The following is a 102,934-nucleotide window of genomic DNA, read 5'->3' on the forward strand; positions in this document are numbered from 1 at the left end:
ATTTCCTTATGCTGTAAAGTGGCCTGAAGAATGTCGCGACACTCTGCAAGAATTTCATTTTAAATGGCTTTCAGTATTATATTGGTAAAAAGTTTGAAGAGCCTTATATCAGCAGGAAATAATTAAACTCATTCCGAGTACTTCAACTAGACGTAGTTAAGATTAAGAACGAATAATAAACGTCTGAAGTCAAATTAATGGGTTGAACAAATATAACTCCACTCCGCTCTAATTGTGTTGACTTGCACCGGGACAGGGACACATCCGCCCTTGTAGCCGTCGTCGTCTTTACTGTTTCGCCCGAACATCCGTATAATCAAACGTGAATCTCTCTACCGGTGGATTCTTTCTACTGCTCCTTATCTTACGACTGTCTTGTGCGCACATTGTCATGGCGCGTAGAATAACTATAATTACTTTCCATTTTCACTACCATTTCGTTGCAGTTGTTTTAGTGTTTCCGTGTCGGGTTTGTTGGTATTAAAACAGGAGAGAGAGAGGGAGAGAGAGAGAGAGAGAGAGAGAGAGAAAGTGCGGAAATAAATCGACAGCTTTCTAGAACCGCTTTACTCCTGCTTGTCTACTTCCTTAGGGTTAGCCCTAGAGTTAGGGGGAACACTAACCCCGAACAGTTCTGCTGCAAGTTCCGAGTCCTTTGCCCGCTGCAGCCATCGTTCCGGTGACAGTTGAATATTTCTTTAATGGACTTCAAAGTCCTGCTTCCTGCCCTTTCACCTTTCGTCTCGCACCCGCCGGTTGTAAGACGAATTAATTGCATTGTCGTCTGAATGCAAATGAGGTTGATCTAAGTTGTTCCCTACCGTCCGGGTGCGGGTGTCCTTTGTTGCCGAGACTTTAAGCAGGAAATAACAAACCGCTCCCGTTGCGTTATTTTAATGGAGGAGAAATTTGTACCACCTTGCCGCATAGAAGGCACTTCCAAAACCGACGCCCGATGTTCGAGTAAGTTGATAAACGCACCAGCGTCAAAACTCTCTGGCACTGGTCTGGTGTTGGTCTGTTTCGAGTGAACGTCGCCGTCGTCGACAAATGGGGTAGTGAGCAGGATGGGAACCACTTTCCCGCACTCGATGATGCCTTTTTTGGCGCTGCCGATAAGAAAGTGTTTAAGAAAGTTTAAAATTTAATTAGCATACATGTGCTCTATCTTGCCGCGAGTGGGCTGCTGGGAAATGCTGGCAGCATATCGACGGCAGTGTGGGAAATGAGCCGCTTAAAATAAAAATTATCACGACCTTTACCTCGGCGGAAGCGCGTTGCGGGTCGCTACGGTAGTGCCAGCGCTCCCGCCCCCGGGGGCGTCGTATGTCACTTTCTGCTGGCCGAAGACGAACACGAATTATAGGCGCAGACCGGTAACGAAGAGTTATGGTACAACTGTTTTGGATTAGGAAGCATCTAAGCTGGTGTCAGAGTGCGTGAGATTGTTTTTTTTTGTCTTCTTAAGCAATATCGTTGGCACATGTGTAAAATAGCGTGAGAATATTGGTGCGAATTTAACGTTTATGTTTTGGAAAAATAACCCGCAAAATTGATGGTTTTTTAAATAAATTGTGAAACACCAAAGCTCATGGTATATACATTCTACATAAGCTTGATAACTATAGGGTGATCAACTTAATAAATTTTATAATAAATATATACCAATTAGGCGCTATGGAATAGGATGAATTAAAACACATTCAAAACATTTTTTTTAAACCTGTTTTTAGCAATGACACATCTTGTACTATATTCTTAATGAGCTATTAGAATAGCCTATTATATTCTTAATGAGCTTAATGAGACTGGCTATAGTGATGCCGTCCATCCTAAAAGATAATCCATTCCTATCCTCCAAGTAGAAATTACAGGATCTGACCGTCGTCTGCCAATCGATTATCCTGGCCATCAATGCTATCACATCATCTCAGTTTGGGCCTTCCACGCTTTCTCTGGGCGGCCTAAAAGAACTGTACGGGCTACGACGTCCGGTGTCATTTTCATGACGTGACCAGCCTACCGGAGCCTGGTGATTCTAATTTGCTGCACGATGGTGAGATTATCGTACAGCTCGTAGAGCTCGTCATTAAAGTGGCTCCTCCATTGTCCTTCCTCTCGGATTTGACTAAGTATAGTAAAGATAATTTAAATTATTTTGACCATCCGCACAAACTCACCTCTTTCACTGTTCGCTCGTCATTTTGCATGTTTCTGCCGGTGTTTCTTGCTGCGGCGTAGGACGAAACGATGAATTATGGTGATGATTCTTATCCGACCAGCGAAATGAGGGCGATGCGCGAGCAAAACACAATCCCCCCCCACCCCAAACGAAGCGCCAAGGAAGTCAACTCAAGTCCTTTGAATAATCCGGTTCTAATATAGGTCCGGAACATGGTGCGGGCATACCGTTTGGACTGGTGAAAATAAAACTGCGTATAAACAACCGGCAGCACAACAGCGGAAGTACGGTTGGAAGATGAAAACAGAAGCACTCACACACACACGCACACAAAGACTCTCCTTGGTAAGAAGACATGGAAAAGGAGCAATACTCGAATGATTTTGTTTACCATCGCGTGAATGTACTCCTTTCCCGCTGGCAGGTTTCGCTCGGTGCGAGAAGGCTGCCCGGGCTGCCACGTGCCCAGCGGGTAAAGATGGTCGTCATCACCTACAAACAAAGACGCGCTCGGTTACATTTTCTGGGTGGTACCTTATGCGTTTCAGCCATACCATACGCAGTTCGACGCGAAAAGGCTGCCGGGCCTGGCAGTCAAATGAGTTATGATGGGCGATTGGGGTGAGCGAGACCCTCCACTGCTGATTGCGCACATATATCCGCATTTGATCTTTGTTACCAGCCGATTCAGACTGTTGTTTGGTGGTGTTTGGTGTCCTTCTCACCCCCAGGGTCGGAGGTTGAGGACAGGGTGGTAGGCACGCGGGCGAACCATTGAATAGAGTCTAATTATGCGGGTAGGCTATTTACGACGTTCGGGATTCTTTCATTCTGCGTCGCACGCCGAACTGACCGTTCGGACTGTTGCGAGCGCTGTAATTGAGCGGCTTGTTGGCACCGCACCACAACAATTGGTCTATGGGAAAGCAGGATGTGTCGGCTTCGTGGAGGGATTGCTCGTATCACCATTTACCCCATTCAAAAACGCTCGGGCTCTCGGGGAATGATTTGGGCAGATAAAATCAGCTCCGGATCCGACCCGCGGAACATCGAGACAGCTGGCCCGATAAGGCCGACCAAGCGTTCTAGCGTGAGGTGACGAAGAAGCGCATCTCTTAGTGCGCTCACTGTTGTCGTTAATTTAGTCCACACACACACACACACGATGGCATCAATTGAGAGGGAAGTAACCACTTGACACGCTGCCGGGCGAACAGCAAGTCCCGTGATTGGGACGGGCTGTCCGGAGACCGCTTCCTTCAGAGCGTGCTCAATCGCACGCACCGAAACCCGGGCCGAGATCTCGCGATGAGCGCGCAACTCAGCTCAAAACAGATGCTACACCGGCGACACGTTGGCAGTGCCCCAGGAGGAATCTGTTTTGGGAACTGTTTGATCTGGCAGATGGCCGCAACGGGAAGGGAAGTTGGCAGGGAAGCATTCAGAGAGGTCTTAGATTTAAATGGAGAAGCAACTCGGTGCGGTTCGTATGTAAAACTGAGAACCCCTGGCACTTGATGGCTATCTGGCATGGAACAATTTCCTTTTTCAAATTAATCCAAATAGACTTTGTTGCGCGTACTTGGAGCTACTTCTCGGAACAGTGGTTCCCAACTGAAGAAAGTGGTTCTGGGGAGTTGGCGATAAAAAACTTGCGTCAGGGAAGAAACCTTGTGAATGGATTTCGAGAATTTCGTAGAGCGCTTAAGATACACTCCTCCATCTAGCTTGTCGAGGTTGTTTTAATACTGACTCAACTCACTAAAATATACATTACGGTTGTAAACAATCCGCTTCACTTGTGACGCTCTAAGCGTAACAATCAATAGAACAATCCATCAATCTATAAAGAAATACATTTGCGGTCCTTCCTTCCTGCCACGACGACGATGGCTTTTATTCACTCGAGGTCCGCCTTTTTCCCTAGAATTTTCTATTCATCAATCTCCTCTGCTTCGCGCGTTCGATCCATCCATTCATCGCTAAAGCCACAAAAATCCTACCCATTTTCGCACGGTCACCGTCGGTCGGTCGGTCGATCGGGGTGGGTGGGAACACTTTTTATCCTTGATTTTTGCTGTTGCTGCACGCGGAAACGGCCACAAAATTTCATCTCAGCCGCTGATTATTTCCCGTTTGATAGCGTCGTTAGGCTGGAGGCTTCGCGGCCTTCAATAAACGGTGGCCTTCAGCACATTTTGACCAATGACTGATCATTAAATTCACACCCCCCCCCCCTCCCCACTGCACCCTCGCTGATTGGCAGCTATTGAAAATGTCTCATCAGCCCATTCCCCATTGATGATGCTGGAGCATTGGTGGAACATTGCTGTGTGCTATAAATTTGCACATAAACCTTGAACTTTGGCAAGTGTTTTTCTCGCACTCGGCTCTATCCCGGCATCGTGTTTTATGGTGACATGGTTAAAATTTTCATACCAAACCGCCCCGTTTTTTGGGGTGGGCTGGTTGATTTAGCGTAAGTCAGGAAATTGAAGCGAAATAAGACCGGGGCCACTTTTTGGCCGTCTTTCCGAAATGGGGACGGCTGACTGTTTTGGATTTTCGTTCGTTCGCTTTTCGGCCCCGATGTTGCCACCACCTAAGGAGTGCAAAATTAAATCATCCATGCTAATCAGTCAATCGTAAATGAATTGAAAGAGGCTTAGTAGTAATCCTAGGTAAAACAGATTTTGTGATTGCTACTGTTGCTCCGAAGATTGAATCGATCTTTGTTGTACATTAGTAATCTTGAGGAATTTTAAGAATTGATTTTAATTTTAAGAATAAGGATTAAATACTATAAATTTTAAATAAAAAAATATAGCTACTCTTATTAAGATATGTACACTCAATTAATTTTATTCATGAGCTTTCCACCAATAAGCCAGTTTCACCCGATAGACTAGAATAAACTGAACAAATATGTTTCCCGTTGCGAATTGTATTTCAAATATTTGTTCTATCTGGACTCCAACCGGACGATGCACCAATGCGCCAACATACAAAATGAAGTCGCAGTTCATCGTTGGTCCATCGTTGCCGCTGCAGTAGCAGAATTTCCCTCATCACTGGCGGCGCATTAGTGCTTACTTATGGGTGCATAATTAAGCGTAAACGATCCAATTCTATGGCCGGCACGGCTGTCAACGATAACGTTGATAAGCGCCCACACAGACCGACGGATACATGTCCTGTTCAGCCCAACCACGCAGTACTTCGCTTAGCTCCATTTCCCCGATTCTCATCTTAAACAATCAGTTCCTTTCAGAAAATGCACACACACACACACACCATCACACGTACGCTCCAGTGAAGAAGTGAAGAAATTGCATCAAAAAGTCAATGAATCGTACGATGGCGATGTCGAGCTACGACCCGGCTCGCCTTACCGTTCCGAGCGATTAAAACATGGCGCTTGTTGCATCTTCCGTCCGGTTTGCTGGATGTTGGCTGCTGGGTTGGTAATTATGTGCCTCAGTTGCATCTTTGCCCGGCGTGCAGCTCATGATAGAGCATGGATACGTGGCCCTGCACCACTGCTACCAGTTAATTCCGTACAACTTAATCAACACGGCCCGGGTTGTATGGAATGTGCATGGTGGTTGGGAATATAATATGTAAAAGTAAAAGTTCTTTAAGAAAGTTTTAATTTATTTTAAAACACACAAACGGACAATTTTTACAATCAAATTAAATAAAATAGTGGTCAAGCTTACAATATATTTAACAATATTTTTATTATTTTATTTATAATACTTTTAACTAAATGTTAGAAACTTTTTTAATAAAAAAAATCTCAAGAATGTGTTGTAACTTGTTTAGCTAATTTCAACAACAACACCGATCTGGCAACACTGCACTCGCTCAAAACGCTCGCTCACTTAACTCACAATCGTTCGGGGCACTCACGCGCTCGCTCGCTTCCACCGGATGAGTACAGCATCCGCGCACAAACGATGGGTGCAGATAATTCAAAACGATTGACTTTTATGGTTGAATTTTTCTTTTTTTGAAAAGCATGCACCAACCCCATTCGCCTCCTGGTGTGTGTGTGTGTGTGTGTGTTTGTCTGTGTGTGTTTTTTTGTTTGTATCCCTCTTCTGTATTTTGCCATGCCTGAACCCGTGCGAGATTTAGCTTACTGCTTGCCGTGCGCGCGATAAGGTTGCCCGCCTATGGAACGCGAAAAGAACAGACAAACACACAAAAAATGCAAATTGAATGCTGCCGTGAAACAACGCAGCCCGGTGCAGGGAATCGGTCCACGAGAGGTCCACGCGATCCATCCAGCGCAAGAAGAAAACCCCCTTGTTCCTGTCGGCCGAGAATGCGGTGGAATGGGAAGGGCTTGAAAAATTATCAAATTACATGCATCTTTGCACCGCGTACTCACCTTTCGGGCTGGCTGGTGATCGAACGATCGAGTAGCGAAGGTATGAAAGACACACCGTGGAGAATCGCAACGGATCCCGGCTGCACCGTGATCCTGGCCCGATATCGATGCAGGAAAATCGGTGAGTGTGTGGAAATTAAAATATAACTTTTTTTTTTGCTGCTCGTCGCACCGAACCGGTACGGGATTTGGCCTAGGGGCGATGTGGTAGCAGCAGTGTGATGATGCTAAAACGATTGGAGAAACAAATAAAGGAGAAATAGGTGGGAAGCAAGCGGCACTGTTAAGGGAATGGAAGCACTGTTTGGTGCGATGGAACACCGTCGTCGTTGATTGCTTTCCGTCTTCCTCGACGGCAAGGACACGGCGGCGATCATGCGACTCCCGATGGAGTATCAATTAAGATGATGTTTTGGGGGTTCGTTGGTAGAGGAGCGATCGTGAAATGATCACCGAATGGCATGAATTAGATTGACGTTGATGATTCCTTTTTTTGAACAAAAAGATTTTTTTACGCTCTGATTTGCAGACAAAATATTTGAAAGTTCGAATATGGTTGATTGCCCGAAACGTGCTTACATATCATGCCATTTTTTATTCAACAAATACAGTATTATATTATACAATCTGTTCCCATTGCAACGAATCCGGTTGAAACAAAGCAAATTGATGATTTGCTTTCATAAGCATAAATCATGGCCATGGCCACGGCTATAGTTCGGCAACGAAAGCGACGAGTCACAGCGTAACAAATCCAACCGAACCATGTGAGAACCATTTTCCCGATCTGGGTCGAAACGCTGGGTGGCTCGCTACACCCAAAACCGCGAGCAGCTCACGAGACCAACGACGAGGCACTCACTTGTTCGTGCCGGTGCTGAGTGCTCCCTTTTTCAGCTTGCCAGCTGGATTCGTACGTAAAATTCCCGTCCATGCACAAGTTTCATTCAAAACTTCGACCGAGAAGGGTGCGTCGTGTGCGTGCGTCTTTCCGTTCCGTTCTGTTCCGGGCGCCTTTATCGTAGTGAATTCGCGCCACAACCAGGGAAAACATTGTCGCGTTCGAAACGTGCGTGTGCGTGTGAATTGTGTGCTGACCGCGAATGGTGCCGATCGCTTCCTTTTGATATCGTGGATCGCTTATCGAGTGTGATTCCTACCGTGCGTAGTGCTGCCAACCAAGTGCTCCGGCGTGAATAATTGTTAACCACCAAATCAACAACCATTACACGGTGCGCCAGGCCGGCAGCTGAGCCGAGCCCCAAATGAAGGCCCGATAATGGAAATGGGTCTGCGTGTTGCCGGTGATCTAGTGGTGCGTACCGTGTCGCGCGTTCCGGCCGTGCTCTCAGCTTTTCCGGCGGCTTACCTTTTCCCCGGCGTTTAGTGTGCCTGTGTGTGTGTGTGTGCGGGTGTTTGTGTGTGGCCTGATGCAAGATGGCAACAATCGCAGCAAACGCATCGAAGCGCAATCCGGTCGGTCCGGAACCGGCGGGTGAAGTGGCGGGTGGGATGGAACCGATGGTGGTAGGAGAGGTTGGGGTGGGTGGGCGGCCGGCAGTGATGCCGGCAGAAGCAAACGCCAAAAAGTGCAATGCCAAAGTGAGCGGTGCGTTGGGCCGAAGGAAAGGGAGTGGCAGTGGGCTGGAGGTCGGCCGCAGTGCCAAACCGTCCGGATCGGAATCCCACGCGCCCTCGGCCCACTCGCTGATCAACTACCTGTTCTATCTCATGTGCATCACGGCGCTCGGAGCTACCGTGTACTCCAATCTGCGCCAAACATACGTAGAGGATAAATTAAGTAGTCTAGTTAGTATCGAAGACCGGCTCAGCCTGCTCGAGGCACAGGTGAGCGATGTATATAGGAGGATCACGCTGCGCAAGATGGATGCGGCCGTTGCGACCGGTATCGTCGAGCAGGCCGAGGAAGAAAGTATGTCCGACGTGGTGCGGAAGATTTCACATCAGATCGCCGAACTGCCGCGAATGCGACGTGACCTGTCGGCGCTGAAGGTGTCGCGCAAGGATCGGCAAGCCGCCGTTCAGCAGACCGGCACCGAGTGCTTGTGTCCTGCAGGTAGGTTCCTTGGGCTCCCATTTCGCTAAGCTTCAAGAACGGAGGGCAGATTCTGCAATCAATCGCGGTTGGTGTAAATATTTAACCAGGAGACTGAACAAACAATTCAATCCGGACTGGACTTTACTCTTCCGTGCCAGCTGCCTGCTAATCTCTTTGAGCCACACGACACGATAAGGATAAAATGAATCAACTACCAAATTAGATTCATTCCGAGAAATTAAGTGTCCCCGGGCCGGGACGGTACGAAATGTGTTCCGTGTTCGACGTTCTTCGCTCGGAACAAAAGGATTGCGTCCATCGGAAGCAGTCGCCAGCAAATGAAACCAATTGCCGGACACAAATCCACGACGTGCCGCTCCGGTAGCAGTGGCCCGGTCGATTGTTTTCCGACTTTTGCTACGGAAGGGTTCGGGAAAATCTAGAACAAGTTCTAAGCCACTTGCCTTGTGTCTCTCTTTATCAAATGAATCGCTATCGAAGGATGGACGGAAGGATTCCGGGTGTGTTATCCTGATTCTTGGCTTGTGCAAACTGATTTCTATCTTCTGCTAACTGGTTCAAGAAGCACCGGACATACTCTCGCCCCCGGGAATAAGCGAGACAATTCCAAACAAAAGACACTATGTCCGGTGCACCGCAAGGCGTGTATCGGTTGTTTATTGTGTCCTTGTTCGGAGATGTTGTGGTAGCGACACGTACAACAAGACCCCGGATGGACGAGGAACAGTATCGGGGACTATTAGAATTAATCACACTTATTAGCGCACCATCGAAGGAAGGCAGAAAGCGACCGAAGACTGACCAATCGAACTGAAACCAAACCGATTATCGTGTGTGAAGTGCTGTGTGTGTGTGGGGAGCAGACTGGAAACAAGTGTCCATTTTCCGATCGGACACAACTGTCATCGACAGCTGCCGTCCGTATCCTCCGGAATCGGTGGAAGTGGTATTGATGGTGGAAAATTGATTTTTCCTCAAACAAAGAACCATCCTTCTCGGCTACCACCGTTTTCAGAAGCAGGTTTTATCTACTTTTGTTTCCTTCTCTCGTCGCTGTTCGATGGTCCACGTCCAGGTCCAGGTCTCAGGCCGGTCCAGGCTGCCAATCTCAAAAGGAACATGCTTACAATCGAGTGTTACAATTCTAATAAATCAAATTATCCGGAAACGATCGGAATGTCGGGGTTGTGAAGAACACAACACAAAAGGGCGACACATTCGTTCCCCGTTCCCCTTTCCCGGAGGCTGCCAGACAAATAAACACACATTGTCACCCACACACGCTCACAACAACACATAAATTTCTTCCCCCGGGGTGTTTCGGGTGTCAGGATATCCGGCGTGGGTACAGGATGCACGGAACTTGCTCCATGGAAACGGACCAGAAATCAGAAGCCAGTCAGTGCTGGCAGTGTTGCTTTTGTAGTGCCGGACATCCGAAGACATTTTGTGCCGTTTCTGGACACGGCCGGGGCAGAAAAATTGGTGCAAAATAAGCACTCAATCTTCTAATCCAATAAAACCGAACCGACAGACCGGGCACGATTGGGTCGCTGTTACGTCGGGGCGTTCGGAGTTTCGGAGGACAAAACCTGGCCAGTAGCTTACCAGAAGGTGCCTCTTCCTTCCTTCTCGGGATGGCTGTGCGTTGTCAAACATTAGAGGTCATAAGACGTGAATCCAGGTGGTGCACAGAGGCACAGAAGGCGAACGGAAAACATTAACAGCTGGCACGAAGCGAAGTGAAAGGCCAAGAATGGGATGAATTGGCACCGGAAGTTGTAATGAACGTTTAAACGATTGGCAATTTTGTGCCACGGCTGCCACGAAGAAGAAAGCCGTTCGGAAGATAGCTCCGAACCGGAGCGTCGAAATTATTGGTTCGATTCGTCGTCGTGAGACAAGTGGTTTTCCTGTGCGATTGATTGATCAGTTTGGAGTTGGGTCGGGAACCGGTTTTTGGAGCGGGCTGAAAATTTAAATCGCTCAATCGTTTGTCTGGAAATTGGTTTGCAGAAGGGGAAAACACAAGGACTGTGTTATTTGTAGGATTATTCATGGGATTCTTATCATAGCCATTTACTGCTAACTTTTTTTCTACTTCCACAATATAGAGGATTATACTTCCATCTCTTTTCTCCATCTCGCTATGCCTAATGTCGGACACGTGGCATGGAAACGATTTACCTGGCTGCTGGATAAAAATAAGTTTAGTCTGAAATTATTAGATTGGCACGTCTCATCGATATCGTTACACGAAATAGTAGAAGCAATTTATCGATTATTTATAAATATGTTGCAATATCTTTTCTAGCGATTCCCTTCCTGATAGGAGTTTTCTGGTGTTGGTTTGAGCCCCAAAATTCACGCTGGACATCGCAAGCTATTGAAGAACTGTCATAGATTGGCCGATCAGTAGCTGAATTATTAAATGTAGTCTACATAAACATAAATACGAATCATTTTTTACGCTGTCAACATATCTCAAACAATCTAAATTAAAAGCTTGCTCCCCTCGAGGCTACTCGCAAAGATTAGATCACCAATATTTTGACATCGACAACTTTATCGATTCATTCCGTTTGCAATGGAAAAGGGGAAAAAAAAGAACGCAGCCTCGGAACGGTGGTCCCGCAGCGGGCTGAGATGCCAGTGCGTGTTCTGGGCGGATCCAGATAAATCACAAGCAATTAATCAACGATAGCCGGGTGCGAGTGCGCGCGCCCGGTTGTCTGAACGCCACAGCGAACTTTATCTAAGCATCGTGCATCACGTGCCGGACGACTCGTGCGAGCCCTTTTGCGAGACGAGATGCGTGTTTTGCCGCTTAGATTTCTGCACTGAAGGACCAGATAATTTCCCCGTTTCGGCTGCTGTGCGTCCTAGGTGTTCGGTGGTGGTACGAGCAACGGTGGTCGTTCGCCACCATCGAACCCGGAAAGTCCTGGTGCACCTGAAGCGCGGTTGGGTCCCCTTTGGGGAATAGCGAATAGGTGTTGGTGATTGAGTTTGTTTTACTTTTTCCATGTGTGTGTGTGTCTGCTCGCTCCTGTATTACTTACCACTCGTAATTCATCTCAGGAATCCTTTCCGGACGAAGTTCGGCCATTTTTTTCTTCTTCGGGGCGCTACACCGAACAGTGCACGTAACGCTTTTTTGTTCTTCTGCACTCCGCAATGGCGCACACCTGATTGTTAACTTTTACGGGGTCTTTTTTTTCGTCGGCCATTTTCATCGACACTGTCGGGCTTGCTGGAAACGGTACGGAATGGATGAACCGCAACACGCCACCAGCTACTCCACGACGACGACGACGACGACAAACTTCCGATCGAACCACGCGGTCCATGTTTTGTGTGGCCGGGCATGTACCGTTTCCGCTTTTCGAAACCCATGGCTTGTGGCACAAAGTCTTTTTTTTTTTTTTTTTGGGTGAGTTTACCGTTTACGACACCGAACGACGCGTTAGCCCACGGGGAATCGACCCAGAGGGACCCCATGAATCGACAAACTGGTTACCGAAAATGATTGGAAGTATTCGAACGGTTTTTTTTTTGGGGAGGACCAGGGACGCCATCGTGTCCAGACGGCCGGAGAAACCCCGAAAAAAAGGAAACTAGCCATAAAAAGGATCTAAACGAATAGCTGACCTGTAGATCGGTTATGGTGGTGACAAAAACCAGAACCGGCGTCCCAGGTACAACTCAGTACCCTTGAAGATACGCCGAGCGATAAGGGCAAGATAGACCCGGCAAAAAATAAAATAAATAGGAGATGAAAGTTCACAAATTGTATACTGGAGGGGTTGGCAACATCGCTAAGGGTGGCCGTAGTTAAATTGCTGTCCCTTAGATTTGCTTATCTGCCCGAGGTTACCGGGCTGTTATGATTGCACTCCGACCAGCAAAAACCATCAACAAATAGCCAATCATATCAGTGGCACCAGTTAATTATTATTATCGTTTTAATTATTGCCAGCTGTGAGCATGGATGGTTGGGAAGCATTTACTTCGTTCGGTAACTTCCTGTTACGTGTTACTCATCAATTGGAACAAAATTAAATAGAGATTAAATAATGCTAATTAATAAACCTCCGAAAAAGGAAGTTTACATCACCACTCTAGCATATCCAGTCAGTATGTTGAAGTAATGACTTGTCATTCACGTGGTCCTCCATGTGAGTACTTTTCCCCATATTAAAGCCACTCAATCCGCTGGCAGTAACTTTGTCGCTAAAACCACATTTAATATGAGTTACGTACCCTATCGGACCGCGAATAAATTCTTTCACCTTAAAATGCTCACTCAACAGCAGCCAGTAGCAGTACATTTGCAGTACAAATCGCCATATACTATATGCGCGCGCGTACACGACCCTCATCGTACGGTGTGTGTGCTAAAGGTACAGCACCGGTCCGGAAGCCGGCGCGAATGTATGGCAAATGATCCATGGGGTTGGTGCCCATCTGGATGTTTGTTTTTCTGTGTGCACTCTCGGGTTTTTTTTGCCTCGCATTTCGACCGGATTTGCTGCTTTACATGCGGGGGCCGCTGGGTTTTGCGCTGGAGATGTTTTCCGAGAATTCGGCGAAAGCGAATTTGCCGTTTGTTTTTATTAGCTTCTATTTTAGTATCCGTAACCGGGGACCGTCGAAGCCGCAGCTAAGCCAAAGTGAACAATTCAATTTGCGTACCGACCCCCGCAGGGTGTGTGTGAGTGTGACTGCGCTCTGCGTGGTGCGGTCCGGCTGCCCAAAAGCCCCGGTACCAAATCTCAATGATGTAAACGATCTCCGGCCGGCCGAGGCCGTACCGTTGCCAAAATGCAAATCGGCAATGGCAGTTGATGTAGGGAGTATATTAAGCGGCCAGTTAGAAAGAGACGCACACTTTATGAACGACTGTCAAACGGCTGAGTTGGCGTGGGGGACATGTGGAAGGATATCCTGTGGCCGGTATAATTGAACCTCGGAACCTGGTGAACTAGGACTCACCAAGTACAAAGAAAAAGGATTTTGAAGTAGAGTTGAATGCTAGAACTCTTTTTTCTCCGAGTGTCCTCCGCAGATCAGCTCATCTATCTTGGTTTGGGAAAAGTTTGAAGCAAACAAAAACAGAAGAATGGCTCCCCTAAGGCTCTTTCGCGAGGATTGAGTGGAAAACCTCGGCAAAGCAGAAACCATGACAAGCTACAGCCCAGCGGGTGTACATGGTTCGGGTGGGTAAAAAACAAAAGCCCACCCAACCAGTGTCATCGCGACCGATCAAAAACTCGACGACTCGCTTCTTCGAATAGGGGGGGGGGAAAGAAAAATCACGATTACTTCTTCAGGTCTTCGCGATGGTTAGGAAAACTCCCCAAGAGCCAGTTCGTGGTGCATTGAACCGGGAGATTTTTTTCTCTTTTTCTTATTGCAGCAGCAGCAGGACATCGGCGAATGGAGCTAAGGATCCTTATTCATTGCATTGAGCATTGGGATGCTGCTTTCGGTGTTTGACACCACTTGAATTTAGTGTCTGTTCGTTCTCTTCCCAAGGCAGGCCATGACAATTTCGATGTTCCAAATGTCAAAAGCACTTCCACACGGTAGCGGTACACTTGTAACGGGCGTGCTTTTTTTCCAAGTCACAAATCAAGTACCAAAAAAAAAAAAAACGGAAAAACGAAGGAAACGATTAAAGGATTTATTTTGAAAACATAAACCACGGTTGTCTGCTTCGGCTGATCCTTCTCGATTGGCCGTTAACAAAATTGCTCCCCTGATCCATTTCATCTGGTTTCCCGTTCCGTCTGTGCGCCTACATATTCAACGAGATGAATCCCGCTATGTATGTGTGCTCCGCTGGTGCTGGGAGGTGGCGTGCTGCACCGGCTCGATCCGGGAGAATAATTTATGACGGTTTAATGAGTGTCATAACGTATTTTATCGCCTCGAAGTGTATTTCTCGATGCACGATGAAGCTATTTATATAGGCGGTGGCTTGCGAGCGCGTTGCACAGGAGTGACAACTACATCTTCCCTGTCACAAGAACACCCTGCCCAGCCGAGAGCGGCAGCTCGGCACCACACACCCAAACTGGAAGTTGCAGTCGCATGTGTTATTAGCCGTAATTAAACGTTTATTTTATTTTCGTGCACTGCCATCGAGACTTGGCGGCTGTTTGCGTGTGATTGCGAGGACTCCTGCGAGACAGGCTCTCGATGGAGTTACGCTTTCGGTCGTGCATGACGCGCAAAACAGAAATCCTGCTGATTACTGCACAAAACTCCCGAGGTCCCGAGTCAGCAAATGTGGCTTAAATGGGTACGGCCATTTTGTGTGCCTCGGTGTGACTGTTGGTATCGCTTTGCGTTGGTTCCTTACGTTTTTTCCATCGGGTTTTGGGCCCATTTCGGGCCAAGCGACAACTCGCCCGTCTTCCGACTGGAACCAGTTTTAACTTCCATACGGCTGGCTACGAAACCCGGTAAGACAGGGTAATCAAGCAAGGGGTAACGGGCGGGAAAGCCATGGAGAGGTAAGGGAAAATTGCTTCCCGTGTGTGTACTCGGTGTCAAAACAAATCTGAGTGTCGGTGCGAAGAATTAAGAAATCACACATCAGCCCGTCATCGTGCGTCGCTGAGGAAGGAACGCTATGAGTTTGGGATGAGCTCTCCACGTTCTGGAGGCCACAGAGGGCGGTGAGGTACCCGACAGCGGGCGGTGTTGATGAAGGTGATGATGATGATGATGATGTTGTTGTGCTCCGGTTGTGCTGACGAAGGAAGAACTTGATGGAAGTCCGCACACGTCCGCATCGTACGCGTTAATGTAATCGCCGTCGGAAAGTGTTGTTTTGACGTGAGGTGGATTTGACCCTCAGATTGGATTCGGCACAGTCGTCGTCCTTTCGCTTTGTGTGCTCGCATCTCTGCGTGTGTGTATATGATCGCGCGCGATCCATTTCTCCCCGTAAGCTACCATGAAACGTCAAGCTCCGTACGGATTTCGGTACGATGACAGCACCATTTTCACCCACGTTCGACTATCGTCCTCCCGGGCCAGGTGTAGAATGTTTCTTTCGTGACAAATTCTGTACAGGGCAGCGGCAAAAGCAGTAGCAATGAAATTGGCACATTTTGTGCCTAAATCCTAGACGTTATTGCTAGGAAGTTACTTTAAGAGTATTCGCGTTACCGGATAAACAGTGAGCGCAGGTATTACGAGGGATGACATCAGTGAATCCGTTTGACATGCATTTGGGTGTCTTGCAGGTTGGACTGGATGACTACTTAGTTGCTTTGAATGGTAATGTGAGCATTAAATTTAAAATACAGTAATTTTATGCGTTCGTGAGACATTGGAAATGACATACAGTGATCCAGGCTTAAAATATACTGCTAGCGTCTCATCAGGCCATGTATAGAATGCAATGCTTATGAATGATTTCCTATTTGCGAATAAACAACTCCAACTCTCATGAAGCAGTGATCCTCGCCAACCCTCAGTTATAATGCAAGATGTAAGCTGCCAGGAATCGATGCTTTAAATATCTCCCGAAGGAACTATCTAGAGGATTACTACCATTTAATCTCAGTTATACGAGTGAAGGGGTCTTCAGAAGAGGACACGCTTAATAATTATTTTGATAGAGTATAATCCCTCATTTAGTCGAGATTTACTTATCTCTTAGGCCTCAAGAACTACAATAGAAGATGTTGTCTATATTTAAATCTAAAATCTGTTACTGCTGAAAAACAACTAACTGGGTTTGGCCAACGCACAACTGATGTCTATCTTCAGTACGATTAAGTAAACGCTCTGCAACACCACAGATGAAACGGTTCCAAAAATAAATAATCCCTAAAATAGGAACTGATATCTTTCCTATCTTTCGAGCCGGAGTATATCCCTTTATTATTTTTTGTTGTTTCCAAACGAAACGGCTAGCAACGACGGCACAATTCTCACCCGGGCTCAGTGACTCAAATTGTGAAACCGTAAAGCGTTATCAATTTCTCGCTCATCATTTATCATCACTCCAAACATACGTCTATAACCTACCAAAGGTTGTTGTGCTGCCCCATCGTCTTGGGTTATCTTGTCCGCTTACTCTATGGCTTAAGTTCAGCTAGAGAAAAAAAACGCTCCTTACGATAAGAAAACCGAGAGAGAGAGAGACAGCAAATGGACCTTTAACCCAGCCCAGCGTCCTTTCGGATGGCGGCAAAACGTGGGCCGAAGTTTCCACTTGGTGGTAAGATAAACAGCTCCTTGGCACAGCAAAGGATGTGGTGGAGATAACATTTTTTCCCGCCGCGCTCGAGGTAAAGCACACTCGATTCGTTTGACCAACCGTCATTTTGAACCCGACTTGATGTGGGTGTGCTACACACTATTTACTTGCGGTGGCCGTGTGTCGCAGCGATTTGATCGGATGATGGTTTTCCGAACAAAGAAAAAAAAAAGAATCGGCGAAGGCTTTCCCCGGCAAAGGGGCAACCCGCAAAGTGGCAACCGTACCGAAATGTCACGGCTGAGGGCTACTTGTCCGAGGGATAAAATAAACATTGCCTTCGTGTGGCTGCACCTACAGCCAAAACGGCACGAACCGAACGGCTTTTGAATGTTTCTTCGTCCGGTGCGAAAAGAAATGAAAGCTGTGCTGCATCAGATGCCACCGAAAAACGCTCTCAAATATGACAGACTTCATTTTCATCGGATTCTGAGTGGTTTACAGAATGGGCAACCGGGTGGTTGGAAGGCGGCACAGTACGATGGAAGTAATATGTTTATTCAGTTACGGCTTGGCTTCGCTCTTTTCTCTTGCTTGTGGCTTTTTTTTGGAAACGATGTCATGTGACAGAAACCGAAAAGAAGGGGTGTTGTTCGTAACACAAAGCGACCTCCGCCCACCCTTGAAATGTCACAAAGGTTGTGTGGTGTCGTTCACCAAGGGTCTTCCGAATGCTCCGAGCGCCCGGTGTCTTGTGAGCCGCCCGTGTGTGTGTGACTTCTTCGGATGCTGCTGCTGCCCAAAACCAGCACACCAGTCCGGTGAGCTGGAGCTCGGGCAAGGTTTCATAGTTGAGAAGAAGGAACTCCGGAGTCACGCAAACTCGTACACACTCCTGGAAGCGGCACGTTTATTTGACATAAATTTATCTATAAACATGAGGAATGTAAATAGGTGGGCAACGGGCTTTTTCAGCCCAGGGAGTCCAAGTGCAACCAGAAGGCAGGTGAAGTTGGGCTATGCTACTGAGCATAACAAAAGTACCACCTCAGGGCGACCGATACTCCAACGGGGCCTGTACACTTACTCATTTCTCCGAGTGAATTCTCGCCACTGCCTTTTGGCGTTGCGATCACCTTTTTCTTCTTCGCCGTTTTGGTTGCCTCTCGATGGTCTAAGCGCTTCCTGTGTGGTCTCGAAGGTCTCGAATGCAATGGCCGGGTGCAAGTGCATGTGCACGCGTACCCATATCATAGATCGTAAGCCACTTGTGCCAGCGTTCGTTCGTTCGCCTTTTTCGCTACGCTTTGAAAAACTCCGTAACGGCACATTAGGAAAAGTCATAGAACAAAGGCATAAGCCAGCGCCAGCGAGTTCATATTCTTCTGCCACATTACTGGCAATTTGTTACGGATCCGTGCGTGCCCCTCCCCCCCCCCCTCCCTCCGTTCGTGGTGGTGGAACAAACAGGATGCCTGTTGGCAAAATCGAGGCAACGAGGCAACACTGAGTTCGACGAGTGGGTCGACCTGGCTTCGACTGACTCCCGCACACCCACAGTTCGGGTGGTTTGAGAAACACCGGGGAAAAATTTAATAAATGGAGCATCTGCACCGAAACCGACAGGTTTGGGCCCCGAAGGATAGTACGGGCGTGCACATCGATCGCGTGGCTCACATCCCGCTACGGCGCAAACGAAGTGGGCGAAGTGAGCGTGCAGAGTGGGCAAGATAGAAGGACGGAAGAAGAAAGGATGAATACAAATGATTGTACTTTGTACCTCATGGACCCATGTGTGGGAGAGGATCAGGGGTTTTCTTGTTGTTCGTTGGGGTTTTTTGTATACTTTACTGTAGCTACAGTGAGTGCAATTGCTTTAAGGGGATTTACTACTTGCTCCAGTAGCGATTCTTCCATTTGTTAATTCCAATGTAAGTCGGGGTGGTCTGATTGGCGAAGCGATAGCGTCTTCGATCGAACTTCACACGATAGGACCGGGGATCAAATCCCATCCAGAATGTCACCCCGTATGCAGGACTGACTATCGTAAGACTGAGCTAATGTTAAAACCAAATCACAGAAGGTCAGATATGGCGGGTGGGACAATTTAAATTTATAGTAGATTATACTCGAGAAGTGTGAGATTATTTTGCTCCTAGAATTCAGCAAGATGAGAGAAGGTTGGTTAAATGGAGCCCTGATTTAAAACTACTTTAATAAGCATCTGTTTTTCGCTGAAACTTACTGGGCAACATTTATCAGCTCTTCAAATTTATGTTTTATTTTAAAAATGAAACAGGTCTTTTATTCAGCATTGAAAAAGGCTCCAAAAAACTAATCGGAGAAGGTCACAACACCTCAGTAAAAAAATAATAAATAATTGCGCCTAAAGTAATTTCGCTCACTGTAGCTACTACTTCGTGCCCATCCTTGCTGCTGCCTACGAGCAACATTCATGGGACACGTGCACGTAAGCAAAGCAACCATGCTGCTTTTGACGGATGAAAGTTATGTTTCGATTAAACAGATATTTCCATCAAATTGCACGCTGTTGCTGATCGCTGTTTATGGCATTACCTTGGTCAAGTTAGGTGGCTATGCAGGGTCCTGAGGAATGAGGCTGGCAAATTTGTTTTGGCTATCAGGCAGGAAGCTCAGCTAATTTTATGTTTCGCCTGAAGCAATTCCAAATCGAAAAAAGAAAACCATTTTATTACCATTTGTGCGACGATGGATATCTGGACTCGTATTATCCCATCCAACGGATCCCTATGTGTCCCTCGAGTGTCATAAAATTTTGTTTCGCTGCTCGCAAATTAAACACACCGGAGAAGTAATTTTCTCCATTCGCAGTGAAAGACGATGCTGCCGGGCCACGTGCAGCTGGTGTAGCCAGTGTATTTTCTTCTGGAAAGTCGGTAGCTAATCGGCCATTTCGAGCCATTCGAGGGCCATTTATTGGGCCCCTTCGCTTACGTTTGCTCGCTCGACGGTGTGTCTAATTGGTGCGCAATGTTTGATGTTTTCGTTTGGGCAACCAAATGCAATACGGGCTGGTTGTTCGAAAGCACAATCCCAGCAATTCTTCTCCGGCTAATGCTGTGCCGAGATGGAACGATATCATCTTATCATCTCATCTCCCTCCCTTCATTCGAAAGCATCTCCGAAAAACGACCGAAATGAAGTGGAATTCAAATGCAAAGCCCCATTCTCCCGGTCCTGCTACTGTCCCACCCGAAATTGGTGCCGGCTCGACATTGTTGCTCTCGGTGCGCCCTTCGTCACGATAATGGAATTTCAATTTCCTAGCAAAATGAGCACCACCGCCAGCAGAAGTAGGAATGTCCGTTGGCGTCCGTTTGATCCTATGGCAACCTGTTTTCATTTATTGATATAACAGAAAAAGAAACTGCTCCGTGCTGGTAGTTTATCCGGTGCAGCCAATCTAACCACGGTCACGGTGGAGGGGGAAGCGCACCGAGGTAGGTCATTGATGGAATTTTCTTCTCGATGAACACACCCGAGAAAGCTGTCCTTCTCGCAATAATAATGGAGCGAGAAACAAAAAAAAAGCTTAAAAGCTGTCGAAGCGTGCTACTCTAAAAGATCTCTGCCCGAACTAGTGGAACAAAGGAACAGAGCCTGTCGAGATGTTTTATCTTGTCTAGGCGGCTAGAAAGTGAGCCGGGGCGACTCTTCCATTGCGCTGCGCTCCTTTTACAAGCAGCAGCTCTGACTAGCTTATCTATCATAATCCGAACCCATTCCCGGGCACTTTGCCGAAGCTCAGGCGCCCTCAGACATTCAGCCAGCTGTAGATTATTTTCTCATTTGCATTAATTTCTTCAATATGCGCACCGAGCGATCGAAGGCTCCAGGCTGAGCAGGGATTCTGGGTGAACGAGGGAGCAAAACCCGGCCAAACAAACCATCATTTGCAGAGCAACCGATTGACATTCTAAGCCGCTTTCGGAGAGCTGCTCACTGCATTAGTGCTTTTTGGACGTTCGATATGGAAATGAAAACGGTTCACCGCTCGCGCGAGTCGTCAGCATTCAGAGTGTCGAGCTGTGTGTGCTCAGAAGAAAGCAGGCAGCTTTTTGCAACGCCTTCATCCTCGGTGCTCCTTCATCTGAGCACTTGAGCGCTTTGCGGTAAAGTTTCCAAACTCCAGGTCAGCATCCACTTTCAATCGTGGCATTCGACAAGTGACGAGAGGACGAGCACCGAAACGTGAGGGAAACTAGCGATCTTAAGCGAAACATTGGCTTTTGCGGGTTTGTTTTTCCATCCCCAGCACGCGCGATGACGATTCTTCGCAAAGTGTCATCTTGGTAACAGCTGTCGGGGTTTGGCGATGCCCAGGCTGGAGCGTACAAAGCCACGCAAAGAATGTCCTTTGAACGCGCCTGTGCTTCAGAGGTTTCGGATTGGCAGAAGACTGTTGCAAATGTCAAGTGGCGACGAAAGGCGATAAGAAAGAAAAAAAACCGGCGGGTCAAACGGGATGGTCAGTGTGCGGTAACAACAAACGAGGCAATATTTTTGCTTGCCACCGTCCGAGGTCGGGTGTGCTAAATCTTTGTTCGAGACTTTGTCGTTGCGGAGCAAAAGATAGGAAAAAGTTTGACAAACTCCTCCGGGAGTTTCGAGGACGAGTAGAAATGGCTGGGAGGACGCGAAGACAAAGTTTGCTTTTCTGGCCAGTTGTTGCAGTTGGCCCAAGCTGTGCCAGGGGTGCCCGCCTGGGCGACTCGTTTGAAGTTATTGCATCTGGTGCGCTGACATCAAATGGATGCCCCAGGCAGGGACAAACAGTCGATGACCGTGTCGTTTGGAAAGTTTGTACTGAAATGGCTCATACTACACGATGCATTCACGGTAGCCCACCGATAGCCGTGTCACTAATTGAGCAATTCATAACGCACCCGATTCGCTCCCCACAAAACAGAGCCTTCCGAATCCTCTAATGAGGGTGTTAAACTTCCGCCCAAAACATCCTTCTTTTTGGGGCGAGAGTTCCTCCTCTTCCCCCATTGTGCAATGATAGACACGGAAGCCTAACCAACCGTAGCTTGTCAAAAGGTGGTCGGCATCACTGCGGGACTGATATTCGGAAACCGTTGCGATCGATGGGAGCTCTCAAAACTTTTTCCTCCCTTTCCCACCAGATGTATCTTTCGAAGGAGATAAAAAGAAAAAGTTCCTACCATACACTCGGGAAACTCGGCTAGCATCTTCCTATTTGCATGACCTTCGTGTAGGTGGCGTAACGGGAGCGATCGAGAAAGGAACAAAAAAGACGAGCAGGGAAGACTTTAAAAGAAATTAATGAACCACCAACCGGGTTTGCCAATCGGGTCGAAGGACAACCGTCGTGCAAAACGTCATCGGGGGTTCGGGTTCGGGTAAACTGTTCGTTAGAAAAATAATCAACTGAAAAGCGGGGAAGCAATCGAGAGGAACGGTTTCACTGAGGAGGCCCACGCAAATAACAGAGCGATACACCCAGAATGACGTAACACGAACACGGTCCTAGCCGCTAGCCTCCCGAAACCGCGTACCACATGAGGGAGAGTTAGTTTTTGTGTGTGATGATACATACACTGGGTCTAGGTGCTGTAGAGCCATGAGATGTTACTGCATGTATGATCAATTTATTTCAAAAAAAGTCAATGATTGATACTAGCCTATTAAAAGCCTATAAATTATGCAACGAACGTGAATTATAAAAATAACGTAGGTGACTATGGCGCCGGTCTTCACACGGCAGAACCGGGGTTCAAATCAACCGTCACCCCGTAGTAAGGACTGACTATCAAACTGTGTGTTTTCATCAAATCTAGTAGGCCAGAAATGGCAGGCATGATCTATGGAGTCGTTAGATCAAGACGAGAGGGAAGGAGAGCAATAATATAATAAAGGACCACAGGAAAACATTATCATACTCCTTATTTCCAACTTTTATAATTCAATATCTAAAAAAAATAGAGTGACGTACTATCGATAAAGGACTCAATTTATGTGGGTTCTAGGTGCAAGAAAGCTTGGTATATTCAATGATGTATTCGTTTTACCAACATCTAAAACTATCGGCACTGAGGTGTTCCCGATAGGCAAGATCACTTTGAAAGTGTTGATTACGCTCACGATTTTGATTTTAATATAATCCATTTAAAACCAATGTGCTTTCAAATAGTCTTCTCTTTCTTCTTACTAGTCCTTGTTCTTCTTCTTCCTTCCAAATTCGAATTCAAAAGGATCTGCTATACCGCTTGTGGCCTCCTGTATCTAATTTGCAGGCAGCTGATTTACACGTTGGTAGTCCAAATAGTCGGTCCAGACGGGATTTGATACTAGTCCTGTCTTTTCAGAGGAAAAGGAAAAAAGCGTAGAAGAAAAAGAAATAAAAGAACTAAATTGAACTGACATGAAGATCATTTTTAGCACTAACAAGATAAGGGAAACAGTTTAATCCTCCTCATTGTCTCACCACTTGAGTGGCTCTATACCAATTGGATTCAGTGTTAGGCGCAAATATGGACGTTCTTGAAAAACACACTCAAACACACACAGCCCGTAACAGCCGTAACAAACGCAGTGCCACATCACAGGAAGCGGTTGTGTTTTCTTTATTTTCTCCAACGAACCGTAAAGCGGTGGGGTCGACTCGTTCACCCTACCAGCCAGCCACCAAAAACCTGCCTGCGAGTGTTCAAATGATGGCCAAATCCTTCACCACGGTTCTCCCCGGATGGTACAATTACATGACCCTAAGCGCAAAATGAAATGCACGTCCCCCTTCGGTGCGACAGGCTGCAATCGGTTGCATCGGTCGGATTGGGTAGAATTCGTTGATTGTGCCTCAATTATACGTTGATTATTCGGAGTTTTTCACCGCGCCCTTGTCCCTTGCGTGGCCCCACGGGTGGGATGCGAAAAACAGGTTCGCAACAAGGACAAGGTATGGCCAGCCTTGTTCTATGTGTGTGTGTGTGTCTGAGTGGTAGAACGCAAGGAAGAGGTGCTTGATGGTGCTGATTGCTTGATAAACGAAGGTTTTTATGTAGGCAGCCAACTCGCTACATGGACGCTTCTAAGCGTTACAGGACTTTTCCGAGTGTGTGTGTGCGGTGATGGGGCTAATAATACATTTTCGTACAACCCTTTTTTATGCACAACTTCCCATTCACCGTTTGCAATGTTTTTTTCCCCGTGTTGGCTCAGGAAGAGTGGCTCCGTTTTGGAGTGGGTATAAATAGCATTATATTTTGATGTGTTTATGAACCGAAAGGTGCAATGGAAATAATGCATTGGACGCATTATTTATGTGCTGTAAACAATTGTTGGTGGCTAAGCTATTCGCACACACATACACTTGCGAGGAAGAGGATAAATTTATTTATTGAACGAGGCGATAGTTTTCCACCTGAACAGCAGTTGGAATATTTGTTAAAAGTCTATTGAAATTTACTGAAACCATGTTTGATAATTCTTAATGAAAGTTAAGGAAAATTGTATATTTTTATTTATGAATAATTTTCCACGTCCATCTGCAAATTTTTCTAAGCCTCTACCAAAAGCGGCTTCTTTGAGCTGGTCGGAAAAATCAGCTCTTCTGATTATTCTTCATACACACTTACTCACACACAGACAAACCACCCGTTCCCATGCACAATCCATCACGGAGCATATTAAACATCGGACCGACATTTCAATTTTCCGTCCGGGGTGTTCTATTTTCGAAATCAGCATCACATTTGTCTTTCGCCGTTTCCATCAGTTTCCTTTCCCCATGTCCTTCCTCCTGCTTTGCCTCGCCGGTCATTGAGTCTTGATGTTTGGCCTGGACCTTGAGCGAGGTTGGCCGGTGGGATGGATGTGTTTGTTTTTCCCGCTTGGAACCGATTTTCGAACGAAGCGTCTTTGTAACAGCACGAATGGAATGGATATCTTTTCGTGGCGCAAAAGCAAAAAAATACCCATCGATCCGATCCGATCGATCGATCACTCAAATTGTTGCCGTTGGTTCCGATTTCCATCCGGCGAGCACGGCGAGAAAATTGCTTTCTAATGAGGTTGGCATGGAAATTGTTGTCGTGCTGCACATGACGTTGTTAATTGTATTAAGCTGCCCATTTAAGCTGTGGAAGATAAACGTGACACCGAGTCAGACCGGTTGCCGTGTGTCTGTCTGCTCGCAAGGACTCTGCAGTGCAGTGTCATTTTCAAGCACTGGGATTATGTATAGAAGACGTGTGGTGTGTGTGTGTGTGTGTGTGTGTGTGTATGAAGCAACATGTTGCATGTGGAAATCATAGCAAATAGCAAATGGCGAGTATGGCCGAGAAAGCAAAAACCCGGATCGAAAAATGGAAACTCTGCTCATCTCGTGTGACGTAGACGAGGAAAAAAAATGCAACCTCCTAAACCAACACGGAATGTGACAGACACCAGAGGAAAAACCCATCGCTTCTACGAGCAGCGGGCAAAATTGAATTTTGTGAAAATCAATGTCCGCCTGGCCAGACAGTTTTTGGGCAGCGTTCGTATCCGGTTAGGCATTGTCCGCCCACGGAAAATTTTCCACCATCACCGACGCTGGCCAGTCGCCATATTTCAGTCGATATACGTTCAAGCAAACGAACGTCATCATCGTCGCGATAGTCTACACGATCGTTGGTGTCGTAGAAAGTGTGCGTATCATCTTTAAGCAACGCACAACCAAATGGATGTGTTCCAACCTGACAGCGGCTGTGTGCGTTTCCAAAGTCTCGGGTCTCGATTCGAGCAAAAACACGCATTAGGGGTTTGGTTTTCAATTTCACTCCAGCTAACCGCTTTACGCCTCCGCCCGGCTGGAGGTTAATGTGACAGGCAATACGGGAGAGCCAAATTTCACATCACATTAGCAGAAAGGATGCGCTGGTTAAAGGCGAATCTCGCTTCGCTCTAACACTCCTCACGCCACTCAGCTTCAATTTTTGGGGGAACGAACGAACTGGCGACTAATAATTGTATTCGATACCGATAATTATGATTGCGGCTAGCAAGGACCACAGCCGGCCTAGACGTCCGTGCGTCGTAACGGTGGCAAAAACCCGGCAAGCAGGATCGGTTTGCGTCGGTAGCTTTTTGTGAAATGAGATACTAATTGAATGTAAATTTAATAATCCCAGCTGGATACTGTCATTAGGAGCATGTGTCCTATTTGAGGCTGATGACTTAAGTTAGAAGAGTTGGTATGTAAAGCCGTGAGCTGTCAAACGTTTAAGCATTGTATTTTTTGCTGTTGCTTCAAGTATAAGTCAACATTATTATATGTATTCTTTGGTCCATAAGATCGGGGCCATAAAGGCGTCGCACGGCAGGACCGGGGTTCAAACTCCATTCCGACAACCTCCATGTACGCAGAACTGGCTACCTTGTTAAGAGTAAAGTAAGGCTAGAGTCACTGATGAGTCGTATATGACTAGCAATGCAAACTTTGTATGGGATTTTAAGGATGAAGTTGGATGACTCAGACGACTGAGCAGGAATTCCAGCCTGAGACAAGGATACCAGACACGACTAGTTAAGGTCTATCCAAGTCTCGCGTGTCCGGCTGGACACAGCCGGACCACATCTTATTCGGAAAGACTTTCCTCAGGCTGGATCAACCAACCAGCAACGGATAAAATCAAGCCTAGGAGTTTAGCGATCAGGTCTAGAAGAATTCCATTATGAGATTGAAAGATCACTTAGAAAATTAGAATCCAGGAGATTATCAGGATATCGTTTAATTTTAGTTGGAAATAGGTCGGATGACCCTATCCGTCAAACCCAATACAAAGTCTGTTCGACTAGTCGTATGCGTCTGAGCATTGACTTTAGCTTCAGTAAAGGATGCCAGATGTGGCGCTAATCAAGGCACTAGGAGAAGCCTTTTGTCATCGATCCATGAGCGGCTGCAGTTCTTCACACGGCAGGACCATATCTCATCCGGAAAGACTCTCCCTAGAGAGGACCAACTATCCAGCTACGGATAAAATCGAGTCGAGGAGGCCAGCTCGAGAAGAACAAGATATTGCACCATTTTGTGCTACAAGTCCTGGAGTACAATATCCAAACATCGTTTAGAGTATTAATCCATTTTCGATTCCGAGACCTAGTTTGTACTGTATAGAACTCCAAACTAGTCGAATTGTAGCCTACAAACGTCCAAACGTTCCCAAAAATAAACTCACTTAAATCAACATAGCTCACAAAGCTATCAACTCCATATTTAATTTGCTGCCAGCACCAATTACCCGCAAAATATGCAAGCAAAAAAAACACCTTAATGAAGTTACCAGTAATAATCAGCATACTTATTGTGAAAAATGTGACACAGATCGATCTGCACAAACTCGCACAGGCCACACCATTCGTTCAAATATTCCCGACCCCAAACCACCGGAGTGCCGGAAGTGAGATGCCTGGCGTCAGATGCCCTTCATTAAATGCAGTGTGAAATTCGATTTCCCACTTTTGCGCCACTTTTCCAGCGTTTGCCCAAAAACTTTGCCCCCCCAAAACACAACACACCGGAGGTGGCATTTCGGATGCGGTACGTAGCGATGGATTGTGACAGAAAGCGGGCACCGGACTCGCTTCCCGGGCCCGAGCGGGAATTACAAACATTTATGATAATAATGCATTCCTAATGGAATGGTAATGATGAAATATCTATGCACATAATCAGATCACTGGTTGGGTCGGGGAGCGTGTGTTCGTGCGATATGAGTGACAGTTCGATGGCAGTGAACCGAGTCGGAGGAGGGTGAACACGGCAAGCTAACCGGAGACAAATGTGGGTTTGATGGTAATGGTAAACTTTATCGGAATCTAGGCGGTTGCCACCTAACAAGCGGATCGCGTACTTGCGTACAATAAGTCTTGTTCGATACGGTCCTGCGCTTATCTCCCGCCGGTGCTCACATGGCATTAGCTTCGGTCGCTGGGGTGAATTGTTTGACGCGAGATTGTGGTCTGACGCGAACGGAAAGGACGTTGATGGTCCTTTGGTTGCTCGTTCCGGCGTGGTTATAAATATCCTGCGTCCTGCAATTTATTACACTCATTTCGCACCGCTCGAGCATTCTAGGGGCTGCTGAAGCACATACGTAGTACATAGATGCAGCGCTGGTGCTGTGTGTGTGGTTCTGTGGGGCGCGACACAAGAACCACAGGGCGACCCAGCAAGCGCATCATGCAAGGGAGTGGTCGAGAGCGTAATAAAACCACAGAATAAGTGCACACAGGGAGGGTGGTCGTCCTCCAACGCTGTCCACACTTAGGATATGTTTTACCCGGGAAAACCCGCACCAGCGCATGAAGTCAATCCTCTCGCTCTCTGCCGGACGACAGGGATGATGGTGATAATTTTCTGGTTTTTTGAATTTTGATTGAGATTGTCGTGACGGCTTTGGTCCATCGGTCATCGGGCGGGAGGACTATGGAAAAACGACGGAATGGTTGGCGGAAACCATTCAGTGTCGAAAGCAGTGTCCCTACTCCATCGCTTGAAGCACTTGAATGCAATCGAATTTCGATGAAAATGCAAATACATGCACTCCATCACGGAGGACCACTTCCTGGTAGAGGGACCTTCGGGGATTCCGTAGAAGGTTCATCCGAACGAGATGGCGGAAACCGCTCCCGGGGGGGAACCGGGTACGAAGAATCGAGTCCGAAATGCCTGGAAGGATATTCGAACGACCGTACTGCTGCAAATGGCAGGTTTGACTATCAAAAGGTGTTTTTTTGTTCTTCTTCATCTTCCGACCCGAGCCCGTCAGATTACTCAACCACTCTGTCATGCTTTTCCCGATGCTGCGGACAGTTGAGTGGATCAGTTGAGTTGCTCTCTAAGTCGTCTAATGCTACCCGTTTCCCTTGCTCATTCACGCTCGGGCTGACGTGCCACACACACAAAAAAGGGTTCTACAAACTGCCCTGACGTGTGCACCCGGGGTTTCACGTCCTTTTGGGCGTGATTCAATTTCCGGACGAAAGATTTTCGGTCCATTCTTGCGCTGGCCAGGCAAGATCGATCTCTGGTACGCCACTGCTATGGACGGCCATGGTTTACCGGAAGGTGCGCTGGGACTGGTGCTCCGGTTTGCTGACGACGCCCCGATGTCACACCGAATGCAAGGTGACAAATGAGTTTTGTCGATTTTCTACAAATTAATAAATAAATCTTTCCATTTCGCCGGGCGTTCTCGGGGTGGCACGATTCGTGCGGCTCTGCACATGTAGCTACTGTCACTCGGGTTTTAGCTCAGGTTTTTCTTTTTTTGCCCATTTCCATCGCGGGCCGTAAACTTTGTGTCCACGAGCGCACATTTATCATCGTCCTCGTCTCGCGGGTGTCGTAGTTTTATGGTCGCGAACGTGACACGTTCGGTGGGGACACACCGTGGAAGAAAGATTTCACACATTCACCGCGAACACCAACCAGCCGCGAGTTGGTGGGCGAAGAATTTTCCCGGGAAACCATATTTCCCACCCTTAATGGAATGGGTTGAGCGTTTCTTCGGTGAGATGCTTTACGAGGGCTGAAATGGGAGCAGCCCCAACTTCTTTTTCTTAATTTGTTTAGTTTTAGTGATTTATTGAATGTAACTCGCGTTACGAATCTCGTGTGTTGGAGAAAGAATGTTCGGAAGAATTTATTTAATTATTTAAAGAACTTTATACCACAATATAAGGGTGGACCGTGGTTGTTTTTTTGTTATTGCTTGATACTTTATTGCTAAGCTGATCGTAAACAACGCGCTGTATTAAAAGCGGTCGTAAATTGTGTGGCCAATGTGGGAAAAGTGGTGCCGAGTGTCATGTGTAATAAATATATAGTGAGAATGTTCTAAAGCAAAAAACAAACGGAACGTTTTACCTTGGCTAGTGGCAATTGAATGTGAAATGTTCGATCTCATTAGTTAAACGTTCGTGCAGAATGGATTGTGCAAAACCTTGAAAGCGAACGATCCGCTCGGACCAAACATGCTAAGGCTTTGACACTTGTAATTTATGTTTGCCGAGCAGGAGATGCTGGCTGCGCTGTCACGCACCTTCCATTCTATGCCAGCAGGCAATGTAGAAGAAAAGCTAAGAAAATTTAAATTTTTAATTAAAACATCTGGTCCGGATGTTGGGGGGGCGCGCGCGCGCATTGCATTAGTGTGGATGGTGCGCTTTAACATCAACACCGATGTAAAGGACTGGTCGATTGTTGTAATGGTTCCGATTCAATGGTAAGGTTGAGCGTTTTTTTTTTTAGTTATTCAAATTAGCACCCTTTTACTCTTCTGTACGGTTTCACCATTCTGGAAGAGTGTTTAGTGATGGGCACCGACGGGTTGTCTCCGGATCAGGCCGGTTTGATTCCGGTTCCGACTCCGAATAAATGAAATCGTCGGTTCCATGCGGAACCGTCTGGAACCATCGGAACCGTTACAGTTGTTAACCCCTAGAACTTTAAAAATCGTTGGACAATTTAACAAAAGTGAGCTCATACTCCCTAATACGATTGCGATTACGTTTCTACGATTCCTGACGGTTCAGCCGTCCGAATCCGATGGTTTCGGACGGTTCCGACGATTCCGAACGGTTATGATGGTTCCGTAAAGTTCTAACAATTTCGAACAGTTCCGATGGTTCCGGAAGGATTCAGAAGGTTCCAACGATTTTGGACGGTTCCGATGGTTCCAATAGCTCTGGAAAGTTCCAGAAAGTTTCCAACAATTCAGAATGGTTCCAACAGTTCCAGAAAGTTGCAAGGATTCCGGACGGTGCCGATGGTTCCAGAAGGTTCCAACGATTCCGTATGGTTCCAACGGTTCCGGAAGGTTCTAACGATTCCGGACGGTTCCGAAGGTTTCGGACGGTTCCGGAAGGTTCGAACGGACCTGGGCGATTTTGACGGTTTCGAACGACTCTAATGGTTCAGGATGGCTCCGATGGTTCCGGACGGTTCATCTGCCTACCTTTTCGAACTGGTTCCAGTTGGTTTTTTTTAATCGTCCAGAACCAGTTCCCTCTTCTTTGCCAATTATGCCCATCCCTAAAGGCGCCGTGTTACTGGATGCTGGTATCTTAACAAATCGGAACTGTTGATGTTTGGCATTTGGTACAAAACGCAACATTGTGCACACCTTACAGTGCGCTCTGTGGTAAGCGCATATTATTACATTCACTCGAATCTTTATGCACTTTCCCGGTGAACAACTCGACATAGTTGCACCATTCGTTCTTTACTTTATGCAAATAGTTTATTTTTCCCGTTCGTTCCGGTGTTCGGTTCGGGGTTGTGCTCTAGTATGCAAAACAAGGGGATATCTACAGAACGCTTGGAAAGATGTCATCAAGACTGCATCGGTGCGTTTGGCTCAAAAATTTACCTTCCACATCGGGGTGTCGTACGGGTGTGCATGAGGTGAAGAGAAGTAAAAACCCCCGATGCAGGATAGCAGAAGAAATTGAATAAATAATTTTCTCGTTAAGGTACATGCGCGAACTTCCCTCTTCCCTTTTGTACAGAGCGTGTGTGTAATGAAAAGTCACTTGCATTATAAAGAAGAGCTCCAACTTCGCTTCTCGTCACCACCACCACGATGAAGGAAAATTGGCAATAAAATTGTTCCCTTTTTCGAGGGCGCAATAGCAAATGCTACAACCGGCACCTCTAACTTGGAGACGAATTTTATCGCAATGCGTGCGGAGCGACCGTTTAAAAACAAAAATTGCATTTCTTATGCTAAGCCAACAGCACAAAGACCATCCCCTTCTCGGGAGGTGGTTGGTTGGTCGTTGCTTTAAATGGGAACTCATTAGAATTCATGCAGCAGTGAGTTGTGATTTTTTTTTCGGGCCCCCGGGGTTGAATCTCACTTCGTTTAATGTTTCGGTTTGTTCAATGGAGCGATGAAACCATTTCATGGAATTGTTTTTATAGTGTTGCTTTCCATTATGAGAGTTTGTATGAGAGAGAGAGACAAAGAGCAAGCGACAGTGTATGACATTTTATTAACCTTAATAAAACATTGCAATAATACTTTCTGTCTGAGGGTTGATTTCAGTCCGGGTGAGTTTAGTAAAGCGATTGTCTAGCCGCAATATTGTGGTTTTGGTGTACTTATGTTCCTTTGGGGGATCTTTTTTGTTGTGTTGATAGAGTCTTCCGTTGGACCAAAGACAAAGACGTTACTTGATGTTGAAGTGTATTTCTACTATTTTTATTTAAATTTATCCTCCATGTTTTTCACGTTTTTCAGATGACCCTTTATTTTAAATTTTAGGGATTTTTTTTTCGATCATAATTGACTGCTATCCTTAACTTCAAAATAACCCAAGCTGAATGGTCAGTCTTGCGTGCTGGGAAACAATTTTATTTTATTTTATTTTGATCTACCTTTATGATACAACGACTAGATCGATTTAAAGAAATTTTCGGGTCAGTCATATTAAAAGTGTTGTATTGAAATATTTATTTTACAAAAAAAATTAATGATCTTTCTGTTTCCGAACAGAAGAGCCGTTCATGTGAAACACATGTCCTCCTTCATAACTCCATACGGAAAACATCTTCCGGTTGATGTTTCCCATTATTCATTTCTTTCAACAAACGCGAAACATGCGTTTTGGACAAATTGGTCTACTCAACGCACGCACAAACACACACGCTCCGTTGGGGGAAGGTTAAATTAGTTCTTCACATGAAACAATCCACAAACAACGCACCGGAACATTTTCCCTAAACTCACTCCAAGCGCTCAACCACAGTCGTCATCATCTTTCGCCATACAACCATCGAGAGGGCGAAACACAAAACTCCAAAAAACCATTCCGTGCTGGATACTTTTGATGCGCTGTACAACTTCCAACGGATCACCACACATTAGCGTGGCCTGGGCCAATAATCACATAAATATTTGGAAGATTGCGAGTTGCTTGCGGTTGCTTGTAAAGGTCTCCCGCTGAAGGATTCAACCGCTGCACGAAACGTTCTCGCCGATGCTGCGCCCGTATCGCCCTTAAAGCAAACATCCGTCAAGGCAAGTTATGGAAAAGCTGCTGGAGCAAATCAAAATTATTTTAGCCCAAAACAGGCAAGGAATCAAAACCCTTTAACGCGGTTTCGAGACCTCCCACGACCTTACGAGGGTCGCGACTCGGGGCCGTTCCAGCCAGTGTGTTAAAACATCGATCGGGTGCAATAAATACTACACAACCAACCCCCTTGGGACCTGCTTTTTTCTCACCCTTTCCGGGCTCATTAAAACTCCACGGGTGGTTCGGTTCAGTGTTTGTATTCTTGCGGAGGTCCATTTCTGCATCTCCATTCGACACGCACGTCTTGATTGATTTCATCGCATTTTGTGGGTTAGAACAAATGGGAAAGGATGAGACTCCGCCCGATTCCCGGAAGGAATCCTCCGGAATAGCGCGTGGATTCGTCTCGAATTGCAATTGATGACATCAATTAATGAGCTCGCGCTGTGAAGATCTCTTTGGCACCCTCATGTCTACTGCCACCCGCCATTGTCAAATGTCAAATGTGTTCACTTTCGGTATCGAATGTCTCAGGCCTTTTTGTGCACTTTTCTGCCTCGTTCGCCCCGAATCACTGCAGCCGATGCACAGCTGTGAGTGTGTGTGTGTGTGTGTGGTCGGTCCAGCATCCCAGCTGGAAGCGAGCGTTAAATATTCATGGCCCGATGGGCAGAATGCCACAGCAAAATCGCAACCCTCCCGGTGAAGAGCCTCGTGGTCGCATAAATAAATGCGCGTGTGAATGCCAACCCGTCCGGGGCATAAATCTCACACACAGCCAGACCAGGAAGCGTGTGTGGCATGAGGGCTAAAATTTGTTTATTATTAAATCCATGCACAGCTGGTCTTCGGTTCCGCGCACACGGAACCACAGTTCGCGCCACCAGAGCAAACGGGAAAAAACATCCAGCTCCGTCGCGTCGGTGAGCGCGTATTGGCATTCTATCAACTCGGTAGGAAAGTTAATCCTTCCACAAGGTTCCGGGCGCTCCAGGCAACCTCACAGTGCATCCTTTGGGTTTTGAGAGCGTGAATCCATATGGAACACTTCATCCATGGTGCCACATGTGCTCGGCTTTTAATATTTCATCGCACAACTACGCGCGCGAAACGCCCATTACACAACGATGCTCGATGATGGCATCTTCGCGCGCAAGACATTGCCATGTGTCGCTGGGGATACGAGTTTTAGGGTGTAGTGATTATAGAATAATTTTAATTCCTTTACCCGTTAATGAGCGCAAGCTCTCGTGCGCCACTGTTGCGCATGGTTTGCGAATTTTCCGGCTGCATAAGCACACGGGCGTATAATTGTGCAGCAGGGAGCAGGATGCCTTGGGCCGAGTTCTTGAAGTTCAGCGGACTCGCTCACCCAACCCTTTTCCAAACACTTTAACGAGCGAACCAGTTGCACTCTGACCATGATCAAGGCCCGCAACAGCCATTCCCGGGTGTGTTTCTGTGTGATTGAGCAATAAAAGTTACGCCGACACACCTCCGAAAAGGAAGCTACAGCGTTGCAGCAGGGCTGTGGTTCATCGGCTTTCCGGGGTGAAGCTTTTGTCTCGCGAGTCCTGCCGCACACCACAGCCAGCCACAATATTTGTGTAAAACTTTACACATCCCCACTGGCAGAGCTGGCGAACTGCAGTACGGTCGTGGTGACTTTCGATTCGGAACAGAAAACCGCATCCGGCCCAGGATAGTGGTGGCAATAGTGGTGGGCTAGGAGGGTCCATGATATCCTTGACGGGAGATCGTCCCGTACGAAGTTCCGTGCAGTCGCAAAAAGCGGCATCTCGTGCAACGGTTGAACAGTTGGCATTTCGCTGTGGTTTCACTCTGCGTTCCGGAACATTGCAGACCGAGCATGGGGACAAGTAGCTGCAACTCTTACACACACACGCTTAGCCGATCCTGTTGAACCTTTCGAAGCTGCAGGATTAAAGTCTGGCTGGCGGGTATCCGTCGATGAGGTTTCAAGATTGATGTTCGACGCCCGTCATCTCTCCTCCCAGTCGCTCGCCTTACTGTAGGAAAGTGTTCGACCGATATTTAAACACGCAGCGGACAACATCAAAGCGAACAACGACGATGCGAAACGATTGAGCACACGCAAACGTGGAAGATGGTCCAGACCTCGGCTGGGCCGCGATATGCTGTTCGCCAATGTTCGTACATGTTTATTTACAACTCAACTCAGGCCTGGAATCGCACGGTCGGTCTCGGTCTTTCTTGCCTTGTCCCGGACACCCTTGTGAGATCAGCTGTGCACGTTGCTGGAAACGGTTGAGGTAAAAGGTGTACGGCCGCGCTTCCTGGATGATCGGTTAGTGTTTGCATTTACGGTACCGGTCACTGTCACTGTCAAATGAGGAACATTCGCCAGCAACCATCTTTGCAGCTACAGCTGGATGGAATTGACTATGTGTATTGGTATGGGAATGGTAAAATAACGTTTTACTATTGTTTTATTTATCATTACACTGAAGTTGTGATTTTTTTTAGTTATTCAAAATAAATGGTCTCGTCGTATTGCTAGTTGCACATCTTAATGTGTAAATTATTCTTTACACAATTAACACTCACAATATTCATTACTATTATTTGACTTAATATTATGACACTTATTACCAAGACATATTTAATCTTCCCTGACTTCTATTGGCACTTTGACACTGTCCAATGGCGATTTCTAACCTAGTCGTTTATGGCTTCCTTGACTTAGCTTCTTCCCAGTTCGATAGCCAATCCTGCGTTCGAGGGCCAAGATATTACCGACACGCCGTGAGACACACTTAACATCACTTCGCTGCCGTTGAAATGAATAGTATTTGCAAGATTTACAGTGACATTTAGTACGTCAGAAAGCGTAAATAAAGGTTCCGGTAGATTAATCCTTTTGATTTATGATTAGAAAACGAACCTTGAGGTGGACGACTCATTCAGGCAGATAAATAATGCAAAGAACGCAGGAGAAAGAGCTATTTTGACCTTTTAGCTAATAATATTATCAATCACTTTTTTTTTTCAAGAACGGCTTGGCAGTATTGCTATATTATTGATTACTATCATGAAGAGAAGAAAACAAGAAGAAAATGCAGCAGCAAAATGTATATCTGCACATCAAAATCTTGGTTGGATCACCCTGATGTATATTTCATGATGTGTTCTATGGTCTCTTCGTTCCCGTTTTACTATTATGAAGTGCTTTTCTTATATTTCAGAGAAGGTATGAAAAAATAAATAAAAACCCCGATATTACCTCAATGTAGTCCTAGTAAAACCTCTCTTCTTCGAATCAGGCATAAAATTCTCAAACCCGTCTGCACGGGTTTTCAATACATCCGATATGCCTATCCAGGAAACTGGTCGCGTTAAAATGCTTTATTTGCTTCACCTTGAAATTGATCTTCTGTCAGGCCGGTAAGAGGTACCAGTTTTTTTTTGTCGTGCCACGCATGAAGCTCGAGTTTGAAGATTGCATAGCTGCAAGATCATGTTAATGGGGGCCAACACTCACACACACACACACGCATCTGGTGCTCCATTTTAGTGCCAGCAATTTATCAATAATTCTGCAAAGTAAAGAACGGCAATAAAACTCCAACCAGATCCCAGGCCAGTGCAGCACAGCTAATCCACCGAACGGACATCATCTAGGCATTGCCCGTTAATGGAATGTCTGCTGCCACGGTTCGAGCCGAGATGCATCGCTATCCCGGAGAGATGCATCTGGTCGCATCGCTGGATATATGCTGATTGAAACCAGCACCGGAGTCGCTTCGTCCGGGGATCGTCCGGGGACAGCTGCTGATATCGTTTGCCAGATTGCTTGGCACGATGAAGCATTCGAAAAACAAACACCAACACCACCACCAGAGGCGCTCACCTTTTTTTCCCCGCCGGCCGAAGTGGGATGAATGGGATGGGATGGAGATCGGCACAGCAACAAGACGCCCATAAATAATAAAACAGCGAAAATCGTATGCAAGCAAGCGGCGGAAAGTGATCTGCGCGTCTAGCTAAAAATATCTGCAACCGGCGCGAAGGATCCCGGCACTTCCAGCACGGGGAAAGAGACACTGAGCCCTTAGGGAAGAGCTAGCTCATTTTTCGCTTCCAGTTCCACACACGCTGCTATATGTTAAACGATATGAAAGGAGAATAACGCTAGCAAGGAAGGGAGTAAAAAAAGTAACAGACACTAATAAAAATAGCACTCAGCCGGGGGAGAAAATGGTTTTCGGTATGGTTTATGGTTATTGGGAATGCCCTTTGATACCATCCGGTTTGCCACGATTGAGACACTTTACGGACGGTAGGACAGATCCACCCCGTACCCCGAATCGCATCTGCCTCGTAAATAACGCTGTTATTCTTAATTCATATTTCCACTCGCACAGCCCCGTGTCGGCGTATCATCGGGTCGCTTTCTTCAGGATTGTTATCTACTCCAGGACCGTGGTTCGGCAATGGTTCGGGAGTTTTTATTGAGCTCCATTGTATTTTTTTTGTTGCCCCGAACCGGTTAAAAAATGTGAAGAATGTGTTTTCGGAGGGAGAAAAGAAGTGTCATTCGAATTTGAATATGAAACAGATGCAGCATCAACACGCTCGTTCGCCCCTTTTGACACCGAAACCGAACCGTGGCAGGGATCTGTGAGGTGCCCGTGCAACCTTGATGGCAATTTTTCGGAGTAGATTTATCTCGCGTCAAACGAGCCTTCCACTGCGGTCAATGTGGTTTGTGGTGGATTCGTTTACAGGGTTGCATGGGCACCGCTCGACAAAGTATCGGATTTCAGTCCCGTCAACCGAGCTCAGCCAGGCTCAGAATCATGGAGAATGTCTTCATCCGCCGGAGACTTCTAGATCGCAGCGGGCCAGATAATCGTTTTTCGAAAGCGAGAGGTAATGCAACTCGGTAACAGAAACAAGATGAGGCTAGGATCAGATCACCATATCCATGGCACTGGGAGTACACATGGCAGAGTATAGACAAAACCTCATCAGAACTTGAGGGCGAGACCCATCTCTCCGAGACCCTTCTCCAGCTAAGCAATTGTGTGTCAGTGTGTGTATACATATTACATTTCATTGATCGTTCCGTCACACTCGCGTTACGAAACAGCGTGACACACTTATTACGTATGGCACTGGCATACTGGCTAACTTTTCCCACAACTGGCACTGAGCACCTCATAAAAGCCGATCGAGCGACATTAGCGGCACAGGAGGGCGAACCGAAAGTTTCCGCTTTTGGTTTCTGAAAACTAATTTCCACTTACAAACACAACCACGGAGGATAGTTAAAAAAGTTTTTACACAGTTCTTTCACGTACAACCGATCGCGCGAGAGCCGCCCTTACTGAACTATATACTGTCCCTTATCAGTGTGAGTGGGTCGAAATGCTGGTTCATTTGTTTGACGTCCGGATGGGCAGGTGCAGCTGGTGGTGGAACTTTAGACCAGCTGGCATACCACCCCAACTCCTCAACTCCAAAGGGGTGGGGGGCGATGGGTCAGGGAAAAGTTTAATGACTCATGTGCTTGAAACATAAATTATGCCGCCGTATTACTCTGCAAGGAAGCACGAAACGGAAGTTGAGCGGAGAGTGCGAGTGGCACGTAGTAGGATTCGTCACACTTATTACCAATTCATGACGTGTAAGAACGGTTGATAAGGTGCCGCACCTTTCGGTGGGAGAAAATCGGAAAATTTTCGCTGCAGTCGCAGCGCTTTCAAAGCGACCCGACACGGAATAGGCTTACGTTCCCCGTACACGTGTGATACGACTTCGGTTAGGTGAAAAATAGTACCCCGAAAGATGTTCGAAGCGGCGAACTGCGGAATGGAGTGATTTCAGCGCCTATTTAACACATTTTTCGTGAAGGAAGCGAAATCCACCCTAGGAAGTCTATTCCCCAGAAACGGCACGAGAAATGGCAGAAAAGAATTATTAGTCTAATACTCCAAAACGCTTGGTACGTGAAGCGAATGGGGAATGTGCCAGCTCGCCTGGAAGACAGCTTCCCTCACAAAACAGTGCCGCATTCTTTGCCGGCGCGTTAATGTATCGGGCGAACCAACAACACCGACCGACCGGCACCATCTCGACCCTAGGGCGAATTCAATAACGATTAATCTGTGTGATTCCATCAGAGGACAAGCGTGTTACTTTTTGTCACCTTCTCTCGGGCGGGCGGTTCGCCTTTTTTTGGGGGAAACCTTGATGATGGTTTTGCCCAAGGCCGGCCCAGCTTGACACGACAACACTCGTTGACAACTACTCGCCGGAACGTGACAATATTTCGGAATTTATTATTTCCTTCCCCTGTGTGGTGTTGACGACACTGCCACACTAAGACACGAACCTTCTCCCCAATCAGTGTCATTCAAGTTGCACGCTGCTCCCTCAATATCCTTTTTCTCGACACGTAGCAAAATAACTTCCCCCGTCCCGGTGGGAATTCCAGCGAAAGAAGAAACGCAGCACGAGGGCGAGCGATGATCAGGACAGGAAGTCAACATCGAACTGGAATGGTTCCGATAATAAAATCAAACTGTATTGGAAAAGCATTCCCTGGTAGTTGCTGGGTGGAAAAGCAACCCCTGACTTGGTTGGCGAATTGTACCAAGTTTCGTTCGAAGGGCCACTGTCGGCCAGGCTGCCTACTTGCCTGCGAGTGGAATAATTCAAGTGGTTCGTCCGTAGCCGAAGACAAACACCATCGCCACCGTCAGAAGTTTGGTTCAATTTTGTGGTTGGAAAGAGATTTATGTGTTTTTTGGCCTCCCCGATCCCGATCCTTTCCTTCTGATCCCGCTTTTCCTTCTCCCAAGTGAAAGTTGCTAGTGAACTCGGGAACGTTTTTCACTTCCAGCCGATTGTTTCCACCCAAAATCCCGCTGGAGCATCCGACACCGTTACCGGCGGAGTTCGGCCGTGCGGTCTGTAATCCGTTGGTAGTGTGGTGCCCAGAAACGAATCTCGTTTGAGCGAAAAAGTTTTACCATCCCGACTGCGCAAAACGACTGAATTAACCAATTCAGATCAACGGATTTCACTTGTTTGTTTGCTCCTTTTTTTTCGCTTTCCGCGCTTTTGTGTGAACGACCACCGATCCCTTGGGATGGATGGAAATGGAAAGGGCGGTTGGTACCATTTCTTTCGCTCTCTTGTTGTACTGCGTACAGTGGGACAATGTTGGTTGTACGTAAGGACAAAATTGATGGAAGGTGTTAAGAGCGCAGGAAAAGGATATCAGTAGGCTTTGCTCAGGGGTGAATGAATTAGTTGTACTTCGAGGGTTATGTGTAACCAGAGCTCTATGAAGCTCTGTCCTCACAAAGAAGCTCTTCGCCCTCACGAGGTTGCTCTTCGTACTCTTCGAGCTCTTCGCTCTCACGTGATATCTCGTCTTTTGACCTCAAGAGGTAGCTCTTCGTACTATTCGATCACTTCGCCCTCATTATTTTATTAATGCTCTGTCATTTTCATTATTCTAGCACTTTATCCTTATGAGTTAGCTCTGTTAGATCCTTACCCTCACGAGGTAGCGCTTGGACCTCATGAGAAACCTCTCTTCGCACTCTTCACAGTCTTCGAGCTCTTCGCCCTCATGAAGTAGCTCTTTGCATTCTTGAAGCTCTTTGCCCTCACTGAGCAAGGAGCTACCGGGGGCCTCACCTCTCGTTAGTTATTCCTTTCTTAATAACAATAATATAACACGTTAGTTATTCCTTTCTTCTTTTAAAAGAGTTACTTGACACAATGAATAATGAAATTTTTTTGTGGACTTAAATGGTCTATGAAGGGATAAATTGATATGCTCCTCAGAATCTTCTCGTAGCTTGAAGGTTGAGCCTGTTAACTGTTAACTAATAACTTTTTATACTTTGATTCTGTCATTAAAGCCACCAAATTCTAGAACAATAAAATCCATTTAATCCTGCTCAAATTATGGTGACACGTCCTCGTGATTACGATTAATCTTCAGAGATTATAGTAAGGGATTATCTCATTCCTTCAATCTTTTTAGATTTGATTTCCCAAATACAACAAATTTATCTGTCTATCAAGAAGTTCATATATGTATCCTCAGTTTATATTCTTTCGTTACTTTGCTGTTTCGAATAAGACGCTCACTAATTTTGACCGTCCCCGGCTCAGTCCACTATCTCAGTGTGCCCATTTTGACTAATGCCCCGTGGGGCACGTCAGGAGCAGGAAGCGAAAGAAAACTTTCAAGAACGGCCAGAGAGTAACAAACAATATTTCGCTGATGAGGATAAAGCGGTTAAATTAGTTCGCTCGTTCTTCGTGCTGTTTCGTGCTGTTTTTGCTGCGCTGTTGTGTAAAGGGCGCTCGCGGTTCAACCCCAGTATGGAGTACTGCTCCGTTCGCATAAGGTTGCGGTTTTGCCTGCACGGTAGAGATTTCCACGACGGCCCGGTGTTCGGTCGGTCGTAACGATGCTCGATCTACCCGGACCCAAACGGAGCGACACGCGAATATACGTAGAATGTGTTGTAAATCTAATTGTCCTGATAATCGTTAATTGATCCCGGGAGAGATTACGCAGCAGCCCGGGCAGCATTATACGTTTGTCTTTTGCGTGTTCGGTTTCTTTGGAGCAGTGAAAGGGAGCGTTGGGTCAAAAGCGACACAAGACTCGCAAGACAACGCAGACCATGGTGATGGGGCATACCATAGCAGTCGTCTGTGGTGTTTATTAATACCGTGCGTGCAGAAGCGTCCCGTGCAAAGGGATGGTCCCGTTGAGGTCGGTATTTGCCGGGAGCATCACTGACACTGCCGGTATATCTTAACGGTCACAGTGCCGGAGCCGGTGACGACAACGATTACAGCGGCGACAACAACACGCGGTTCGGTCGCGACAAACAGTCGCCCATGCAGCACCAGCTCTCTGCGGTCGATACTGTCACACGGACTACGCCGAAATGCTGAATGAAGAAATATTTTATTACTTAGCAGATAATTACAAACATGCTTCGGATTCCATAATGCCAAAGGGCTAACGGGTTACTTCGGTCGCCGAAAAGCGGTACTCGCAACCGGAGCTAGAGAATATGGACGGTCTGCGGCATTCCTTGGTGCCCTTGGTGTTTGAGCACCAGTTTTAGTGAGAAAACTTTCACACTTTCCACCGAGTTCGGAGTTGGTTGGTGCGGTTTTAGCGTATATGACTTGTGGGTTCGACAAAAGGCACAGAACAGTTTATTTTTATCAAAACATTTTAACAGTTGTTGTTGCGATTCTGGCAGTAAAACGCGATTTTATCGCGGTTTCGCGTGGCGCTAAACGTAGCCGAACTTTTTCGGATTTGGGGCAGTCTTGTCTTTTATGGCACATTTTAGGCGAGATTGCGGTTGATGGCGAAATTGCGTTCCACCGTCCCGACACACCGCCCCCAGGACTGCCTCGTGGCTACCATCTAATCATATACAAGTGAGCACCGAAGATAAATATAAACCCATTATCGAGGTGCTTCCGAGGGTAGATTTATGAGCTTTAAATGGGAGACACTTTGGACACACGCGAACCCACCAGCACGAGAGCATATTAACATTTCTCCTTCACCGAAAACAATACAGCCCGACATCATTAGTCCTTGAGTTATCTTAACTGTTCCTTGAGAGCGGGGGTGGGGGGGGGGGGAAATTTCATCCACCCATTACAACGACTCTCAATACAGCAGCCACAACTATTGTCCTTTCGCCTGCCTGCCCGGAAGGACCTTTTTGAATGATGATCTTAGCGACACGAGTGTGTCTCATTTTCCACTCATTTTCTCGCTAACGATGTCACTCCTCCCAGCGTCCTGGTGAGTCGAAAAGAAAATACGACAGGCCCTAACCTCTCCAGCCCTGCGCGGCAGCGCCCACTCGACGACTGCTCAGCCCCGCGGGAGTGTCTGCCGGAGTGCTTCAGTTTTTATGGAGCTGGCTAGCTCGCTGTTTATTTGCAGCCCCTGTAGCTGAAGCCATCCGCCCATCCGCCTGACTGATGGGTTGGGTCGTAAAACGCCAGCGGAGAACGCTCATTAGAAATTATAACAGAATTCCTTTCTGCAGAATGAAGTGAGCTGTCACGGGATCGGTGGTGTGGTGAGGACCTGACGGTTGACTTCAAGTGTCAATTGCACACACCCCACAAGCACCGAAACGATGTCGTACCGGAGCTGCGATACGCTTTAGATGGTGAAGCAAGGGAAATTTGTTGAAGATATACCAGCCATCCCATACAGAAGGGAAGGAAGTCTGCTCATTATTATTATTATTATTGCGGGCACAATATTTATGAGCCGTACGGATTCGAACCGGCCTACAGTGCGCTTTTGTTCCCGTTGTTCTATTATTCGCTTCCGATTGATCAAATCGCAAACGATCAATGAGCCAGATTAGAGAATCTGCAATGGAGAGCAGGAAGCGCGTAGGCTTTACGGGGTAGAGAAGAACACAGCACATCGGAGCTGTCGTTGGTTGACTGCGTGGCCACACTGCCATTCATTGCCGTTGGTTGGCTGCGTACACCCTAAGCTCGGCCTGTCTTAAGCAAGCCAATCGAGCGTGTAAAAAGCGGGGCACCAATTTCTGTCTTCAAATCTCCTCGATCCTTCTGCTGCCTATATTGGTGATGTGTGTAGGCAAGCAAAGCCACAAAAAAATGCGATCACTTCGCCGAACCGTTCCGACCCGGGATATATCTTTCGACATCTGCATAATCTCAATCAAATAAATCTACATTTCGACTGTCGTCTGGCAATGTGCGGACGGGTAGCATGTTTTTCCCCTTGGCTTCATTCCCCTTACCCGACTGCGGGTGAGATTTTTTGCGCCTCATTTCCACAGCACCAGAACATCGAAGCAGCGTGCTGGAAACGGAATCCGATGTGGAATGATTTACTTAATACACTTCCATCCCGACCGAGTGTGGAGCCTCACTAGGTGGTATATACTCGATGGTGGTGGTAGGTTGGTTGTTGCTGCTAGCTAGGCATTGTTGAGCGACCGAGGTGTGCGCCCGTGAAGGTCGCATTTAACCTCTAACTTTCCTGCCACCGGGACGGAACAAAGTCAGCCAACCCAGCAGGAGGTTTGCGCCCAAAGCGAACGAAATCAAACCCTCTGGCCGGGAAGCCTTGTTGCTGGAGCTGTGTGTAAGAAGCAGGTTGATTGAATCTTGAACATTCTTTTGCACTGCATGGCGAAATGTAGGCCAATCCTACGTGGAGATTGCTATTTTTATGGCTTTTTTGTGTGAGGTACGGTTTAAAGAACATCTAGATGAGGCGCACCGTGGAAGAAGAACAAAAAAAGGTTCCAGTTACATCCTTCCGGTTATCACGGAAGGAATGTTGAAGCGTAATATGATTGCCTTTTTATTTAAATTATGATCATAAGGAAGGCTAGAGAAGGATTCTGAAGACTCAGGACGCCTAAAGTAAGGAAATAATACAGAACGTTAAATGTATTTGCATGCATCTGGTCGATATTACAGCCAGTCAGTAGGCACATAATAACCTCCCACCGCGTTACATCTTTTAAAAATGTGTGTTTGATTTATGCTCAGCAAACATTACGAAGCCCTGATGCTTCGCCGCGCGTTTACTTAGGACGAAGACTTACCGAGAACCCCGGCGAAACTTTACGCTCAGTGTGCCTTTTATTTTTAAGCTCTTAAAAGCTCACTCTGGTTCAATCTGGTTGGTGGGCAAACGAAAAGACATTTGTTGCGTGGGCCGTATCACATCGCTCACGGTCTTGAAGATCCCTTACGCCTCTGTTTATGAACGATTCACCAAAACCGTTGCTGCTCGTTGGAAAGTTCCACCCCATTCATTCACCTGGCTATGAACTTTGGGTTGTTTTTTGTTCCTCTTGCTTGTCTCGCATTCAGCTTGAAACAAACAAACACAACGACATTAAGAGCTAAAGTCTGCAATATTGCTTTCGTAGCGGTTGTCCAGACGGCATAGACTTTGGGGGAGGGTGAAAATAGGCCAACCCGAAAGCAGCAGATTGATGTGAGGCGATTTTTCATCATTTCCATTTGCGACCAAATCGGAATAGAAGCCTTTTTAGACCATCCCATGGATTCATAGGTTTGGGTTTGCCGGAATCGGAAGGCAATTTCCGTGCAATGGGCGTTAGGTTCGAGATCTTTTGTCGCCGAGATCGATTGGAATCTTTACGATTTTGTCCACGGGTGAAAAAAAAACCTGAAATGGTAAGGTTTGTGGGGTTTTGTTGTTTATTCTTCTCTTCATTTTCCACGGGCCCTTAGCTCTCGGTGCAGTTTTTGTGAGGATGGAGATCTAATTTTAAGGTACGAAGCTTCTGCTTTATTGCTGTCGCCCACCGTCCACACAGTAACACCATGTACAGTGTATACAGTGAGGGAAAACAGAATAAGACCACCTTCTGTTTTTTTAAATCGTAAAATTGAGGTTATGATGCCAATTTTCAACGAATAGCCTTTTTTGTGCTTTAAAATATAATTTAAAATATAGAGATAAATGAGAGAAAATCAAGAGAAAAAAGCGACGATCGACAGAGAAATGCGAGATAAGCAAGATAGAAATGAAAGAGGATCGAGAGAGGCATAGGGGCGAAATTAGAGAGAATCGCAAGTCAATCGAGAGAAAAACATAAAAATAATAGAAAAAGAATCGAGAGGGGAATGAAAGAGAATAGAAAGAAAATTGAGGGAGAATCGAGAGAAAACCGACACAGAATCGACAGAAAATAAAAATGTAAACGAGAGAGAATCGAGAGAAAACCGATCAATAATCGAGAGAGAAATTAGAGAGATTCGAGAGAGAAATGAGATAGAATCGGGAGATAAATAAGAAAAGATCGAGTGAAAAAACACAGAGAACTGAAAGAATCGATAATCGAGAAAGAAATAAGAGAGAATCGTAAAAAAATCGTGAGAGAAATGAGAGTCAATCATCAACTTACTTTGTATGACCGATTCAAATCGCTTTGCTATGCAATTTTGAGATTCAGGATGCCAATTTGACGGTCTTGGCCCGACCGTGGTCTCAATCTATCGCTCATCACTGTACAGGCGACAACATTCATCGTCCACCACCGTGTTGGAGATGCAGGTGCCCTTGCTGGAACGTGGTGGGTTATTGGACGCAGCCCAGGCGATGATACTTTATTGGCCGAATTTTTATCGACAGCTTTTTTCTTCTACTTGCCACCCGATTCTCCAGCCTTACAATAATTTATTGCCGTACGAAAAGGCCAGCCAACGGAAGGAGCTGTTTTCGGGAACTTCAACACGCACACCGACAAAAAAAAGCCCCCGAACCGAACACGATATAAAATTCTCAGCAAGGGATCACAGATGCGACCGGTGGAATGCCACGCCATTGTGTCGGTGAAATAATGATGTTACGCAAAATGTGTTTTTCCCTCTTCTGCTGCTCGGCGCATTCCACGCATTTTCCGCGTGTGCGCCCGCACCCGATCCACCGTAACAGTAAATGATGTTTCGCTTTGGCCGATTTTGGGCCAATTGCTAGAATTATTACAAAATTATTTATGAGCCTAATGGAAAGGGAGCAATGATGGTGAAGGAAGGCGGAAAAGCGAAAAAAGGTACTTCTTAAGCTACGGAAAATGTGTAGCTTCAACGGGACCTGGCTCTGGAGTTGCGAAAGGGCGCGAGCCGAAATGGGGTCTTTCTACAATTTCTGCAATTCAAAGTGACTGTTAGTTGATTTTTTAACGATCTGTTAAAATGGTGCCTTTTTTGTGGAAGGGCACGAACTTCCATTTGGCGAAGGATTGCAGATGGAATAAACAAGCCATTTTCGAATTATTGGAAATTTATCCTTCCAGATAGCCTTTTTGGTGGGAAAAATATGTTTACAACCCCTTGAAGTGTGTATTCAAACTGATTACTGAACTCTACCACCGCTTGAAATACCACGAAATCGACGTCGATTTTCGCCACACAGACCCTCGGAGCGCATTCTGTCTTGGACGGCTCACGCACAAACCCTCCGGGAGTGTCATCATGCTCACGCTTGCAGGGCTCGCTTAGCCGTAATTTATCCGTCCCCTGCAGTTTGACATCTTCAACCATCAGCATCCTCGGTCCAGCCGAATTTCGATGCGGGCAGATGAAAAATGCTTATCGCCAAAACTGTTCCACTAATGGTGCACAATCAACAAATTCGGTCACCATCTGTGGGCAGAAAGTTTGGTCGAGCGGGTGCGTCCTCCAGGCGCGTCTCCAGGTGTACGTGAACGTGCGCGAAAGGTGTTTGGAAGGAAAAAGTTTTTTCTCTCTTCACATTTTCCCGCCATCACCAGGAGCAGCTTTTGCCCTGCGAAACCGCACTCTGCTCACGTCGAAACAAAATTGTACGGGGCAAAACTTTGCTATGCCGCCCCAGCCGCCAGCTTGCAACGAAGCGGCATTATTTGTGTCCCGGTCGGCATTTTCCACCAACTTCACCAACCACTGCTGAAGTGCGGACAAAATCGAAGAAAAAAACCCCCCGAGAAGAGAGTCAAAGTTTTTGCACGGTTGCACAAACAAAAACAAGCGAATTTGCCTGCAACAACAGTGGGGACCCCCTTGTTGCAGACGACGACGCGATATGAACCACACAGAACAGTGCAAAGGCAATCGTCTGTTTTCGCGATACAAACGGACAAGATGGTAAATAAGTGCCCGGGACGCACAAGCTAGAAGGCCTGAAGGAATGGCGGGTATCTAGGCTATAGTGGCTATCAACAGTTGTAACACTCCATCAACGTTAAGACTTGACGGTTAAAAAAAGGCATCATTTGGTACAGAGACCGAGGCCTCTTCCGCGTCGAATCAAACGCTGTTCCGCTGTTCCTCATTGGGAATTAAACTTCCGCTAACGCACTCTTATAAACTCAACTCCTATTTGAAGCACCCCGAACGCATAACATCCTAAAAAGCAGTGACAGATAGAGGGTCAGGATGGGCGAGAGCGAGATAATAAGGCCTGCCCGTGCCTGCAGGACTTTTGCGGGCTCAACACTGTTGTTTCGGAAACGTCTCCAGTGATTTAACGAAATTAAATTAAAATCTTCTTCCGTCCTCACGGCCCTCACGGGTTGGAGATGTAAAGTTTTGCCGCCTTTAATAAGGCACTTCCCTTTTATCCTTTTCGCACTACGCACAGGCACACGGTCAGGCACACACCCGCTGGCAACGATGATGTTGATGGTAATTTAATCAAATTAAGGCACTTTTCCCGTCGACATGCTCTCGTCTTGCATACGGCTGCCAACACGCGCAACCAGCTCTGGAGGAACTTTCGGAAGCGATTCGGGTCGGCCACTTCCGCGTGCCAAGCTCGAGTTCGAGTGCTCCGTCAACTTATCGCAGAATTTGACCCCATTTGAAGCTCATTTAGATGAAACAATGAGAAGAAGAAAAAAAAAGGGCCCACAAAGCTCACTCATATTATTATCTGCCCTTCTCGTTTCAGGACCACCCGGACCACCTGGGCCACCCGGCAAAAGAGGGAAGCGTGGCAAGAAGGGAGATCCCGGCGATCCCGGTGTGGAGGTAGGTGTACGCTCACTGCAACCGGCGGTAGCATATGGTTTATCCTGGCTCGATCCTCACTAAAAACCTCACAGCTCGCTCTGAATCTCCTCAGACCGTAGTTCGGCATTCGTCAAGATCAAAAAACCACTTTTCACAGCTCCACGCAGTCCGCGCTCCCGGATTCGGAACGGTGGGCGTGAAGAATGCAGGATTGACGGATGTGGATGATCACACGGGACAGGAAATTTCTTCCACCCTCCTTCACACCCACAAACACGAAGGGCGAAGAACAATTTGTCTTTTGTGGTGCAGCTAAAACAGCAGCAGCAGCAGAGACGGTCCTGGTGGCCTTATCTTGACGCTGCGGGTGCGCATGTGAACTGGCCCGAAGTAATTAATTATCGTAAATTACACGGTCGTTTGTTATTTTAACCCCTGGACATTTTCCATTCAAACGAAAAAAAACTCCCCGTGGGCCATGGAGATTAGAGTGACCACGCGCGTTGCTGTAAGGTTTGGGGAAGTAAAGCCAATAAAAAATATCTCGCCATCGTTTCCTGCTGAGATGAGATCAGTCAAAGATACGGATATGGAGTCGTCGCAACAGTGCGTGCGATAATTTACTGTGGAGCGCGTTCGGCGATTTTATTGTCGGGGCTCCAATTTTGATTCCGGATATTGCTTGGAATTTGGAGGATATTGGTGGCATGTAGTACTTCTTGAAGCAAGATGCAGTTAATTTATTTTCTTCTTCAATAATACTATTCTGGTTGCCTCGCCTGATATCTGGACACCTGGTCTGGTTGATAACTTCTTCAACATTATCGACCCTAATACGGTTTATGATCGTAAATCCTGAAACTTTTACATTATTTTTTACTGTAATCCAACCAGTTCTCGCTTTGCCTTCCTCTTCAAAATGCAAAAGAAGCTGTTAAGCAAAGTTTAACGATTTTCAAACCAACGCGTCTGAGTTTGATTAAACATCGCCAGCATCTTGGTGCTCTGACACGGACTGTTTACTGAAACTATTCGCACCTTCCAGCGGTATGCATGAGTGTGCGGTTTTCATCTCCTGCCACTTGTAAAACCCATCAATTACATCCTGCAGCTAACCCACCCCCCACCAAACCGACAGTCTATCTTATCGTCAGTAATGGCTGGCCTGGAGATGGAAAAGTTTCGCAAATAGCTTCAACCTTTCAACCATCGGGGTGTGTGTGTGTGTGACTGGTTGCACATTTCCAGTGCAATGGTATTTATGCAAACTTGCATCCGTGTAGTGTGTTTTCTTGCTCCGAACATCCAAAAGTGGGGGGGGAGGCGATGAGCGAATATTACAATCAAAAAGCTGAACCACCCCAAAGGATAGCTTCCACCTGTCGTCTACGAAGAAGCCACGGGGAGCGCTCCCGAAAACCAAACAAAACTTTTGTAATTCTATCATCTGTTAAACAAGTTGCAAACTTTTCTGCACTCCTGTACATACCAGGATGACACCGCACGCCGATGGTCCGTTACTGTCTGGGCAAAACTTTCGTTGCTCGGGCCGGAGTCCTCGGGTAAGAGATGGCTCAGAATCAGCTACCACCGTCAGTGCACCGTGCTTAAGATGAAGCTCGGGCGGGACCGGGATGCTACGGGAGTGCTTTTATTATGCACTCTCTGGAAAAACTCATCAAATCTCCAGTTCCACTGTCTTTCGGCGTTGTTCGGGTGGCACAAAAGTGTTGCCGATGCTCGCACAAGTAATATGCAACGGTTGAATGTTTTTGAAAGCTATTCCACTCCGAGCTCAGTTGGGTCGTTGAGTAGCGTCTTTCACCACCTCGGAGCACACTGGCTGGCTTCTCTATCTCCAACGGCACTACACCACAAATCCATTGGCCATCGATGGAATGGTTCTCCGGGCCGTTGTTCGAGAGCTGCCGTATGACCAAGACAGTTCAACTCGTTGCAACGAGGTTATGGCCGGGCAGCATCTTTTTCTGCTGAGCGTAGCGCAAACCGCAACGGAGACACGAAGTGTCGAAGGATGGAACATCCGGAAGCGGATGTTGAAACTTTTATTAGCCAGCTCCACCGTAACCCGATCCCCAGGGTTTGACCGTGGCGAGGCAATTCGGTCGCCCCTTTTCTCCGCAAGGCTCGTACGGGGAGCGAGAAACATCATGAAGGAACACTATTTACTGGCAGCCAGTGAACCATGCATCAGTAAGCCGAATGAATCTGGACATGCCAAGCGTTGCTGACGCTGAGCCAGCACGATTATCCCGGTAGTGTGCCGGAGTGTGCATGAATCATAAAGCTAAATGATTGCATTTCGGGGGTGGATTCTTTTCTGCCATGAGGTTTTTTTTATTTTGGGCCGAAAGGTGTCGGTGGATTAGGGATTGAATTGCACGGCTCTGGCTCGAAGCATGTAGCAGCAGCAACAGCAGCAGCATGCAACAGCCTGCCGGGCAATAATCCTGAGCTCAGCTTGTTTGAATTGCAGCCGTAGAACGGAAAGGACACACAGACCGTACTTGGATGAGGCTCGAGCTAAAGATACAATTTGTATTACCAAGCGATTTGCATTGTGGAGCTGATAACGTGAAAGGATTGGGCTATTCTGCAGTATGATAGATGCGTTTTCTCATTTGGTCGGGTGAAGCACAGGGACTAGGCTTACTAGGCCGGTGTCCACATTCACGCCTATCAGTTAGGCAATGACCACAGCGCATGGATAAGCAAATGTGATGTATTTCTAATACACTCAAGATAGGTATGATGCCCATTAAACCGATCCTAACCATTAAACGTTTGGGTGGTTCGATGGCCGAGGCGAAAGCGGCGCTAGTCCTCATATGGCATGACCTCGGATCAAATCTCTCCCAGGTCTGCCTGTTCAGCTAAGGGTAAAATCAAGTCACAGGAAGCCAGAAATTAAAAGCCCGACACCTCTCAAGGTTGTAGTGTCAAGGAAGAAGAACCATTCAGCACTGTATCGGAAGATAAAATATCTCTACTCGAATTACCTGAAGTTTTGAGGACTTTCATTCGGTCAACTCTTGGAATTTGAAACATAAAAACAAAAACAAACCCATGTTTCGATATCGGCCATTAATAAGCAAATAAAAACACATTTAAATCAGAAACTTTCACGTCCCAAAACCCCCAAAAACCCGATCCGGTTCGTTTATTGCTCCAACTCTGCTCAATCCTGGAGCTAGTAAAGCTGCCCGATTATTTATTGTTTTATGGGCCAATTATTTCACCTTCGCGGCCAGACGGACGTCGCCATGCATTGATTGATTGTCCAGTTTTGTATCACATCGGCTAGTGTCGGACCAGTAACGCGTTGCAAATGGCGGCCACATGGGGTGTCCTTTTAGACGCATGGTTTTTGTGTGTGTGTGTTTTATCGCACAATAATACAACACTGCAACACTTTAATGCCGTATGTTAAACAAGCAAATTAATCAATTCCTCTCTCTCTCTCTCTCTCTCTCTCTCTCTCTCTCGCTCTTTCATTCGCAGGGACCGACCGGTCCACCCGGTAAAAATGGACTCCCGGTAAGTGTGCGTGTGTGCTTATGTGTGTCGATGTGCAAAAGCATCGGGAAAAAGGAAAATGCAGGCAAATTAATTCGCCTCCCCGTATCATAATTGCTTGGCGACGACGACGAAAGCACTGCACCTCAATATTATGATTTATCTCTTTATATACACTCCTTCCGCACAATAGCGCGCTTAATGCTTTAACGATGCCAGCAGGTGGAATGCAGTGGAAAGAAAAATCGTTTCAGTTGCATTTTTGTTTTCCATTTAGTCACCCACTATCATACGCCCACATATCCTTGTCATTCTTGGTATTGAAGTAACATGCACGCAAAACAAATTATAAACAACTTCATTTTGATTCATGTTTGCCACTCTATATTTTTCCATATTGCACGCCATTTTGCCATCGCCATATTGGTCAACCTATTGCATGTCACAACGCGTGCTGATGCATCCCCGCCATCTGCACTGCAGGGACCCCGTGGAGGGAAAGGCGACCGAGGACTAATGGTAAGAAAGATTTGTTCATGAATTTTATCAGACAGTTCCGGAAATCAAGTAATTTAAATTCTATCAAACCGCTATCCACACACGTTTTCATTCACCATTCAGCACCCAAACCCATCTCGTGTAATTTTGGCCGCAATACATCTACTCGTGTGTTTGGTTAATGTTGATTTTCAAAATACAAAAAGCAAACCCCCCAAAATTGCCTCCACAAATTGACACGTGCGGATCCATCGTTACCTCGCTCGCGGTCCAGGGAATGCCCTAATTTCACTCCCCAGCGCTAGAGTTCCGCGTTCCCACGACGTGATGTTTACCTTGGGCGAGTTTCACGGGGACCCAAAAACCCTCGAATGGTTTATTTATTGTTATGGTGAATGATTTCAAAACAATCACTCCAACCCGATCGCACTCGATCGATCTCGACCGTTCGATCAACGGCACGCACGTTGGCGGTCCGCCGGTGAGCGTCCTCACCAAAGGAATTCGTTCGGAGTTTGTTTGAAAATGCGAATGTTTAAAACAACAAAACTCAGTGTGAGCGCGATTACGGAACCGGAGAGCAGTTTTGTGATACGGAGAACGGGGGGGAAGGTGTTTTCCCGAAGCCGGCAGTGCATCGATCGCATCTTCAGCGACGCATAAGTAAACAAGGAATAATTGTTATGGCCCGCACAAACGCGACCCTCGGGAAGATATGTATGAGCCGACGGTAGTTTTCGAGAGCAATTTATTACAATATCGGTCCAATCGCCTGGCGGCCGCGTACGGAAGCTCCCAAGTTGCAGACGTGGTGGTGTTTGTGGTCAAGATTACGAAACCCAATGTCTCGTCGGGGGAAAGTTACAACCACTGCAATCGTAAATTACTTCCCACCGTCGATGGGAATTGGCCCCCAAAAAGCATCCCTTAAATGCATACAACGTGGCTCTCGCTCTTGGTGGACTCGGGTGGACTCAGCGTTCGAATTATGCTGGAGTGTGAGAAAAACGTCAAACATACTCGCAGGATGTTGCCAATAAGCTTCCTTTGCGCTTAAAGTGCATGCGAGCACACGGGCCAACGGTGTCCTTACGGGACAAAGCCATCCCAATCAATCGCTCACCACGAAGTCAATCGAATCGGGCAATCAGTCTCAATTTCAATCACCCACACGCTAACTCGGTGTAGGGGACGCATACACCCACAGTTCCTGACACGGGACGGTTCTAGCTGCCAGTGCGGAAGGCATCAGTAGTGTGAAAAGCCACAGCTGGAGTCCCTAGGTGCCCCTGGGGTGGCTACACTATCCGGCGCAAAACAGTGACATACCGTCGATGCACTGCACCGAAGGTTCAGCACTGCGATCCTGACGGATGGTCAGTTGCATGACGGGTTGATGCATGTTGATGTTGCTCCTGCTTTTTTTCTCCTAACGTGTCAGCGACGCCAGCCGGACCCCAGTAATTGAATCCGAGCGTTCGAGCGAGATTTATTTCGGCCGTTTCGTGTAGGCTTCAAAGACGATGGCTCTGCGTACGCCCGGGTGGGACACAGCTGGAGCAAGTTTGATGCAAATTTCCGGTCTTACCTCATCCCAAAAAGGCTAGTTTCACCCTAGTATATGGTCATTTTATGGCCACTGGCTATTAGTGCGTAGTTTCGGGTTTCTTGGAACCCCGCGTCAAGTCGATCGATTTGTTCGAGGGGCCCGAAATTGGTTGAAATATTGGAGCGGAAATGGTTTCCGCATCCGTTACACTATATGCTGTGCGTTATATGTCGGTGACGCCAGCGTGGTCATCGATAATGGTAATTAAAAGCGGACTTAGGCTTGTGAGATTCTGGAGGACCCGATGGTATGTTTGGTTGCGGTGCTAGTAGCTAACACAAGAAGGGATCGGAATCAAATCCGTGTTCCGGACCGATGTTTTCCGAGACCGACTTCTGGACGAACCCTGCGTGAGTCTTCTCTTGCTGTTATCATGGATGAGACTCTTGTCTCTTGATGAGGATTCCTACAATGTCTCATCTCCGGAGCTACTCAACTTTAAACAAGTCAGGGAACGATCGAGTGTTGCTGCTGATGATATGGGGGAAGATTATTTCGTCCAACAGGTATTGTTTTATCCAATATTATGCCAAAAATAAATCCTTGACGATACATTTTAAACGGTCCACAAAATATTTGTTTTCCAATGTTGCAGTTCACTGCACCAAACACTAAAGCACGCCTTGGTTGGTTGGTAAGCCAACGGTTTTTTGCTACCAGTTCTGCAGATTTTCTCACCCTTTAACCGTTTATTACCAACCACCAGAACACGGTAGACCCTTTTTTGCCAACGGTATGAATACTAATTCTCTGCGCCAGTTTTACCCCGACCAATGTTTATCCCTTTTCGGATTGGGGATGAAACAGAAGCTGCATAAAAAAGTATCTGTCTCCCATTTTTTGTTTCGCGCACCTAGCAAGGGCTGAACGCAAGCAGAGACATGAACCTAATAACGCTAAGTGAGGACAGGCTGGACAATTTCCGCGCTCATCGTTCCGCGTGTTTGGCATTATTTCATTGTGTGTGACAGCGACCCAAGTTCCAGCCGCGGATAAGCATGAAATATGCTTTATTATTTTCATATTTCGTCGAAGAATTATCGCACCCACGGTTTAGCTATGCATACCTCGAAACCAGCTTCCAGTAAGCTTTAAATGATTCCGGGTAATGGGGGAAAATCAATTGCATCCCCGGCCCGTGTAATGCATTCCGCGAATGAATCACGCTCTACCGGCGCACATTGTTCATTCGCTTTTGTGCGCTCCAAAAATAATCTAACATCCAGACACCGGGCATGCTCTAGTCTTTTCGCCGTCTCCCCTATCGTCTCCCAAGTTTTTTTGCTGCCCGACAAAACGACACGACACTTGCTGGCTGTCAGGGCGCGTCCGGGCAATGGCACGGAGCATGTTGAAAATTCTGATTTAATTTCTTTCTACCCTGCCAGTCGCGCCCGAGCGCAGTCTACGAGTCCAACGACATTGTTCACCGTACGCCGTTTGATCGGTATCAGCTTAATAGATTTTTCTCCACTCTCTCTCTCGAGTGGTTCGATTCCTGCATCTTCGGCGAAACGTGCGTGGTGTGCTAGGAATATTCACGCGATGTTGAAGTCGAGAATAGGATTCGGTGTGTAGTCAGCACCAGCCCAGTAATAGGAACAAGCTGCCCGTTAAGTTACGGCACCCACGAAGAAGAAAAGTGATGTCCTTTTACAAAACGTGTGTGTGTGTGTGGGTTTTTTTCGGGCTCTTGCCGTCTACTGTCTACGTGTCGTGCGTGAATGTGCCGGTTGCACCTCGGGGGTGCATCGCTGCCAAGAATACTAATGATCTGCCGGCCCATTTTCGTGGTGCGCTTCTGGCAGTCGGTGCCGATTTGTTTACGTTTTCCGTCCCCCGTTCGTTTGCACAGCTGAACCTGCTGCAGCCAGTGCCAGACTGATGTGCGAGTGAAAGTGTATTCCAAACAAAGCGCAGCTCTATAAATTAACTGAACCTCGGCCGGTGTTAATCTGTTCGGCAAATCTTGACTCAGCGACGACCCGGGAAGGTGTCCCGGCAATGGTACGAAATGGTTTGTCACCCTGGCTTACGATGGGATTACGGTGGTGACAGCCGATTCTCGGATAGAGGGACAGGCAGGGCCGATGATTAATCTGAGGAGCGTTTCGGAATAGACTTGTGTCGCTTCCAATTTTCACTCTCCATCCCTGGCAGGGGAAAGACGAATTTTCCAGCCTTTCTTCGCGGTGGCAGTATTGGTATTGGTGTTTGTTGTGGCCACCGCATTGTTGATATAAATTTCGTGGCCACGTTCGGGAGGGCTCGTTCGCTAACCGTGTGCCTAAATTATTGCCTACAATACGATCCGCTGACAGGCGCTGACAATGGTGGTATGTTAATTCCTTTCTTTTCCCTCCACTTAGCGCAAGTGAGAGAATGGTGGTGGAAAAATCATTCTCCCCTTTGCAGAGACCCGAAACAAAAAAGGTAATCGGTTTTTCGTTCAACCTCCAGCCCTGCAAACCACACCAGAGGTGGTGGTGATAGATGATGATCCTACTCCGACAGCGGCTTAGTGGCGTTCAGGCGTAAGTTTTCTTCTTTGCCGTCGGATAATTTATCATCACAGTCGAATCTCGCTGCCAAAAGGGCAATGGTGAGTGGAAAGGAGTATGATCAGCATCCACCACGCCACCAGAATGGCTGGCAAAGTGTGACTTTCTGTGGTCCAAAGTGTGGTCCAGACAGAATGGGCATACAGATAACACCACCGAGACCGAGGCAAGACATTCCGAGTGATAAGAATGCATTCGTCGCATTAAGGACCAAATAGACTGCGAAGGAAGGGAACAACAATCACACGAATAGACCAAAGTGAGGCTTAGCGAGGAAGGCGAAGAAAAATAGTTTCCGCTTAATCTCTAACAGCCAATTATGCAGTAGAAAGGCGTTGCGAAAATGCAATCGAATCGAGGTAGTCGACTAGGGCTGCGTGTGTGTTTGTGGTAATGTAGGTGTCTATGTTTTTGGGAGGGAGAGAAAAAAGTTTTTCCTTCAAACGCTTTCCCTTCCGACAGAACGAGGGAAACTCCGGTTTGTCGGAAGTAAAGCGAATGGTTTTCCGGTGGACTTTTCCGACTTTTCTGTTGTACTCTTCTTTCGTTGCATCAGTCCGCAAGTCATGTATAGTTGATCAGCTTTGGAATTTATTAGAAGCGACTAGAGGACGGAGTAAGCTGCAGTTGCGGTTTTGCGGGTGTTTTACTTCCTATGCACGGTGGGACTGAACAGAACATGCAATGGGACATTTTATTTTTAGTAAGAGTGTAGGAAAAAGCATCAGAAAGGCACATGAGCATATTTTTATTTGAAGTACAAAATCTTAAGAATGCTAAGCTTAAATAATTCTTCAATTTTAGCAAATAAAATGAGCTAAATCTACCCTCTCCAACAAATTGGTTTACCATCGATCCTTGTTACTCACTTTTGCTCCAAGAACACTTAGCATTTTCTCCGAACTGTCCGCTCCAAGCCCCAGCGTGCTACGTGAGCATGCGTCCCAAGCAATTGCATTCCTAGCGTATCGTCACACACTTACTTTTGCGTACGATTTTCAACGAGGCACTTTTCCCGGTCGCTGCATCGTTTGTTCTCCATTATCCAAAGTTTGCCACCTACCCGGGGTTAGCTTGGACGCCACATACGACTGCAAGCGATAAAAGATATCCACCCCGAAGCCAGGGTTCGCTCTGTTCTGCCATGTTGTACAACACATGATATCCTGCTGCATATGAAGAATTCAAGCGAAGCGCTGGGTGCAGCTGTCCGGGCGAGGAAGAAAATTTGTTCTACGAATGCATCGCTGTATCCTCTTCCGCAACTCCGAACAGGACTCCGCGCCACACACGTACAGAGAAAGTTGAAACAGAAATTATTAATACACGACACCGGCAGCCTGTGTTCCGGGCAGACAAATCGGTCCTTGCAAGGGTTCGCGCGGCCCTTGGAGGAAAAGGGGAACCTGAGGTGAGCAAGGAGGAAACAAGAAACATACATCAACTAAGCAAACGTTAGCACTTGCAGGAAATGTTTGCTCGGGAAAATAGAACTCAAAACTCACCACCTCACCACCCCCCTCCTCTCGTTGCATATTTGCTCTTCGTCCATTTCACTCAAACCTTCGCCTCGTTCGTGTAATTATGGCGATCGTTGGAATGGCCGGAACCGACGGGGTCGGTGGTTGGAAAACTTTTCAACATAAAATAATAGTTTTTATTCGTCACACCCGTATCCCCAGGGCATCCATTTTGTCCATTTGTCCTTATGGTCGCTCTTTGTTTTAATCAAATTACAGCGCACAGCTAAACATTCGTGCTAGGTACAATTGTAGCAGGCATGCGTTAAAATGGGAAAAGCGTTACTTCTCTAACATCAACAGCTGGAAACTGAAACTTTTAGTTATGGGCATGATCACAAACGACGGTTTGCTGTTTTGATGTGGAGCGTGCACGTGCTTTATTCCACGTATTAGGTGCGCAGGTAGACACGTGTCGGAATGCCGGGGAATTCATGAGTAAAACGACGAATTGGAAAGACTTCTTGTAAGGAACAACAATTTGCTAACAGTATGCTATTATTAGTCTTCTAAATCCACTCCGAAGTTTGGAGAGCCATTGAAAATAGCTAGAAACGAGTCTTACTTGGGAAGCATCCGAGAGCCGTAGTAACCGGAGCGAGTGGTCGATATCTCAAACTTATGTGAACAACATCAAACAGTCAGCAAGTTGCTCAAAAAGTTTCATGTACGAAGTTGTATCGTAGAATTCTAATGACTCAAGGACAGTAGGTAATGTTCTATATTTACTGTTTTTTTTTACGCTTAAGAATGGAATGTCTTCTAAGCTCAACAGTTGCATAAAAAATGAAACCTCGCCCCCAACGGAAATGAAAAATGGGATGTCTTTGACGCATTTAGCAGAATTTTCAGTTTTTTGACATTGCTCCTTATATTAGATACAATGAAGTAGCCGGCCTCGGTCTCTAAAGTATCCGTAGACGGTGACGATCTCGGGGTGTTACGATAGTTCTGCTGCCTCGATACGATCATAGCTGCTGATAGTAACGTAAGCAGCGAATGCCTACTATGAGCTCCACAAACTCCTATGATCCAGAAGACGCCAACAACCCACGAAATATAACATATATCGTCTTCTACGGACACGAGCCCTGGACTACGTTGGCAAAGGACACCAATGCACTGACCATTTTTGATCAGCGAACCCAAAGGACAATAAGAACCATAAGCGGTGTGTGCGAGCTGAGCACGTGATGTGGATGCTAGACTTATGCCTCATGAAAAAGGTGCTGGTCGGCGATCCCTCCAGCACAAGGCGTAGAGGAGCACAAGGAGTTTGATAGCTGGATCAAGTGAAGCTGAATCTTTTGAAGAGCGGATAAAGCTGTTGTTGGAGGAAAGCCCTAGACCGAGTTTCTTGAGAACTTACTGGCGACCTGGAGATGTCTTTGAGACGTGCTCTATCCACAGCATCAATTTATCACAAATTTGGAACAATTTCCAAAACTAGGAACGATTAATTACCAGAGAGATGAAAGAAAGTCGTAGGAACTTTCTATCAGATCGTAAAATCTGCTCAATATACGAGTATTGTTCTACTGAAAAACTCTGATATTCTCTATAAGTCAAAGGAAGTCTAATTGCAAAGCTGAATACCGTAAAAATGGGATTACATACAGCCGTCACAAATAATCATGCTTCAGTTAAGCCCGTCTGTAGATATGATTAAAATATTCTCTTCCCACTTCTCCAGTTCACACAAAGCAACACCTTCTATCGCACGCTAAATGTTACCTTATTTGCTCTTAATCGTGCACAAACTCATGTGGGACCCAATTAAGAGTTCTGTTATGACGAGCGTACCGGTGCGTCACGGTAGCATCCCTTTTGTGTGCCACTGATCCTAATAAGCTCTGTGCTCTCCGTCCGTCAGTGTTTGCCCTGAAAAGCCTTTTCCTAGCTTGCTGAAGTGCGGAGCACACTGTAGTGAATGGATCCTCTTTTTTTTTTAGTGTTTTTGCCGGTTCTCTGCCTAGTGGCTCTGTTCCGGCCGTATTGTGTACCGGGGCGTGCCAGGATGATGCAAAAGGACGTGAATGGATCAAGTCACTCCATATACGCTCACTTAAAAGCCGACATCCTTCATGTGGCGTGTGGTATTATTTCTTGCGCGACGTACCACTTGACCTGCACGTGGCCAAGCTTAGTGGGAGGGATAAGGGGAGACGTTAGGGCAACACTCCGTATCCTGGGCCGGAAAAAGCTCCTTCGGCGATTGCCCCCCGTCGGTAAATAGGCTGGCTCGTAAGCATGAAAAGTCAGATTGCATAAATGCGGCCCATCTTCAAACGTCCATTAGTCCGTGAGCGAATGTATGTGAGCATGTGGGAGCTTCGTTTGCTCTCACTTTCCGGCATTGCATTGCGGCTCAAGCATCCTCGACACTTGGTGTCGGAAACTTTCTTTCTAAAGTACACTCACTCAACCCACGAACCGTCAAGCCGGGCACGACCAACGGTAAGGATCACTCCTGACAGCTTCCCACAGTCTTTCCGGCCCAGTAACGCTGAGCACCAGGCTGAGCGGTAACGAAATCGGGCGCGACTGCTTCACAAACAGCTTCGCCAGGTCACACGATCCGGTACGTGTAGCCGTAACGTGTCGCGATGCGGAAGATGCGATGCCGAAGGCGCCATCATGCTGTAATCCTTCAAAAAATGTTTCCATCCTTAAGGGAAGCCACTCTTCGGCCGGGCCATTGTAGTCGCCAAATGCATTCCCATGTCACAAGTGCTGCTTCCGACGTTGTACTTAATTGCTGATAAATTATTCTCGCCCCCCAGACTTGCACACGGAGCCATGTTCGGGGCGCCCGGATTTGTCGCCTGACGGCTGAACACGCTAGCAGCAAATTCGGTTAGGTTAGGCGAACGTATGCAACAATTTAATTTCAACAACGAAAACAAGTACTGGATCGTATGTAGACACCTTCCCCCCGAAGGGATATTTGTGCCTGTGTGCTGTCTGTAGCATTTACATGCATTTATCCCGTGATCCTTGCCCTGGCTCTTCCACAGTCTGGCTCGTCCACCTCATACAACAAGCATGCTGCCCCGAGACACGAGACCTTTCGCCCGGAAAGGAATGTACTTTTTGCACACAAAGTACACACTCTGCGTCCACAAACCATGTCCCCGGAGGGTTTTTGCTGCAGCGTGGCTAGAACCGAAACGTACATAAAACGAACAACCCTAGACAAGACCAACCCAACCGCAGTTAAGAAATGGACGAATGTCCCGAAAAAAAAGTCCCTCAGCGTACATCCCCTAATAAACAGCAGCGAACGGAATGGAATAGCTAAATGTGCGAAATATGTAGAAACCGTTTGTCTGCATTAAGTGCAAAATTCCAGCACCCCGGATCTCCTATGACTTCTAGCATCCGGCAGCGCTCGGCAGAGAAAGATGGTCGCCCGCCCGTGTCCGGTTCACCTTGGGCGTGGAGTTTTAATTTTCCAACACCCAACCAAACGCCTCAGGAATGTACAGGATGCATGGTGCAAACAGTGTCTCATGATAAACCGCCCAGCGGAAACTGCGGAATGTCCGTGGCCGGGCGGACATAAAATTGTGGATTAACAGAGCCCGGTGCACACGGTGTTGTGTGTCTGTCTGTCTGTGATGGTGATGACGCCTCGGAGGATAAACTATGAATAAACATCCAGCGAAAGAAACGGCAAACGACACAAGCCAAAACAAACAAAAAACATCCCTCAAACATAACGCCCAGCATAAAGGAACAGGAATTAGCAGAACCTGGGGGGGGGGGGGTGGGGGGTCCGGCGAAACGAGTCGGATAAGCTGCTGGCTGAGGTTTGGGGCTTCGCCGAACACTCACCTTTGGAACTGGGGAGCTAAATTTATGTTTTCCCGGAACAACGAAAAACATAATGCTGTGGATGGCCCTTTTTTGCTGCTGCTGCGACCTCCTGGAAGGTATCCGCTCCGTATGTCCCCGGGAAAAAAGGACCAAGGCAGCCTCGGGAAACTCATGAAGAAGTATATCATTTCATAACTACCCAGCTGGTGTAAAACTATGCACCCGGGGGTTGCACAGTGTTGAGATGCCGTCCGTACTTCTTGTGGTACTGGCCAAATATTGCCAACTCTATAGCTGGCCACGTTTGGCTAAGACCGTCCTGGAGAATATCCTGGTGCACCATTTCGTAAGGTCAAATGCATGTGAACTCGACTTTCCATGCAGCGGTTTTCTATGGGGAGAGAGTGGGACAGCAATTTTGGCTCGGAAAACAAACACTTCTCGAAGCTGGGAGGAGCATGCATGAAAACTGTACGCGATAGTTTTTGGAGAACCTTCAGCCTGGAACGGTGTGCAGGTATGGCTGGTCTTGCTATTTAAAGCCAAAAAAGCACGATGAAGCTAAGCCGAAAAACGGTCCGTTCGTCTAGTGGCAGTGGCCACTTATGGGGGGCGTTCCTGAATGAATACCTGTCGGAGCCAAGACGACCTGACCCTCGAACGGTGCTGGTAGTCGAGTGGAGCGCTATCAAAGGGAAAACTTTTCAATAAGCTATTAACTGGCAAGATACTTTGACGTCCCACTTTTTCTACCTCAATAGATGATTATCAGCATTGGAAGGAATGAAGGGCAGGTAGCCAGGGCAGCAGCAGCGTTATCAATAGCTACTATGCCCTGATGAAAGCTGAGATTCTGAAGAATTTGTGGCCGTTTACCCTCTAGTTGTGTGATAGGAAGCCAACGAAAATCTCGCCTTTCAGAATCTCATCGTCGGAAATGGCAGCGATTTTCACCCCCGCGAAAATAAGCTTCTATCAATTTTTAATCCTTCCTGGGCGATTGTTTTGCTGGTTAAGGATGAACGACCATGCAGATTTCATTTTACTGATAATACAGAGTATAGAGCGTGGATAAATATAGAGGTTTTTATGTACAAAATAGTCAACAAAATTTTAAGAATTAGCATAAGAAGAACATTTTAAGAATTTTAAGGTTTACTTGCTTACCAATTTATCAAGTATTCCTTGATATCGCTCACAGTTAAGCGCCGTCGTCTACCAATCCATTATTCCAACCGTTCAGGTGGACTCTTCTACACCAACACTCCATCTCAATTTCTTATATCTCGTCTCCTCTATCCGCGAGGACGGCTTAAAAGACTTTACGTGTGAGTCGTCCGGTTTCACTCACATGACATGACTAGCCCACCGAAGCCTGGCATGTCTAATTTGCTGCACGATGGTGACATCACTGTAAAGTTCGTAAAGCTCGTCGTAGTAGCGGCTCCTCGAAAAATACTTACCAACATCTTACACTCTCACACGGCTAAGAGGGTTTCCTCCGTTTTGGACAGATTCCATGGCTCAGAACTAAAACGTTCTACGAACTAGAAACGTTCTATACAGTTCCAGCTTCGTCCGTCAAGGTATTTTGAGTGGAAATGTTTCATCAGGCCATAGAAGGACCTCTTAGCAGCCAACATCCTTGCACGTAACTCAACATACATGTAGTTGTCGGTGCTGACCTTTGACCCCAGATAGGTAAAGCTTTAGTCAACTTCAAAAGTGAGATCATCTATCTGTACATCACCCCTGCGTAAATCAGTATCGCCTGGTGAGAAAGAATCATCAGTAGCAAGGCCACTGGTGCTGTCTGGTGGCGATGGTAAGCTTCTGCTACATAATCCCATATCCCTGTCGAGGGCCTTGGCCGTAGCAAAAGGCCCGAAGAGTTGTTCATCGACATTCATCTGGTACTACTGTCATTTGCGGCTTCAAAATCAGTAAAGAGATGGCAGGGTAGATTTTAGGGTTCAAAAAGACTGATAAACCATTTTAGAAGAACTTTCTTCAACTAACAAAAAATAAGGATTCTTATCCAAAGACTTCGATTAAGAATTTACTTTGGAAATTAGTTCACAATCATATTGCATCAATCCGTCGCTCGCTCCCGATTTGATGTGAGGTCGTATTTTGCCGTGTTAGTTATTCGACCGTATTGCCTAATCTTGCCCTAATCTGTGGCACAACAGTCACAAGACCTACTCTTCAGCTATTCAAATCACAAAACAACCAACCTTTATGTACGACAGGCCAAAGAAGACAAACAAAGACACTAGACCAGAAAGCCGATGGAGAATTTGTCAAAACATTTGCTCGTGGTGGAATAAGGTTGCTACTTCAATCAAGAACGGTACGGCAACTAACATCCTTTCATTGTTTGAAATTGGAAAGTTCAAATCGAAACTCACCATCACCATCTTCGTGAGCTCACATCAAACACGCCCAGGTGGAACGAGTAGAAACAAATTGAATTAAATTAATATAAATTAGATGGAGATATTTGAATAACATTTATCTACACTCATTGCACGGGACAAGAAAAAGAAAAACTCCACCCCCTTTCCCGATGTAACTTTCGTACCCTGGCACAACCCACCGTCGGCACCGGTGAGATGATCATTGATGGCGGTAACTTTACCGATAAACTTTACCCGAATCAACAGAGCACCGGCAGCAGCGCAGAGATCCGGTACAGAGGCGGTATGCCGTTCGGTTAAATTAAACTCCATCGAACTAAAGTTATTGGGTTGTGGAAATTCGTCCGCCCCCACATCAACAATTCCCAACCGCACCGGATGCTTTTTGGAGCATCACGCCACTGCTACACAGATATCTATTGCTTCTGTCAACATGCCACCGAATGCCACCGATGGATAGAGGACTTGGCTTTAAAGCATCCGCTCGGTAGCTCGCATCGGGCAACTTTGTGCCTTGCTTTTTCCTTTCACTGGCGCCCGAAGCGTTCCTGCACGAAACCTGCTCCTGCTACGAATAAACATGGCTCCCTTGTACATTTCTACACATGTTAATTCATTTACCGAACCCCGGGGGCTGGGGCAAAGGTAAATAAGGTTCCTTTCGACATACTTTTCAAAACCCCTCAGCCTAACGCGGGATGGAAGACTGCTTCCGCCAATTCTAGCACAAAACCACAACCAATTCCCTTTTTTGTCCGCAGAGAGCTCGGTACCTCAGCTCAATCAAGCCAAACCCGAGGGGCCATAGAGCTCCGGGAGGCGATGATGGTTTGACTGTTGTTTGCTCTGGCATCAAGCCCACGACGGAAACACCGAGTGAGCACCATAATAAAACGATACGCATTCGCTTCCGACGGTGGTCGGTGTGTACTTGCTGAAATTTGACTGATCTATTTACTTTGGCTTGTTTCTGATCGGCCCTCGTTACAAAGCGCCATCAACGTGCAACGCTCAGTACATTATAGTTCGATTTTAGGATACAGTTTGGAAGGTCGTGAGAAGCTCCAGCGAGCAGTTATCGTAAAATAGTCCAACGGATCAACATTATCAAAAGAAAGCGAATGGTTTCACATAAAATTTGATGACCAGAGTGTGTGCGTGTATTTCTGTTTTAGCAACTCATAAATAAAGCGCTCCACGCTGTGTGTTAGACACCATCTAGAGGCCATTATCGTAACCTTCACGAACCGGCGAACAGGTGCCATAAACACACACACACACGCGCGCACCCTCCAGCATCGATAAGCTGCTCGTCCTATCAAGGGCGGTGAAAACGACACGAAATTTCCATTTTATGATCATCATTATAATAATTCTACGCTCAAAAGCTGTTCACGTACACCTCAGCTCCGGACCTCGTGTTCCAGCGCGATTTGAAGTCAAACTAGGAATAGATGAAACGTCAATTTGCACCTCATGATGGGCGGACGTGTACGATTTCGATACGAACTCGTCCGATGCACAGACCATCGGTTTGGAGAGTTTTGTAATCAACTACCAACCAACTAGCCTGTCAGTTTGTTGTGCATAGTAATCTCTCGTTTCCAACATCGTCCAACATAACTCTATTATAGGAAGCCTTCCTCTGATACGATCTCTCGTCCTGGGTGACTCCGGACCACCACTCCTTAACGGAAGTCACAATTAAACGAGCGAGTACCGAGCAAAAGAGTTTAAATATACTTTCTCCCCAGTAAAATCCAGCTCGTTCGCTAAACGATTCTGGTCAGATTGTCCCCCTGCTCTATCTATATATTCTGGTCTTGCAATACAACAACCGCACCAAACCGCAAACCCCATCGAATGCAGCTATCGTCATGCATGATCTCATTTCGTTATTTATTACTTGGAAGTTTATCTTTTCTACGATAAGACATTCAACCTACCGCCACCTGGAAAGTGGGGGAAGATTCCTTAACGGGAAGATGACTCCATCGGCTAATCGAATTGTTCTCCTGCTCTTTCCACAACTCTCCTTTCCATCGCTGTGGCTGCTCACCTTTGACAACAACAACTCTGTCCGGATGCGACACTGCACACACATGGCGAAACTACCCTTGCGCTTCAACAGGGTCCGATAGGATTAGACGGTCCGAAAGGCGAACCGGTAAGTATCTCGTGTGTTTGTCGAGAAACCCTCTAGAAAACATGGTACACGTTGCTCCACAGCAGACCACAAACTCATTTGTTTGCATTTCGTTATTTTTCCGCTCAATTTATGCCTCGTCTAATCTTGCTGGGGCTAGCCCGGGCTACTACACCGGCTCTGTGGAGCGACGTGGCACCAACTACACACACGGTCTTTTGAAAGCCCCGTGACAACAAACACACACACACACACACACACACACACAGGAACAGGACGATTCAATTAAAATGTTGGTTTTTCTTCCCTTTTTTTCTCTCTCCTCTACCCAAGGGTCGACCGGGAGACAAGGGCTCGAAAGGTGAAGTTGGCGCACCCCCGATAGACGTGTTCCAGACGGTGAAGGTAATTTATCTAAGCACCAATTGCTCATTCCAACCATTTTGGGATGCTGGTTTGGTGTTTTTTTTTCTCCAGGCCTATGCCCTGTTTCGTTTTTTCTGGTTCCCTCGTGTTCCATTCGACCATTCTACCCCTGTCCAGCAATGGTTGATCTTCGAGAGACATTCTACGGCACGTGAAGGAGGAAGTCACAGCGAAGCATCCATCACTCGAGATGTTACTGATAATAATTTGATTTAAATTTTTACCCTATCGTCCCGTCATCGTTCCCTCGTCGGTCCACCGGTTAAGGGTTGGCGTACAGCGCAGTTAGAGGCCCCGGGGCACTTGGTATGCATGAATCGCCAATAGCATAACGCAACCCGCAAATGAAACGTAACGAACGTCCGGAACACTCTCTGGAAAATGGTTGCCTCCGGTGATCGGACAGTGTGGCACGGACCGAATGCAGTTCCTATTCAAGCATCCTTCAAGCAGGGCGCATTTGACAAATCGCCCGTTTTGATTGCTCGTTCCCTGGAGGCATTTGTCGTGGTCAACACTGTACCGGTCGCCTTACAGCGGAGTGGATTAAGCCGTCCGAACACACACACACTCACCGAAGCAACGCACATAGGCAGTTGGGGTTAATTTGAGAAATGTCTCTTGCACCATTCATGCAACCCAATGTGACCTGTCTTTGCGATGCAATCTGTGGGGTTATGTCTTTGCAGCTGGGCATGCATTTCAAGGCAGTACGGCACGATCCGATGACTTATAATAACCGAGCGATAATAGTCTCCGGCAAACAACCGATGGCATGCACTTGGGTCACCCTCAGACCCTCAGCGTTCGGAATTTCTGTTGGAATCTGGAGGAGGGTGGTGAAGCCGTGATTTGATACACACCTCCACGCTGGATGGGGGAACCGATACAATAGACAAGCGATTTGGTTCATGGTTGCATGCACAGGCCCTATCGGTCGGAACAAGCAGATACGCAGATGACGATGTAATTATGATTAATTAATTAGCCAATTCCCGGCCAATTCTCGAGGCTCTTCACTTCGATACCTTACTTCAAAGCATTTCAGGCATGGTTTTGGAAACTTTGTACAATGCTTCGTGCTAGCACGGCCAGCTTGGCACCACCCGATTGAAGCACACCCACCAATCAATTTTTTTTTTTTGCTGGTGGGAAACGACTTACGAGGGGGCTGGCTAATCGATCGCTTGGATATCTTTTCTCTATTGGTTCGTTTGCTACGGTTAGAGGGGCTTTTACACGACAGCAGCTTTTGTTAGGAGTAATGTGTCTTTCAAAGTATATATTTACAAATCTTCAATCAACTTTCTAATTCTTGATCTATAATAGTTCTAACGCAATCAGTTGATAACTACTTATAGAATCTGTCGATACGGATAACTATTGTTTGCATTCCTTACGATGTTTTCTTCTTGTTCTTTGGCACTAAAATCTCTAATGGTTTCGGTTTGTCGTTTCTGGTTTTCTGTGACTTGATCTGTTAGTCCTATTTACAGAAAGGCAGGTCTGAATGGGATTTGATCCACGGTCCTGCCATGTGAAGACCGGGGCCTCCGGATCGCCCCTAAAAATTTTGATTTAATTTTAATAACTATGTGAACTCGATACATATCAGAATTCTTGAGGAATTCAGGTATCAAAATTGACTCCTATGAGCCTTTATAAGCAAAGAGTAAAGAACTCTTGGGAAATAAGTCGAGCTGTAGTTGCTGTCGTACAAAAGCGCCCTATCCGCCTCTTCACCGTAGCCGTGTAAACCACAACGAACGATCAAATTTAAAGATAAACTTTTGAAGCCTGTGTCCTGTGTTTCCAAGCACCAACTCCAGTAGAAAACTGGCTACGAACAAACATTGGATCCACTTACACAAAATGGACCAGGGCGTCTCACCGCCATGATGTTGATGTTGTTGCGCGAATCAATGTCATCTTAAGTGGAAAACCGTGCCGCTGTGTGTATATATATAATCCATCCCGCGCCACCATTGTGGGACGCGCCTGCACGACCAAACTCGACCAAATCGGTTCGTGAAACACTGAATCAATTTATTAATTAAGTCCTAGGCGAATGTACACTTTGCACGCAACGAGTAAACTACATTAAGCAGACATCGGAATACCCGGGTCGGTTGGCTGAAAATATCTTCGAGCGCTAAAAGTTTTCCACTCGGCGCTGAGCCACCACGGAAAAATGTAATTTAATTTTTCACCATCTCCACAACACCCACCATCGCTGCCCGTCTAATGCTGATGAAAAGTCTTGTCCACCAGGCAAAAGTCCCGCAACTCGGGTGAATCTTTTCGAGCAAAATCGGCTCACACTCACGCCCTGCCAAGCGCGCCCGAGTGGGTCAAATAAATTGACCAGAGGTTACAAATCGGACCTGAGCGGTAAAGTCAATGGTCGGTAAATGGTCCGAAAAGGAACAAATTAAATTTCATATCGTCCGGCAACATTTGCTCCGAATGTTCACTCGTCTGCGTGTCGTAGGTTCATGGTCCATGGTCTCTGTTTCACTCTCATGCACCAGCCGGCACCGATTAGTGTGATAACAAGTGGACGGATGTGTCCTCATGTGTCCCATCGTACATTGCGTACCTTTCGTTCGCTCTCTCGCGCGCGCGCGCGACTCTTGCCATCCCGAACATTGTCTGTCCCCGAGAAAGAATGACCGCGGACATCAATCCACCGGGCAGGCTAACCAGACAGGGTGGCTTTTAGAGGGTGGCAATCGGCAGTGTATGAGTGTAGTCATTTATGTAAAATTAAATTGAAAATTGTTTCCTTCCTTCCTACGGCCCACCGACCTCGGGACTTGGGGATTGTCCGGTGCGACCCACGATGTCGCACGATTGTTTCCCACGGCGACGCAGCTCACCAACACTGGGGCCCTCGGTCTCAACAATCCTGTTTTACATGCTCTGCTTCGTATTTGTACATCTTCCGCCGGTATTAATCTGGCCACCATAGTCTCTCGCCGTCTCTGTCTCGCTGGTTGATAATGGAACTTGTTTTTCTTTCAATTCCCCGTAAATCCGCCACCTTCCGCGGAACACCCATAACCTGAATCTAACGTCTTCCACCACCCTCTTCACGCCTAACAATCGACGCATCGCGGACCCGGGACCCACGTACTAATGCTGTAACGGTTGCGAAAATGTGCTAATCCACCATCATCACATCGCCTGGACGCGGATGCCGCCACACGCACGCCGGGACTCCTCCCGTGCAGGGATTAAAGCGATCCGTAACGACACTGCGCGGTGGCTCGTTAGGCTACGCGGAAATCGTAGCCGTGAAGGTATATTGCTTTGGCTTTGTTTAGCGTGTGTTGTTGCTTTCTTCCTGTTGCCGTGTTGGGTAGATGATAGTTGTGCCGCGTAGTTACCGTTGTGCTTCACCTGTTTCCACAGTGCTCAGGCACTAGCTGGACCACCGCTAGCACCGCTTATCTGTAGTTTAGCTGTTGTGTTTGGGTTTGGTTCTAGTAGTAGTTTTTATTTGCATGCCTACACGTGTTCGTTTGAATGTCCGCACAACCTATCCACCCTGTTTTTTTTTTAGATGCCAATATCCGATACGGGAGCTGGTCGCCCGACCGGGTGATGGTCGATCGGGTTCGAAAGCGGATTAGCATGAGTGTAGCCGACCATTGGCCAACCATCAAAAATATAGGCACCGGGGTGAACGGTAGAATAGATGCGAATTTTGAATTCACGCTACCCGAGCATCCCGCTAGCGAGCGGAAGCCTCTGCCTCTGGAACTTAGTTAGTGCTGGTAGTGGTAGCTTTAACGACTTCGCTTCTTCCGATGTGGCTTTTCTGTCCACCAGGTTCTGCTTCGCCACCGCGTGTGAGTTCCTGTTTTCCGTGTCGTGGTTTGAACTTTTCTAACAGCAAAAAGCCAGCAGCCAGCCCAACAACCACTCTATCTAGTCGTTATCTTTCCTGGAGCATGCTTTCATCTGGGATGTTGGACGGCCGTTTGCTATTATTAAAAACTCTCTGTCCATGTTTTGCGCGCGATTGGCCGGAGGAAGTGGAAGCTTAACGGCAGCTTTACCCACACCTACATCCGGACGGGAAGAAAAAAAAAAACTTACCCAGCAAGAGCCAGTACAAACAAAGTCAACAATGTTTCAACATGCTGTGAGCGTTGCACAGTGTTTGCGGGATCAAACGCTGCGTAGCTTTTTAGGGAAGCTCCAGCTGGGCTTCGGTGTGCTTGGCAAAAGATAAAAGGATTTATAAGTTTATTTCTGCGCTCTATCTAAGTTTAATTTTCTTCGTCAAAAATTATTTCTCTCCAAACATCCAACTTTCGCCTCGCTGTAAGTAAGACCGGCTCCTGGTCGATGCATGCCTTGCCTAACCTTCGCTCGAGCCCACTGTGCCTCGTACCTTACCGTCTGTAAAACCACACCACATTAAAGAGTACATAAAGTGCGGATTTAATATTAAGCAGGTTCGTGGTGCCGGACCATCTCCCGGGCATCATCTTCAACTTAGCGCTCGTTAAACAGCGAGCTACCGTATCGCCGGACGCCATAACTTCCACTCAAGGTGTATGCACCAGGATTTTTTTCCTCCTTACGATACTAGCCCACGTAAGAAGCAGGCTATTTGCAGAAAACGCCCCATTTGGGAGTGCTGGCTGGCCACGGTGAATCGATAAATTTTGAACCAACAACAAAACAGCGGCTCTACTTGTCTACTCGAAAACTGTCGCACAACAACACACGTGAAGTAGTGGCCTCTTCCCTTCAAGCCGAACAGGCTAATGTCGGTACGAGTTCACATGCTTTCGAGCATCGATAAACCAACCCAGAGCGTTGACCGAAGGCAGGAGACTAAGAAAACACACGCTACATCCTCACATTTTCCCCCACCAATTGCCACATCACATTGTCCACCAGGTCCACCGAGTTTGCCGAGTGTCGCAGGGCACAGCGAGTCCTGTCCTGACTCGCCACTAGGAGCTGTTGTTTTATTGTATGTTTTTAATTAAAAGCAATATTTTATTAAGTTTTTCTTTGGCCACTACTCGAACCCTCCTCCTCCACCACAGGACCGTCCTCCTGTCCTGTTGCGTTATGTTCTGGGCATTTATTGGAACCGATCCGTAGAGTCATGTCCTTCCATCTGGTTTCGTTTTGTGTTCTGCACACCGGTCACATTCCATCACTAAGTCTTTCTATGTATGTGTGTGTGTGGAAAACTGTTTTTCTCGTGAAGATCGGGACATTTTCTTCTTTTCCCTCCCTCTCTCTCTCTCTCTCTCTCTCTCTCTCTCTCTCTCTCTCTCTCTGTTTCTCCTATTGCCTTCACAAAAATGTTAAGTTTGTCTTTTGGGGTAATATTGTTTACTTGTCCCTTTTTGTGTACTACTGAGTGAAAGCGTAGACCCAAAGCTCCTGCACTACTTCCACCTCCAATGTTGGTGTTTTGGACGGACGGATGGTGAGGGAAAAACTTTTTTGCCCACCCCTCCCCAATTTCACCACACCGTTAGCATTATTTGACAATATTGAATTTGACATTCGTAACACGGGTCGGAGCGAATGTAATTTGTGCTGGGGCACAGCTGCAAAATTAGTTGACATCTATTGGTCTTCATTGGCTACACGTGGTACACGTGGTTACTGACAATGTCCAGCGAAAGAAACAAACGAGGGTTTACGGTTCCGAAGCGCAGATATTTATCGTCCACTTTTCGATCATTCGTTCCCGGTTCTTTTTTTCTCTCTGATTTATTTGCATATTTTTCTACGATCCCACTTCACCCTGCACCCGCACATATATGCACCTACACACCCTTTGTTGCCTTCCCCCGTTCCTGATTTCCTGATATCAAGGATCTGCAAGCGGCCGGCCATAATGTGTCCGCAGCAAACATCATCCAGCTGAAGGTAAGTGCCGGAACTCGGTTCGGTTTGGTGGCTGATTTGCTAGAGCTGTGTGCTTCATCTGGGTGGTCCATTCCTTGCAACAAGCTTCTCTGCGACTGGCATCTTCTATCATCGAAGCGTGAACAAAAATGGTTGATACCTATGAGGAAGGCAATGAGAAAAGAAGAGCTCATAATTCATTGTATTGGTACTCCAAAACTGCATCCCACAGATCGACAGCAAGATTTCCATTCGTTCATCTCCAAAATTGTCGCTTCTTCTGCCGGTTCCATCCGCCCAGCAAACACTTTGAACCTCATTCCCTTTTTCAATTTCATTTCACTCCGTAGCCATTGAGGTCGGTAGATTGGGGGCTGGTTATTTATCTTTTCAATTTCATAAATTATCTTTCTCGAGATGTAACATTGGTACGCTGCATCATCCCTGCATGTTCTAGCCACTCTTACAAACGACATTCATTTTTCATCTGTCCGCTCGTTTGTTCCAACTGGCGGTCACGTGTAATGGATACATCGGGTGGGGCATGGTGAGGTGTCAGACATGTGTGAGTAGTAAGCTTAACCAAAAGCATCGTGTCATACACCACCACAAGCTGTCCGGCTTTCTAATCCTTCGAGTTGGTGCTGCTGCTGCGTCCGTCCGTACGTACAGGTGTCGGGAGCCACCTAGCTCGCGTCACCTTTATTTATCCTTCCGCCCAGCAGTTGTCCTGTCAGCAGTTTCGTTGCATCTATGCTCCACGGTTCTTCAACATATAATAAAAACCCTTTGCCCTCTCTCTCACACACACACACACGTTACTCGTGCATGCTGCATGTGTTGCTTGGTAGTTCCACTAGAACCGCGTCTTACATAGTAGTGTAGCGTTTGTTCTTGCATGCTCAAGTGGGCACGCCGGCTGAGTTGGTACTCGAGGCTCTCACGTCCTTCGAGGCGAACGGTGCCCCAATCTCGGCGACATCCGAGATGAATGGTTCGGTCGGGTTTAGATGGATGGTTTGCATCACTTTCCACGCGATGAATGATAAGGGAGCCGGAATGTGTCACGCCAGCAGGCCGCACCCGCGCCTTGTGTAACAACGAGATGTATTTTGTGAACAGGCAACAGCAACAAAACCCACCATCACGGCGATGGGCTACCGGGCTAAAAGGTAACGTTACCCAAGTGCGACAGACACGAAAAAGCACAAAAAAAACCTCCGAAGGGAACAGTCAAGAAAATGGGTTGTAGTACACGTGCCCGCAACCACGTCAAGTGGACAAATGACAGGTGATGCTCTTCTCAGAAGGGTAAGCCCACCGCCACTTCTGTCCGGTTGTGTCTGCGTTGACATTTTGTCATCCCTCGAACAAATTGTACCTTCGCGTCCGCGGCTACCCACGGCAAACTCGTGTGATGAAATGATGATGCCTCCAAACCAACCCCCAGGGACCAACCGTCGAGAGGATGTGTTTGTGGTCGTCCGTGAGAGTCGTACTCGTACGCCCCGAGAGCCGGTCAAGTGGGCTTATGAGCTCGAGTGCCAACACGTTGCTGCCGTGCTGCTGCTGCCAACCGACTTGCAACGCTACGTTCGCTAATTTGATTCTGTGATTCTTTTCCAGGGTGAACCGGGAGAGCCTGGACCACCGGGACCTCCGGGGCCGCCCGGCGCAACCGGTGCCATCGGGCTGGACGGACGTCAAGGGCCGCCCGGTGATCCGGGACTGAAGGGAGATCCGGGTCCGCCGGGCGAGAAGGGCCCGGTCGGCAATCCGGGAACGCCTGGTCTGCCGGGCGCAAAGGTATGGGCAGTTAGTCGTAGGTTGAGAGTTTACTGAGCAGGCGTCTCATCGATATCTTCCTAATTAGGGCGATCGGGGCGATAAGGGTGATCGAGGCCTAACGACACACTTCAAGGGTGATCAGTTCCCTGCCGGCATTATCGAAGGTCCGCCGGGACCTCCAGGACCTCCTGGTAAGTTATCTGAGTTCTTGTTCTTCTTTTGTAGCTTCTCGAGAGATCCTGGAAGGCCATTACTGGCTTTCCGTACATTGAATTTTCCAGTAGCTAGAGAGTTAGTTCTTCACTTGATTCTAATCAAAAGCTTACTTTTTCATCACCAGGTCCACCCGGCGATAAGGGTGATCCGGGACCGGAAGGACCTCCAGGACCACAGGGCGAGAAGGGACCGCGCGGCAAACGAGGCAAACGAGTAAGTAACGATTTCTAGCAGCGTTTTAATATCTCTTCGTACAAACAAGATTTCTTTGACGATTGACCGACTGACTGAACTGAAAGCACCTACTGAATTTCTGTACATAGAACTCAATCTGACGCTTGAAAATGTCACCTGTTGTTTGTCGCCTGAAAAGCTTCTTTAACCTTCTAACGTAGAACTTTGCCTGTGTACGTTGCTTGGTACTAACATTTACATTGATTGATAGCCCTTTATATTTACCTCTTTATTTTGCTTGTTATGCATGCTTTGTATGGCCTCAATATTCCCACTATTCACACTGCTTCGAATTTGATGATTTTGATAGCTGAAAAATGGAAAAACCCCGTTCCATTTAGCCACTGCAGAAAAGCTATCACACGAAACGCATCATACCGTAGGTAAGCTGGCCCCAAACCCCAAACGGGCCAATGTGTACGCCAAATCTCTCCAAATCACACATAAAACAAGATGAAAGAGATAAATTTCATCAGCAAAAGGTTGGTTGGTTTGCCCACCAAAATTTGAACGCCAAATAAAAAAACAACCACAAATTGTATCCAGCATGGAGATATCGCTTTCGCTTCCAGCACGAACCGGCCGCGGATTCTCGTATGCGGAATGAACGATTTTTGGCGGTGCATGCTCTAGCATAAAAGCTTGTTGCAAAATAATAAAAATCACAAACACAGAAACAAAAAAGCGTAAACTCTGCAGCGAAATAATCACGGTTCCGGGGATTGTTCTCGGGGACAGAACAAACATGCCAGTGGGGCGGTCACACACACACACTCGGCCCCGGAGGTTGGAACGGCGATTTCACACGAGATTGTTGTGCCCGGTTGTGCGGACCGCTCCCGGGCCTAGCCGCTGACAAATATTGCCCTGTCCGGTGGTGGTCGGGCCGGGCAATAAAAATTGTATTTAATTTAATTGGATTCCTTCCGCCATCGGCCGACGGACAGAAATGGTTTCCAGGTAGCGGGAGAGGGGGAGGGGGGGCCTTTTTGTTGGCATGTTTGTAGATCGCTTTTTTCCTTCCAGGCGGGGGGGCTACATGAGTGTTTTTTGGAGCGGACAGAGAAATACATATATCTTTGATTTTATTTTTCAACACACGCACACAACTTTTGATATCGTGTTTTTCTCGCCTCTTTTGGGGGGATTTGAGTGACAACATCGTGTCCATGCCATTGTCGTAAAGCATTAGAATTTATCAGCAGCCATCTAGCGGCTGACATTCGACACCCTGCGTTAGATCAATGCATATCATCGTCTCATCGTCTTCGTGTGCCATCCACTAATAATGAGCTTCCACAAATCACGTATCATGCTCGTTGGTTCCTCTCCATCCCTTCACGATCGAGCTGTCCGTGTGTGTCCATGTGTTTGTTTCCTTTCACTAGGTGAATTAGAATCTCGTCCCATCAATCCAAATCGAACGATTTTTCCCCCTGATGGACCCAACATCAAAGGACCTTTCAATCATCACCAGCAAGCGACATGTCCGTGTCCCCGCTGGGGCACCCAGCTTCTTGCTCCAGACGCAACCATAAATTACATCGGACAGCACGATACATCATTAATGCATAACCAACGCACACACGCAGCATGCACACCATGGATGAAACGATACAGTAATCTGCGCCACCGTTAAACCCGGCCCGGGTTTCCAGCTTCCAACGATAGGCTGGGCTCGTTGCTTTTCGGAACGTACGATGTCTTCCACACATCATCATCTGGTTTGTTTGGCCGGTGGATTGTTAAACCTACGATGTACGGCTTCGACAGCATCCAAACAACAGCTCACCGTTTCGATGGTAAACTCCACGAATCAGTGATTTACTCGTGTTGTGGCACAACCACCGACAAGAGAGTGCATGCTTTTCAAAGCAGAAAATGCACTCCGGGTTTCCATTGCACAGCATAATTTGGACGGGGTAAAATATACAACAAAAATAAACAGAGTTACGGATCGCTGGGCGCATTCAAACTTGCTCGAATGCTATATCCAGAGAATATCCTACAGAAACATTAGAGAACTTTCCCAAGCCATCTTACGGGATTTCTTTGCATTTAAATTCGCTATTTTATCAGTACCTACAGTGCCATGACGTATCTGTAGTTCTCTGAGACTAATTGAAACAGGTTTTCCGATGGAACTTTCCCCAAAAAATTCTCCTGGACTCTGTTGAGGTCAGTCGGAAGTCTCTCAGAATTGTCAGCTCACCGTCAATGCGCTCTCTCAGAAATAAGACAGCTAGTTTTGGACAACATTGTCTACCATTTCCAGCATCCGGCGCGCGAAAGCCTTAAGCCTTGGATAAACCTATTGTTAAATGAAAAATTTACTAGACAACAAGGTATTCCTTTCCTCGTACATTTTTGCTTCATTCCAATGGTACAGAGAAATTTGTTGGGGGGCTTCGATCTTTCTCCAAAAGTCCAGAGATTACGTTGTAATACTAAGAGCATTTTGAACTGGATTTCAGGAAATGCCTGACTATTCCCAACATCTTTGCTCCTCAGGAAGAATTCACAGTGCGAAAAAATCTGCAATTACAGTTTCTCTCCTATACGTGGCAGCATTAAGTCTTCTTCTTCTTCTTCTTCCTTGACACTACAAGCGCGAGAGGTCTCGGCCTGCCATTTCTGGCTTTCTGTGACTTCATTTTACCCGTAGCAAGTCCTGTGTACGGGGAGGCGGTCAGGATGGGATTTGAACCACGACCCTGCCGTGTGAACACCGGCGTCGCTGTTGTCTCTATCATCCGGCCGTCCCCATAATAAACTTTCAATATTCAAAGCAAATCAGTGTTATGTAGATGATAATCAATCATTAAAAATTGGTTTAGACAAAGTTGTTAATTAAAAAATATTAAATATTGAACAATGCTGTCATCAATCACAATGCTATATATATTTAATATTCTAGTATGACTGACCATTGCTTAACAACCCTTACCTTTACATTACTTTATCAAAAACCAACCAAAATGTGCCTTCCCATTTCAAACAACTCATTTTTATGTGTTCGGCTGAGACAATTCGACCATCAATCCCAGCTGCCATACAATGGTGTAACAATGATCAAATTTCAGTGTAAAATATTAAAATATAAATCTATTTCCATTCCAACTGTTCCTTCACTCCCGCATACCTACTCGTTACCCTAATACGAAGACAGGGCTCTCTCAGCCAGATGACCCGTAATAGGTACACCACCGAGCTTGACCGCGCGGTCTTTTGCCAATTCCGATCGGGAAACAAAAGCCATTAAATTCGCTCGCGACACCACGCGTTCCGCTGGCCAGTGTTGCCGGAAATTGGAATGTGAAACGAAATTCCTAAACGAGACCCGAATGCCAACCCAACACAATTCTAGCCCGCTGCAAGTGGAAAAGTTTCAGGTTGCGTTCCTGCAACAAATTTTGCGCTCGCGTCCTTCCCGTGGCACGGTTCACTTGCTTTTTGGCGCGCTCGCACACACCAAACAACGCAACACCGTACCGTATTAAAGTTTTTACTCACAATTGCCCCCCGGACCGGGCGTTCGTACTTTATCCCCGTACGTAACGAGACCGGGTTTTTTTCGGGCGGGGAAAATTAGTTGCAACATAAACATCGTGAGGTGGTTTACAGTGCGCGTCACTCGCCAGTCAGCCGTTTAATCCAACCGGTTGGAGTAAAAAGCACACTTCAACCACAATGCAACAATGCATCTGATGAAGCGCAAAGTGCTTCGTGTGCCAGCAGGACGGAGCGCAATTATGCTGCACGCAGGATTTGCCATTCCAATGAGCATCAGAATAGGTTTCGGTTGGGTGAGTTTATGATAGGTTGTATGCGTTGCAGGTTAATTAAAAAATCCACAATCGAGGTTTTTCGAGTTAAGTACAGCACATCTAAAATGAACCTATGGTACGGTCTATTATTTAGTCCATTTTTATGTGATAATTATTTCAAAACATCACAACAATCAAGTGTATCCCGATCGAGATTCATGATACTCTGAATCAGAATCAGAATCCATCCGTACTCTGATATTTTTGTGCTCATCCCGTAATTTTTTGACATCATTCCAGATATTTTGGTTTTGGTCCCGAGATTCTTTGAAGCATTTCCATAACCTTTTGTTCTAAACCCGAGATTTTTTAAAGACTCGCTGTACCCTGTCCCCTGTATAAAGGACTAACTTTCAATATGGTCGTCCATAATTCATTCGTCCATAATTCGTCCGTAATTCAAGTCAAAAGAATCCAATACAGATAGGCCAAGCTCTCTTGAAGCTGTAGATCCATATTGATTCAATAAATGGAATTGTTTTCCGTGTTTGGTTTTAAGCACTTGCATTGGGCCTTTCTCCTTGATGAAGACGATCTATCGTTTTCCAATTAAAATCAATGACACTGTATTGACAGGTTTTATCCTATCGCGTCCAAAAAACATTGGGACAAGAACAAAAATACCTGACAACGTCTTGAAAAACTCTGTCAAGCTTGAACAAAACCAGCTGATCACAAAGTTTCAGGGCGAGAACAAAACTATCTAGCAATGCGTAAAACTTCGCCGAGAAACCCTGTATCATATTACATCGACGATTTAAATCGAACTGAATGGAACTACTCGCTTCCCGAACAATTGCAAATGGAATCTATTGAACTACATACGCCCGATTATGGTTATTTATTGAATTGTAGTTATTGGTTTGCTTAACATAATTAATTTTGCGGACACAATTCACATTACAGACCACGCGTTGCGATGCATAGATGCCTTGTCTGCGTTTATATTTTTTTGTAGCGTCCTCATCCTCATCACCGTGTACTCATGTTGTGATGTCCCTTTTTTTCGGGACCGCGCGTGTGTGTGTGTGTGTGTGTGATGTTTCGTACCATGGTATTGGATTTAATGATATGATGCCATTATTTCGCTGTGGATTTAATAAAATGGCCCTTTGTACGCATTGTAATGGGCCAGCAGCAGGGAAACCACACCGATGAATGTCACCGTAGATAACGATGTACACCTAGCCTGAGTGAAAGTATAACAACAACAAGAAACAGGGCACCAACACACGCAGACACCAATACCCCAACTGTGGGAACAAATCCGCAAAACCACTAACGATTGGTAACCGCACCGGCCATAGCCACCTAGTGACAGGCTCACTTTTCGACGCATTCCGCTTCCGGTTGCCGCTTTCGGCTCGGCTCGGCACATTTATCTCACACACCAACGATCGCCCATTCATGGGTTGGGATGTGGCTTGTTGCTGGATCACCTCCTTCTCCGGACACCGACACCGGATGGCAGAAGGATTTATGTTATCAATAGTGTTTTACCAATTTTCGCTGCGGTTCTTCGATCCGAGCTAAGTGAATGTGAGTTTGCTCAAACACTGGCATAAATTACCGGCACAATATGGTGCTGGTGCATTGTGGAATGGTGCACACACAGGCCTGGATCATGGGGACCGGTCAACAGCACACACACACACACACGCACAAAGGTTTTCCAATCGAAAACTTTTACGCTACCGGTCATTTCGTTCGCGAGCGCGTCCGCCATCGATAAATTTTCCTGTGGCGATGATTTATTCAATTTTTCCACACTCAACCCGGCGGTAAGGACATTTTGTGTAAATCCTGGGCCCACCAAGTACGATGCGTGCCGACCGTTTACCGATTTGCGTCCTGGTAGTGGTGGTTGATCGTTCGATGCAGCAAAAAGGAGGTAAAGAAAACAAAACGCCATTGACGACGCATCCTCACCAAAGCTGGATGCCGGGGGTTGGAAGTGTTGAGAGTGGATTTGTACCCGGTTGGTGTGGCCAATACGGTTGAAAACGATGGTTTAATTTAACGTTCTCACCCAAAACCCCTTGCAACACTGAAAACGGCGCTCATTAGGCGTAAAATCACGTAATTTGTGAAGTTGTCGCCGGTTACGACCGTTGGATCGATCGGGAAATTCGTTGAAAATCGGCATCGCTTGATCGAAACATTCGGGACCGCTCTCAGCGATTGAAATTGTGCATACACAGAAATTGTACGCCATTTGTTCGGCGCTTTCGATCGAATCGGTCAATCATAATTAAAAGGCTGCGAGCTGAAATCGAAACCATGCGGCTCCCCATCCATCCGGCAGCCCCTTCGAAGGTGCGTCCAACGTGTGCTCACATTTCCATCCAATTTACATAAGAGCGATTCCGTGTCCAACGTGCTGTTATCACTCGTTATTCATTGGCATTTTGTTTCCCGTCACGTCGCTATTTTCCCCAGCTAGTGTTGTGGTGGGTGGAAGTGCAAAATTATTGTAAAATTTCACTTTAATTAAACCTTACTATTATTGTTACGGAAATGGGAAGATTTTTTTGTTTGCTTCGTTCTCCCGCACAAATATTGACTCTTTTTCGAGCACCAATCGGTGCCAACATAAAATACAACCGATAAATGGCAAACGGGTGATTGCCAAACGGGAAGGGTGCGTGCATTAAACTGATTGGCACAGTTTTTTATTCGACTTGGTCTTAATAAGCGCTTACGCATTTACACGCTCGCCAACTTACTGATCGATAGAATCGTTTTATTGCATTCTTCGCTTCCTTGAATGTATTTTTGGGCACTGAGGGGGGTTTTTCGTGGGTTTTAACTCCTATTTTAGAGCACAGAGCACATCCACGGTAGCACCACGTAGTAGTTGTTGTCCTAATCCTCAAGCTTCACTAGTACGCAACACCGGCGCTTAAACGCACCTGTTCTAACCCACCCCGAGAATCGCACCCAGCCAGCAACACCCGATCGCACAGAACAAAACAAAAAAAAAGAACCACACCGGGAGCGTGTCTCGAAACTCCGATCGCCGTACGGAATGGTAGCAGGTAAGTGTAGCGCCGTCAAAAGAACATGATTTCTCCCTCAACACACTCACGGCACTACAAGGCACCACGCGACACGACGACGACGACGACGACGACTGTTGGAGATAAATGTTGATGGTAGCAATTTCAGCGTCAGCCCCCAAACAAGAACAAACAGCGCTTGGGTGCACCGGACCGGGGTGAAATGTCTTCGTAGAACGTTCAATCCGGCTGCAGCGAGCAAAAGACATGGTTCGATTAACGGTTTGACAGGGACGTCCGCAGACGACATGACGCGGGACCTCGACACGCAGAGCAGAGCAATCATTCCATGGCAGCTTATACGCTTGCGGATACATACAATTTTGTCCGCACCATGTCAGCGCCATTCGCTGTTGTCGCGCATGTTGTTGGGAAGTTATTTTCGCCCCGAATCCGCAATCCGCGTTCGGGCGCGTGTTCAGTTTGTCAGTCGTGGTCCGATTTTGGGAACAGAGTCGGTCTCGATGTTGCGTAGAATGTGGGGATTAATCTCCGGAAACTACCCATTGTTGCGTTGTCTTCTCTTCACTTTGAGTATTAATTTTTTTGGTCAAGGTTTGAGATAATTCCGAGTTGCAGAAGAGTTTGGTCAGACTCCCAAAATGTTTACTTAAAACATGCAGATTCCAAAATAAAATGCTCCTCCCATTAGCGCGACAACGACTCAGTAGCAAATGTACCAGAGACGCTCTTAAAACCTTCCCCGGGACGATGACGCACTCCATTCCGTTGCCTCGTAAAAACACAACTGTAGATTAAAACACGCGTATAAATCCTTTCGCACACGCATCCTTTCCTGCGCCTTCCGTTTTCCAACCAACTCCCCTGATTCGCGGACAAGCGATTAAATTAATCTTTCACTTCCTTCCCCGCTTTATTTATGGTTATTAGTGTTTACCTTAATGCGTAGTACTAAAAGCCTTTTAGTAGAGTGGTGCCATCTGATGTGGTTACGGGTAGGATCTCGTCCCGCCTGTCACGTTGTTTTGCTGTTTTGCGTGTAACTGTTGCGTGTATTGTAGTTGATTCGTGTATGTAGTTTTTCTTGCGAATGTGGTGACAGGTCGCGTAGGTTGCCATTTTCGCTTTTGGTGTGGTTATGGTTTTAAATGTTTTTTACCCCATCCCCCTAGCTGCGTTGGCAACGATACGACGCCAACGGTAGTAGTAGCGTTTAGCTTTAACGATTCATAATGAGCCATCTCCCACTCGGTAACGGTGCGACGGGTTTGTTTCACAGTATCCATTCACCTTTAGTAATTGTCCCTCTCCCTGCAATTCTTTCTCCTCTGGAACAATCACTTACCGCGCTCGGTCTTACTGAAGGGCCCTGGAAAGGATGACGATTACGATGAAGCGACAATGACACAGTACCGTGGCCCGGTTGGACCTCCGGGCCCGCCTGGACCACCCGGCCGTGACGGAACGCCCGGCTCGAAGGGTGAAGCGGGTGAGGTCGGTGCACCGGGTTCGCTCGGACCGCGCGGACTGGACGGAATGCCTGGCGAGCCGGGCATTGAGGGACCACCGGGACTGCCGGGCTATCAGGGACCTCCCGGTGAGAAAGGCGATCCAGGCGATATTGGACCACCTGGCCTTATGGGTCCGCCTGGATTGCCGGGCCCACCCGGCTACCCCGGAGTGAAGGGTGATAAGGGCGATCGAGGTGATTCCGTAAGTATCGAACCAGAAAGTAAGCGCCCCGCCAACACAAAAGGAGATTGTAATGAAGTTCGGTGTTTCCCAGAAGTTCCGGAAAATGAGACGGCGGCAGGATCACGAGGGAATGGCTGACGAACCGCACCGCGAGGTAGTTTATGGACCGCCGGGACCTCCAGGACCTCCGGGACCTCTCGGCCATCCGGGACCGCCGGGACCGCGCGGTTACGATGGCAAGAAGGGCGATCGAGGAGAGAAGGGACAGAAGGGCGAATATGGACCGATGGGTTTACCGGTATGCCGACAATCACCTCTTATCCCATCATTCGTTATATTACTTTACTAAAGCTTCTGCAATATCTGTTATCTCCAAAAGGGTCCAATGGGAATGCGAGGAGATTCCGGTCCTGTGGGTCCAGTCGGAAAACCAGGACATCCGGTAAGTGTACTAAAACTCGACAGCTTCTCAATAGTTCCCAACTAACAAAATTCATTGCTACTCACTTGTAAATGCTTTTTTTATTTGAAAAACAGGTGTGAGTTAGTGAATAATAATCGTTGATTTCTGTTCACTTATTTTTACTTAAAAAAAACTATATCCTTCTGTGTCCACTACTAATAAGCTTCTGTCACTATATCATCCATTCGATAAAATCTTCATATTCCTGTGTTTTTTTTTTTCTTCGCTTCTCTATCTCTTCCCGCAGGTCTGGGAGTATTAATAAGGCTTTCTAATACGCTGACTTACCCACACAAAAAACGGAACTTTCGGTTTAACATGTTACATTTGAAGGCTTGGTTTTACAACGCATAACAAATTGGTTCTAGGTGTTAATCATGCCTCCCCCTTCACAAGGTATCTTCAGACAAAGATAATGATGATTGGGTTCAGCTACTTTAACTAAACTTTCCGAGTTACTTCATAAGTATCCGTCTAACGAACGTTGGATGTCTAGGCTCGTACAGTCTTCAGCATTCGAAAAGCAATGGATAAGGATGCTGATGAGAAGGTCCGGTCAGGTATTTGTTTTTATATTCTTGTGCATCTTCAAGCTCCAAAGTTAAAACCACAAAGCAAAGTCAACACGCAACAGTTTCACAATGTATCGCGGCGCGGCTGTTAAATGGTCTAGATAACAAAAACGAAGGAAACATTGTAGTATTTTTTATAAATGTTTACATACCAACTACAGTGTAAGGCGGAGCGCCCCAGATTGATGTGAACTATTGGGGCTAAAGAGGAAGTCCACCAACAACAGACGGAAGCATTCGGTCATAGTTTAAGTTGCTGCATTACCTTAACCTTAAGCTCCTACGATCGTTACTGCTCCCAAAAAAGTGTTCGCCGATGTTTGTTGGTAGTGTATGCTGCATTTAACTTCTACGTTGGCTTCTTCTCTACTCGTGTGTGAATAAGCTAGTGCATTCTCCTTCCGTTTAGCTCGTACTACTCCAGCATTGTGTCCCGAAGTCATGTTTTGCTCCTAGAACTGTCAGTTAAATGTCAAAATTGCCTTTCAAAGTATTCTACACGCGCCACACAAACGAAGGTAGAATCTCATCCTGGAAGAAGCTTAATCCGGCCCCGAACACTCTTTAGGCGCGCCCTACATACACACAGCTACACGTAACACACACACACATGAGCGAAACAGAACTTAACCCATACATATCTTCCATTCCAAGTTTAACGAAAAAGAGAAAAAAAACGGAAACGAAAAACCGAAAAACAATTTAACACTATACGATATACATAGCCACTAGTCTGTCTTTTTACTCTCACACTTACCTTTACTAATGTTTCTAAAATCCCTACGAAATGCAACAGAACTAGCATAATTCGGTCGCGAACAGTTGAACAGGAGACGAGCGCGCGGCTCCATCAAAATCCCACACACTTGCGTGCGCACGATTCCATCCAGACATTAAGAAATACCTCCTCCAAACGCATAATCCACCACCCAGGAACGTCCCAACTCGTCGTTGGTGTCTTAGTCTATCATCCCCTGCTTTACCATTGCATGTGCTCCTTGGAAGGATTGCTGTTGCAACAAAGGACGTTGTTAAATATTACACTTCACAGAGAGAGAGAACACACGTACAGAAGATCCACAATGACAATGTGAGCCCCTCTCGGAAGTTAATGAGTGTTTATGGATTTAAGTTTCATCGCTAGGATGTTCGCAAAGTTCGGAGCGGCCGAGTCTGCATGTGAAATGGTAGAAACCCAGTAGATAGGATCAAATTGTAGAACCAGACCGGGCATGGGGCATCCATCAAAGCGAAGGAATTTTGGGCAGCTTGAAGACACAAACCAAGCTAGGCAAACCTTCTCCAGCACAATCCAAAAGTCTCCCGTATGACATCCGAGTGACGTTACCAATGACGTGTACAGCCAAACGTGTAACGTCACTGTAACTAACCATCACGTGACCTTCTTTCTTTGGCTCCATTTTTTTTTTCTTTGCTAGCTCAACTGTTGGCATTATGTCAATCAATCTGTGCCGAAAGCTGCTAACAAAGTGACATCCCAAGCAGGCCGAGATTCCGGGAGGCGCTTAAAGCTCTCCTATTTGAAGGCTGTCAAAAATCGGACAGCATCGAATGGTCGTGGGTCATGCGCTTCGCTTTAACCTGGGAATGATGAGGGATGAACCAGCTCTTCGCACTCGCTCGTAGCATGCGAAGAAGGCACGGTTGATGTGTTACAGCAGTCATCAACGAACCGACACGATTTCGTTATCGATTGGCATTTGATTTTCATCTGCCCCGGCTCATGATCATTTGCTACACCTGTGCGCCACGGTGTGTGGGTCTTCTCCATGCCGTTCAGGCAGATGTGGTAGTGGGGAAGTGTTATTATCACTGCCAGTAGTGCTCACCCATCGTCGAGTTGGTGGCAAGATTTGCTAAAGTTCGAGACGAATCCGTTGAAGGGTCGGACATCCTCAAAATCACTTTCTCTCGATGGGATGAAGGCTCCCGGGAAGATGCTGTGCCCAGTGTATCTGCTGCTGCAGATCCGATCTCCAAACTCCGTGTGTTTCCCGTGTGGTGTCCGATGTCTGCACCAAGCCATCTGATTAAAGTTTAAAGGGTTTCTTCTAGTCTCTTTCTCCACTGTGCTATGGCTACTACCGCTTTTTGTCCCTCCGGTGACCGGAAGACGGTTTCTTCTCTCGGGAACGGCACACCGATGCAGTCAACCTAAAGTTTCTTATTGGAAAATCGCCTCCCATACGTTCGATGTGTGCGAGCGTGTGTGTGTGTGTGTATCCTTAACGACAAACAAAAACATCCACCAGAAGCGGCCACCATCATCGCTTTTCAGGATCCGGACCACCGGAACGCCAAAGCTTTCTCGGCCAGATTTCATTGAATTTTCCACTACCCTCGCCACACGTTTTCCAGTTCGATTTCCGCTCGCTTTCGGAAAATGATGCAAACACACACACACTCACACACACAGACCGTGTTTCGGATTTGCGATCGGATCTCATAGAGCCAGCGAACTGAATTTGATGTTTTGAACTTCGCCGACCCCGGTTCCTTGCGAGTAGCGCGCGAGACCGAACCAGCTGGCAGCAAGATGAGAAGCTGTACGTGAATGAGTCTTTCGGAAGCGGAAGCATCTTGTTGAAAACTAATAAATATTTGAAGCAACGTTTTGCCAGCTCCCGTTCCCCGGGGACGAGCCGTGATGCAGTCCGGATCGGTAGTTCTGAAGTTTTGCTTCAGCACCAAAAACGAGCGAAGGTTTAATATTTAACGAATGATGCCACTGCCACCGAATCGACGTCCAGCGCCCGCCAACGGACGGACGGAGTGCGCTTAGTGCTATGATGTGGAAAATTTCTAATGACATGCCAGTACTCTACATAATCTGAATCATGTATTTCTTATTTCGTTTGTCCGTACGCAATAAGCAAAAAAAATGCTCAGCTCAGTATTTATGATGGAGTACCGGCGAAAAATGGTTTGGCAAATATTCGCCTGTTATCGAACACAATTTTCAGCAGACCGCAGTACAAGCGTGCCGATATCCGATGGTAAAGTGTGTAGTAATACTACCGTGACCGAATTTTCTCCTCCACATATTCTTACAAACCTCATCGCATCCGTTAAATGGAGCATGGAGTTTCCCTTCTTTTTTTCGTTGTTATCGCTCCCATGAAAAACCGGTTCCGAAACGGCAATACGGCGTACGGCTGGAAAATGTCAGATTCGAATCGCGATCGGACAAGGTGATACACCCGTTGCGCACTCACCGCGTTTCGGTTGAAATGTTGGCAAACATATGTTGGTAATAATTGGCTTCGATCCCGGTCAGTCGTAAATAATTGGTTATCCCGACCACTCCGGGGATAGGCGAAGGTTCATTCTAAACGGCAGGCTCGAGGGTTGGAGGACTCATATTTATGGTGGGAAAGAGCAACCTGGCGTTAAGCTGAGCGTAAACCGAGCCTCAGCGGATCGGTTCGTGCAGATTGTGCTGGAGAGTTTGCCGCATTGGTCACGGAGCACGCGTGAGCAATAGAATGGGGAATAAAAATCACAGCCCTTAAAAACCAATCGACTCCTGACAGCTGTTTCGTGTCTGCCAGCACCGTGTCTATCAGCGCTGGGCCGGCGTGTAAAGGTACGTCATTGTGGAATTGTATAAAATAGTAATTAAGCTACGGAATCGGATGCATTGGGACGGATCTCCGGTAAGCCGATAAGATCGATGAACCGACGACGAAGAAGAAAAAGTGCACAAATTTTCCGACCACTGTGCTGAAAACTCCAACCATCCATTGGCAGGTGTTTTGTGCGCGTGTGTGTTTATAAAAGGGCGGTAAAATCAGTTTCACACAATTCACACTCCCAAAAACCCGAAACACAAAAACACAGAAATGGAAATAATTTTTATAGTACACAAATCCCATTTGTAAATAGCTGAGAGTAACGAAACGAAAATGAGGCACTAATGAGAGAGAAAGTAAAAGAGGGTAAAACAAACTGAAAGAGAAAAATAAGAACCCACAAAATGAAATTACTTTAGCGAGAAAGGAAAAACAAAGCGAAAGAAAAGAAATGAAAAAAACAAAAACCAGTCCAAAACCGATGCCAAAACGAGTTAAGTAAAAGAGAGAGAGAGAGGGAAAGAGAAACAAACAAACACCCAAGTAAAATAAGGAGCAAGATTTAAGGAAACACACAAATGCAACAACCGAATGAGGTTATACATTAAGTGAATTAACAAAACAATAAATAAACAGTGGATAACAGGAGTTGGAAGGAAGAGAAAAACTGTACACAACCACGGTGCATGTTCTTTTGGTTTTATTGCGCAAAACGAATGAAACTGCATGCCGTTTATGATGGTTTTTCCGAGAAAATGTTGCTTGTAGCCATGAATTTTCCTACATCAAACTCATTCAACAGTAATCCATTCCAAATCTCGTTTGCTTCTGGGAAATTTTCATCATTATATTATTACCTTTAAACTCGACCATGACGCCATGTATTCGTACTAGTGATGGGAATAATCTCTCGCAGTAATGGGAATTAAAGCAGAATGAATCAGAATTAGATTAATGAATTAAATCTGTTACTCGGCTTTTGAGCGTTAAATGTAGCTGGATGATTTAACTCTCCTTGCCGACTTATCATTCACTCACCGTCACCCTCATCAGAGCCTCTTCGCATAAGGAATCTACCCCTTACAAACCACGGCTGCTTTGATTCAAAACATAAGAGAGAATTATGAGCTATCAATTCTAGCGGTGATTTTGAATCAAGCAGGCGTATTTTTATGGGGAAATGGAAATCATTTTGAAGTTGAGGACGTGAGTTTTATGTCACTCACTACTTTTTAACTCACTCACATCGTTTAAGTCACTCATTTAACTTACTCATCTCGATCGTTTTAACTCACTCGTGAATTGAGAATCACATTACACTATTTCTATCGCAAACATAACTTTTATTTACTGAAAGCATCTTGTCATCGTGATATTATTCATTAATGCGATAATGAAGTGAGTGAGTAGTTATTCGACAAGGAGAGTTAAATCATGAGTGAGTCGAAGTAACTCTTCGTGATAATTTTAATCATCTAATTCATTGCTAAGATTTCACTGATTCACTCACTTCAACTCAGTTTGCTCATCTCTAATTCGTACAGCTGGTTTCTGTATCGCAACCAAATTCGCATTCACTTTTCCAAGAATAAAACAGACACATGAACGCTTCATTCTTTTGCGTATCTACTGTTACATTTTGCCCGGAACGATTCAACACTATTCTACTTCGCAATTAAATTCTAAACCAGACATTACATAGCACAACATGCTTCATGATGTGATGTGCGAACCTGTCAATAGGTACGCCAGTTCCTCTCACTTCCACCCCATGTTCTGCATCATCCATCCATCTGCCATTCTCTAATTACACACACACTCACATCTCGTACAAAACCTCCCATCATGCATAATGCATAATAGAAACCATTTCCAATGGAATATAAATATTTAACAATAAGCATCCACCTGCACCTATCAGTGATTGGTCTAAACGGCAACGCAATTTTGCCGTTGGAAACTGTTTCTCTCACCAGGTACAAAACAAGTGCATCGTCCTACATCGGTCTGCCAACGCAAAACCATTCCTTCAACCAGAATTAAACTGATGTCTCATCTCTGGGAAATGAAGATCCTGAGCACTGGAAAACTCCCACAAAACCTGTAAATGTAACGAAAATCGTCTTCAAGAGAATCCTTCTTTTCCTTTTTTTTCTTTTGCCAACTCATGAACGCCTCTCGGTGTGACGCAGAGGACAGAAGTTCTTCTCACTCCAATCATCTCCAGTTTGTAAGAGATCAATTGAAAATCAAATTAAATTTTCCTCGCCGCCTTCAACAGAGTCAACAGATGCTCCAGAAAACCGACCATCAAACACACACATCCTAGAGGCTAACCACAATAGCCCTTCGATTGCGTTCTCGATTCGGAAAATCCTGTGGTCCCCTCTACCACTCTCGCACCACGATGAGCTTAAGTGTTCCGCTTAGCGCGGAGTCTCCCTTTTACCGACTTTTCACTTAAAACACACTGCTGAGGAGTAAAGTGGAAAATGCTAAAGGCAAATGACTGACGGCGGCAGGTCTTGACAGTAAACTGCGTTCGGTTTTATGTCACGGAAGTCTGTCTGCTGATTCCAGTTGCGTCAATATTTCGCTTCGCGTGCATTCGATTTCGTTTTTCCTAGGAATGCAGTGTGCAAAGAGGTTGATTTTCTGAATCCACCATGAACATCATCATGATCATCGACGATGTTTAGTCTTTTTTCGGTTGTAAAATTTAATCAAAAAGATACCATCATTCGAAGTACTGCTACCTAACATCAGATAAGCTTCTAGAGCTTCCACAGCAAGCCTAGCCAGTCGAGAGCGGAAGAAGATGTTTTGGAGTGATTGAAATTATTCCCTTAATCATCCCAACTTTCCTTTCACGTATCCTGATCCTGATTAACCGTTCTGAAATTACAAATCCTTGAACTCCCCTTTTTTCCTCTCGGGGAAAATCCCAATACTTCCAGGAAACGCTATTATCTTTCTGCCTTTCATGAACCTTGCCGAGCTCTCAGAACTTTAGCTTAAAAAAAACTTCCGATACAAAATAACATCTCATCGCATTTTATTAGAATACTGTAGCGAAAAAACCCCACCCGTACGGAAATCATTCACCTAAAAACCACAAACTGATCGGGTGCCAGACCGAAACTCGCGTTTTAAAAGCGTTTAAAGTTCACCGTGGCGCCGTGTGACTAACGCCCATTCGTGCATTTAAACGTGGTAGGGAAAATGCTACAATAAGCGTACAACAGTGTAATGCAAAAGGGGGGCTTTTTTCCCCTTTGCGATACATTACCTCCCCTCCGGTACGCGCAAAACGATTCCATTTGTACACCGCACCGAATAGGTGGTCGCTGGATGGTGGTCGTGAGATCGTCCGGAAAAGCGCGTTTAATTAGAATCGCACGCGGACCTGTAGCATCACTTCTTCCTTCGTGGCAGCGCATCGATGAGGCAGAACAGCTTTGCAGTTTGCAGGGCTCCATCGCTCCCCGGCGACTGCATTCGAAAGGCGTACGAGTTCATTCCACTAATTTTCCCCCTTGTTCCTGGACCTGTGTTCCCGACCAACCACCGAAAGCTGCTCGCTTTTTGCTAACTCATTTAATTGAAATTATATAATTAATGAAATGAAATGGAATTTTAAAGCACACACCCCATCCCTTCCTCCGATCGCTACCCCCGACTCTCTCCTGTACACAAATGTAGCCAACGCCAACTAAAAATGGCTTCTCCCACAAAACATACCCGAAAGCCCTTTACCTAGCGGTCCCCATTCACGTGGCACAAGCCCACCCGGCACATTCCGTTCGATTTTAGGCTTTTGGAAATGGTCCAGTTCAGTCGTTCGTGTTCGGTTTGGAAATTTTCCCCCCTCCGTCTCTTTTTCCTCACCTCCAACATTTCCGTTGGAAGCTCCTTCTCGCTTCAAAATCGAAAAAAAGAAGCGGAACGGAATTGGTCGGTGATTCGGGTTTTTGTTTAATCAACCGAAACGGAAGCGAACTGCTGGCGGACGAGAGAGAGAGAGAGAATTCGTTACCGGCACAACCAGCGAGGATATCAGGATATCCTTTCTTTGCAAAGTGTGAACTCTCTCTCTCTCTCGTCCTCTGGACTGCGGCCTGCGGCCACCCGAAGCCACCTGAAAAACGGTTGTAATTAAAAGCGTAAACTTCTGTTCTGTTCGTTGTTTGTACTCGACCGTCGGCCGTTGATTGAATGGATCTGCTTATATCTATTGGTTCGATTTTGCCCCACCTCGAGGGCATAGTTACGTTGAAAGGAGCGCTCCTGCTGCATGAAGAGTGCTGCATGAGGAATCTTCCCACTTTTGCTAGTGAATGGTGTAAAAGTTTGCGAAAGGAAAATTGATTTACTTAAATTACATCTATCATCGGCTTGCTGCACATGCTGGTGCTACTACCATCGAACGCTTCATCGTGTATAATTATAAGGAAATCATTTGACTTACGGACGGGACTGACTGGACAAGAATGGGTTCTGTGTAGAGCTGTGATCAATCGAATAGCGGTTAATGTGTGTTCCCAGGTATTGTTCGAAGGAATCTTTGTTAAAGCAATAATGATGAGTTTTCTAGAAATTCATTTAAAACTGACATTCAAAAATCATTCCAATGACTACTGACTACCTTTCAATCCAATCAAAATAAATCTGCAAGGATAACTCTTTAAAGCTTTGATACTTTAAAAGGGTTCTACAACTCTGCTGAAGGACCTGAAGTAGACCTCTACGACAACCTGTGTTTTTCTCTGGAAGTGAGACGATGTTGTCGAAGGTTTTGTAACTGGCCACCAGTTTGTACCTCACTCGTATCCCAACTCAGGGAGCGTAGTCTGAACAACTTTTCAACATCTACTCAAAGTTAACTTACATTGTTACAGTGTTTTGTCTGTATGTGAAACAGATGATGGAAAAAATAGCTGAGAGTTAGGTGGATCTCTAGGAAACAGGGTCGTTTGATGGAAAATTTTAAGTGTCAGTGTAGGTTTCTTAGTAATGTTTAGAATATTTGATATTTGAATTGTTTAATTTATCATGGATAGTATTGGTGGGCGGTCCTGGGGCCGAGGGGATAACGGCGCCAGTCTTCTTCACACGGCAGGACCGGGGTTCAATTCCTATCCGGGACCGCCTTCCCGTACGCAGAATTGACTTCTTTACTACGGGTAACATTAAGTCACAGAAAACCAGAAATGGCAGGCCGAGACCTCTCGAGGTTGTAGTGCCAAGGAAGAAGAAGGATAGTATTGGTACAAATCTTATAGCTCTAAACTCTATAAGCCTGAGAGATGATGTTTTACTGCTCGAAGCTGTTGTAAATGGTCGTCAGGATGTGCCTAACTATTGTCCAATTTTTCCTAGGATAAAACTCGTTGTCCGAACCAACCTTTAAATAGCAATCCGAACAATATTTAGCCTGTACGCAGAACAACCTCAAAAGGCTTGCCATTTCTAGCATCCTGAGACTTGATTTAACCTTTAACGTTGTCGGTCCTGCGTACCGGGAAGCGGTTTGGATGGGATATGATCTCCGGGGGTGCGAAGCCCACCCCAAACGTACGTAGAACATAGGAAAGAAAAATCGACAGAGATATCTGGGTGGGTTGCTAGAAAACAGGGTCTTGAGATGAGAATTTTTGTTTCTCAGTGTAAATATTTAATGCTTATCAGAACATTGAACTATTTGAGACTTTTAAATTTAGGATTCTTCAATTCTTGGATATTTGTATTATTCGATAATCTTGATAGAAATCTTATAAATCTAAAAACACACCAGAACCTACTGCACTACTGATCACAGTTATACAAGGTGCAGGACATTCCGGGATACTTCCATTTGTACAATGGACTCATAGCACGAAGGACTCTCCAGACAAAACTTACCAACATACTTGTAGACTACCATAACAGATACACAACGCAAGCTTCCCCAGCTTATGAGTGGTAGTGGTGGTGGTGGTGGTGGTGGTGAAGTAGAACACCCGCGCGCCGTGTGTGTGTGTGTGTGTGATAAGAAAACTCACTAACTTTACCGCATCCTACCAGGCGGTGTATAGAAAAATACTTTATTACCTTTTTTCTTCTTTTTTCTTCCATTTGCAACAACCTTTTTTCTTTCTTCGCTCCACCGAAATGCAGGGACCACCAGGACTGGACGGTATGAAGGGCGCCCAGGGAGAAACCGGCAACAAGGGCGAGCGGGGCGATCCGGGACTACCCGTAAATATGCTCAACTGTCTCAGTGACGTTTGCGAACGGATGGCACCCTCCACCGCAGACTTCCGGCACAATCTGCCATAAGGATCTGTTGATTTTGTCGTTGCATCTTGCTATCCCGAATGCATATTTTCGCTCTCCTCCTTTAACTCGCTGTGCATACAGGAGAAAGGCATACGCCTTCTTTTTCGGTCATACGTAGCTACATATCTCTTTCGGCATGATCCCATGAAGGCTCAAGAAAGTAATTTAATTCAAAACAAAACTCACCGTTCACCCATTCACTCGTCGGTGCCATCGAAAAACGCATAATTACACGTGCATCGTACGTAGCAAGTCATCCGGGCGAAATTTTCAAGTGAAATGGAAAATTGGCCAGCCATCCCGTGCCATCCCTCTCCCTCTCCCTCCCTCTCTCTCTCTCACTGTTGCATGTACCGGTGTGATGTAAAATTTGCTGCAAAAGTTTCACTGATAGCAATTCCTTACCGAACATCGAAACCCACCACCATCTTGTTACTCGTGTTCCTGGGGCGGTTACTGTTTTACGATCGTGCGTGCCTGCGCGTGTGTGGGTAGTTAAGGAGCGCTCTCATTATAAAAGTTTTGTAAATAAATGCGCATAAAACGAAGCAAACTGCTAAGCAAATAAAAAAAACACACGGAACCAAACAGAACACACGGCCATCCATCTTACAAACGCATTCGCATCCCACCAAACCAAACCCACCCAAAGATAAGTCGTAATGTCGTGTCTGTGTATATGTCTGGCTTGTCGGAATTTTATATCTGCTTGTGCTGAAGTTTTCCTCCCCGTTTTTATGACATACCAACCCACCTTTACATTTGGTAAGAATGTTTTATCTTTGCATCAACGATACGGCCTTGTACTTTAATTTCCCATCGCCATTTTGGACTTGAAGCTTTGAGACTGGATATTAAAGCGTACTTCCCTCAATCATCATCCGCAACTTGTTGCAGCATGACTGTTGGGTTTGTGGGTGTGATTTGTGCGAAAGTCGGTGGAAACGTCACGCGAACGCGCGCCCGGACACAGAACGGTGGTGACATGTTCTTTCCCCCAGGGTACGGACGGCATTCCGGGCCAGGAAGGCCCACGGGGCGAGAAGGGCGGGAAGGGAGATCCGGGTCCGATCGGCAAGCGGGGACGCAAGGGAGACCGGGGCGATAAGGGCGATCAGGGTGTGCCCGGGCTGGATGCACCGTGCCCATTAGGGATGGATGGTTTACCGCTGCCCGGATGCGGTTGGCGTGCACCGAAAGTGGTAAGAGAAGCCCGCTGACCGAACAATTTGCACCTTTGAGCGATGTGAAAAACAATGTCCATCTTTGTAGTACCAGGAACCGATCATTCCGTCACCACCGCACAAGGACTATCTGCCCGATGTGACGGGTACCGAGAACGAAAGTGAGTACGTCGAGGAGGAGGACGATGGTGCACCGGAAACCGAGGACTACGAGGAGGAGTACGTGGAGAATGAAAACGGAAACTGATTCAACCGGGTGTTGCCGGAGTGACACTTTTCCGACGGTGGTGTGTGAAAAGTGGAGCAAACTGGTTAAACGGACCACCGTAAGAGGTCACCCGTGGTCAAACGGTGACGTGGTGGAAATGTTTCATTTTCTTCAAACAAAACAATCGAAATTCTTCTCCTTTCTTTTTTTGTGTGGATAAGAAAGAGTTTCCCAGTGATGTGTTTTCACTTTACTGCTATTATTTGCCCAACGTTGATTAATTTATTTCCTATGCCTATGAGACCGTTTTGTGCCCGTGGGCCATTCTATTGGCCCAGAGCAACCCAACATTAACAGCAAATAAAAAACAAACTCCAATTCCGATGTGCAAAAGGCCAATGTATGTAAATCTGCACACACAAAAAACCCCCGGGGAAACGGCAAACGGAAGGAAGGACAAGGCAAGGAAAATAAACTTCCTCGCCTCGGGTTTCCTGGCCTTGCGCCCCCCTATCGTGCCAGCACGTCTCCACGCGAACACGACATGACACGGTGGTACGGCGGGTGCACGAAATGATAGATGTAAATTAATTTAAGCTACACAATCCGTATCAGATTTTTATTTTCGCTGCATAATTTATGTGAACACACACACTGACATTCATGAGTATGCCGGGCGCGTTCCGTGATTGCGCGCTCCCTTGCGCTCATCATTCATTATTGCGTGCGTACGTGCTACATTATTGCAGCCGAACCGTGCCAAACGGTTGACATTCGCCCATCAGTGATAAATAGTAAACGAGGTAGTTTAATCAGCTTTTCACTTTAACTACCGGAACGGGGTAATTGCCAGCATTGTGTGTTTTGCTGTGCCAGTACAACAGTTTGATTAAAGTTTAAGTCGGCAGTGAAATGCATAATCGGTATTCGATGCATTTATCGGTGGCGCTTTGAGGATTTGCAATTTCTGAAAGGTTTTTTTGAGTGTAAAAGATTTTTCTAACTGTATAATTTAGTTATAGACGCGATTAATGTAAAAATAAAACAAGTTATTATTAGATTATGTGTATATTAGATGCAGCCTCAATTCATGCTTGCAACGACAATACACCATCAAGGAAAGAAATCACTTAGATGTTTAGTTGGATTTTATACTACCTTCATGTTAAACGAATGTGCATAATGTAGGTCAATCATAACTAATTCATCTAAAAAATGCATTTTAAAGTGCACCATCAACTAAGTGAAATGTTTCACTGTGAAAGGCCATTCATTCGAAATAATTCAACAAGCATCAATTTTACGCCTGCAGCGTATGCAATGTAAAAACATTTGTCAAACACAAGCACTTAAACGACGGCACAGAAGGAGCGCGTCAAATTCAATTTTTAAATTCGTGCAATTATAGAAAAAGATATCCTCATCGTATAAAAAAAAAAAAACAAATATTTAAATACATTTTATTCGTTTATTTTGTGCATTGTAAAGCTTTTCAAAACGTACAATGAAACAGTATTTCGATGAACCCATCGCATGTCGCTCTACGTCCATGCGGATTGCATACATTTCAGGGGTAATAAAACATCGCACCGAGTTTTTCGTTCAACCGGCGCGGAATTTAAATATTTTTAAATTTAATACGTTTTGATGAAAAATGCGTTGCGTATTAATTGTTGGCAAAAAGATCGAGTAACACACAACGAAGAAATAACAAAAAAATGGAAAATGATCATCCTCATACCTGGGTTTCATCCAATCTAATAATTCTACGTTTCGTATGACTGGAATCAGTCAGAGAAAGGAAATACAGTATTGTTATAATCTGCGTTTAAAGTCTAAATGTTAATCTACTACAACTACATTTTAACGAAAACCCCTTTTTATTATTCCTACTAAACCGTTCAAAGCAAAAAGGAAATTACTTGAACCACGTTTCAGTAAATTCTCCTCACAATCTGCTGTCCCTCTTCCACCATACATAACAAATGAACTGTTCTGTTTTTAAATCGCTAGTAGTACCACTCACTTGTGGCACCGGCAATCGATTGCCCACTCCAAAAACACTACGTTACACTGCTTGTCCCGTACAATTATGACCAGCGTTACAGCGTTCGCGTTTTCGGCGTGTTGCGGTTCATCCTGTTGCTCACACAAATCGTCCACGGCAAAAGGCCGTATGCAGGAGGCAAGCGGTCTCCACCAAATGCTTCTTATAATTATGGTCCTTCGCTGCACTCGGCGGAAACTCTGGCGACTGGGGCATAATTGCTGACTGGGGCGAATGCTCAGAAGCTGCTGCACGACTCATCAGCCGAAGCTGAGCAGGTTCGCGCTCTCGTCAGCACAGATAAAAAAAAACCCCAAGCGAAAGTAAAACAACGGAGAACGCGAACGAGTCGCGAAGCAGGAATGTCGTTTCGAAACCTGCCAATTATGCCAGGACGCCTGTGCCAATGATGAAACGAAGCGAACCAATTTCCGGTCAACAGTTCCACCACGCCGACTCTTGCTCTTCTTGATCCAGCGCGCACATTTGACGAACCACGCCAAATTTCCATCCTTACCAGAGCGAAGACATTCTGCAACGAAAACAGGCTCCCGAGAGCCCCATCGACATGCTCTTGTCGATTTATTACAAACGATTCTGCTTTTTTTTTGCGCCACCACTCAGAACTGGAAAATGTGCTGCGCGACACAACGACGACAACCGGGACAACCGGGTTCAGGGCAAGAGTGCAAAGAGATGCAAATTGAAATGATTGCACCGGCTATTTCCGGCACCGGTTTATCGTGCGAGTAATGAGCATCTATGTTCTTAGAAGCCAAGCTAACGAACTTCACGCTTTCGCGACCGGTAAGATGCACCATGTAATAGGCGTGTATCAATTACAGCCGAAATTGTTTTTCAAAAATCCTACAAAAAAGCGATGTCCCGGCACAATGGCACTGAGCAATAATGAGTAGCACCAACAGCAGCAACGAAACGGATGCACATTTGCACGATGAATGAGTTTGACACAATACGTCGAGGAGAGAGTTTGGAAGACACGTGGAAGACATTTCCGGTGCGTGATGTCATCTCGGAAACGGTTAGTTTCGTGCAAGTTCCCCTATAGTGCTTCAAGTAACAGTACAGGTGGAGCTGTCTTTTTTTCGGTGACTGTTGGTTATTTTACAACGGTTGAGCATCTGATACAATATGCCGTTGTTTCAACATAAATTACATTCTAAAAACCGGTGCTTAAGCGAACAATTGGATAGATAAATTCAGGACAAACAGCCAAATTTTCTTGAAAGCACGTCTCGAACTAATCAACGTACTGGATGTCTAGTTGAACTAACATTCAAACACAAACTAATCCACTAATAGCTATGCCAATCAACAAATCGTATGGTAGCCAGATTAAACACTTTATTTACAATCTCCACTCACATCCCCAAAACAAACAGTGAAGCTGTAAATTCGCTGTAACACCAGCAAGCCATGGATCTCGTATTCAGATCGCAGGTATAGACGGGATGAAAATATGCATCATTGCCCCATGCGTTCGTCCTAATAAACACTAATCCAGCAATTCCGGATATCGAAGGATGTACTGACTAGAAGGTGTTCACGTGTAGCTAGCAGTGATGGGTTTCCAATTTTACAGAACAATACCAGGAAAGGAACGGAATGAACCTAGTAGCGTCTTTGTACTTACTTAAACAGGAACTATATTTTTTGACCATAGAAACGTCTACCATGCAATAGTTATCAGTATCTTCTTCTTCCTTGGCACTAAAACCTCGAGAGGTCTCGGCCTGCCATTTCTGGTTTTCTGAGACTTGATTTTACCCATAGCAAGTAGCGTACGGGGAAGTGGTTTTGATGGAATTTGAACCCCGGTCCTGCCTTGTGAAGACCGGCACCGAACCGCTCCAATCAGTATACTCTAAGTACACCAAGTTTTAAAATCCAAGTTATCAATATACTCTTCTCAAATGTTCCCCGAATGATGGAAAGCTTAAAGTATCACAAATGCTTTAAAAAGGATATAAATTATATTTGAAAAATATTAACAATCGTTAACAAGTAACGCAAGTGGTTGCTTTCAGTGTCGCGATCTAGTGTGGACTTGGAGATCAAAATGTAGGTGCAAAAAACCTACTCTGTGATTCTTTTTGAACCTAGTAGGTTCGGCACCGAGCTTCCCAACGCTAGAAGCTACTAATTTATCATGAAGATTCAGCGGGATCAAACCAAACGAATTAACTATAGAGACTTAAACTTAATTAATAACAAGGCTCTTTTTAAATAAAATTTTAATAATTTTGCGCAGAGATTGTAAGATGGCAATAACAGTAATAATTTTTTTTCCTGATGATAAAGTGATAAAGAGTTGTGAAAATATATAAAAAATATTTAAATTTTACAAGTCTGATAAATGCCCTTTAAAGGCTTTAACTAGTCCAAAGAATCGATGTGGTAATGCTGCCCCAAGGCACATCATATCATATCGTTCTGAAATAATGGAAGAAGCGAATGAGACCTCTGAGATCCAAAGCCTCTATAAATGAGCGACTAATAAAAATTAGACATTTCCATTTAAATTCGACGAAAAAGGAGGTAGGCAAACGTCTTCTTTTTTTCACCAAGTTCAAGTGGTAAAAAAGGTAAGATAAAAAGGTAAGATAAAATTATAAATATCAATTTTAAATGAAATTGGCCATGTGAACCTAAGTTTTTCAATGAGATTCTACGTGGTATTATTTGAAAAAAAACAGCAAAATTTATAGTTAATACATTATTTATTACACTTACACAATTTATAACACAATCGAACGATTTGAATTTTAAAATAAGTCCTGCAAACGTTTTTGAATTTAATTTCACCGAAATATATCCCCTTTCGTATAATCGATACGAATGATGGACCTTAGAAAACAGGACGCACCGTTGCTATCAGATGCATTTAATGCAAAACCTTATTATCGATCGCTTGAAATTGTGTGTTTTCAACCCCTCCCACTCCCCTTATATATTCCAACTTCGATTGCCAATTGTGTTTCGCAAATCGTCCCGGTATAGAAAGCCTCGTTAAATAAACATATTTCCGGACAAACGCACCGTAACCGACTCTCAACACTGATTGACATCCTGCCAGCTGCAACACGGCTGCAACAGGATCAAACATGCAACCCGAAAAATCCCAACTCCAACAATGGCATCCCGGGTAAAAATATTGTCAATTAAAAACCGGCACCATCCTGGCGATTCCTTTGACCGAAACCGAAGCACCACCATTGTTCCCACCGATATTTGACTTTCAAATGTCATCCGCCATCGCATTAATCCATCACCGTTGATCCGTCCCCTCGCGGATGGCCACCGATCACCGTCGGGGCTGTCAAATGCGTTCAAGAATTTGTTTGTTTCGTCCGAAAATTGTCGTCCGTGATGAGGCGGGTTTTGATGCCGAAAACACATTCCAACCAAACCGATCAGGAGGTCCACTCGATTCCCGCCTTTGGAAGAGGGAGAGCGAAACGATCGATAAACGCAACGCTGCTGATCCTTGTGTCCTTGCTGTGTCGGGTCCGTGGATCGATGTCCGATCGGGTGAAGATCGCCACGGAGCAGGAATAATGCAAACCCCCTCCCCCCTGCTTCCCTTTTCCTTTACCTGTCAGCCTGTCTTGATGAATGTGCATCCGGATGGACAATGTATCGTTTAGCTTTGAATTTGCCATTTTTCCCCCTTTTCGACTGCTTGTGGAACTCCCGAATAGAGGATCCTTGAATTATTGTTGGGGGCCACTGCGAAAAACAGAACGCATCAAACGGGCCCCAACGGAAAAAAAACATTCAATTGCCAATTCCGTTTTCGCTTTCCAAACGGTCAACGCTTTTCGGGGTGTTTTAATCAAGCCACCGGTCCCTTCGGGGCAGATTCCGGCAGAGGCTCGGAACCGCCGGTTACAACCACCAGCGGTTTTACCACTGCAAAATTATACCTTCCGAATGCAACCGTCCCGGCGTCGTCGTCCCACTTGCACCGCCACTTGGGCAGCATGGGATGGCTGCGTGCTGTGGGGAAGCGTACGTCGAAGTAAGCGAAACAGCAAAATCAAAGAAAATAAATAATGAAACTTTTGCCCCGTTAAGATACCGGGTGGATGATAAACGGGTTAAGCGAAGGGAAAACGGCTCACGAGACGTCTGCATCTTGGCAAGCGAACTCCAGAAAGGAACTTCACATCCCGCCGTGTGGGTTGCTGTTGCATCAGTCAATGAAGGGCATTTGGTGATTCTACAGCAGCTGCTCCTTAGTCACTCGACGGCGTAGAAGAGGTTTCCAGGATCGGACGGGTTTTTTTCCCCTTTCCCGACACAAATTCCTGAAGGGTTTTTTTTTTCGTACAGTTGGAACCTCGAATCTCCAGCTCGGCTCCACGTGTTTAATTTTGGTTCACTCGTCCCAGCCGAGGGTTGTATCGTTGGCGTAAAACAAGTACAACTCGGTTCCGTTTTCGAGCCCGCGAGCACAATATATTAATCGACCGAGCGACTGAACGTTTCCCCCCGTTTTTCGGATTGGGCGTTTTGGAACTCCTCACATCTGATGGCGCAGACCCCTTACAGCAGCGTGCCAGATGTTTCCATTTCCTATCGCTATCAAGGATGCAGAAGTCCTGGATTGACTTCCCTTTTGGGTTGGAGACTTGGGAAAACGGGAGACCGGAATGCATTCCAATGATACATCCAACGGCAGTTCCCTATTCTCATACAACCACTCACATCCGCTTTAGAGGAAAAGTTTTCCAATTTTTTGTTGTGTTTACAGTGCTACGGAAGGTGTGTTATTCACTCTGGCGGTGC

General features: G+C 46.3%; 1 protein-coding gene across 9 annotated transcripts; it reads left to right on the top strand.

The window, feature by feature from the left end:
• Positions 1-7,505: 7,505 nt before the first annotated feature.
• On the top strand, positions 7,506-97,149 carry LOC118502984 (collagen alpha chain CG42342). 9 transcript variants are annotated; one of them, XM_036035769.1, is made up of 16 exons: positions 7,506-8,655; positions 48,471-48,550; positions 52,055-52,090; positions 52,553-52,588; positions 66,628-66,663; positions 66,976-67,047; positions 70,302-70,370; positions 74,584-74,763; positions 74,831-74,936; positions 75,086-75,174; positions 83,408-83,755; positions 83,829-84,035; positions 84,117-84,179; positions 94,522-94,602; positions 95,685-95,885; positions 95,956-97,149. In XM_036035769.1, exons 1-16 carry the CDS (start codon positions 8,016-8,018, stop codon positions 96,112-96,114), a joined length of 2,403 nt encoding a protein of 800 aa, XP_035891662.1. In that variant the 5' UTR covers positions 7,506-8,015; the 3' UTR covers positions 96,115-97,149. The 9 variants fall into 9 exon arrangements, with proteins under 9 accessions (XP_035891662.1, XP_035891667.1, XP_035891665.1 ...); XM_036035770.1 differs by having other exon boundaries at positions 7,507-8,655; positions 83,832-84,035; XM_036035771.1 differs by lacking the exon at positions 70,302-70,370 and adding an exon at positions 72,925-72,978 and having other exon boundaries at positions 7,507-8,655.
• The last annotated feature ends 5,785 nt before the right edge of the window (positions 97,150-102,934 follow it).

This window comes from Anopheles stephensi, chromosome 2 (assembly GCF_013141755.1).
Source record: "Anopheles stephensi strain Indian chromosome 2, UCI_ANSTEP_V1.0, whole genome shotgun sequence".
NCBI classification, from domain to species: Eukaryota; Metazoa; Arthropoda; class Insecta; order Diptera; family Culicidae; genus Anopheles; species Anopheles stephensi.

Bases quoted from the DNA above. Each gene is read 5' to 3' on its own strand.
- LOC118502984 (XM_036035769.1), top strand. From the start codon at position 8,016: ATGGCAACAATCGCAGCAAACGCATCGAAGCGCAATCCGGTCGGTCCG. The intron at 84,036-84,116 runs GTATGCCGACAA...TATCTCCAAAAG, and splicing joins ATGGACCGATGGGTTTACCG to GGTCCAATGGGAATGCGAGG. The intron at 95,886-95,955 runs GTAAGAGAAGCC...CCATCTTTGTAG, and splicing joins GTTGGCGTGCACCGAAAGTG to TACCAGGAACCGATCATTCC.